Source organism: Topomyia yanbarensis, chromosome 2, assembly GCF_030247195.1.
Source record: "Topomyia yanbarensis strain Yona2022 chromosome 2, ASM3024719v1, whole genome shotgun sequence".
NCBI classification, from domain to species: domain Eukaryota; kingdom Metazoa; phylum Arthropoda; class Insecta; order Diptera; family Culicidae; genus Topomyia; species Topomyia yanbarensis.
Genome location: NC_080671.1, coordinates 365,521,746 through 365,665,924, shown reverse-complemented (window position 1 = coordinate 365,665,924; position 144,179 = coordinate 365,521,746). Strand labels below are relative to the sequence as shown.

Here is a 144,179-nt window from a genome sequence, read left to right as displayed (position 1 = left end):
ATTACACAGCGAACTCTTTGTACATATCAGGGACAAACTAATACGTGCCAATTCTGTGGACGAACGGCGCACTACGGACAACCCTGCCCAGAAACTGCTAAGGAAAGCTCAGTTGCAGAAAATAATGCCAATACCCAAGCCCCAATATCTTTACCTGAACCACAATCGGTTGCCAAATTTGTGGCTGCCGTTAAGGCAATAATGACAACTGCAAAAGCTTCAAACTTAACAACTAATACCACCAGTGAAGAAGCTACCACCAAGGATGGAGTGTTCACATTCGGAACCCGCAAGGACAAGAAGCCAGAAAGAAGATCTGATCGCGAGTATCACGGCAGTAATCAAGATGATGATACCGACGTAAGCAACAACGAGCAAACATGGGTAACCACGAAGTTGGTGAAAGAAAGAACATTTTCCCGACGCGAAAAAAGATCTGCGCTCGCAATAGCAAGTTGCGCGCACAGGATCTTACAGGCTCAAAATAAAATTTATTGTTATTTTTATTTTTACTTCTTGTAAATATGTAAAAGACCCATGGCTCCTCTAAGCTAACGAATTGAGCCGTGCCAAATAAATAATTTAAAAAAAAATCATCGAAACATCCATCTCCAACGATTAAGTTCAATTTTTCTCGAACCGGAACTTCACTTTGTCCGAAAATTCGTTGTTCCTTAAAAAGTCTACTCAAACTCTAGAATATGAAATTTGAACTCACCTCTGATTGAAGCCTAAATTAATGCCATCTATTGCCTATACATTAGAGTTTTAGTTTCGCTATATAACTGATCGTTTCACTTTATTTTATTTTCGAATTCAAGATGCAGTACACCTCCGCAGTACCACTGTCGATTCTACTGCTATCAATCGTACTCTACGTGGAAGCTATAAACTTGAGGAAGTGTTCATCGCCCGGATCTGACGGCTCGAGTGCTGCCAAAAACCGCACCAGCCGACAGGCACTGCCGTGCGGCTACCGTCCGCCCGTTGTGCAGAACATAGTCTGTCCTCCTGGTAGCCAACTGGAAAACAACCGATGCGTCCTCCGACAATCGTATTGCCCGGGCGGCTTCCAGCTGGTCGGTAGCTCGTGCGTTGGACAAACGGTGTGTCCACCTGGGTACATCCTTTCCAACGGTATGTGCCACCGTCAATCCGGTCCGTCGAATATTGTCGCTTGTGAGTTGAAAACCGAACTGCCTAGCTGTGGCGAAGGCTACACGTTCACAGGTAGTCGGTGTGTACGGCAGGAAACTCGACCATTAGAGACGACCAATAAGACATCAGCGAACATTGCACCTTTCACCTGTCCCAAGGATTACGTGCTGAGTCAAAATCAGTGCATTCGGTATGAACGTGAACCGGCTAGCTGTTATCGCGGGACTTTCCGACTCGGGGACTGTGTAATCGAGGCGAAATGCGTACCACCCTTCACAATGGATGACTACGGTCGATGCGTCAAGGCCACGGAGAAGTTCGCATCATGCCCTAACGGAACAGTGTTTGCCGAAGGCGTTTGCCAATACCCAAATCCTAGATGTCCCTCTAATTTCACTCTCACCAATGGCCAATGTGTACTGGAGCAGACTGCTCCGGTTCAGTGCGATGTGGCTTCAAAACTGGTAAATAATTACTGTGTCATAGCTGAACCAACGTGTCCCGCAGGGTTTACCCGGATCGCGAATCAGTGCGTTCAAACAAGACGCGATCAGATGAAATGTCCCAGTGGCAGTTTCATTCATGACAATATCTGCATAGCGCAGGAGGTCACATGTTCGTTTGGCTATGAATTCCGAAATGGTTATTGCGTAAAGCGTGAAAAAGTACCCATTCGGTGTCCGTTAGATTCTCGTCTGGAGGGTGAAGCGTGTGTTTCTAAGCAACCACTCTGCAGTCAGGACTACGAATATGATAGAAGGTATGGTCAGTGCATTAAGCGGGATCAAAGGCCAGCAATTTGCGACAGTGGATTCGTACTACGAGACGGGCAGTGTGTTAGTGATGTTAGTTGCGAAAATGGTTACACGTTTAATAATGGTGAATGTGTGCGTGAACAGACAAGTCTGATGCAATGCCCGGCAGGTAGCACTTTGCAAAGCGGAATGTGTGTACATTCAGAGCCTCGATGTGATTTTGGATTCGAGCTAACCGGCGGTGTTTGTATGAGTCATGATAGAAAAGCTCCGATTTGCCCGGATGGATCGTACTATCAGGATGGTTTTTGTCGGCTTCGGAACGTAGGCTGTCGTCCGGGATTCGAGCTGAAAGATTCACAGTGTGTTAAGGAAAGTTCAGCTCAGCCGGAATGCCCCATTAATTTTACCTTTAAGCGAGGTTACTGCTTGGCAATGCCACAGTGTAACCAAGGGTATGTTTTAGAAGCAGGAATTTGCACACAAAAGATTATAGGAACAATTACTTGTCCACCGGAATCGAATTTTGAGAATGGTGTATGTGTCAGTGAAGCCATCGAATGCTTAACTGGATTCAATCTACGGGATGGTGTATGCGTTCGAGCCCATGAAATAAGTCCTACTTGTCCTACTGAGGCGGAATACTACAACGGAAAGTGTCAGCTGCGAAAAACGACTACGTGTCCATTCGGATCTACAGTTATGAACGGAGCATGTCGCTTGGTTGAAACAATCCCTCCGAGTTGTCCTAGCGGATACTACTATCAAAACGGTGTTTGTCACGGAATGATGCTGCCTCAACTGCCTCAACTGCCAGTTCAACCGCAGTATCCGTCACCATGTGGAGGTGGTTGTATGCAACCTCAACAACCATGTGGTTACAATTGGATGTGTGACGCTCCACAAAATTGTGGACCTTGTGGTCAGCAAAGCTTCCCGCAGTACGGCCAGAATACTCAGTCGCCAGTTTGTCAAGCTGGTTACGAAATGACTCAAGGTATGTGCACACGAACCTACTACGTACCGATGCAATGTCCAGTGGGTTATAGCCTCGAAGGTAATGAATGTGTCTACAGCTATCCAATGACTTGCGAAGCTGGGGCAACAATGGAGAATGAACGCTGTATTCGATACGAATCAATGCCAGGTAACTGTCGAGCAGGTTTCTACATGAAAAACAACCGCTGCATTTTCATGAATCCAGAATGTAGCTTGGGCTATAGCTTAATCAAAGGAAAATGTGTAAGAATATTAGAGCAGCCTTCGACGTGTCCCCTTAACTCTAAAAAACTTAGGAATTTCTGCGTTGCACAGCCAAAGTGCAGAACCGGCTTAGAATTGCGCAACGACGTCTGCTATAAAGTGGAGTACGATGTGACCCACTGCCCTTCGGGCTATGTAGTGCAGGACGATTTCTGCGTAGCAACCTTTCAATGTTCAGAAGGATACACGTTCGTGAACGATTCCTGTGTGCTGAGTGTACAGCGCTCTTCGAAGTGTCCACCACAAACTAGGCAAATAGAAAATTACTGTGTTGTTCCCGGACCTACATGTGAGCCAGGGTTCGAGCTGAGAAAAGGGCTATGTACCAAAATATTCCGCAGACCCATTGTCTGCCCGCCGAACAGTCGACTGCAGCAGGAACTATGCGTTTCTTCACCGAGGTGCACCCATGGGTACCAAATGATTTCGGGACAGTGTACCCGATCCGATCAGGTTCCCGCTCAATGTGCATACAATTTCTTCATAGATAACGACAAATGCGTTTCGAAGGATGTCATTTGCCCGAGTGGTTTCCACGTAGATAGTGGTGAGTGTGTTAGCGAAACCTATGAAGCTATATCCTGCCCGGTGGGATCAACACTTCGCGATAAACTGTGTGTTGTGGGACAGCCGGTGTGTGAACCTGGTTTCAAAGCGGAGAAAAATCAATGTGTTCAGCACATATATGTGATGCCACGCTGTCCACCAGAAACTGTAATGACCGATAATCTCTGTGTACGAAATCCAGCTTGTCCTCCGGATTATCGCTTCACAAACAGCCGCTGCGTCAGACTGTCATATGCCGCAGTCAACTGCAACACAGGAACACTAATAAACGGGAAGTGCGTAGCTCCGGGTCCGCATTGTCCAGACGACTATCAGTTTGTTGACGATCGGTGCATCCTGAAGGAATACACTAATCCATCCTGTCCAGATCGTTCAAAACTTCAGGAGAGGTACTGCGTTGTTGATGTTCCGCAGTGTCCAGCTGGGCATAAGTACACTAATGCTATGTGTTTGAAGATATCTACGATAGATGCTACATGTCCTACAAATTACACAGTAAAACACGGTCGGTGTATTATCGAGCGATACACCAGTGAACACATCTGCCCGGAAGGTTTTAGTTTACAAAGTTCTATGTGTGTGAAAATGTTGTTTGCCGAAGCCAATTGTTCCACCGGATTCATGCTAGAGAATGGTCAATGTGTGAAAAGAGTTTGCGATAATCCTGATCTTCCACCTGCGCAACCATATTCGAATGCAGTTAGTTCTCCATTGATTAAATATCAGGCTCCGGTCACCATCACGAATAGCCCACCACCGCCAACATCAGACATTTCAAGCGGCGATTCAATGGAAACACATGCTTATCCAAGATCCAGTTCTAATGATTTTGACTCATTCTTCGAAAATATCCCCAGTTCCAATCAGATTAAATACGATTGGTATCCAGCTTCTACCGGTGAGGCAACGATAGTGCAAAAGTACGAAACGGTTACAGCCGAAGCCCAGGTGACAATGCGTCCTTCTGTCGTAGTCGAACCCGTGACAGTTGGCGAGCCTAGTGCTGAAATGTACAGTTGTACGGTATACTCGCCTAGGGTCTGTACCAAAACCGACGACGAATGGGATTGTGTTCATCACGAATTCGAAGATGTCCAGACTCGTTACTGCCGGGAGGATGGAGATCACATCTACCTAAAAGTAAACAAATCTGATTATGACGAAGACAACGAAGTACTGATTATGGCAGCCGTTGAGTCCATAGTTGATGACGATGAAGATGACTTTGGGGAGGAAATCGGTAACTAAGATATCTGTTATGCTACCAGAACTAGCTAGTCAGTTTTTCGACTATTTTCAGATTGTTCCGGCTGCATCTACGGTGATTACCAGTGTTCAAAAAGTTGCTACAAGTATGATTGCGATGACGAGTGTCACTTGATTGACGTTAATGATTTTTGCGGGGAGATTCCCAAACCGGACAAGGGTTGCACGTGGGAAGAAGGATGTCGAGGAAAGAATTGCGAAGATTAAATATTTGTTTTTCGATTCACTATAGATTCTAGTACGTAAATGTTCATAAAACCAAGTACAATTGAATAAAATAAACAAAAACTTTTTTACAACAGTCAATCGTATATTCAACCACCCAACCAGACGTCAATATAGAAAAAGACTCGTAACAATTGTTTACAAATAGTCAAGATTTAAATATTCAAATTAACCCTCTGATCGGTGTTTTCTACCAAATTATGCCGTGTTAGATTGAGTCAGATTCCAACACCAACTGCTTTCAAAATATACGTTCGGATTCGTACGATGACATTCGGGGCGATAAGTCAATTTTTTCAGTCCGTGTAGCGTAACGCTATAAACAATAATACTAATCCGCTTTCAAGGCTTTCTCGTGCGTTCTCCACCTCTTCGATGTTATGCCATCTTTGGCGCCTTAACCGTTATTCCAACAGCAGAGTAAGAGCAATGTTTCGTTTCTTGTGAGCTGTCTGGATACCGTTATCCGAAATAAGTAGCGCTATTATATTACATTTCCCATTCGTGGCTCTCGTCTTACCAACGTGCAATGGGCAATAGCCACATGCAAAATTGACTTCCCCTGACAATGGCTCGCCAGGCAAATGATATGACTGGCTGCGAGTCTTCTACAAAAGAATATATGTACCAGTTAATCGGGTAGAAATTGACGGGGTAGTCGCCGATATGAGTGTTGGCTGTTTTAAAGACCCCATGATTCAGCCAGTGAGGATACTGAAATGCAAACTTTTGCATTGAGCATTAGCCGCAGCTGACGGGAAGAGGACGTATGTTGTCATATTATTAAGCGTACCATTTATATGTTAACCTTAATATTAATTATACTGACAACGCTGCCAACCTTTGTACTTCCGCTGTCTTAGATCATTCATTCCAATAAAGACTTCTGATGAGTTAAACCGTGGTTCTTTGTGACTCTTTATGGCAAAATGCCTGGAGAAGTAAACTTGGAGATTGATGTCAATGTCCCTCCAGTCATTCAGCAACCACGACGCGTGCCAATTGCGCTACGAAACCAACACAAAATCGAATTAAACAATCTTCTGGAAAATGGAATGATAACAAGGAAGTATAACCATATGGATTGGGTGAGTAATAGACTGGTTCAATTTTTGACTTTTAGCTCCACCAGGCTCTACTCATTCTTTTTATGGCCCTTAGTAATTGTGCAAATTTTGGTACCGATCGGTTGTGTACCCTCCAAAAATTTCAAAGTTTATATGCAAATTAGTATGGAAAATCGGATAAAATTGAGAATAAATTCTTAAAAAATCACCTCAACAATCAATTCATGAGAACATTATATATTTCTAAAGCTATTCTTCTACTGTACACATTCGTGGAACATTGTAAGTTTGTAAAAATTTGCTGAGAAAAACTATTAACTAAAGAAGCATTACTTAAAAACAAGTGGTTTTTATTATTAATCATAGCAACCCTGTTTGAATAGATCCATCATTATACAAGTGTAAACTAGGCTTACCAAACACCGCTCCCGTATCAATGAGGTATATATAGGTGTGGTAGAACACACGGTTTGCTAGTGTTGGCAACCAAAAATATGTAAACAATCCAGAAGCACAACGGGTCGACGTCATAGCGGTTACACGATTCAATGGGAGCGGAACGACCGCTATGACGAAAGCAAGTCGATTTATACTGTGATCACTCACACCACTCATGTAAGATTTATCTTACGAATACCAAAGTGCCATCTTCGCCAGACCTGTATATACGACATTGCTCCCGTATGGCAGATGCAGCCATTCAAACAGGGTTGCTTTGATTAATAATAAAATCCACTTGTTTTGAAGTCATGCTGCTTCTTCAGTTAATAACTTTTCTCAGCGAATTTTCACAAGCTTACAATGTTCCACGAATGTGTTCAGTAGAAGAATAGCTTTAATAATATATAGTGTTCTCATGAATTGATTGATCAGGTGATTTTTTAAGAATTTATTTTCAATTTTACCCGATTTTTCATTCTAATTTCCATATAAACTTTGAAATTTTTGGAGGGTCCGTAGACACAACCGATCGGTACCAAAATTTGCACAATTACTAAGGACCATAAAAGGAATCAGTAGAGCCTGGTGGAGCTAAAAGTCAAAAATTGAACCAGTCTAGAGTAACCTTCTTTTAGTTCGACGAGGCACAGGGGAAAACCAGTCTCTTCGTATTTGCTTGGATCCGAGACCACTCAATAGGGCTCTGAAGCGTCCTAATCTACAATTTACGACACTCGATGAAATTCTTCCAGAGTTAGGACAAGCCAAAATACTCTCGACAGTGGACGACAAGAAAGACATTTGGCATGTCGTACTCAATGAAAGTAGCAGCAGATTAACATCGTTCCGGACACCATCCGGGCGCTATCGTTGGCTACGATTACCTCTCGGAATTTCGTCAGCGTCTGAAATATTTCAACACAAACTACTGGAAATTATTCAGGGTTTGAATGGTATAGAATGTTTGGCGGGCGACCTGTTGATATTTGGTCGCGGGAAAACAATTCAAGAAGCATTAGAAGATCATAATACTAATCTTCAGAAACTGTGAATAATATGAAGCATAACAGGTCCAAGTTAAAACTTTGTGAAACATCCATCAAGTTCTACGGACATGTTCGTTCCAATCAGGTATCTTCCATAGCTCACTATCCAGTCCCGTCAAATCGTTTCGAGCTCCACCGATTTGTAGGAATGGTAACATATCTCAGTAGATTCATTCCGAATTCGAGCGCCAACTGCATCAATCTAAGAAGATTGACTTCGGAAAAAGTTCCCTGGGTATGAAACATAGCTTAAAATGACGAGTTTTTGAAGCTCAAAGGTCTCGTTACCGATAGTACGATGTTCGTCAACCATTAGTAATTGAGTGTGACGCTAGACTCTATGGACCAGGCGTAGCTGTCGTTGGCTATGCGTCTCGAACTTTGTCTAGTACAGAAAAGAACTAAGCTCAAATCGAGAAGCAGCTTTTGGCGATTCTGTTCGCGTGTACTGGATATAATCAACTAGTTGTCGGAAATCCAAGAACCATTATCAAGACGGACCATAAGCCTCTAATAAATATATTCAACAAATCTTTGTTAACTTCCCCAAAACACATGCTGTTGTACCAACAGAGAAACAACCTCGAGATTTAGAGTAAACAGGTATAATACGCCCCCCTTAAGTAAAAATAGCTATATTTCACCCTTCGACACTATGATCTCTGCACCAACTACTCTAATTTATTGCTATAATAATTAGAAATTAGTACCCGTTTCATTTTTTATTAAAAACATCCTGATACAAGTATTATTAAACATTTTCCAAAGATGCTTAAATTCTAGTTTTTTCTTCCACCTAGGGCAAAATGCCCCTGGTTGCAATTTAATATGCCCCACAACAATGGGTGAGGCGTTTTAGCCGGCGATGAGCTGTTTTGAATGCATGAATAATATATAGTTTTAAGCCAAGCTAAAAACTAAGATAGTAACTATAATAATATAGTAAGCTACTTGAAATAGTTCTATCAAATCCGACTGTTTCTAATTGGTTGTAATGCTATTGGAAAAAGTGGAAGCATACATAAAAATAGCTCTTTTGAATCTTTTGTGAATATTGTTGTTTTGCAACATATTAAAAATATCAAACTAACTTAGTAAGTTGATTTCATGAAACGATACTGTTATCAGTCATTCTTACTTTTTAGATAATTCAAAATCCTGGGAATTGAAGAGGGACATTTTGCCCCGATGGGGTGTATTACACCCTTTTACCCTAATAGGTGACAGGTAAACAGAACGTTGTCCCGAGCCCCCTACGACGACGAAGCAGTGCCGTTTTAAGTTCACTTGGGGAACCTGGGCACTATTGAACCAAGGAACTCCTTTCATTGAACAGGTGTAAACAGATGTATAGGGGAACCCGGGGCTATTCGGACCTACTTAAGCAAATCGCCCTTTTAGGTGGATAGATGTGAGAATATTTGCCGGTCAAAGGTCCTAGTTGTTAGTTTGAAACCTCAGCTATATTTTGATGCCATAAAAGGCTCATTTACATCACTCATTGGCAGCGCTAGGCGATGATTTGCAAACCTCTACGTTTTTCCCAGCCCGGGGACAACTTGACAGCTCCCATATATTGAACTTATAGGCAATTTTTGTGGTGATTTGGTGATGTCATGGCGGCTCGAATGGAACAAAATTTAATAAAGGCGCATCCCATCTATTATTTTCTCCATCTGTAAAAAATGAACAATTTAAGCATTTCACCGAATTTATTTCGCTGATAAAATTAGAAACTGTCCTCGTTCCACCATACCTTAACAGAACCATAGATTCTATTTTGGATCTGAAAAATTCAAGAAAAATATTTAAAAATTTAGATTTTTAGATTTTAGAAAATCTTCAAGATCGAACCAACATGAAATCTTCCGGTAGAAGCCGTTCCATTAGTTTTCTGTCGAGCTGGAGCCCAGTAAAATGCGAAACGAATTCTGAAGGGATCCGTACCAGAACCATCACAAAATCTTCCGGACAGAATTATTGTAAAAGTCGAAAAAACTGTGGCAAGAGTCGAACATAATTGTACATTTCTGGCAGCATTCTTGCTAAAACCGGGCACTACCGGTTTGCTGCCTGGTAAAAGCGCACAAATTCTATCCAAAGCCAATTTTGCTAACTGTGTAGAAAATCCTACATATTTTGTTTATATTTCCAAACAAAATTCTAGAATTCTTGACGTTCTGGATTAATTTAAACACGATGTCATAGGTTCACTAATTGCTAGGCTTGGTGATTTGATTTCATTGGCCAAAATGTTTTTCATACATATTTCTCGGGCAAAAAGCACCAATGATTTACCGATTACATACTTCACACAACAATAAAACTAAAAAAATAACGACTTCCTGTTAAATTTATAATAAGATTTATGTACCTTGCCGATAGCTTCCAGTTGGGGAAAAATTTATTCTCTAATAATTGTTTTCTTTATCCACATTTTGGAATACGTTTTTTTCTAAATGTTGTTCTTGCTGCATTGACGGCGTTCATAACACACGTAACGAAATACGCTTTTCTCTTGAAACTTTTTCGTTTCGTTGTTCGTGGTCCTCGTACGGAGAAGGCATACTAGCGCCACCATCAAATCAGTGGTACATATATGAAACAAGCACTATCTGTCAAGTTGTACCCGGGCTGGTTTTTCCATCCTTTTATAATGTAGGCGTAATTCGGACCTCCCTACGGGGCAATTCAAACCGTGATTTTTCTTTAATTTTTTTGCAATGGAATTATGTTTACCAATAAAATATTTATAAGAGAGACTCTTTAAGAAGCAAAAAAAAATAAATTCATTTACAAAAACTTAATCTGGTATATCACAGCTGTCGATTACCGACCCATGTATTTTCTTTGCTGTAGCGTGTGCAATGGTGTGCGCAGCCGTAAGCCGCTGAACGGTGGTTGACGGAATAGGGGGTCCGAATAGCCCCGTTCGCTAATTTCGCACAAATGTGGTGAGTGTCTCCGAAAATAGCTCAAGCTTTCCAAAACACTTACCTTATATTTTTTCACTTTTATTTGTTGCTTTAATCACGATTTTTCCATTATAATGATTTTTGTTTTGAGAATAGCAAAAAAAACGAAACACGTTGTATCTCCTTTCTACAAAGAACAAATAATCAAATTCAGCTCTCAAAATTAATGTTTCAGAATAGCGGTTCCACGAATATGTACAATAGTCAGAAAGTCTTGCTATTTTCTGAGAAACTGAGGGGGTCCGAATTACCCCCACTGTCTTAATAGCCCCGGGGTCCCCTACTATACGGCTATCTCAACAAATAAGTTTGTAGGGGTAAAATCACCAATAAATATGGAGAAAAAAAAGATTTTCTGAGTAATTGCATATCCTCACAATCATATTGAATCAATATCAGGCAAAAACATGATTATTGATTACGCTACCAGATAGCATTATACATCTGAGTTGATATAAAAATTTATGGTAAGTGATTCTGTCATGCGCTGGACTCCAAGGTAGAGTTACTTGCGATCAAAATGATAAAGCGTCATATCACAGACAAATTCGTATTGCAATTCAAGGATTTTCAAAAAGAGACATCGTAATGGCAATTGGCAAGATAACAGAACATTTGAAGGCTAGAAATAAAAGATATTACGTACCGTTTCTCTTAGTAACATTTGCATAACGTAGTAGCGACCTGACAGAATTGGCATGTGGTAATCTGACCTTCATAGTTGCATGACGTTGTTTGAAGTTGAAGAATGCCTTGGACAAGGAGGAATTATGAGGTAGGGCTAATTTACCATCCAAAATTTGAACGTTGCCTAGACCTGGAAAAAAGGCATCGTATTTCGTAATGTGTTTAAGGGGGTCCTCTTATATGATTGTGCAAAAAGTACCTAATGCATGATAACTTTTTTTGAAGAAGTAAAAAAATTTTCTATTTCGTTTATAGAGGTTATAACCTTAAGGTCATTCGTCTCTTTGGTTTACAAAGATCTCTAATCCTATGTGCGGGATTGGGATTCGAACCCAGGTGAGCTGCGTGCAAAATGATTTAGACATGTGCGCTATTCTGCAAAACGTTTATTATGGTTTCATCTATCAAATAAATTTTTTCGAGTGTAAGGTGTCAAAAATGGCGGCTCCAGCGAAAGGTGTTTTGAAAATCGACCTCATCTGCGGGCACGATACAGGTCACAATTCGTCGTCTACAAGCAGCAAACCAAAGCGATCTTGAAGATTAGACTTTCCGTAGAGGCGCCCCAACCTAAAAAACATGAAAAAATTCGACATAGAAATAAAATGGCGGCCACTTGAAACTAAAGTATCGTTTTTTCACATGATTTTTTTCACTTTGGCCGGCTGTAAAAATCGTTAGATGATCAAAATATTGCGATTTTGTAGGTTACAGCGCCCGAGAATGTTGTCTTCTTTTAGGCAGGCAAAACTCGAAGTTGATTGGTTGAATGGTTCAAAAACGAGAATGCCCGCAGATTCTAAAAATCTTGTTCCGAGAAAGCCACCATTTTAGACGCCATTTTTGACACATTACACTCGAAAATTTTTATTTTATTGATGAAACCTTAATAAACATTTTGCAGAATTGCGCACATGTTTAAGTCATTTTACTGCATCAAAAAAAAAAAATTAAACATTAGGTACTTTTTGCCACAATAATATAAGTTTTAGTAAACTAAACTTGAAGTTTCTTATATCTTGAATATTCTTAATAATGCGGTTTTCACATGTTCAATCTGAACTTGTAAACTTAGAGGCTATTCTATGTCAATAATTGCCAAACTTCGTTAATATAAGGGCAAACGTTGCTAGAGAGCTGTCAGTAACGTATCACACAGTCCAATTCTCACAATGCGGAAATAATACAAAAATAATTGCTTGTTTTTGATTTAGTCCGTTACTCGTTCGTATTACCATTGAATTTTTCGGAGTTATTCCACAGTGATGTAGACATTAAGTCTTAAAGGGCAAACAGTGTAAAATAGTTGATTAACTACGGGAATTACAATAGTACGCAGTTGCACTGTACCGTTTAGATTTGTTTGGGACATCTTGATTGTGAGCAGTACAACGTTTCTGATGTGGTGAAACTGCACAGAATCTACATCCAATTTCGGAAATAGCCAAATATTCCTCTTCCAGTGCGTTTAAATTTAATCCCAGTCAAGGTCATTGGGACTTTCTAAGATGATAAATTCTAGCTTTTCTTCATAAAGGAAGTGGTTTACAGTTTCACTATGAGTTCATCGTCTGACCTAAAGTGACCGTATAGATTTTTCATAAAATTCTAATTAGTGGCAAAAAGAATGGCGTCGTTTCTTTTATGCAATTTCGTTGTGTTTCAATTGACTTTTGAACATTTGGGATTTAACTACTTTGAGATGGCTCACTTTTTCTCGATAGGGCAATGTTCTAAAATGTTTGAAGGTTGACCTCTTATTGAAAAAAAAAAAAACACATTGTTGGTTCCGTACCGGTCTAAGAGGGTCCGGGCATCACGAAAGATGATAAATCTGGCCAACAGTGTAAGGGCTTCGCGATATCTCAACAAAGCGGCATTTCGAGGAGTTTGCTTTTGTAAATTTGCGCGTTGGTGGTCCCAAATTGGATGAAAACATTGCCATATCGCCTTTCCTATCGCTACTATCATTCCGATCGGTTGTCTGGGATACGAATCAATGTAGGATTCCTATAAACTACCTGTTACCGTTTTTGAATACAGCCGTTAGTATAAATTTATATCCGTGTTCAATGTGGGGTCCTCAAAATCTCGGGGCCCCTAGCGCAGGCCCAGTGTGTCCATGCGTGAAGACGGTACTGCGACGAATATGACATCATACACTAAACTAAGTTGAACATCTTTAGAGTATTCCGCCAACTCGAGGATTGGAATCTGTCGAGTTACCTGAGCGTCTCTGATGGCTGTCTGGTGAACATCATTGAAGCAACTACCCCAAATTATGGATTACATAAGAAATGGTTGGCTGAATACGATTGAACGTGTTCCTGTCGACGTTAAGATGTATTACATGTATCGTGGTGAACTTTCGACGCAGGACGGTCGCATTTTCAGAAACGATCGAGTTGTCATTCCTCGTTCTATTCAGCGATCGATGGTAGATAGAGTACACGTAAGCCACAATGGCAACGAATCGACCTTGAAGCTGGCGCCAGAGAACATATTTTGGCCCGGTAAGAGCTCGCAAATTACTGATGTGGTCAAATAATGCATAGTTTGTGCTAAGTATGCTCCTAGTCAACAAAAGCCATAAATGCAAAGACATGCAGTACCCATCTACCCATGGGAAGTTGTCTCAATTGACATATTTTTAGCCGACTATTCTGAAAAAAAAAACAGAATCTTTCTCGTAACAGTTGACCACTATTCCGACTTTGTTGAACTAGATATGTTAAAAGATCTTTCCAGCAAGTGCACAGTTGAGACCTGCCGAGACTATTTCTCCCGTTATGGTAGCCCCTAGTTGGTTATAACCGATAATGGAACGAATTTCGTCAATGAATACATGAAGGAAATGGCGAGAACCCGGAATTTCGAGCACTCACTGTCTGCCCCCAACCATCAACAGCCCAACGGGAAGGCGGAATCTGCAGTTAAAGTCATGAAACGTCTGATCCAGAAGGCTGAGGATACAGGGGGAAAGCTCTGCTACACTTTGGTGCACTGGAGAAACCCACCTAATAAAAATGATCCGGCGGATCGATTATTCTCATGAAGTACCAGGTGCGGAGCACCGGCTTCAATGGACAAATATGTCCCAAGGACCATAGTGAGTGTATCAGAAGATGAGAACATGAAAAAAGCAAAATACTACTGCTATAGAAAAACTTGCGAATTGCCTGCGCTTCAAACCGGTGATGCAGTTTTGGTAGAACTATACCCAGAAACCAATAAAACGTGGACTCCTGCAGTTGTAAATCACAAGTTCAACGAACGTTCGTACGTCGTCAGTGCCGCACTCAACTCAGTTTCATTAAAACATTTGTTTGAAGCAACTAACCTGGGTTAGTGTTCTCAATCAAAAACGACATAACTTATCTACTGACAAAGGCGACTCTGATGAACCCCATGAGCGTAACCCTTCTGCTGCGTCTTGAAGTAATAGTTCAAAAGTGAATTGGATGTAATGTAATATAGCTTTAGCCTCTCATCTCCAGGGCAAATAATAATTGCCTCACATATTAATAAATACTGCCAACTCAAAGTGGAACCGGACGAAGTTGACAAGCACGTTTCGTCTAATGGCTGTTCTTGTCGCGAGCACATACAGAACGATATCGTCGGAGGCGGTATGCGTAATTGCCGGGATGATTCCCACTTGCATACACTGCATACTGGCTGAGGCCGTGGAGCGTTATCAGCGGAGAAATGCACGAAATGCAAGGTGTCTGGTTAGAGCGGACTCGTTGGCTAAGTGGCAGCAAGAGTGGGACACCACGGAGAATGGAAGGTGGACCCACCGACTCATCCCAAATATGCTGGCCCCTTTGGCCGGAGTATGTGAATGTGCAAGAGACACCGGAACACGTGGTCTTCGAATGTCCTAGGTCCGAGGAAGTTCGCCTGGGGTGACAGTTGACAATATCGTCGAAGAGATGTGCATATGAGCGGGCCCATTGAGTAAGCTAGGTCCACCGCCGGGGACTGAATCGGGTAGATCGGGATAAAGAGGAGAGCTAAATGGCTCACGGAAACTAAAATTGGTATCGGATGAAATCAACTGCCAGGGAATTCACAGTAGGGTAGATTCACCACCGTTGACCACCGGTATCTAAAGCAATTCCGACGCTGGGGAACTCTCAGTCGGGGTAGGATAGTTTCTCAGCCGGATCATATCCGTGTAGATCTCGATAAAGTTTCCTGGCCCGAGAAAGTGGGCATCGATGTCAGGAGAAATTCCTCCGTCGGAGAGCTCTCAGTGGAAGTAGGGTGAGTTCACTACCGGGGGGGGGGGGACTATCTTAGTAGATCGTAATAAGGTTGGGAGCTGAATGACTTATAGAATCAGCATCTAAACGGCTCGTTGGGACGAGAACTAAATGGCGATGTAATAGATTTAGACAAGAAGCGAGAGAAGAGTCGAGAGTTGAACCAAAGCTCAAAGGTCGAGCCATTTCATGGACCAAGTGCGGCTCCGAGATAGAGCAGAAGAAGAGGTATGACGAAGGTAGAACGAGCCCCCCTCGAAGTTATACCTTGATGTAGTTCCGTGGGAAGGAAGGGCGAGAGTAAGGAGTGCTTTTAGTGGTCAGGCACGAACGTCTTCTTGGATTGCCTCGGAGCCCCACGGATAAACATCGATTTTGTATGCTATCAAAACGTTTTTTTCAGATTGTTAGGAAACAAGACATGAAATTTCAATACGCGTTCGGAAAATATTAAAAAAATTTAAAAAAAAATATCCCCGATAAACTGATGATTGTTAACTTTAATAGGTGGTCACTTTTCCGGGGCACTTTTGGAATTGTATATGATGGTCATCGTGATCAACGAGACTTCGGTTGGCCGCCAGTGACCTAGAACTGAAAATGCAAGTCGTTTGATACACATTCTGGAGAAATTTTTACCTTAACGCATTCATCGCAGTATCGGTTCGAATAGGAATTTTCTATGTGACAGCAGGCCACAACCAATAATTCCAAAACCGTAAGTCGGATCAGAATGAAACTTAATAGTATTGTACGAGTTTATAATAGACTAAGTTTGGTCCAGTCGGTCGAGCCATCTCCGAGAAACCGATAGATATGTTATTCTAAATTTGGATACTTCCACCGGGGCTTGCGGAACTGGTTGCCAATGTGGCCAAAGAGACTTTGGATGACTGTTAGGGACCTAAAACTACATATCCCAGTAGTAGTGATTACATTAAAAAAAATCATCACAGTTTCCGTTGAAATCAGGATATTCTGCGTGATCGTACTTATCACCCTGTAATTCAGGAACTAGAAGTCGGATCCACACAAAATTCAATAGCAGCTGATGAGAACGTTGTACCTTTCTTTTAAAACTAAGTTTGTGAAAATCGGTTCAGAAAATTCCGAGAAACCGATGTGGATGAATTATGACAAGATTTTCTATGAAACCGTACTCTTCAACTCGTAACTCCGGAACCAGATGTCGGATCAAAATAAAATTCAATAGCAGCCGATGGGAATATTATACCTTTTAGTTTGTAAAAATCGGTGTAGCCATTTCCGAGAAACCGATGTGGATATTTTGTTTTTTTATTATCCGCACATACACACATACATACACACATACATACACACAGACATTTTCCGATCTCGATGATCTAACCCCGTGCGCTCATTTCACACAAAAGTGGTTAGTGTTTTAAAAATATAGGTTTTCACCCAAACAAAAATTATTCCATAAAATAGGAGCCTCAAGCTTTCCAAAACATTTATTAGTCATTTTTTGCACTTTTATTTGTTACTTTAATCGTGTTTTTACCATTATAATGATTTTTGTTTTGAGGATGGCGAAAAAATGAAACACGTCGTATTTCCTTTCTTTAAAAAACTGCAAAATTAGATTCATCTTTCGTTTCAGTATGGTGCTTTCACGAATATGTTCAACAGTCAGAAAGTCTTACGATTTTCGGAGAAATCGAGGTCTGAATGACCCCCACGATCTTTATAGCCCCGGGTTCCCCTATTCAAAGGGCACTTTTTGCGTAAAGTATTAAATATTTAAAACATGGAGCACTCTATGAATTCAAGATATGATTCATATTGCCATATTGTGCCTATATATCTGAAGCACGGTATGTTGTTGATAATACTTATACCAATACCTTTATACCAAAATATTGAGCTTGGATTAAGTTATAAAATATTGAATGTGGTGTTCATTTTGCTCAACTGACTTGTTTGAAAAAAATATATGAGTAGATCGGTTGAATAAAGCAACAGTACCTGGAAGAATGATGCCACAACTCTAAACAGATTTTATATTCATGTGATTATTTAAAATAAAGAACTTTATAAAAATAAAAAAACATTTATTATATAAAGTTGCTCTGTGATTCTATAATCTCTATTTAACATTACTCTTATGGCTGAACACAAAAGTAGTACTATAGCTGCTCTAACATGTGAACTAGAAAGATAAATTTTCTAACTTCCGGAAAAAAAAGTTGTACCACAGATAACAGACGTTTAGGTTGGATTAAAATTAGCTTATAATCCTGTATACACTTTCCAATGAAAATATCTTGGAAATCCGTGGCTCACTACTACTATCTACCAAACTGATCGCTACGCGTAGTTTGACAGTTGCACGCTCCAATAACTTAGTGTCGATCGCTGCACCACCATCAAACGTTTGCTTAATGTGGTTTAGTTACACACTTAATTCGAAATAGCAGTAGAATGTGTTTACACACTTTTTCAATGTAAGCCTAAACGTCTGCTATCTGAGGCTGCGCCAGATATCACTCCGATTGGACCTAGGTTGCGTACATTTTTTTTAGAGGAGGCGGTGGTGCGCTGCTACGATTCTACGGCGCTATTTCGAACAGATAAAGATTAATTCTAAAATATCCATGGTAACGCAACCTATATCCTATGGCAAGAAGCGATGTTCCTGGAAGGGTAAGTAGCACGATATTGATAAATTGGAACATCTACTACCTAACCAAGAAGCCGGTCTATGTTGCTGTTAGGGTCAACTGGGGAGGTGAATAGACTCGTTCTCTAATGTCATTCTATTTTTTGTCAATTTTGTAGCTGTCTAAATATTTTCCGCTGTATGAGGTTTAGTCGTTCATATTGACCTTCTTCAACTCTTCTAGTTCTTCCTCCGAATTCACCGAGTCCTGTTCGTCGTCGGAACCGTGCAGAGATGGTGCTGGGGTAGTGTGTCCTGAAATAAGAAATGATGTTGATAATTACTGAATTATTTTTGAATGGTTATTTTGAGCATACTAGAAGAACTCGGGCTCGGAGGAGCGCTGATAGGGCGTGGATAGCTGAAGTCAGCAGCTCGTTTAAGGTAGCTCTCCGATTCGTCTATGTAGTTCGGGTAGACCGTTTGTAATGCTTTTATTCTAGCTTGACGATAGTACTGAAATAAAAGGAATTGAATTACTTTTTTACGCAAGGTCTGACACTAACAGTTGCAAATGCGTACAATTCCCAAATTTCTCCAGTCCAGCAAATCACTTAAACGTTCTGTGCGGTTTCGCTGGATGATTCTCTGGCGTCGATTCAGCTTGCAGAAATCGTACATAAATCGAGACAACTGCTGGACACTTTCTTCCAATCCGACGTGGCGTCTGTCCACGATATAGATACCATACGATTTTGGATCAGCGATATGTTCTTGCATGAAGCAACCAAACCCGGACAAATTAGTTGTAATGCTCGGAATGCCCATTACGGTGCACTCGGCAGGCGTATAGCCCCATGGTTCATAGTAGGACGGGAACACACCCAGATGGCAGCCACGCACAAATTCCTCGTAGTCCAAACCGAACAACGGATTGGTTTGGTTCAAAAACTCCGGATGGAACACAATTTTGACCCGATCGTACTTCGTGTTGAACAGATGACAGCGCCGAACTGACTCCAGAACTGGATCATTCCAATCATCTACCACGTTGTGGGTGGTCACCGGAGGGTTCGTGTCACGTTGAAGCGAGTACAGACAACGTTTGATTTTGACAACGTCTTCCTTGGTCAGCAGCTCGTTACCATCGGGAAGATGACCCCGCATGCATGCTTCAAACATTCGCTTCCCCACCTGTTGCTGAACACTGTTGATCGTGTCGCGCAGCTGTTTACAGACCGCATGACCACGTAAGGATTCCACATTGAAATTATTAGTTTTGGTAGGGAAAATCAAAAATGCGACAACGGTTACATCCGGCAATTGAGACTTCAGTAGATGGTTCAATCGAGCCAACGATTCAACAAAGATGTCCGCTCCCTTGTTGGTAAACTCGTACCGCCCGGCAATGAACATGTACAGCGTTTTGTCCAGGTCAAAGTTAAAGTGACCATAGAAATGACCCCGCGTAAATTCGTTAATTTTCTCCTTGGCCAAAGCATGCAGGTTCTGGAACTCGTGAATGGCAGAAAACTTTTTCACGTTTAACCCATTTGGTGTGATGATGTCCGGTTTACGTTTGAGCAAATGTTCCGATTCGTAGCCAGTGATTTCAGAGACGGTGGTAAACACGTGAGACAAATGAGTTGCAGCACGTTCCAGGCAGTACCGGTGGTAGATTTGCCGCTTGCCGGCTTCTTCATCAACAGGAAACTTGGAAAGATTGTTGTAAAAGTCAGTATTTCCGGCACACAAGTATCGGCCCAGCAGTGTGGCATGAGTAGTGAATACGGTAGCAACATCTACGTGACGTGTACGAAGTGCTATCAAACCAACTCCGGCTTGCCATTCGTGGAAGTGAGCTACAATACGTGGCGGTCCGTACTCATTGTCATGCGAGTATGCCTCGGCACAGTTTTTGAACTGAAATAGAAAAAAAAGAACCAGGTTTATTAGCTTTCCATTTCAATTATTAGAAACTAATAAGTTTTACCTCAGCTATGAATGAGGCAATGGTATATCCAAGAATGATAGCATCATTGCACTCAATATCCAAATGGGGAATTCCGACGTTGGATGACTCCCACAGTTCATGCTTATAGGAATCCAATTTCCATGCGGCCGATCCGATGTCGAATAAAATGATCTGTGGATTGCCGTCCACCAACCAACGGCCACAATGTACCTTGAATCCTTGATTGCGCATTGCGTGCACTGCTCCGTACAGTGGTCCATTGTTCGGAAACTCGCAAGCCTCCACTTCCGTTCTGGCGGATGCGTCATTGTACGGACCAATCAGACAGTATTGGTCACCAAGTTCCTCCGTAGACACGAACGCTTTCGAGCGGATTACGGTGTAGATTCCACCGACTAGATTATCGAAAAAAAAACATGTATAGAAGTTGAATGAATAGTTTTCGACGAGCAAAGAGATATACCTTTGTTGGCCACCTCCCATGCGACCTCGAACGTCCACCGGTTCTCAGTGTTGGCGGAATGCCCACGATCCAAGAAGGCGAGAAGATCGGAGCTGGACTCCACACGCGAATAGCGCCTGCTCATGCTGGGGAATGAAAACAACGTGACAACTGTGAGTTAGACAACAAGGTCAAGTTAAGGATTTGCTCGGTGCAACGGGCACCGCATGAGTTGCAAGAGAAAGCGACTCGCGCCACAACGAGACGTTATTTTTAGGAACGTGCGACGCCAATGGACTCTCCTCGCGAGTAGCATGCGTGAGACTGGCAGCACATTTTCGCAGCTGACATGAAGGATCATTCGAGCGGTTTGTGGAATGATCAGATTAAATTAGCTAGCAGTGACAACAGGTGATGGTTGCAGCAAATTATTTTAACTTTCGGACAATTAGGTTTTCGCGATGAGCGTAGAAAGCCGATGAGTCTTGTGCATGAAATGTTAAAAATCGAATAAAATTATTTATGAAATGTGTATAACAATAGCATGAAACATTAGCATCTGGTGTTTAAACAAACGAAATCCGAAAAAAAACTAGTACTATCAGGAATCAGGAATCAGAATATATTGGCTCAAATGGCACGTTCCCCGTACATAGTCGGGGATTTGTGCCTTGCCGTGTGTTTTCATCATTTCCTGAGCGGAAGGAAAGGACAAGGAGGTGTGGGGAAGTAGACTTGGAAGGGTGGGAAAAACAGCACAAAACAAAAAATAAACAACAGGTAAATTAAACTCACAAGTAGTTCAACTTGCCTGCGAATAAGCCTAAAGCTCTTTACCACATTGGATAAGAAACTTTAGTATGTCTCTGAGTTTCAGTCGACCAAACATGGTTTCGTCTATATAAGGACGGCTGAAGACTCGTAATCGCAATTGCGCTAGCGCTGGGCAGTTGCATATCAGATGATATGAAGTTCCGTAGTCGGATTCACAAAGATCACATGAAAAAGACTCAGCGCGCTGAATAGTTGCCATGTGATAATTGAGTTTGCAGTGGCCGGTTAAAGCCCTGGTCAGCATGCCGCAGTGGAGCTTCGAAAAATGTAAGAGATTTTTCGAAACCACTGGGCATGGTTGTTCTAGAAACGCCTTTGTTTGGCGACACGTTTGTAGATTTCTCCAATAATTGCGGTGCTCGGACGAAGCCCAGGACCGTATTTTTTCCCTTATCCAACTTGTCGAAATTGGCAGCGCGGGCTCAGGACCAATGAAGTCAATCGCTGAACCTGCCCTGGCCAATTCGTCAGCCCATTCATTTCCAGTAATACCGCAATGTCCGGGCACCCAGACAAGGTAGATAGTGTTGACAATGCTTAGTTCTTCGATTTGGGTTCGGCACGCGATCACTAGCTTGGACCGGGATTTGTCTGAGCTAAGGGCCTTGATTGCAGCCTGACTATCGGAGCAGAAGTTTATAACTCTGCCGGACAAACTCAGTTGAAGGGCCGATTGCACCCCGCACATAATCGCAAAGACTTCTGCTTGGAATACAGTACAGTATCTACCTAGTGAGTGAGATTGTTCCAGTCTCATTTCACGACAGTAGACACCAGCACCAGCACGTCCCTCCATCAGAGAACCGTCAGTGTAACAAACCACTTGCGTTTGTTGTTGTCTTTCCATAAAGCCAGACAACCACTCCTCTCGAGAGGGAATCTTAACATGGAATGTCCTGTAAGGAAAACTACAAGTGAGTGTAATATCGCTGGGAGCAAGAATATCTTCACCCCATGTAACCATTTGTGACCACAATCGTGTATGACTGGTAGCAAGATCAACATGATTACTGTTCCAAAGCCCAGTAACCTGCAGTCTGTATGCACATGATAGTGCTTCTTGTTTTAAGTGTATGTGTAATGGTTTGATATTTAGAAGTGCCTCAAGAGCAGCAGTCGGAGTCGTGGTGAAAGCACCAGTCAACGCCATGAGCGCCATTCTTTGCAGATGGTTTAGCTTTGACTGGACTGTCACCACCTCTCCCCTCCGCCACCACACAAGGCATCCGTATGACAGTATTGGACGTACAATTGTCGTGTAAATCCAATAGATGTATTTAGGTTTGAGACCCCAGGTCTTTCCAAAAGTTCGTCTGCACTGCCCGAAGGCCATGCACGCTTTCTTGACTCTGAACTCAATGTGAGCAGACCAATTCAGTTTGGAATCCAATATGACTCCAACGTATTTGACTTGATCTGCACACAGCAGCTCAGAATCAAAGAACTGCAAGGGACGAACCCCGGTTGTTATTCGCTTCTTCGTGAAAAGAACCATTGAAGTTTTGCTTGGGTTAACTGATAGTTTAACTTGTCGACACCACTGTTCGACAGCTCTTAATGCCTGTTGCATCAAGTCAAAGATTGTTCCGATGCAAAATCCAGTAATTAGTATTTGGTAATCGTCAGCAAACCCGTAGGTTGGAAATCCAAGCTCATTGAGTTTCTTCAACAAGCCGTCAGCTACTAAGTTCCATAACAAAGGTGACAGAACGCCGCCCTGAGGACAACCGCAAATACTCAACTTCCGTATCTCAGCCTGTCGCAGTGACGAGCAAAGTATGCGGTTACTAAGCATTGCGTTTATCCAACCTGAGATACATGCAGGTATCCCATGACCGCGCGTCGCTTCCAGAATAGACTGGAAGGACACATTGTCAAAAGCACCCTCAATATCTAGGAATACACCCAAGCTAGATTGCTTGAGCGAGAAGGCTTTCTCAATGTTGTAAACAACATCGTGAAGCAGAGTGATCGTGGATTTCCCACACTGATATGCATGTTGCATTTTGTGCAGAGGATATTCAACTAAACTAACGTTCCTGATGTGATGATCGATTATCCGTTCCAAAGCTTTCAGAAGAAAAGAACTTAAGCTGATAGGCCTAAAACTCTTGGCTTCTTCATAGCTTGAGCGCCCCCCTTTGGGAATAAATCTAACAGTTATTTCTCGCCATGCTTTCGGGATATACCCGGTAGCAAGACTGGAAAGCAAAATCTTTTTCAAGACATGTTTAAGAATATCAAATCCCTTTTGCAGTAGCACGGGAAGTATCCCATCTTTTCCGGGTGATTTGTATGGAGCAAAGCTGTCAACTGCCCACTTGACCGATTCAGTGGAAACCAATGTGCGTGCTAGCGCCCACGAGTCCGAATCACCAGAATGAGATCTGTGAACATTGATCAACTCCGGATCGATACAACCTGGAAAGTGTGTGTCGAAGAGACAATTAAGAACATCTTTTTCGTCTGTCACATAAACACCATCTCTGGTTTTCAAGGAGTTCATCTGAAAATCATTCGATTTGGAGAGAATTTTATTTAATCTGCTAGCCTCGTTCAGACTAGAGACATTAGTGCATAGGCTTTGCCAGCCAGCCCGTTCTGCAGATCTAAGACATTTCTTATATGCACTACGAGCTGACCTGAAAGCCCTGGAGTCATCACGCTGACGCCGGTTCCAAGCTCTTCTCATAACTTTCTTCATTCTATCAAGCTCAGCCCTCCACCAAGGGGTTCCCCTAGTCGATTTAACAGTACGAAGTGGACAAGCTTCTTCGTAGGATGCTAATATGAATGAGTTTGTCGTATCCACGACGTCATCTAAGTCGTCTAGTTGACTAATTGTTGGAAAATATCCATGAAATTTAGTCGCTAAGTTTTCCAAAAAAAGGTCCCAGTTTGTAGACTTAGGATTACGATATGTCACCACATTGAAGGTGACATCAAAATGCTCGAAAAATATATATTTATGATCGGATAGAGACGGTTCAGTTTCATTTGGAACCTGCCAATTTCCCAGTTCATGCAAAATTCTATCAGAGCAAAGTGTTATGTCTAACACCTCCTCCCTCCCAGACCTCGCAAAAGTTGGTCGGTTTCCCACATTCAGAATATGGAGATTTGTACTACTTATGTACTCCATCAGTTCAGAGCCTCTCAGATTGATGTCTGAGCTGCCCCAAATGATGTGATGAGCATTCGCATCACTGCCGATAATGAGCGGAAGCCCATTTCTGCTACAATATGATACAACGCTTTTGAAATCATCAGAAGGAGATGATTCGTTATGCGGTAGGTATGCTGAACAGTATATATATTTCTTGTCTACGTTTCCGACAGTCAATGTAACTGTGACAACACAGATATCGCGAGTTGTGAGCTCCGATATGAGACACGCGTCAATAGCCTTATTTGCAAGAATGCAAGCACGAGGCATTTCACGTGGGTTAGTCATGCCTGTCTTGTTGTAAGCAATGAAGGCAGTGTTAAGTAACTTTCCAAAATAGAAGTTTCCTTTATGGAAATACGGTTCTTGAACCAATGCTATGGAAGCTTTACCTTCCTGCATGAGTCGAGATAAATTCATAGTTGCTGTACGTTTATGTTGGAGATTGACTTGTGCTATTCTAACCATTGTTGATTAGAGAACTGTACATTTCATCTCCAACACAAATTGCACAACAACTAGAGGACACCAAGCGAGTTGGGATGTTAACGCATTTAGCGAGCCATATCAGGTTTAAATGGGACATGATCATTTGATTCCCACGATTTGCGAAGAAAATAATGGTCCACTGTGTCAGAGATTCGCATAACACAGCAAGGGCAAAACCCAAAATGCTCCGTGCGCGACTGGCATATTTTAGACCCTCCAATCATTAAGTCCTCGGCACGGAACTACACCTTGACTTAGGGTCTCCTACTTTCAGTCGCCTCCTACGACATGGCAGCAGGACTCCAGTGGCTCAATTCTAGGCCGGATACCACACGGCCTCTGGGCAGGTTCATCTGTACACATCGAAATTTGATAATCGAGACTCAACAAAACTTCACCGAACTACCATCAGCCGAGAGTCTCTGCAAACCCCCAGCCAACAAAAATTCGGCAAAATTAAGTGGATCATCGGTGAAAAAAATCGGAGTGTAGAGTGAACGTTCCGCTGCGTAATGCAGCGTACTGGGGAGTTCGCCCGACTCTTCCCAGGCTCCGTTCGCCATTGAGAATGTTTTAAACCCCCTCAACAATTTTACCCATAGCACGGGTCGCATGACACTATGGAATTGGGGTTCCCTGTATGGTAGATTTTTACCACTGAAACAGGTAGTCCGTAGTGTAATTCTTAGCCGGTTGAAACAACCACTACCGACACTACATGGCTTATCTAGGCTGTTCGGTGAAAGAAGCTGACATTGAAGAACAGCTTCCATATTCAGATGGGCGAACAGCCGCAGAAGGAAGGAAGGAAGGAAGGATAACGGGAGGAGAGGGATTTGGGCTAAGCGCTTATTTAAAGGCGGCACTGGCTCGCCTTGTCAGGGCTGCTTTAGGGCATGTGGTATTTAGGCCTAGGACGTATAGGGCCCACTACCTCGTCCTACCACACCCGCAGTCAGCCCCCGCTGCTGGTTCGGGTCGCGAATCACAACTAGTTGCTATCGCGATTAAGCATTATCCACCACCTATGACCCGCCCGGTTGCTTGCAGCTCAGCTTCCCACGTAGCGTTCCTCCACCACCACGGGGCCCGGTGTTTAAACAAACGAAATCCGAAAAAAAACTAGTACTAAGTTACTAAATTTCTACGGACTAAGGAAATTTTTGGAAAGAAAATCGGAAATCAAAATTTTTATCAGAAAGCCAAATAATTTAAAAATGCATGAACCACCGAGATCTAATCTGCCTATAATCGCAAATCAGTCCTGTGTAAACCTGGGATCCCATAGAACATGGGACTAACTTGCGATTATGGGCAGTAATGTCAAAGTAGAAAAGTAAGGTTAAAAAAATCAGTGATAAATAAAAGTGTGAATTTTTTTTTCGCATTCTGTTTGTAGATAAGTCTTTTTTGAATTTGGAAAAATGCTTGACCGTCGAGTTTTCCTAACGAACCGAGCTGCCTTAATGCCATATTTCGTGTTTTCAGATAAAAACCTGACATTTCGGAAACAATTAGGAAATTTGTGTATTTTATGTTCAAAAGTTCAGAGAATAGATTGCAGATAGCTAGGATGATCGCCCAGAAGGGCGAAATCATTTTACTCTCAATCTACCCGTAACTGCAGTTGGCAGTTTAGCATGATTGATAATCATTGATTATATTTCTCGGAAGGAGACTGATTATGGCAAATGGACAATAGTATTTATTATGTACAAAAGTACAAAGAATAAATTATTGATAATTTATTAAACATCTTCAATCGAATTCTTTGGCTTTTTACATAAGAATTATTACGTTTGATAAGCCAGATTCAGCCTCAGCCTGGAGAGAGCTGAAAACGCTGAAAAGACACTGAAGACAACGGAGATAGCGAAAGCAGAACCCTATGAGACGCCGAAGGGTGTGAAAAGAGTAAGCGAAACACCACGAGAGGAGGAGGAAAGACAGCGAAATAACCGACAAATAGAGAATGAATGGCGAACCGTAGAAGAGAGGAGGAAAAAGCAGACAGAAAAGGACGAAAAGAAGAAAAAAGAAGGAATAAGCGCTTTTGTCGCGCCAGGAGAGGTATATGCGAGATGCTCTAATCGTAATTGCACTACCGCTGGACTGTTGCATATCAGATGATGTGAGGTTCCGTGGCTGGTAAAAGCCCTGTGCCGCAGTGGAGCTTCGAAAAATGTAGGAGATTTTTCGAAATCACTGGGCACGGTTGTTCTAGAAACGCCTTTGTTTGGCGACACGTTTGTAGATTTCTCCAATAATTGCGGTGCTCGGGCGAAGCCTAGGACCGTATTTTTTCCCTTATCCAACTTGTCGAAATTGGCAGCGCGAGCTCAGGAACCACGAAGTCAATTGCTACCTGTCCTGGCCAATTCGTCAGCCCATTCATTGTCCGGTCAGTCACCCAGACAAGGTAGATAATGTTGACAATGCTTAGTTCTTCGATTTGGGTTCGGCACGCGATCACTAGCTTGGACCGGGATTTGTCTGAGTAAAGGGCCTTGATTGCAGCCTGACTATCGGAGCTGAAGTTTATAACTCTGCCGGACAAACTCAGTTGAAGGGCCGATTGCATCCCGCATATAATCGCAAAGATTTCTGCTTGGAATACAGTACAGTATCTACCTAGTGAGTGAGATTGTTCCAATCTCATTTCACGACAGTAGACATCAGCACCAGCACTTCCCTCCATCAGAGAACCGTCAGTGTAATAGACCACTTGCGTTTGTTGTTGTATTTCCATAAAGCCAGACAATCACTCCTCTCGAGAGGGAAACTTCACATGGAATGTCCTATAAGGAAAACTACATGTGATTGTAATATCACTGGGAGCAAGAATATCTTCACCCCATGTAACCATTTGTGACCACAATCGCGTATGACTGGTAGCAAGATCAACATGGCTACTGTTCTAAAGCCCAGTAACGTGCAGTCTGTATGCACATGATAGTGCTTCTTGTTTGAGGTGTATGTGTAATAGTTTGATATTTAGAAGTTCCTCAAGAGCGACAGTCGAAGTCGTGGTGAAAGCACCAGTCAACGCCATGAGCGTCATTCTTTGCAGATGGTTTAGCTTTGACTGGACTGTTATCACCTCTCCTCTCTGCCACCACACAAAGCATCCATATGGCAGTATTGGTCGTACAATTGTCGTGTAAATCCAATAGATGTACTTAGGTTTGAGACTCCAGGTCTTTCCAAAAGTTCGTCTGCACTGCCCGAAGGCAATGCACGCTTTCTTGATTCTGAACTCAATGTGAGCAGACCAATTCAGTTTGGAATCCAATATAACTCCAACGTATTTGACTTGATCTGCAAAAATCACTCCAATCAGCATGCGTTGAAGAAACCATAGTTTGACAAATCATTAAAATCCATGATTTCATCACTCATGGTTTTTTTTGGCTCCTGAGGAGTCAAAACCGCCATGGAGTGAAAACAGGTTACTAGATTATAATTGCAGCATATAGTTTAAAAGCCCGCGATCAATTTAGATTTTCACTTTTCTTTTTATCAAGCACATAAGCCAAGCAGATCCTTGGTACAGTTCATGGCGAAAGCTTCTTTTCGATAGACCTAAAAGGTCAGCATTCAATGGTTAGCGTACTAGGCTAGGCTTAGGCCATTACAGTAATAAATAGTACACCTGTTTTGCATCCTTCCACTATGCATTTGAACTTTCGGATTTCATCACTTCACCAGAAACATTTTTACACCGGATTTGAGATATGTTTGCACGTGATTATTGTTATAATAATATATTTGTTAAAGAAAATTAAATTGAAAACAAATGATTTGCTTCAATATATACAGGGTGCTCCATCTGGATGTATCCTATTTCAACATTGAACAACTCCGCCATTTTCCAGCCGATTTTGACAGATAAACACATTCTGAAACATCATTTAGTGCCATTTTAGTTATAAGTCGATTTATACCAAAATAACGCGCTGAAATCATAGCGCATTACATGGAAAACGATCGTTCAATAATGAAAACTGTGCGTGCTTATCGTAAAAAATATGACAGGCTCACTTCAGCCTTTCCGGCGGAGTAAATAAACAAAATTGTCGAATTTGGGGGACACAGAACCCACATGTTATGCATCAAACACCACTGCACGACCAGAAAGTAACTGTTTCGGCTGGATTTTGCTCCAAAACAATCATCCGGTCCTTATTTTTTCAAAGAGCATCGACAACGCACGCTACCGTTGGATTTTGGCACACTTTGTCCACAAATGCAAAAAAGGTCTGAAAAACGTCTTTTTTCAACAAGACATTAGCAGAGTTTGAAATTAAATTCGGTCTATAAGCGGCGACAGAACAAGAATCACAAACCAGAGTGGACAGGAGGAGCCAAAACCAGGAGTGAAAACCTAAGAGTCAAAACCCACTTGGATTGCTTTGATTTTTTTACTCACTCCCAGAAACGTGCATAACAATGATTGGTTTCCACCGCTCCTTTGGAAACAGGCTCCTTGGTGTGAAATGTGTGGTTTATTTGAAACACTGGCACATAGTAGCTCAGAACCAAAGAACTGCAAGGGACGAACCCCGGTTGTTATTCGTTTCTTCGTGAAAATAACCATTGAATTTTGCTTGGGTTAACTGATAATTGAACTTGTCGACACTACTGTTCGACAGCTCTTAATGCCTGTTCCATCAAGTCAAAAAGTGTTCCGATGCAAAATCCAGTAATTAGTATTTGGTAATCGTCAGCAAACCCGTAGGTTGGAAATCCAAGCTCATTGAGTTTCTTCAACAAGCCGTCGGCTACCAAGTTCCATAACAAAGGTGACAGACCGCCGCCCTGAGGATAATCGCAAATACTCAACTTCCGCATCTCAGCCTGTCGCAGTGACGAGCAAAGTATGCGGTTACTAAGCATTGCGTTTATCCAACCCGAGATACGTGCAGGTATCCCATGACCGCGCGTGGCTTCTAGAATAGACTGGAAGGACACATTGTCAAAAGCACCCTCAATATTTAGGAATACACACAAGCTAGATTGCTTGAGCTAGAAGGCTTTCTTTTTCTATTTTTTTCAGGCGATTTGTATGGAGCAAAGCTGTCAACTGCCCACTTGACCGATTCAGTGGAAACCAATGTGCGTGCTAACGCCCACGAGTCCGAAACACCAGAATGAAATCTGTGAACATTGTTCAGCTCCGGACCATTACAACCTGGACAGTGTGTGTCGAAGAGACAATTAAGAACATCTTTTTCGTCCGTCACATAGACACCACACTGGTTTTTGAGGAGGCCATCTGAAAATCATTTGATTTCGAGAGAATTTTAATTAACCTGCTAGCCTCGTTCAGACAAGAGGCATCAGTGCATACTGCATAAGTTTTGCCAGCCAGCCCGCCCTGCAGATATAAAACATTTCTTATATGCACTACGAACGGACCTGAGAGCCCTGGAATCATCACGCTGACGCCGGTTCCAAACTCTTCTCATATCCTTCTTCATTCTTTCAAGCTCAGCCCTCCACCACGGGGTTCCCCAAGTCGTTTTAACAGTACGAAGTGGACAAACTTCTTCGTATGATGCTACTGTGAATGAGTTTGTCGTATCCACGACGTCATCCAAGTCATCTAGTTGACTAATTGTTGGAAAATATCGATGAAACTTAGTCGCCAAGTTTTCCAAAAAGAGTTTGTAGATGTTACCACATTGAAGTTGACATCAAAATGATCGAAAAATAAATATTTATGATCGGATAGAGACCCTCCTCCCTCCCAGACCTCGCAAAAGTGGGTCAGTTTCCCACATTCAGAACATGGAAATTTATACTACTTATGTACTCCATCAGTTCCGAGCTTCTCAGATCGATGTCTGAGCTGCCCCAAATGATGTGATGAGCATTCGCATCACTGCGGAACTCGTGGAGGAGAAGCGAACGTAAGAGCTTTAGTTAAGAAAGCAGTGGTCGAGTGCAGGAATCTGGAAGAGATCACAGTGGAAGACGAAGGGAGGGGCGCACTACTAGAGCAATGTAACCAGGAGAAAAAGCAGATTTCAATCAAGTTGAAGAAAACGTTCAGTGGCACACAGGCAGCCTTATCGCCAACCGCAGCCAACCAACTTATGTCGACCGGTAAGATTAAAGTCGGATTATCGGCGTTTTCGTTACGATTAATCCCTAGAACCACTAAACAAACAGATAGGTGTTTCAGGTGCCTAGGTTGGGCTATCAGGCAAGAATCTGTAGAGGCCCGGACAGATCTGATCGGTGCATAAAATGTGAAGAGAAGGGACACATTACTAGAGGTTGCACAAAGCAACCGAAGTGTTTGCTCTGCACAAATTAGGGCGGAAAGGACCACATGAAGGGAGGCTTCTTATGCCCAGAGTACAAACGGGTGAGGCGAGGTTACAGCCTGTTGGAAGTCATGGCGAAGCTGGATGTAAGGCTGTGCAATCAAGGTTCCCCTAGGACATTCCGTAAAGACGGTCGGGAATCCAACATCAACATAACATTCTGCAGTCCTTCGCTGTCGGATAACATAAATTGGCGAGTTAGTGAGCAGTACACACATAGCGACCACCAGGTGATCCACTAAACCATTGGTCGGCGGATTTGCATTGTAACGTGAAGAGTGAGGTCTGGCGAGTGGAGGTGGGAAATAAAGAACTTCGATAAGAAGCTTTTTGTGTAAGCACTTCGTGCTGTTAGCCTAGCTCCAATTTCGAATACCGATGAGCTGTCGGAAATAATAGCGAGGGTGGGTGACGTAACAATGCCGAGGAAAATGGAACTGCTGGCGTCCATCGTATTGATGTAACGAAAAGCTCAGCATCCTACATGCTGCCTTCCTGAAGGCCAGAAGACGCGTTCAGATAGCAAGATCTGAGGCAGTCAGGGAAGAGTGTAAGGTGACATTTTTAACGCAAGAATATTTAGTAAGTCCACCTGCTACGAGTAGTTGTGCAGAGAAGTAGACGCTACTTGATACGCTTGGTAAACTTCTGGAAAGCGTTATCCTCGACAGGCTGACGAACTACACTAAAGGAAAGAACAGGCTAGGACGCAAAGACAGTTCGGATTCCGGAAAGGGATCTCGACGGTGAACGCCATTCGCACAGGCATTGCGAGCGCGGAGAAAGCGTTAGAACAAAAGAGAAGGGATAATCGCTACTGTTCCGTGATTACGATCGACGTGAAGAACGCGTTCAACAGTGCCAACCGGGTAGTTATCGCTGTAGCGCTGCCCAGAATGTGGGTCCCGGACTATTTGTGCAAAATTCTGAAAACTTACTTACAGAACCGAGTACTGGTCTACGATACGAACATGTGGCGGAGTCGGATTGAGGTCACGGCGGGAGTACCTCAAGGCTGCATGCTCGGCCCAACGCTATGGAATATAATGTACAACGGAGTCGTAACACTGCAACTGTCCAGGTCTAGATCGTCGGCATTGCAAATGACGTTGTCCTGACGATAACCAACGAGACCCTCGAGGAAGTGAAGATGTTGACGGTAGAGACAATTGGCATCGTGGAAACCTGGACTAGATCAAGTAGATTGGGACGAAGTAGGGAGCTGAATGGCCGCCGGGGAATTCACAGTAAAGTAGATCTACCGCTATATCGTGATTAAAATGGGAGCTAATTGGCCCATGAAACAGGTATCGCTACCGAGAGAAACTGCGCTGCCAAGGCACTCACCGCCGGATATTATCCGAATAGATATCGATAAAACTGAGAGCTAAATGGTTCAAAGAAGTGGGTATCGGTGAATTCTTCCGTCGGAAAACTCTTAGTTGGAGTAGGGTGAGTTCTTCGCCAGAGACTTTCCGAGTAGAGCGTGATAAGACTGGGAGCTGAATGACTCACGGAAACAGTAGCTAAATGGCTCATGGAATCAGCATCTAAACGACTCACCAGGACAAAAGCTAAACGGTGCCAAAATAGTTGGGGACAAGATGCAAGATTTCAAGTAGCTATTAGCATATCAACCAAAAAAGAAGTGATAACTAAATTTGGATATTTATTGTGTAGAGAGCAGCCAGCAGCACATCTCGGACTGGAACGAGGCTGAAGAGATTCGTTTAACGGATATCTGGTGGTCAGACTGCTAAACGCACAACTAGACAACATGTTTAATGCCGCGATAACCGTCACCACAAGCGCAGAGACCGCTCTCCACGACCCCAATACGTCGGAGATGCTTGGACATGACCCGAGATATCGCCCGAATGAAGTCACGACCCTCATCCACCCCTTGGACCGAGGTTTGTTGATACTTTTGGGATTCCTAAACTTCCATCGTTCCATTAAATTTGCCAATTTTCGAGCGTCCGCTGACAAGAAATACTGAAAAATTCGTTGAACCAGTTTGGTTTCTCCTCCGTTATAACAAGGTACGCAATCAAATCTACTCTTGTGCTGCTTTGTCTATTAGCCAACGCAAAATTTCGTTCCTTCTACCTAGTGTGTGAAACGTGAACAAACAATGATTGACAATGGAAAGTTAGTTTAGTTCGTGAAGTGGAGCAATTGTTGTAATTGAATATGTTGCTCAACATAGCAGAAGTTAATGCTATGCAATTCCATCATCTACGTCATGCGGTACCGATTATATTCAAAAACATTATCCAAGCAGAATCATTTGCTTCGCAGAACAACTTGAAACTCGCCTTCTAATATAATGACATTTTATACAGCATCTCAACATATTTAGACGATAACATTATTGAAGTAAAGCAACCTGACCTTGCACCGCGTACTAATGCTATCGTTATAAAACAACTCATGTCAAAATACGGAGAAGTGCATAAGAAAGATACTTGGAGGAACTTCTTGCTGGGTCTTCGTAACGGCGTGCGTGTACTGAAAAGGCGTCCGACAAAACCTATCCCCTCCTACCTAACCATCCAATGCAAATCAATCCAAGGTGTCACACACATTCAGCGAACATTAGTCACGTTTCCAGGACAGATACCTACGTGCCAATTCTGTGATCAGCCGCTACAACACGGAAAACCTTGCGCAGAGGCTGCTAAGGAAATTCCATCTGTTTCAAGCAAGACTGATACACAGTCGTCGTATGCTAAACCACAACTGGTTGCTAAACCAACGACTGAGGATCGAACAGTGACAAACACTAAATCAATAATGATCGTGCCCAATACCAGTACCAGTAAAATTGCTTCAACCAAAAGCGAAGAAAAACGATTACATCAAATGCCTTCAAACCAACAACCAACACCACCAATAAAGAATCAAATGCCAGTCTACTTTCTACTTCTGCCGCAGTCAGACGTACAATCGAGCCAAGCGAACAACAGGTCTCTCGATCTAACGTACATTGTTTCGAGAACAAAGGAAACATCGGACTATTCTTGTCATCATGAGTAAAGCTCTACTCCGACCCAACGCTGCGGTCGTTGACTTTAAATTTTGTTCAAAACGACCGAGTTTTAGTGAAGTGGAATACCTTCTGAAGGTAAAAATGCAACTTAAACTTACGGAAGTGTTGTACCTTCAGTATCATCATCTTCGCAGTGCAGTGTTAATATCATTCAACACGTTAGCACAAGCCGAGCGTATCGTTTTGAAGAACAACTTAAAACACGTGGTTGAAAGTGACAACGTTGGAATTAAGATTCCCGTATATATTGAGAATGATTATATAGATGTAAGGTTATATGACCTATCACCTCGTACCCCTCATGAGCCAATTGCAAAATGCATGTCGCAATACAGAGAAGTAGAATCCGTTACACCTGATACTTGGAGAAACTTCTTCCCGGGTACTTCTAACGGCGTTTTTGAAGTTAGGATTCGGATTGAAAGGCCTATACCCTCCTACTTGACAATAAAACTCAAAACTCACGGAACTACAATTATGCAAACTACGCTATGCACCCATGAGGGGCAAACCCCTACGTGCAAGTATTGTAATCAGACAGCTCGTCATGGACAACCTTGCGCGGAAGATGCAGAGGAAGACGCATCTCAACCGATTGCCAACTCATCTACGGCAAACCAATCCGAAACAGAGTTTGCAATACCAATGCCTGAACCACAAACGGTGGCCAAATTTGTGGCAGCAGTTGCACAGACCATAATGACAACCACAAAAGAAGCATCCAGTACCGCCAAATCAACTGTAAGCAACATTGGCAAGGATAACAATAACAGTGACGGATTCACCCTGGTCAACAATAAGTGCAAGAAACAGGGAAAAAACATCCGATCTCGGACACCAAGCCGGCTTCGACCTGGACGTGAAAAACAAAAAAGAATTAAATGATCCCCCAGATGCAGATTGCCAGCAAACCCCGCGAAAGAAGGTCTCCGCTCGCAATAAAAAGTTGCGCGCATGAGATCCAGTATTATAATAATATTTATTTATATTTTTATTTTTACATTTGTAAACATATAAAAGATCCACGGCTCCGTTAAGCTACCGCTATGAGCCGTGTCAAATAAACGAATTATAAAATAAGAATCAAATGCCGATAAGGACGGAGCTACAAAAGCGCCCCGAAAGGACAAAAAAAACAAACTAGAACTTCCGATAATGAGCAGCATGAAAGCTGCACTTCTGACGACATGGGCGTGAAGAGAAGGCAGACAGACTGGCCCCCAAGTTGCAGAGGATAACACAACTAATGTATCACCCCCAAGAAAAACGATCTCAACACGCAGTAGCAAGCTGCGTCAACAAGACCCTACGGGCATGCAGTAACTTTATTTTTTTCATTTATACATCTTGTAAAAACACGAAAGATCCACGGCTCAGTTGTGCTAACGCAACGTGTCAAATGAATTAGAAGAAAAAAACTCGTTGAACCTACGCAATCATTCATAAGTATTACCTTCGAATGCCTAAGTACCCACTTTCTCATTACCCGGAATGGAGCAATGCGAAAGAACTGAAATTTTTGCTGTCAGATAAATTGGTGTATTTAAAGAAAAATCATTACGTTTATATACAGTATTACCATTTTATTGCGAAAGGTCTATGGTAGGAATGTGGATCTACATGCAAAGCTACTGTCGCCGAAATAGGATGCTTGGTTCCGTGTATTTCGATCAAAGGTCGAATCGAATAACAAAGTAGACCTTAGCCACCAGACAAAACATTGTTTCTCTCGTTAATCTGTCGACGAACCGGTGCTAATAACCGCTTTTTTCAGCTTTCATCATTTGCGTTTCTAGGGTCGCGTATATTCGGAAAAAATCGGTCAAACCGTCGTTCAAAAAGTCCTTATAGGACCTTTTCGCGTACAATTCTGAGCAATCTCTGCGCACTACGAAGTGCCGGGTACTTGTTTCGTCTAACCTTTGATCGCAGTGTCGAAAATTAAGCCAGCCAAAACCTAGTAGGTTTCCACCGGAAGAATCCTTTGTTTTGACACGCTAATTGTAGCGAAGTAGAGTACAACGATAAATCTAACGCGCTTGGCCGTGCTGGTGGAGTAGGAATTCGTGTCATTTCTACCATATTCAAGATGGTCATATTGAAATTGTCGCAAATATCACGCAGCAAGACAGATCGGTTATCATCGTGGCATACCGTCAATAAGTCTTTCCCATTGCGTCGGACTTGACAAACAATAACTTCATTGCCTGGTACTGAGCAAAAGGTAATCTGATTGGAAGAAAAGCACATTTTGATCCTCAAAAAAGCTCCTCTTTAGTGTTTACTCGACCCTGGCGAATAAGGGTAAAATTGTAGAAGTTCTACGTCGGAAGTTAACTAGTTTTCGCAGAATGCAAATGTATAGTGTAAAACCTGGGGAAAATGTAGGGACTGAAATAAGGAGATACTTGGGGTTTTTGATATCCCATGTGGGATTTCCTGCTAGTTTCTAAGATTTCCGAGACCAGGAACCACTTACTTCGATTTTGTAACAGTACCCTTCAAGAGATACTCTCAGGCCTTTTTGAGGAACGAAATGATTTTTCTCTTTCGAAAAGTTTTAGGCACATTTGAAGATAATTTCACAATGGGATGATCAGACTCTCGCTCTTTAGTGAACAAGGAAGCGTAGAAATTAGTCGTAGCTGGTGGCGTAGCCCTCTTTACCTTTTCTTCTAGGGGCGTTCCTTAAAAGAGTGCTTCAATTTTTCCTTGCATAATTTATATACGGGAAATGTCGAGAGATCATGCGGAGTCTCTCCACAGTAGGAAGATTTTTCAAGATTATCTCCGCATTTTCACACTGTGCTTTGTTTCTACAATACGTAACTGTAGGCCCAATTGTTTGCAATGACGGCACAAGCACGAGGCCTGTTCAAAAGAACAAAGTTTGGAAGAGCAGATCTAACGAGGGACGGCACCGATGGTTGGGTGGTAAGCGTGACCGCCACTCACCCCAGTTGGTCTGGGTTCAATCCCAGTCGAGGTTGTTGAGATTTTTCAGAGGTGAGAAAAATCTGAGGTCACGCATTCCTTCGGAAGGGAAGTAAAGCCGTTGGTCCCCGGTCCATAAGTTGATGGGTCGATATCTAGTTCAGATAGTGGGAGTCGTCACCTCTCTGGCGTCGGTGTTTGGCCTCGTAGCGGAAATAGGCCGACGAAAAATAACCAGAACTAGAAGAAGAAGATCTGGCGAGGGACTGATGCTGATGGAAAATAAATTGTTTTTTATACTGCTCCATTTTTGCTGGACGCAATTGCTTACAAGCCAGAATTTTCCTTAACTGAAGCAAAGGATTCTTGAAGGAGCCATCCAGGGCCGGCGGAATACGTGGGTAGTATGGGTAGTACTACCCACTCGAATATTGTCGAGGGGGGAATTACCCACTCGAAAGTTTGGAACAAACAAAAACCTGAAAAAAACTACGCATGCGTTTCGCGCAGAAAATGCATGCGTCTGAAATTCTCGATGCGTAACAATTTCATGTTTTTAGTCAAGTCGATATACAAAAAAATAATGCAATTTTATTCAGACTAATGAATGCAGTTAAAAATAGTTTTAAAGACTAGATACACAATTTGTAATTTTTTGACAAGAGCAATTATTTGATTAGAAATCGAAACAAGCAGAAGCACTTGTAACCTTTTTATAAGGAAGACAAAAGACATACACAAGAGGGATTGATTCCAACATCAGTAGAAAAGACCGTATAAGGAGAGGTGAGGAGAGGGCGGACAACAATGACAGAAAAGAAAGGAAATTAAACTTGCAGCATTTTGGCAAACAGGAAATCACTGGCAGTACATCATGAACCAGATCGGTGGTTGGCCTCCTTGAACACGCTGGGAACTCTTGGGATCAGATTTCCAGGGAGCTGTTAGCATGTCAACCAACATGAGAAGAGATAACTAAATTAGGATATCTATCGTGTTTAAAAAATGTATATGAGAGATCATGGATAACCAGCACATCTCGGACTGGAACGAGGCCGAAACTATTCGTTTAACGGAGATCTGAGCTTGAGCTTGTGCGACCACTCCTGGCTGCTACTCCGTTATCGATCGGGACTAGCTGAAGTTGCACAGAGAATCAGTAGATAGTTATGCTTGGGATTAGCGAAACATCTTTCAATGTGCAACTCCTGGTAATCCCAAAGTGTTTCTGATCAATACCGGCGCCAGCCAGGCCCGAACGTAGATCGCGGAAGGAAAGGGAAGGAATTGTTAGTCCGATACTTGCTTTTGCTAGAGGCCGTATATACTACTGCGCACTCCACAAGTATCACGGGAGGAGGATATTTTTGTTAGTAGAGTATAGAAGTTGGATATACACTTCTTCTTTACCGACGCCAGAGAGGTGATTCAACTACCTGGACTAGATGTCAATCCACCAATTTCATGGACCGGGGACCAACGGCTTTACTTCCCTTCCGAAGGAAGACGTGACCACAGATTTTTTCACCTCAGAAAAATCTCAACGACCTCGGCTGGAATTGAACCCAGGCCAACTGGAATGAGTGGCGGTCACACTTACCACTCAACCACCGGCGCCGTCACTATTCGTTTAACGGAGATCTGGCGCAAGAACATTAGCCGCGCGACCAGACAACATGTTTAATGTTGCGATAACCGTCACCACAAGCGCAGAGACCACTCTCAACGACCCCAATACTCCGAAAATGCGCATTAAACTTATAATGATTGGACAAGACCTGAAGCAAGGCACGACCTTCCTTTTTAACCAAGATTTTTTGATACCTTTGGGATTTCTAAACTTCCATTGTCTCATGAAAGTTGCCAATTTTCGAACGTCCTCAGACAAAAAATACTAAAAAACTCGTTGAAGCTACTCGATCTTTCATAAATATCTCCTTCTAAGACCCCATCCATAAATGACGTAGCATTTTTGAGTGATTTTTAACACCAGGGAGGGCATCGTAGCATTTCGTCACAAACCTCTAAATACCCACCTAGTGATTACGTAGCTTGACGGTAACTATTTCCCCCTCCCTTTGACCCCGCAAATCAAAAAAAAAAAAATAAAAAACGATGTTGGTTATTCCCCTTTAAAAAGCCCCATGACCCCCTAACCCCCGTCGTCACACATCATCACAAAATACAAAACTCCCCCATATAATGCTACGTCATTTATGGAAGGTCCCTAATGTCTAAGTGTCCGGCTTCTCATTACCATACTAATCTAAGCGCCCCCTTCCTCATTATCCGGAATGGAGTAATATCAAATAACTCAAACTAAAAGTATATCTGGTGATTTGGTCAGAATTTTCAGATAAAGCACTCAGGAGCTCCCATATTTTCCCTATATAAAACCATAAGTTTTATAAGGTGCAGCACAGCACCTTTTTAGGTTTCAAATGATGAAATTCCAATGTTTTATCCATAGCTAGAAATTGAAACATTGCCGTACAAGGCAATCGATTTACCAACTACGCTATGCCTGCCCCCCCGAAATTATATTATAGTATATTAAATATTATTTTATATTATATTATGTCCCTCTGTACAAAAAGGCGAATAGGTAGACGAGTGCCGTTCAAAGAAATCAACTTTTGAAGAACTGATCCAGTGAAACGCTCGGAGTGAGGCTAATGGAAATTAAGTTTTCTTATAGTCCTCGATTTTCGATGAACGCAATAGCTCTAGATACAAGAATTTCCACTGCCTTAATCGAAGGGTTCTGAAAGGAGCTAACCCCTTATTTCGCAAGTAAACCCCTCTCGGAGACTACACCATCAATCTCTACTTCCTGGGCGGGTACGCAGACAAAATGCTACACGCCCGAGTGTTGTTAAGTTAGATCACACGATATATCGATGGTGTTAAGTGGCTTATCTTTGTTTCGGTAGGTTTATATTGAAAAGTGGATTATTATGAATTTTTTTGCCTTCGGTATTCCAATCGTCCTCCATTATTCCTGAAAGGATGTCGGTCGTCGGAGATACCTTCCCATTAGTTAACACTGTCATGCGGGCTTTAGTATCCACCAAATCGGGTTACAAATCACTTCGAACCTCACTACCCACTCGGGAAAAAAGTATTCCGCCGACCCTGGTTGAGTAGTTTTTGAATGGCAGTTAACACCGCAAAACGTGTTTTTTTTCCAGAGACGTTCTACAAAAGGCTTCGTCACCGAGTAGCTTGTCGAAATTTTTGCATGGAAAAATTACAGAATGTTATTGAAATTTTGCATTTTAATATACAAAAGTTCGCTTCACCCAAAGTTCTAAAAAAATGCAGAAAAGTGTTTTTACGCTGAAACCCTTGCCCCCCCTTAAGTGAAGCAGTTAAAAATATAGTCAGGATTTTTCAATATGATAAGGCAATTAATCAATGAGTCCCAGAGTATGGAGTGTGGAGGGGCGTGACACTTCGTGCCAAACGTTGACATCGAAAATTAAGGAACACCAAATAAACTAAAAGCATATGGATGTTCAGTCCTGAGTCATTGCAGTTATTACATAAAAATAGTTGAACATCTGAGAGGGATTGAAGTGCGATCATCTTCCAAATGGGACTGGCATGCAGTCATTTTAAAAATAAGACAATTCGACTTGTTATTTTTGCACGATTTCTAGAACAAAGTCGTCTATATTATAAATGTAGTACAAAGTAGACCTAATATAATGACGATTCTGGCAGTAAAAGGAGAATCACCAACAATGCAAATGGGACCGATATGCGATCATGGGCAGTAAAAGTCGCATAAAGAATCAAATAGACTTACGGTCGATTTCTTCATCCTCGCTTTACTTTTAAACCGGGTTTACCAGTACGTTTAAACCTTGCTTAAACGTTAATCGAGGGTGAAGGAATCGGTCTTTAATACCTTCTTGGAAGCTTAGCGCAGACACTTAAAATCCAACTATCTTGTTTACCATTAGTTGCATTAGTTCCTCTGCACTGCACCTTTCATTCAAACAAATACATAAACGATGTGAAATAAATAGTAACATCAAATTCCACGAACACGAATAACCCATTCTCTATTCTTCAACTCGGCGTAAACATATTTTCAAATTTTCTTTCGCCCATTCTAGGAGTGAATTTACTGGCTATTAATACATATATTAATGATCCATTTCTAAAATCAGTCATTAGAAAGAACTTGAGTGCGTTATTGCCACATTTCCAAGTGATAATAATACTGTTCTTCAGCCGCGCAACACGAAAAAAAACTAGTTCAAGGTCACCGAATGACCTTGACTTTGACTTGTGCGATATGGATCATCTCTCTCCGGATTATGTGTTAATGAAGCATGTGTCCTCACGGAAGCTGAATGGTTTGACGCGTGCAACAACTAGCTCGTGCGGCGTGGTAACGCGAACAGTTGCAGAGAAACACCCGTAATCTAGAGTGCATTAAATGTTTGTAAACAAAAACTATTTTCGCGCTTGTGCATCTTGCACACACACTGGCCCTTGGTGACAACTTCCGTGGTCGTTTGTTATCATTTGTTTTGCTAGATCAAATGGAAACAATTTTATTAGCCGTTGTTTTGCTCATTCTGACAGGTTATGCAATAGTCCAAGAGCGTGGCAGGTATTTTCGAGGAAAGACATTGGAAAAGGTTAAATAACTCAAATATGTCTAATGTGTGGTGAATTTCATCCCAGGCAGCATCTTATTTCACTGTGTACATGAACGTTTATTTGGGAAAGTGTACTCAATGCAAGTCTCCCTTACTCAACTTAATTACGTTGCGACGATTTCGGTTTATTGAACTTGTAGTAATCCAAATGTTCTATTCTATTTTTGACAGCACTTGGAAGGTGATAACCGTTATCACAAATAATTCATACGATCCCGTGCAGTTTGGATTCATTTCACATCGTAAATACACAATTATTTGGTCATACTGGACAAACCACCATATCAGCAAGCAATTGTCAGAGAATTGTTTAAATGTCAAATAAAGGTCAATGGCTAACCTTACTCAGGAAGAGGATGGCTCTAAGCTTGTACTGCGGTGAAGATTAACCACTCCTAGGGGTCAGGAAACCGCACCGTCTTCCGTCCGGTCACTCAAGTTTCACTGGAATCCAATTTCAACGAGACTTGACCTCACAAGAACATCGAATCCGCATGCACTGACCAACGAATTCCTCTCTAAACACCCGCACACCCTTCACACAGCAATGGGAAACGAAGGAAAATTTTCGGCCGAATGTACACCGCGGGAGAACCACGCCAAACCACGACGAATGCTTAAGAAATACTGCCACAGCAGACCTCGGGAGGCAATCTCTTCCGCTGCACCATATAACCTAAAGGGGACCAAATTTGATTGTATTGTACCGCAGCGGTCCAAATACCGTCCAGTAGCATTACAACATTAATATTGATAATAGTTGATCTCATACCAGGCCTGTGTCTATTTGACCAGAGAAAGAAAAGAAAGGCTCAACCACGTGATTACGGAATAGGTACCATTGCGCTACCAACACCGATGACGCTAGCATCCGACCATCCCACAAATATTCACCCATTTCACCGGAGGACAAATGTGTAGTAGGTGAGTATCATCGTACTCAGAGAAAATAGAAAATTCTCTCTCTCTCTCTCTCTCTCTTTCGTATGTGCCGGTTCCTCCTCTGTGTATGAAAAGCCGGTTGGAAGCTTATTGAAATATTTCGTATGCTCGCTATGCATTTTGTGCTCTTGCCGGCTAAAATCAAGACGTGTAAACAGAAAAGGTATCGGTAGATACTTTAACATGTACTTAAAAGTAAACGCAATAAACGTACAACTGGTTAGACTGCGAGCTGTTGTGATTCCGTGGTTTACCGAAATAAAAAAATCCAAATTGATTTTATATTTTCACGTCGGTGCTGTTTACAACGATAAAGATAAGTGAAATTTATGCTGCACGAATTGTGCTTTCTAAATGAAATGTTTCACGAACCCTGTTTGGTTTCGAAAATAATGTGATAGAGGACAGCACCTGATAGGTTCTGATGTTGGAAATAAACGAAATTATTACTGCAGTGCACGCTCACAACATGTAGGTGGCTGATTACCAAACAATCCGTCGTCTTCATTGCATGCATGATCAAACTTTAATGATTCGAGCGACCTTTATTGCAAATTTTCGAAGTTTTGCATGATTTTCCCTTTCTCATCTAGAAAGGTTATGCAATCGGTTGGAACTTCGACTTTTTAAACATCTTTTACCATTCGACTCAGTTCGTCGAGATCGGAAAAAGTCTGTATGTGTGTGCGTGTGTGTACGTGTGTGTATGTATGTATGTATGTATGTATGTATGTATGTATGTATGTATGTGTCAAATAATCTCACCGATTTTTCTCAGAGATGGCTGGACCGATTTGCCCAAACTTAGTTTCAAATGAAAGGTATAACCTTCCCATCGGTCGCTATTGATTTTTTTTATTGATCCGACTTCCGGTTCCGGAGTTACGGGTTGAAGAGTACGATCACACAGAAAATTCCCATATAAACTGGCACCACTATGATGTCCAAATGATGCAATACATATTGAAATGTGTGCGACATTACTTGGATTTGCGTCATTAATTACCCATCGAAGTCGTTTTGACCACATTGGCCATCTATGACGACTCGTGATGCCCTCAAGGAACTTGTCAAGTCCCTAAGTTAATGTTATAACTATTTCTCAGCGAATAATTCACCGATTTTTACAAACTTGGTCTCAAATGAAAAGTACAGCGTTCCCACTGGCTGCGACTGAATTTCTAATTGATTAGACTTTCGGTTCCGGAATTACAGGGTGATGAGTTCGAACACGCAGCAAATCCCGATTTCATGATATGTGGCGATGAATGTAAAAAGGTGAAAACTTTTCCAAAATGTATCCACAACTGCTTGGATTTGTAGTTCTAAGTCATTGTAGTCACTAAGAGTCATTCAAAGTCTCTTTGGCCACATTGGCCACCATCGACGGTTTCGGAAACCCCGGCGGAATTCCCAAATTCAAAATAACAGTTACATCGATTTCTTAGTGATGACTGGACCGATTTGACCAAATTTAATCTTCAATGAACGGTGTTGCGTCCCTAAAAACTGTTATTAAATTTTATTTCGATCCGACATCCTGTTGCGGAGTCACGGGTTGTGGAGTGTGGTCACACAGAAAACTCCTATTCAAACCGATACCGCGATGATTTCGAAAAGGATTTTTTTCGCCAAAATAGAAGCCAAACATTTGCAGTTATAGGTTATTGACGGCCAATCGTAATCTTGTTGGGCACATTGACCAGGCATAGACGGAAGTGCACGGAAAAATCACCATCTTCCAAAAATTAAACAACTCACATCAGTTTCACGTCAGATGGTTGGGCCGATTTTCACAAACTTAGTCTCAAATGAAAGGTGTATTATTCTTATAGACTGCTATGAATTTTTTTACAGATCGGTTTTATTTTTACCGAAATATTATATGAATCGTCCGGTCACAAAAGAAATTCCCATATAAGAAGGAGCTAAAATTTTTATTTCAAATTCAAACCTCTTTAAAATCCATGAAACGACAAGATTTTATGTAAAATCGAAAAAAATATTTTGAGAAAATAGACTTTTGGAGACTGCTGATTTCGCACCTTTTTGCATTTCTTTTATAGAAAGGTTATGCAGGGTCGATTCTCTTATATTATTCGATTCAGTTTGTCGAGAATGCCAAATGTCTGTGTGTATATATGTGTGTATGCATGTGTGTGTGTGTATGTGTGTGTCAAATAGTGTCACTCAATTTTCTCAGAGATGGCTGTTCCGATTTGTACAAACTTAGTTTCAAATGAACGGTATAACGCTCCCATAAGCTGATATTGGAGTTTTAGTTGAACCGACTTCCAGTTTCGGAGTTACGGATTGAAGAGTACGGTCACATAGCAAATCCCCTTATAAACTGGTGTACGAATGATAAACAGTGAAGGCCCGGTTTTATCAGCATCCGATTTTATCAGTTTAATGACCCTATTTTATCAGCTTCATATGAAAATTGATAGTTATATATGGTAGTTTGATGGGCTCTAGCAGATGAACGAAGTTGAATGCGAGTAAACCGTTTCTTTAGCATGTTTTTCTTATCTTAGATATCCGAAATATGTAAAAATATTTTTTTTTTAATTTTGCGCTGTCAGACCCCCTTAAGGGAAATTTAAAATAAATAATCAGAAATGGTTGTGTGGTTATACCTAGGAACTAAAGAAGAATATTTTAAGAGTTTCGGTTTATTAAAAAGAAAGAAAAATATATGTCCCGATTTTTTCAATATATCCGTTTTGTCAGCTTTAAATTCACCAAGGGACTGATAAAAACGGGTCTTCGCCGTAATACATATTCAAATAGGTTCAACATTACTTGGATTTACGGGTCTAGATCACTAATGACCAACCAAAGTTGCTTGTTCCTAAGTGTATGTCACACCCCTTTTTTCCAGCGAACTCTTAACCGATTTTTACAAAATTGATTTCAAATGAAAGATATTATTTTTTCTACCGATTCTTAGCTTTTTTCGCATCTTTTGTCAAAATTTCAACAGCTGAGATCTCAGTAAACAATTTTTTTGGTGAGATATCAGTAAAAGTGACGTTTCATATCTGAGACTCGGAAAATATTTCACAATAAATCAGCAAACAAATCTCACTTTATGTACTGAGATATCAGTTTCTAAATTTGCTGACTACACGGCTGTTGGGAGATTGCCAAACGGAATTGAGTGTGTAATACTAATTAAATATTATACATTATTTTCAAGAGTGTCAGCGTCGGCATGGTACTCATCAGGTTCGTGGCAGTCTTGCATTCATATATACTTACCAAGTGTAGGATGAATATAATAGATATTTCCACAATGATATACTGAATGTAACCAGCTATTAAATCATTGATTTGATAAATGAGAAAGGCACAATTGCACCACTAGGTGGATTAAAACAGGTTTTTATATATAGTAATGCAGGTTGATTTGAAAAAAAAATAATCCACCTAACAACGATATGAGTAATTTATTATATAACTACTTTCAGAATTTAATGGGTCATGTTAGCATTATCATATTGATTAGTTATTAATGCCATGTTTGCCAGCATAGATTATTTCCATTTGATTGTAAATATAAGTCGCAATCTCCATACTGCATATTATTTTACAAAATTGTATATTTTATGGCGCACCAAATAGTAAATTGCGCCGTTCAGGACCGTGCAGATTCTTGAATGAGCCGGGGTATTCTAAAAAAGTCTATGTCTACAAAGATGGTGGGAGAGCAGTGCGGTGTCTGTTATCTCAATGGTCAGTGTAAGCTTTATTCCGATTTGTTGCCTTTCTCACATTACTGTTCAATAACAGTTCTTATACATTCTTATAAGTTCCATAAAGAGTTGTCCATAAACCACGTAGGCTCATGCTGGACGGGGGGAGGTATAGTAAAAGTCTACCTTTGTTCACGAGTTAGTTGGGAGGGGGCGGGGTAGGTTTGCAAAAATGTACGTAGGCTTTGATTTTTATTATTCTCGTATTATGAATTATAATTATAGTTATAATCGACTAGTATGTTGAACACAACTCTAATTTATAAATTAGAGTTGTGTTCAACATACTAGTCGATTAAGCTAGATGTATTTATGAGGACACTTCGAAGCTACACTATTGAGGTAACTATACTTTAGGCAATCACTCGACCTAGAACCCACGTAATTTTTTGGCAAAACATCAACCCGACAATTTGTTGTTTCTTGCGTATATTTAGATATATGTTTGATCTCATGAAAAAATATTACTCCGTGTTTTCTTGTTTGAGTCGCGTTTAAGAGGTTACATACCTTTTTATTTATTTTTAATACTTTATCTGAAAGTATAGCTTCTTGAGAATGTTTTTAAAGAGATCCGAGAAATAGATTGAAAGTTACAGCGCTTCCAAGCGCGCTTTTGTCTACCAAGAGCAGTGGTAATTTGAAATTTTTAACTCGATTTTCTCGAAATGCCATTTCTCTAAAAATGGATTTTCCTTGATTGCCGAAAAACTACACAACCGATATTCTTAATTTTTTTCAATTGATCGTAATTAATTTTTTGCGTACCTTAACGGCATAATTTTTCGTTTTAGAGATGAGAGTTTTTAGATTTTCCAGGAAAAACGTTTTCGAATGCAGGAGAAAATTATTATTTATTATGTACGGAGAATACTTCTAAACTGATCGATTTTTTTTAGTTTTGGGATTTTAGTTGATCTATTGGTTTTTAATCGTGATCACCACAAACCTCCTTAATGAAAAAGGGTTTCGGGGAAAAAGCCATAACTCCGCCTATTATCAATATATTTTTACAAACTTATGCTTGTTTATTTAACTGAAAAATGTACTACCAAAATACTATAAGTTTGACGTGATGAAATCATCGCTTTATGCTTTTACGTAAATTCAAACTTTCTTCACATTTTCTCTCAAAAAGATAAGTAACCCCTTAAGTTCTGCTTAATAGCCCAGGTTGGTGTCAAATGTAGGTTTCATTATATATTTTCTCAGAGATTTATTTATTTAATTATACATTTATTTATTTATTCTAATATTTATTTATTTATTTGTTTATATATTTATTTATTTGCTTATTTATCATTCATTTTGTTATTATATTGTTTGTTATAATTGTCCATTATTTAAAAAAAAGTCAAGGAAACAAGTACCGCACGTTCAATATATTAGCACTGTACAAAAATTTGAGCATATTTTGTGAAACCAATTGAAACGATAAAATGTTTGAAAACGTTAACCGTCATGGTAAAATCCATCGGGAAAACGTGACGCGGGTGCTAACAGTGAATTGACCCAGTGTGATGACCTGCAGCAGCGTGTCATACGCCCAATGTGACCGCGCGTTTTATTGGTTAAAACGTTTTTGTAGCCTTTCTATATCAGAAAGGTACAATGTGTCAAAATCAAAAAAAAAAATGTTATATTATTTTTGAGGTTATATCAAATCTTGGCGTTTCATGCATTGTAAAGAAATATGGAATTAAAAATAAAAATTCTTTTTTTAAATTTTGCATTTCTCCCCCTTTGAAAATTATTTAGTTCCTGCTTCTATGAACTCAGGAACCGTCGTAGGAGGACAAAGCCAAAGCACTGGCAAATCCAAGTAATTTTGCACCCATTTTTAAAAGTTTTGTATCATTTTGATATCATAGTGGTACCGTAACTCCGGAACCGGAATTCAGATCGACACAAAATTCAATAGCGTCCGAAGGAAAAGTTGTACCTTTCATTTGAGACTAAGTTTTGGAACATCTGCCTAGCTAAAATCCAGAAGACATTAAGAGTGCAAAATCTGAGGCAGTCAGAGAAGAGTGTAAGGTAACATTCCGGGCAGCAAGGGCCGCTTTTAAACGCGAGATAGTGCTAAGCAAGACTACCTGTGCAAAGCTCTGAAAAGTTACTCCCAGAACCGAGTACTGGTCTACAAAACGAACATGGGGCAGAGGTCGATTTGGGTCACTGCGGGAGTACCTCAAGAATCCATACTCGGCCCGACGTTGCAACGCTCAGGAATATAATGTACAAGGGAGTATTAACACTGGAACTGCCCAGGGGAGTTGAGATGGTCTGATTTGCAGATGATGTTGTCCTGACGATAACAGGAAAAACCCTTGAGGAAGTGGAGATATTGACGGCAGAGACAATAGGGAATCGCGTAAGGCTGTGAGGACAACTAACGAATTGGCAAGGATCATGTCGAATAACGGAGGAGCAAGAGGCAGTACGAGACGTCTCCTAGCGGGTGTCTCATCCCCAATACTGAGGTATGGCGTATCGGCCTGGGCTGCTGCGCTGAAATCAAAAAGAAACTGGGCAAAGTTGACAAGCACATTACGCCTACTGGCTGTTCATGTCACGAGTGCGTATTTGCCTGGATGATCATCTGAAACACTCTGGCTGAGGACGTGGGATGCTACCAGCGGAGAAATGCACGTAATGCAAGGAGACTGGTCAGAGCGGACTCTTTGCTAAGTGGCAACAAGAGATACCGGAACACGTGGTCTCTCTTTGCCCGGAGTATGTGAACGTGCAAGAGACACTGGAACATGTGATCTTCGAATGCCCTAGATTCTTAAAAGTCCGATGGGGTATGCCTGGTGTGATAGTGGACAATATCGTCGAAGAGATTTGCCACGACGAGCATATATGGGACGCTGCCAACAGAGTGGTTATGAGTACACTCTACGAGCTGCCGAGAAAGTGGCGAAGGGACCAACAAAGTAGCGCCATTGGCTAGAGATCCTCCGTGAAACCACAAATCGGGATTCGACAGAAATTCCGCCGCCGGGGAACTCTCTGTCGGTGTAGATTAGACCCAATGCCGGGGACCAGTTGAGTAGTACGCGACGTAGCACCGGGTACGGATCGTCGGTGCGCCAGAGAACCGGACGTCAGGCTTCACCGGAATTGTCGGACCGACCTTGACACCCTACCGGGTAGTTCGTAACTAGGCAAGATCCACCGCCGGGACTTAGACTGAGTAGACCGTGTCGAATAGGTAGCAGCGGGTCGTTGGGACGCCTGTGAACCGGAAGCTACGCTCCATTCGGAATCGCTGGATGGACCTAAGCACCCACCGGCTGGCCCGTTGGGTAGGCTTTGTCCACCGCCGGGACCAGATCGAGTAGATCGAGACGAAGTGGGGAGCTAAATGGCTCTTGAAAATGAACATCGATATCGGGAGAAGTCTACTTCTCGGCTTCGGGAGAACCTCTGCGTCGAAGTAGGCTAAATTCATCGTCCGGGACTAGACCGAGTAGTTCACAAACAAGATTTTTGTAAAGTGAATGACTCATTTCTGTGAGCTGAATGACTCATCAAGGAAGTTGAGCGAAATGAAACGAGAGGGGAACCAAAGGGCACAAGAAGTTGTGGTGCTAAAACCAAAAAAGAATCGGTATCGGGAGCACTTCCTTCACCGGGGAACTCTCTGCCGGCGTAAGCTAGATTCACGGCCGGTCGCGGGTCGTCCGGACACCAGCGAACCGGCCGCCCTGCTCCACCGGAATCGCCGAGCTGACCTCGACACCTGGTTGGTTGGGTCGGTTTCGGGAGAACTTCTTTCGCCGGGGAATTCTCCGTCGGAGTAAGCTCGGTCAATCGTCGTGGACTAAACCGAGTAGTTCGCGAACAAGTCGGGAGCTCAACGAGTAAATAGTGCTGAATGGTGCGGGAAGTGGGTTGCGGTGCTAAATGGCACATGGGAGCCGAGTCGTAATGCTGAATGAGACAAGGGAGTCAAAGGGCTCGGTAAATTAGACAATCTGAAGTTTGCCGCCCAGATGGTCTCCGTTGGGAAGAGCAATAAGTCTCGACTCATAGCCATATGCAGTATGAAAAAAAGAGTAAATGTGTTATGTTAGTAAATTATGGCGTATATTTAAGTTCTGAATTAAATAGAAATCAATTAATTAATTAATTGAAATGTGATTGAAAGCAAAGGCATAAATATCTTCTTTTGGCTCAAAACTCGGTTGGAACACTATCGCGGGTTGCCTTTTTTGACTACTAATTCTTTCACTATAGTTCACTGTAAGTCGAAGAATCACCGTTGGACGACACTAGAGTTCACAGTGAAATAATTTTAAAATGGTGTTCACGTTTGAATTAGTTAATTGTTTTCGGTGTTATATCTGCTTACTCATATTTTGTTCTGTTCGAAAATATTTAATGTTTTCTATTACAACCCCATTCTAGCAACTATCTCCTAAATTGCAAAAATCATACAATGCACTGCACGAAACGGCAGTAGGGGAATTATGGTTAAAATCGACACCTTAAGCTTAACAATTTTTCTAAGTTGCCACCAAACCAATAAAATTATAGTTTTTATGCAGAATTCTTCTTAAGAAAATTCTTAACAAGACTTAATTTTTTCAGCACTTCAAAAAATTTATTTCATTAAAAATTATTGGTTGTAAAACTTGGAAAACAAAGTGACTTTTTGTAGGCACTGCGGGTAAAACCGACACTCTATAGGGGTAAGATCGACACCCCCTTTAATTTATTTTCTCTCCACTTTATTAAAATCTTTATCTTTATTAAACATGAGATATATGCGTGAATAATAAAGTGTGAGTATGTATGATGCAAATAGGAGCTTTTTATTACTTCATCATGTAGTGAGGGGAAGAAAGTTGGAAAGCGTAGTACTATAAATAAGAGTATTTTATGCTATAGGATTATTTATTGATGAGTATTTCCAAATAATTCTTGCGCACATCGTTGCAACCTCCAGTTTCATATTATTTCGTAAGAGAAGATTTGCAAGCGTTCTACGTTCTGCTAATTGGATTCATTCACTTATAAGTGACACACACACACTTCTTCGTAAAACTATCTTTTTCAGATTTGATTTTTCGGACTCTGATCATCAATGATCTATTGGGGTATACATAAGATCACTGTCTCATTGTGATAAAGTTCGTCTATGACAAACGAAGAGAACACTAGAAATTCGGTTTGATGAGCTTTTTGCAGAAATAGCTACAGCTTCGATAGAATCAGATAAGCAAAAATTCCAATTTTTGATTTTTAAAGAGACTTACAAGAAATAAACACAATAAAAGTATTTCTGTGCATTTCTGTTGATACTATAGTGTTCTAATAGGCTAATTGAAGTGTCACAAAGATCCCCAGTATTTTGAAATGAATCGCAAATATACACAACCATCTTAACAGCGTGTAGGTTTTACCCCAACAGCGCACATTTTTTTATAAAAGCGATTAAAAATATTGAATTTCTCAAACTCGTCTTCAATGCACCTAGTTGATCATAGGACAGGCCGATAATAATAGGTACTGAAAAATGTGGTGATTTGAAAAGCTTTTGTTCGGTTAAAACCTTGAAATCTACCAACGAAATTTAACATCCAGACGAGTATGAACGCTGCTGTCGTATGTTTTGTTTATTTTTATTACATTCGGCGTACTAACGTAAATCCAATTTTTCTTCAAATGCTCTAAATAAACGTACTAATAATAATGTATCATTATGAAATGAATAAAAATTTGATTTCTAGGAAATGTTGTGGGGTGTCGGTTTTACCCACAGTGTCGGTTTTTCCCACAATTCCCCTATCATTTACAAATGGCAAATCTAATGTTTCGAACAATTTCATAACGATAGTTGGAAGGAGCGTGCAATTGTAATCGTTTTTGCAATAATAGTAGTGAATTGAATTATTTAACAATTGCTCTATTTCGGTTTGTTAATTTAAAATCGATTAGCGATAGTTAATATACTGACTCGTAGCTACAAGAGTGGCGCATACCATTTCAATACAGTATGATACTTGAGTGGCAGAGGATCTATCAGGCCTGGGCACTTTTATTCTGGTGTCTACACCCAATTTCGGTAATTCAATTGGCAAATTACTCTATTGTTGGTGGTGTTATTCTACTGAAATTTTTATTCCAGGAAACACAAGCAGTTCCCGACTCGGTGGAAACCGACGAAGCATCATCGAATGTAACACCGGAAGATGTGCTCGAATTCACCACACTTAATTCGAATGACGTCGGCTTTGATCCAACCAACCAATCTTTTCTTAGTAATTTGACTAACGTAAACAATGATGAATTTACCAATGAAACATTTGCGATCAGCGATCTATTATCGAATTACGAAACTCGATTTAGTGCTGGATCAAATGGTGCAGTTCCATACATGCTCAATTCTCCGATGTTGAACAATTCTACAGACAATGTCGTCGGATCGCCTGTTAGTTGTACGAATGTATCCTTTTGTGCCCTTCCTTATGGTTCTGATCCTATTCAAGGAACATTCAACGGCACGTTTCCAATCTCTTTGCAATATGGTGCATTACCACCAATATTAGATTCGAATACTTCATCCAATGGGCCTGATTCTATTCCTATTCCCATTAAAGGGACCTTCAACGGCCCATATTCAGAGGCTGTGCCGTACAGTGCACTCACACCTTATGCTGGTGGTCCTAGTCTAGAGTCCTTCAATGGCACATATTCAAAGGCTGTGCCGTACAGTGCACTCACACCTTATACTAGTGGTCCTTTTCAGGGAATCTTAAACGGAACATACCAGAAGGCTGTACCGTACACATCATTTTTAATTTCGAACGCTCCGTTCAAATTCCACTTAGAGGATAATCCGTCAAGATTGGAAAACATTTGGGCAGGACTGGTATCAAAGAACGTAACTAAAATTGCGGTAAACAATTATCAAACAACTAACATATCAAACAACTACATGGATAACACAATCACTAATTACAGCTTGAACTGACAACAGTACCGTCACAGTATTCACGGTACCCAGGAAGGACGGTAACCCAGACGAATTCGATCAATGACACTGCCATCTGGCAACAGGTTTTCAACAGCACCCATGGTATAACAACCAAACCTAGATTACCCTCCGTTCGGTATGCAGGAAGCAGACCAGCTCGAAAAACCCATTTAAAACGTAACAATCCTCCCAGAATTTCAGCAGGAGTGGTCGGTGGATCGGTGGTCACAACGCTGCTACCTTGGGGAACAGCTTCGAGCGTCTATGATGCGAAGTCCAATCGACGGCCGACATTGATAACGAAAATTGCCGCAAAAGACCAACCTAGTGTTAAGCTGGTTAGAAAGATAGAAATAGTCGACGGGCAAATGAGAATTAAAAATTATTTACGTGATCCGTCCGATTCAAAGACGTCGATGTACACTAGTCGGAGTGGTCCTCACAAGGACGTTCTTTTCGTTGACTATTAGCTTAATTTTTGCGGAAAGCTTATTGTTTTGTTATGGAACAAGTTTTTCACAGCATAATTTTGTTTTCAAAAAGTTGAAAAATTATCATAAGTACTAAGTACTCACAACGGGCACATGTTGGGTTGAGATATTTCACGATAGGGACGGTTTATGTTTTTTTTATTTTGTAGTGCTGACGATAATTTCCGTTAGCATCCTTTGTCAGGACTGCGATATACAATTACAGTATAGACTATTTTCTTTTTCAAAATTTCGGAAATGCAGAAGTGATAGTTTTTTAAAGTTAATTTTTATAGTACTGAAGAACGATCAGAGCAATCACCGCCCGTAGAAAGTTTTTTTGCTAATTTTTGGAAAATAAGCGTGAGTTGTGTGTGTTGTTTGAAGATATCATCTACAACTGAAAATTCGACAAACCCAAGCGAATAAAGTCCGTATACGATTCGTGAAGCCGTTATGTCAGGTTTAAATACCTCTGTTCCAACCCAAAAAGTTTGGACGAAACATATTAACATTAGCTTTTTTAGCTAAGCCAAAAAAGTGAACATTTTGCCAAATTTCCTATTAATTGAAACGATCGGTGCGGATGTTCTTGTTTCTTCCTGCTTACAGATTCAAAATAATTCGGCGATGAATGATTTAATTTCCGTATAATTTTGAATCATATCCAAAGCCAACTCTGCACAGTGAGCCTGTCCGGTTTAATACGTGTGTCATTTTATAATATTCTGCAAATATTAATGATCATTCGCACAGTGACTCTCCGAGCCTGTAGATGTTTTTTAGTCCGTGCAGTGCAGCACAGTAGAACAAAGCCAATCCGCATTCAAGATTATCCCGAGCCTTCTCCGCCTCTCCGAGGTTTTGGAATTTTTTCGACTTTTATGTGCATGCGTTAATAGTTATACGACTAGCGGAGCAGTGGCAGTGTGTATTATATTGAGAGCTACTTGGATACCGTTATAAATAAAAGATAAGTACCGCTATTATATTACGTTCCCCTTTCTTGATTCTCCTTCTGACGTGCACTGGACAATGAGCTCGTGCATTATTACAGATATCTCGAGTTTTGACGGAGCGATATTCGGCCGTGACAAAAATATCGAAAATTCGCCCTGATGAGCTTCGAGTGGGGGTAACTAGCTTGTATCAGGCAAATGATATTGCTGGCTACGAACCCTTTACGAAGGAGTACATACTATATGTACCAGTAAATAGGGTTGAAATTGACGGAGTCGTCTCCGATTCGAGTTAGAATCGCACTTGTATTAAAGACCCAAAAATATGGTTTTTGTTTACCCCAAAAATATGGCAAATTTGGAATATCTTTTTAAATTCAGCATATAGGAAGTAACTATGTTCGGCAAAATATTTGTTTTGATACCACAAATAACTTTGTGGAAGATTCCAAAAAGGTGGAATAATGTCTAAAAAAGCTATCATGCAAAAACTAACTTTTAGAGGGGTATTCCGTATAACATGTTCCATAATTTGCAAACTATTAAATTTAGATATATGGCGTTTTCAGCAATTTTTTTTGTAGTTATATTTACTACAATTTTGCTGAAGACACAAAGTCTCCATCTTAGTTAGTTCAGAAAATAAATTTCGTATATCTCTTTTACGTGATTTAATCACTAAATGATATACTCCTGTAGATGTGCAATCATAAGGGCAACAACTTCTCCGAACAAACTATACTTCTAAAGTTAGCGGTTTAGACGCTATCAATTTTGAGCACGAAAACGACGTTTTAAAACACTGTGCAATGGATCGAACTAAATACCAGCTCACCCAGCAAACATCTTTACAGTTATATCGAAATTTTAACCGAGTTATACATGCAAATATTCAGTACACCTAAGTCGTATGCAATGCGCAAATATGATATATACGAACAAAAGTGAAGGCAATATTTCACATTGAGATAAAATCGGGTTTTAATATACGATATAAACTGTACATAAATGCGACTGTGGTCGGTACTTAGTCTGAATCCATGTGGCAAGTAAAAGAAACCTTTTATACACTCTTACGACTAAAATCAGTACTGAGTAAAGCCATGTCAAGTGATCCTCGAATTTTTCGCAAAATCACCGATCTTCATGAGGTATAATTTAATGTATAGGGATTATGGTGATTAGCTTTTGGTATAAATATTTCGTTACAATTCCTTTTTTTCTTTAAGATACTAACCCTTAAACTTTATTGCATGATAAAATTGAAAATTTTATATCTAAAAAACTACTGAAGATAATTCAATGAATTTTTGCAAACTTATGGTATGATATTTGCACTATCTTATAAAAATATTTTTGTTTTATAATTGTGTAAATAACGGTACTTTGCATCTATTTAAAATTTTCAATTGTATTTTTTCTTGTGTTCTTCATGCTAAAAATTTTCAAAACTTATGTAAAATTATGCGAAAATCTTTCACCTTCAATAATCTGTATTGATAATTTTTCATTTTTGTTCTTATCGAGAGTTATAGAGGATTTTGTAACTGTGCGCTGTTTCAACGCACGGCCCACTTTGATGCAACCCGCGAGAACGTACATATTGGCAACGCCGCACGTCGCAACGTCCTAATGCGCATCGCTTTGAAGGAGCGTATCTCATGTTCAAAATTGGCATCTCTGAGATTAAAGCAAAAAGACAAGCTTTTCTTTATGGATAATTGAAAGTGATGTTTTCTGAGTAATTTGCATGCTCGTTAGCGTTATTATATTGTTCAAGAGTTATTTAATTTTCTGTAACTCAATACCTCGGACAAGTGCGCTCGGTTGTTGCCAGCCGATGAGCAAAGTTGAGCAGTGAGCATGTTTTAATCTGCGTTGGCATATTTATCGCAAATTGACATACTTCACCACGTTTTATTTTCAGTTGGTTCTGTCTAAGAGGTAGCACGGTATATTGTGAATCTTTTCTTAAATACACATAGCGACTTTTCAGCCATGCGTCATCGGGTCGTGCGTTAAATTACGCGCTCATTTAATTTGCATCAGTGCGAGTGAGAAAACGTTTTGACGTTTGTTTTTGTTTCGATCGCACTTGGGTGTTTCCCATATAGAGAGAACTCGACGAATTGCTATATTATCTCAAGATATACAATATTTGCTCAAAAAAACATTCGATTGATTTATGTTATAAATATCACACGAATGATGTATTCCATTAAAAAAAATCATAAATATGTTCGTCGTATCTTCTTTTATGGCATCCATGTGGAGTGATAAATTTAAAAATTATATTGGTCAACACATGTGTAGCATATGTCGTAATGGGCGCAAAAAATACAACGAAAATAAATATGGACATGAACAAAACACAATTTTCCTCAAATTTTCAATTTTACATCCCGTGTTTATAGTAATGGGTTCCTCTATAACGCGTTTAAAATATAGGAAAATTTACACGTTTAATTTTTCTTCTTATGGTGTTTGCCAAAGTAATGGAACTGAAATATTCGATGACTCAACAGGTACATGCGGAAAACTGTAACGATGATTTTGAAATAAAGATCGTTGATGATTAATTGAAATTCGACAAAAATAAATAATATCTTACCAGAACTTGGAGAACCACTAATCAACAGAATTAACAGAAGCAATAGTGATAAAAAACCCCAACATCGATGCGATTGAACAACAGATTTTATGTAAACTTTTTTCAAAAGACACATCGTTGTTCACTCGGTGAAAATAAAAACGTGAAAAAAAAATGCTGTTGGCATAAGATTTTCCACTTTCATATAGTAATGTTGTAGACTAAAAAAGAATTTGGATATAACGTAGATGTATTTTGACTAACAAAAGTGTTTTTAAAGATGTTAATTGTTAGTAGCGTTAAATTATAATAATAAAAAATATATTAAACAACTATAATTTTTTTTGTGCACTTCGGTCAAAAAAAATTAACACATCTCAAAATATCCGGAAAAAAATCACCTTCGATAATCCGTATTGAAAAGTTTGCCCTTTTGCGCTAATATGGTGAGGTATGGTTTCTTTTAGTCATGCGATGCGCACTTCCCACACGATGCGCTTTCTGACGTAGTGACGTGCGACGTTGCCAAAATCCTCCATAACTCTCGATAGGAACAAAAATGAAAAATTATCAATACAGATAATTGAAGGTGAAAGATTGCCGCATAACTTAACATACGTTTTGAAAATTTTCAGCATGAAGAACACAAGAAAAAATACAATTGAAAATTTTAAATAGATGCAAAGTACCGTTATTTACACAATTATAAAACAAGAATATTTTTATAAGATAGCGCAAATATCATACCATAAGTGTGCAAAAATTCATTGAATTATCTTCAGTAGTTTTTGAGATATAAAATTTTCAATTTTATCATGCAATAAAGTTTAAGGGTTAATATCTTAAAGAAAAAAAGGAATTTTAACGAAATATTTATACCAAAAGCTATTCACCATAATCCCTATACTATAAAATATACCTCATGAAGATCGGTGATTTTGCGAAAAAATCGAGGATCACTTGACATGGCTTTACTCTACTATAAACAATTATATTGGGCTTTCGGAAAATATTAATTAATAAATAAAAGGTAAGAGACACATCTTTCGACCGCCTGTTTTTTAAGAACAAGAAGTACATACTTAAAAATGTTCGCATCCTGAAACATTTCTAGCATTTTTTTCCCTACAAATGGGGTCACTTGGTCTCGAACCCTGAAGCATCGTGCCTGCAACATATTCCGTACATCATTTGATAGGTGTGGTTATTTCCGGCCAAACTCATTGACTCTTGGGAAAACGCTTATTATTAAATCACTCAGATATACGAGTTTGTCTATGCGAACGTAAGATAACTTACTCACCTATCATAACATACTTTTAATGATATCCGAAATGGGTTGTAATCAACTCATAAATTATAACATCTTATCTGTACTGATGAAAATGTACAAATATGTGCATATGTGGATTATCCAATTAATGTCAAATTATAGCGAAGGAGCTAAAAATTTTCGCCAGGAACACATTATATTTTTAATAAATTGGTATTATTAGAAAAAATTATAAACTTTCGCTTCGCTCCTACAAAACATATACACAAGTTGGCGTAAAAAACTCCTTTGTTTTTTTTTTGTTTTAATAGGCATTTTTTGTCAATAGATACCCAATAAAATTGTATATAAATTTCATCAAATATTAGACATAACCAAAAGAATGTCCGAAACAACCATATTAACTTTCAAAATTTACTTTAGGATACACTTTAATTTCAATATGTTTCTAGTTTTGTGAATACAGTTCATGCTTTTTACATATTTTGTTCTGTTAACACAAGTACCTACTCCAGCCTTAAAATCTACTTAAGCTATTTATAAAAAAACATCTAAAAAACTCATAGTTTTAACTATTACGTAAAAGTCTTGTCGATATTTATATATCTCTAAATTCCTATTTATGGCACGATGCAACCATGCTGGTATGGGAACGCATTGAAGGCCATATAAATATTTATCTGAGACAATTTTGCAAAGTATCGATTTATTTATTTTTTTCAAAATATAATAGAACTGATATTTTATTTTGGGGATTGAATTGAAGTTGGTACCAAGCCAGCATTTCATTCGAAATTAGCCCCACCACCCTTTGCTGTACGATTCTTGGCGTACAATTCTTGGATTAATTTGGCTATTACCGACAAACATTTGTGTAGTCGTTATTGTGTCATATGACTTAGTTTGCACTCATATACGAGGATGGTAAAGGAGTCATCACAACGAACTACTTAAGATAAATTTTATACAATGCGTATACATACGGTGTACCATTATACGATTTCGATAAAAAAATACAATTTTTGTTGGTCATTCTTATACGACACCTGGTTAACTGGGCAGATACACAATTTGATTTCCGCAAAGGCGTCTTGCGTTGCTCTCATCAGAAATTCAAATGGCCTATGCTAGCAAAGAGCAGATGGCATCAGTTTTCTTTGATATTGAGGTGGCTTTGATTCAGCTTTTATCATTATTCTTTCTGAGATGGTATACGAAAATTATTTGCAATTTCCTGCGGCGTTTTTTCTCCGATTTCTTTTCGAGCTTGATGGCTTTGATAGCTTTAAAAAACGTCTGAATTCCATTTCAGCTTCTTCTTTGCTTCTTGACTTGGTAAAAATGGAAAATGCCAGCGCGAAAACCACAAACCTGGTTATGGGGATCTTCTTATATAATTGTGGTAAATAGTACCTAATGTTAAATAATTTTTTTGAAGCAGTCATGTGTACTATTCTGCAAAATGTTTGTTAAGATTTTATACATAAAATATAAATTTTCGAGTGTAAGATGTCAAAAATGGCGACTTTTTCGGAACAATATTTTTCGAATCTGCGGCCATTCTCATTTTTGAACCATCAACCCGAAGTTGATTGGGGTTTTGCCCGCCTAAAAGAAGACAACATTCTCGGGCGCTGTAACCTACAAAATCGCAATATTTTGATCATTAACCATTTTTTTTTTCAGCCGGCCAAAGTGGATTTTGTTTCTATATTAATTTTTTTATGTGTTTAGGTTGGGACGCCTCTACGAAATGTAATCTTTAAGATCGTTTTGGTGTGCTGCTTGTAGACGACGAACTGCGACCAGTATCGTGCCAGCAGACAAGGTAGATTTTCAAATTTTATTGGAGCCGCCATTTTTGACACCCTATACTCGAAAATTGTTATTTATAAATGAATCCCAAAATTATATAGGAAGGTCCTAGCATGCGTCAAAACGAAAACTGCTTCTGTACTCGTATGTGTGACAGTTGCTAAGGGCGAATGGTAGCGTCTCTGTCTCTGTTCGCTACCACTAACAGTTTTGACGCATGCTAGGAACTTGTTTAGAGGGACTTTGGATGAAACCTTAATAAACATTTTGCAGAATAGCGCACATGTCTAAGTCATTTTACTTCTTAAAAAAATTATCAAACATTAGGTACTTTTTGAACAATTATATAAGAGGACCCCCTTAAAATGCAGTTAGATATACTTCAATGCACCACTATGACCTAATGAATTTTTGAAAACTCAATCGGCCTACCTCTGAGTCGATTCCTAGTCCCAACAGGAGTACTTGTACCAAATTTGAAGGAAATCGGACAAGTCTAGCTACCGGACCAACGTGCCTGAAGTTTGTATGGTATTTTTAGACAATTTACATGGAGAAAACCCACTAGCTATCATTTTTGCAGCTAGGTGGCATTATATGCATCGTATTATCACTCTAATTGAAAATAAGAAAGATAATTTAATTCTCTATAACTTTGTCGAAGACTGCTAGTCAATCCGGCTTTGCTGAAAGAAGTTATTGAACTTTTAAAGAAGTGATGTCTGAGTCAGTTTTGCATGGGGCCTAGCAGCGCATGGCTTTGTAGCAGTACTCGATTCCTACGAACTAAACATTTTTCTGAAATAACGGTCAGGTTTAGCTCAATAAGGGGCCGTACACAAATGACGTAGCTTTTTTTCGGCTATTTTCGACCCCTCCCTCCCCCCTCGTAGCATTAGGTCACAAAACTCTAACCTCCCCCTTGTAAATGACGTAGCATTTACCACTCTCCCCCCCTCCGGGGCAGTGAGATGAAAAAAAATGTTATGCAATTCTTCTTTGACGGCTTTTATTAACATTTTCGTTATAACAGCAAATTGCGCCCAAAATAATTCCATTTCATGACAAATATAGTTTTGATAGTTTTGTTTTGAATTTTATGTCATGGAGCATGGAGTTCTCTCAGTTCATAATCCTACAGCTGCCAATGATTCTAAGAAGAATTCGTTCACCTAAATTACTATATTGGTTTGGTTGAACCCGAAGAAAAAAAATTAATTCAGGTACCAAACTAAATCGACTAGTTAGCAAGAGTAGCTAACTAATCTAGCATACTAAATCTTTTCGTTTTCTTGCGAGCTTGAAATTCCGCAAATCGAGAAACTTACCACATGAAATTATTTCTCTTAGGAATTGAGGAACAATAAATTTATTTTTATTTTATTTTATTATTATTTATTTCCTTATCTTCGGTATACACCGTACAGACGCATTTTAAAACTAAATATTTCTTATTAATATCTTATATCTATGCTTGGAAATGTTAAAATCATACACTGAAGAAGCTTCGTTAAATCTGCGGCAACATCTCTCCAGTGGATTATTTTGTCCATATGAAGTACGGTGTCTAGGGATCCACAACAGAGTGGGGTTACGGAGAACACGAGGAGGCGCATACAAATTAACGCCCGAGAGAAGATCGGGACTGTCGATATTACCTGACAGCAAGTCGAAAACAAAAACTCTTTGCAGGAAGATACGGCGAGTCGCCAGAGTCTGCAGACCGAGTAGCATACATCTATCGGCATAAGGAGGCAACACAACTGGATCATTCCATGGAAGTTTCCAGAGGCGAATCGCACAAAACATCTTTGTATACGCTCTAGTCTGTCAATTTGAACGGCATGGTATGGTGCCCACACTTTTCTCTAATCATTGGGTTTTGATGCCCGTCAAAAAAAAATTAAACTTGATGCTACGTCGCACAGCTTCTGACCCTACCCTCCCCCTCGTCACACTTCGTCACGAATTTGGTATACCCCCCCTACCCCCCAAAATGCTACGTCATTTATGCATGGCCCCTAATATGTTCAAAAGAATTATAATAAACTTTTCATAGAAGAAAGATAGAGCATCGACACGTTCGGAAGAATTACTGCAAAATGCCGGTTCTACAACTTTGAGGAAGACACTTAATTTCTATCTCTTTCTGTTGAAAAGTTAGTGTTGGCGCCCTCTATGCGGTAACATGTGGAACTAATATGTTCTAACTGAAACATGATTCGTATTATTTACTATAATTCTTCTGAACATACTATTGAGCTAAACCTCACCGTTATTTCCCAAAAATATTTAGTTCGCGGGAATCGAGTACTGATACACAACCATGCACTGCAGGGCCCCATGTAAAATTGACTCAGACATCACTTCGTTAAAAGTTTAATAACTACTTTTAACAAAGCCGGATTGACTAGCAGTCTTCGTCAATTAAATTATTTTTCTTTTTTTCACTTACAGTGATGATATAATGCATACAGTGCCATCTGGCGGTGAAAATGTGAGGTAGTGATTTTTCTTCATGTAAATAGTCTAAAAATCCCATACAAACTTCAGGCACGTTGGTCCGGTAGCTAGACTTGTCCGATTTCCTTCAAATTTGGAGCAAGTACTCCTGGTGGGACTAGAAATCGAGTCAGGGATGGGCCGATAGGGGTAATTTTTTTCTTGTCACTCTAATGACCATATTTAGTGGTACAAATATCATATGTCAATCTGGCGCTAGCTTAGTCCTGTCACTAAGTTACTGTCGGATTTAAACGAGATGAGGTCGAAACGCAAAATTCCATAACTAGATCATATGCAATGTTTTTTCGAGGTTGCCAACAACCAGAAACAAAAATCGGCCCACAAACGGGAATGATGACACTTTGCTGATGACATACCATTTTTTCCCTCAATTTAAAAAAAATCTTTTTTGAACGATAAAATATACCTCCATCACTTGGTTTGATGGCACACTGGAAAAAAAATTCGAAATTTAAAAAATCACTCTACGGTTGATTTTTCAGGACTCTGCACAGAACGTGGTAGTTGAGGTTTTCAGTTCGGAGTGTACTCAAAAACTAGCCTATGTTAAGATGGGCAAAATTTCACTGGCAGCGCTGACAAAACGCACAAAAATGTCGGGTGGCCCACAAGCGAGACCACTACCCTAGATATCATTTTTTCGTAGAGGAGTTTGGATTCAAAATTTCGGCAGTGTGATATTGATAATAATAATTACTATTGTACTACTCGTAATGACTTGCACTGAAAACATTTTATTTATTAGATAATCTACAAAATTATGTAAACTTTGTTGATGTATGGATATATAATTATACGGTTAAATGTGATGTTTGTATTGATTATTAAAAGCAATATTCTAGTGTATAATGTATAAATTTGAGCGGACCGATTGAATGTGTTTTTTTCTTTTGCCGCAATTTGAAGTTATATATAAAATACAATAAAAAAAGTAAAGACACACTTAGGTTATTAGAAAAAAATCCCAATTTTGTTTTATTATTCACCCAAAATGTTTGTTAATCTTGAAAGAAAGAAAAAAGAAATCCCGACTATAATCACCTGAAAATATGAGTTAACGTAAAAAATATCGCATCGTAATTTTCTGACTGATCATACAATTTTACATGCTTTAACCCTTAGTTCCTTCGGCACTTTGCTTATGCCCGAATAATGACTGAATAGCTTTTTCCGCAAGTGCAAGTGGCTATTTCAGGGCAGAATGAGCCGTTTGTCCGCCAGCCATCCAGAAACATTAATGCTATATCGGAGGAAGCGATCGCAAGAGCAATTTAAATTTCTTTCGAGCGTAGAATAAGGGACCATTCATAAATTACGTAGCGCTTTGGACAATTTTTGCGCTTCGTAATTTATGAATGGTTTCTAAATAGAAAGTCACGTAAATTAAAAAATAAATACAAAAGTTTCTAAATAGAGTTACATAATTAATAAATTAATGTTTTACAATGCGATTGATATCAGAATCGAAAGCCAATTTTTGATCGCACCCTAATCGTGATATTTAATTTCAGACAAATACATCATTTACATCATCAGTATTTTAATGCCATATATCGTCGCTGTTCTGCTATCTTATGACAAACGCCATTTTGGGTGTCATTTTTAGAATTGCTTGGTTAATGAGATATAGCGAGAAATGTGAGTTTTTAGCTTCAAATGACTGTGTTAAGTTATCTTGATGTACTAGACGTTTTTCTATGTAAAGCTATCTGAAAAACCTGTTTTATTCCACCTAGTGGTGCAATTGTGCCTTTCTGATTTGTCCAAACTACGATTTCATGACTGGTTATGCTCAATTCAATGGTGGAAATGTATAAAACATATTCAGTAAGATTTGCACATACATACAATAGATCGAAGGTCACGATCTCGAGACACTATGTGTAGACGCTGGAACATCGCTTGAAACCACCGGCGGATCAAGGAGAAAGATCCGGGGGCTCCGGACCCTGCCGATAATTTCAACTTGCTAGGAAATTTAAAACAAGTTTTAATTTTAAAGTAGCACCCCTTCACTGCATACTCCTACCTAAGCTTATATAAGTCAAAAAAAGTTTTGGCCGGAATTAGGTTGACGATTTTTAGAGTGATTGCATAACCTTTCTATATGAGAAAGGCAAAAATGTGCCAAAGTCCAAAAAAAGTAAATTTTCGTCAAAAAATTGTTTTTCGAGATTGCAGCAAATCTCAACGTTTCAATGCATTTTAAAGTCATTTGGCATCAAATATACAAATTCGATTTTTACCCCCCATTGAGAATTTTTTATTTTAGTTTATATGGGAATTTACAGTGTGGTCGAACTCTTCAACCCGTAACTCCGGAACCGGAAGTCCAATCAATAAAAAAATCAATACCAGCCGATGGGAAGGTTGTACTTTTCATTTGAGACTAAATTAGTGCAGATCGGTCCAGCCATCTCTGAGAAACAGAGGGGACATTTTATTTCCACATACACACATACACACACAGCGATGATTCGTTTACCGATAACCGCTGCTGATACGGCACTGGAGCCGCCCTACGAGTGAATAAACAAGCGGAGAAATGATTCAAGTGTTTGGGCTTTTGACATTTGGCAGGGGCTTGCAAAGGCCCGGATAGATCCGGGATGTGCTGGAAATGCGGGGAGACGGGTCATCTTGCGAGAGACTGCACGCATAGGTCGAAGTGCTTGCCTTGCACCCCAGCGGACGGAAACGACCATTAGACGGGTGGCCTTAAAGGCCCTGCCTAAAAGAAGGCGATTGCAGGCCAACGGTAATGGAGGTTATGGGCAGATTCCCTGTTCAAGAAGTGATAGAACACTCATACGATGGCTTTGTGATTGCCAAAATCAACGGCGTCTTCGTGTGCAGCTGTTACACTCCTTCAAAGTGGACAGTAGAGTAGTTCAGCCTAATGCTGGAGCAGTTAACCGTGCAGTTGATCGGTCGGAAGCCGGTAGTCATTGGTGGTGACTTCAACGACCGTGCTGTGGAGTGGGGCAGTAGAGTAACCAACCCCAGAGGGTGTATCCTGCAGGAAGCTCTAGCGAAGTTAGACGTACGATTGTACAATGAAGATTCTGTTAGCACGTTTCGGAGAGACGGGAGGGAGTCCATCATCGACGTCACATTCTGTAGTCCTTCACTGACGGCGGACATGTATTGGACAGTATACGTATAGTATACGCATAGCGACCACCAGGCGATTCGCTGCCGTATCGGTCAACGGAACTCCACTGCAGTACGTAGAAGGATGACCGGTGAGCGAAAGTGGAAGACTAAAGCCTTCAACAAAGACATCTTCGTTGAGATAGTTCGGCCGAACGGCGGGACCGAAAACGTGGATGCGGCTAACCTAACAAGAAGAATTGTAGCGGCATGTGACGCCACAATGCCTCGAAAACTGGAACCACGCAATAAACGGCGTCCAGCTTACTGATGGAACGATACGCTTAGTACGCTACGCGCTGCTTGTCTCAGAACTAGAAGGCGGGCTCAAAGAGCAATGTCGGAGCCAGATGGAGAAGAGCGTAAGGCAGCATTTCGTGAAGCTAGATCCGCTTTAAAACGGGAGATCAGACCAAGCAAGTCAGATTGCCACAAGGAGCTGTGCCAAGAAGTAGACGCCAATCCCACATACCGGTGACGCATACCGAGCCGTGATGGTGAAAATGAAGACGCCAGCCGAAATGTGGCCGAGCAAGCTGAAGATAATCGTCGACGGTCTATTCCCGAAGCACGATTCAACGATATGGCCACCGACACCGTACGACGAAGAAAAAGGAACAAACACGGATCTGCAAGTGACTAACGACGAGCTCGCAGAAGCATCGAAGAGCCTGAAATCAAAGAAAGCCCCTGGTCCGGATGGAATACCAAACGTGGTGCTGAAAGCTGCGATTCTGGTATATCCGGACATGTTCAAGATAGTTCTGCAGAAGTGCCTAAAAGAAGGAAACTTCCCCGAAATGTGGAAGGTCCAGAAGCTGGTGTTTCTGCCACAGCCATGGAAGCCACCTGGCGATCCGCCCTGGTACAGGCCCATATGCCTGCTGGATACACTCGGAAAACTTCTGGGAACGATCATCCTTAACAGGTTGACGAAATACACGGTAGGTGAGTGTGCACTGTCCAAGATGTAGTTTAGATTCGGCAAAGGAGCATCGACAGTGGATGCAATTCGGATAGTGCTCGAGAGTGCTGAGAAGTCACCTAAATAGAAGCGAAAAGGAGATCGAAACTGCGCTGTGGTCACCATGTTAAGAACGTGTTCAACAGTGCCAGCTGGGAAGCCATCGCTGCAGCGCTGCCTAGAATGAGGGTTCCCGACTATCTATGCCAGATCCTGAAGAGCTACTTTCAGAGCAGAGTGCTGCTGTACGAGACGAGCGAAGGGCAGAAGTCAATGTGAGTCACAGCGGGCGTTCCTCCATTCTCGGTCCAACTTTTTGGAACGGGATGTACTATGGAATCTAAACGTTGCAGCTGCCCAGGAAAGTGAAAATCGTGGGTTTCGCGGACGACGTTTCACTAACGGTGATGGGTGAGACGTCTGCTATCTACTGTTACGTTATCGATACTCCGATATGGGGTTTCCTGCCTGGGGTACTCCGCTGAAAACCAAGTGGAACCGTGAAAAGCAGAACAGGACATTCCGGATGATGGCTGTACGAGTCGCGAGTGCCTACAGAACAATATCGTCTGAGGCAATATGCGTTATCGCCGGGATGATCCCCATCTGCATCACCCTGGCGGAGGACGTGGAATGCTATCAGCGGAGAAATGCACGTAACGTAAGGAGACTGGTCCGAGTGGAGTCGTTGGATAAATGGCAGTAGGAGTGGGACAACGCGGAGAAAGGCAGGTGGACCCACCGACTCATCCCAATTATGTCGGCTTGGCTGCACAGGTGAGGTGAACTTCCATTTGACGCAGTTTTTGTCCGGGCACCGATGCTTCCGGAAGTACTTGCATCGGTTTGGACATGCTTCGTCACCCCACTCCGGGGTGCGACTGTGTAGGAGACATCGGTACACATGGTCTCCGAATGCTCGTAGGGGTATATCTGGTGTGACAGTGCACAATATCATCGAAGAAATGTGCCACGACGAACATACCTGGGACGCTGTGAACAGAGTGGTTACGAGCATACTCTCCGAGCTGCAGAGGAAGGAGCGAAGGGACCAACTAGAAGCCACAAATCGGGTTTCGAGAGAAATTCCACCGCCGGGGAACTCTCCGACTGTGTACACTAGGTCCACCGCCGGGGACCCGTTGATTAGTACGTGACATAGCACCGAGTTTGGGTCGTCGAGGCGCCTGTGAGCCGGAATCGCCGGACCGACCTCGACACCCTACCGAGTAGGTTGTGAGTAGGCTAAATCCCCCGCCGGGGATTATACCGAGTAGACCGCGCTGCACAGCTTACAGTGGGTCGTTGGGGCACTGGTGAACTGGAAGCTAAGCTCCAAGCGGAATAACCGGATGAACCTCAGAACCTGCTGGCTGGCCGGTTGAGTAGGCTAGATCCACCGCCGGGGACTAGATCGAGTAGATCGGGACGACGCGGAGAGCTTACGGAAACGAACATCGGTATCAGAAGAAATCTACCGCTCGGTTGCGGGAGAACCTCCTTCGCCGGGAATCTTCGTCGAAGAAGGCTAGATCCATTGTCGGGAACTTGAACGAGTAGTTCGCGAACAAGTGAGGGCGGGAGCTGAATGGCTCACCGGGAAAGTAGAGCGAAATGGAACGAGAGAGAGCCAAAGAGCTCAACAAATTGTGGTATTAAAACCAAAGAAGAATCGGTATCGGGAGAATTTCCTTCGCCGGGGAACTCTCTGTCGGCGTAAGCTAGATTCACAGACTGAGTAGACCGCGACTACACAGCACCAGTCGCGGGTCTTCGGGGCACCAGCGAACCGGACGCCCCGCTCCACTGGAATCACCGAACTGACTTTGACACCTGGCTTGTTGACTCGGTTTCGGGAGAACTTCTCTCGCCGGGGAATTTTCTGTCGGAGTAGGCTAGGTCCACCGTCGGGGACTAGACCGAGTAGTTCGCGAACAAGTCGGGAGCTCAACGAGTTAATGGAGCTGAATTGTACGAGAAGGGAGTTGCGGTGCTAACTGGCACAAGGGAGCTGAGTCGTGATGCTGAATGGCATAAGGGAGCCCAGAGGCTCGGTGAATTAGACGATCTGAAGTTTACCGCCGATATTGTCTTCGTAGGGGAGGAGCACTAAGTCTCGACTTATAGCCAGCTTTCCGACTGCCATGCAGAAATTGCCAGTGTGTGTGGATGGTGGAGAACTGGTGGTGTGTCGAGGAGTAGGGCGGTAACCCTACTGAAGGAACTAACCACTAACTAGTTGAATGTGGGTGCTATGCCCCCTCCCCGAAGTAATGCCGTAAGATAGTGCCGGGGAGGAATCAGGTTCTGGATAAGAGCAATTGTTTTTAGCGGGAACGGGTGATGGCAGTCCAAACCCGTTCCCTGGGACATTTGGGCTTTTTTTCCCATCTCAGGGTTTTCTTGAAAATTTTTTAATGCTCTCTAAATAAAAAAAAATGTTGGCGATTTTTAGAGTGATTGCATAACCTTTCTATATGAGAAAGGCAAAAATGTGCCAAAATCTAAAAAAGTCAATCTTTGCAGTTTTTTTTTCGAGATTGCATCAAATCTCAAACCTTTCATGCATTTTGAAGTCATTTGGCATCAAAAATACAAATTCGATTAAGAAATTTTCCCTTACACCCCCCTTTGAGAATTTTTCATTTGTTTATATGGGAATTTGCTGTGTGGCCGCACTCTTCAACCCGTAACTCCGGAGCCGGAAGTCCAATCAGTTAAAAGTTCAATAGCAGCCGTTGGTAAGATTATACCTTTCATTTGAGACTAAGTTTGTACAAATCGGTCAAGCCATCTCTGAGAAACAGAAATATAGCATATTTGGCAACACTGCAACCAAAAAGTACTATTTTTCCTAGATTCCCTGACTCATTTCCTTCAAAATGCATCTCGCTTTGCTTGTATGGAAAATTTTCCATGCACGATTACGACACGCCACAAATTTTGTCATCAATGTACATCTATGACACGTGTGAGTGCGACTTTTTTTACATTTTTAGTAAAAGCTCACAATATAGTCAACCGATCTTTGTAATATTTGAGAGAATAATATAGAATAGATAGAAGCATCAATTGTTTTTTTGAATTGTTTATACCATTTATAAGTTTCAAGATATTCAATCTCAAACTTTGAAAATCGTTTTTCTCGAAATGTGCTAAATGGCGCTGGTTACAAGATGGCACAACAGCGACGATCTATCAAACAAATCTTTACCGTTCCATGCGTGTTCTGGTGAACCTAAATGGAACAAAGTTTTAAACTTTTATATCTATTTAGACAAGGCTCCGACTCACCCATCAAGGCTATTTCCTTGCTGAAAGAAATACACTCAGGTTTTTCTTAACGCGAGGGATACATGCCCAACGAGTACAACCTCTTACAATGATTATTCTATGGACTAAACGGTACATTCATAAATCGACTAGGTAAACATATTCCTTAATCCATCTATCGAAGTAACTTCACATATCCAGTAACATTTTCCACAAGGTACCCGGTGACAAAACTTGGCACATTTATGACGGCCGCAACTGAGTAGTCGGTCACAAACTGCTCCACAACTGTAGCCCTCTAGGTATACGCGAGTGTTTATGCAAGATAAGTTCATTTTTCCACAAAAACAGCGAAGTGCTGGGGCACATTCTCCACATGGCCCTAAGTGACAAACCTCGGCACATTTATGACGGCCGCAACTGAGTAGTGCGCCACAAGCTGTTTCACAACGGTAGCCCCCTAAGTATGAACGCCAATTGCCGCAAACTACGCTCACTAATTTTTTTGAGCAATTACACAGACGTTTTACGGTTACCTTGCATCGTTGACAGGCACCACCGTGACACACTTGCTGACAAGTGTGATCCCCACAATCCAAAAATTTATCGCAGATTGCCTGGCAGGAAAAATCAAGTGTCTGGTTACATTCCATCAGAAATGTGTCTTTGCCACAGCCGCACTGACTCAAAACTATCTCATGGCACGGTGTACAAGGACCTGGATGACACTTTGAAGTGCAAACATGACCGCAAGGCATTTTACGATTACAGAGCTCACCGCAAGAGTGCGCCACAAAGTTTCTGTTGAACTGAGGATTTTGTTTCTTACCGCAAAAGCAGTAGTATTCTCGAGGGATAATCCTTGAAATATTTCGACAAGCTGCACAATGCCAACCTGCATACGAAACTGAACTGCTGGCCCACTCAGTGTTGCATTGCAGGTGCAGAATATGGTAACACTTCGGACAGGACCAGATGGGTTGATTCGGGTGTACCAAATCACAGCAAATAAGACATTCCAGCTTGGAAGAGTTTAGCTCTCGGATGAGTTTCTCTCGCTGTGAACACTTTGAAGTTATCATTTCCGCCTGTTTTTTACGTCGAGCACGATTTAGTTTTGATTTGTTCTGCATTTGTTTTTTCTTTTTTTCGCGTGCATTGTTGCCTTGAGTGTCTCTTCCATTTTTCTGCTGTTGTGATGTATCTATAACGTTATTCTCATCTCCTGCATTATGGAGCGCGTTGCCTTGGTTATTTCGTTGGTTATTATTCGTTTTCTTTTTAACCGCTCCTGTAGCTATCTCTCCACTTTCGTGGCTATGGGTAGCGCTTCCATGAGATGTTTCCTGGGTTAAGGCCTGTGTCGTTAACTGCGAAGTAACATTTTGCGGAATTGTATGATGTGATATTTGGGTATCCCTTGGATTATTATTAGGAGCATCGATATTTCTGTCAACAATACTTTCTTGCCCGGCATCGTTCTGTCCCCGGTTTCTGTTAAATCCATTTTGGCGTCGATTGCGATTGTTTTTTCGGTTATTTCGTTTCCTTGGAACCGGTCCCAAGGTCATTCCTTCGTTATGATACTCGTTCCCATAGCTATTGGAGTTACCTTCATTAGATGTCCTCTGAATCGGGGTTTGTGTGGTCATTTGCGAACTAAAATTTTGCTGTGGATGCTGCTGGTGTTGCGATAATCCCTGCATGCTGCTCACATTAGTCTCTCCTCCGGTATCGTTCCGTTCCCGTTTTGGTATCGTGAGGAATCCGTACTGGGCCCTGTTGCGGTTATTTCTTCGGTTATTATTCTGTTTCTTTCGAACCGCTCCCGAAACTATTCCTTCACTTCCGTGTCTGTTAGAGGTGCCTTGATTAGATGTCCCCTGATTTGAGGCTTGTGAAGTAAACCGTAAATTTTGCTGAGGATGCTGATGTTGTAATGTTCGGTTGTTCCTCTCTAAGGGGGGATCGTTTCGTTCTTGATTGCTGCCATTCCGGAATCCGTTGCGGTTTCTTCTTTGGTTGTTATTCCAGTTCTGTCTATTATACTGTCTTCGAACCGCTCCAGAAACTATTCCTACACTGCGAGACTCGTTTCCAGAGTTGTGAGGAGCATGAATTGAGACTTGCGCGAGTTGTGAAAGAAAACTCTCAAAAGCGATATTTCCGGCTGGATTCCAGTTATAAGAAGACGAGCCCTCTCCAGCGCTTGCCATTCTCTTAGATTGAGGATTTCGTTTACAATCAAACGTACTTCAATTTAAGCCTAAGCTCGGCGATTCTCAAAACCACGTCGGCTTTTGTTTTATATCAGTAATGGTGCACTGCAGAACCTAGAAAAGTAAACAAAAAAAAAAGTTTTTAAAATAATTTATTCCAATGAAAAATTTCATCAATGCTATTTTATGATTGCTTGAACAAAAAGTTATTAATAGATAACGAAGGGGAAACTCCCGCCAAACCTTTCATTAGCGTATATAGTCCAGCTGTCAAAATTCGCTTTACAGTAGCAGAAAAAAGTATTCACGGTTTTTTTAATTTATCATATTTTTTTTAATCCAATTCTATTTGAAATTTTCTTGAAATAATCGGTATTTGTCAGCCATAATAAGTATGTAATTTTATATCTATCAATTGCCACGATATACTGTTATTATAACGTTAATCTGGTTAAAGTTTGAATAAATAAATAAAAAAAGTATTCGCGGTATTGAAATCATGTTGTAATTTACTAGAATAAATGGCAACACTGCGTCTTTACATGTTGGTGGATTCTGTAACAACTGTCAAATGAAGTTTTGTACACATTTGGTATTGAGCAGGTAACTGGCATCCCTATCTCTACATACAGAGTTTGACAATAGGCAACATCGCTTTTCCACCGATCGATGGGGGTCAGTTTGACAACGTCAAAATCGCTTAAAATGTCATCAACAAACAATAGTAGCAGTAAACAAAAGAAAACAATGAACATTTTAACTGATTTGATGTAAACTAAAGTGCTCCTCGTTCGTATTTAAAATTAATTTCGTTCATTTTGTTACAAGCAAAGTTCTTATGTTGGCTACGAAAATATGACGTCCCGTCACCCTCTTGGTATTGAGTGTTAGTTCTCTTTTGTGGTAAGTTTCTTGTTTTGTTCCAAGACCACAAAAAGCAAAAGCAAAGAAACAACGCCGAAAGAATGGAAATTAATAATTTCTATGCGAAATGAAGGTAGAACGTTTGCGGAAATATCACGATTGTTTGGCAGAAATGAATCCACAATACGAAGCGTATATCAGAGATTCCACGATGCAGGAGATTTAGTGAGTAAAGGAAGAAAGCCGAGAGTGAAATAGCAGCAGGAATTATTCAAGAATTGAACAAAACTGTTTGCAACAGAACCATACGTAACTTACTCATAAGGGCTGGATATAATGCACGAGTAGCTCGAAGAAAACCGCTAATTTCGAAACGCAATCAACTAAAGCGAAAATACTTCAAAGGATACTTAACTCTGGGACAAAGTATTGTTTACCGACGAAAGTTACTACAATATTTTTGTTTCTGATGGTCGTAGTTTGATGTGGTGCAAATCAAATTCAGAGCTGGAGTTGAAAACATCAAACCTACTGTTAAACACGGTACGGGTAGTGTAATGGTATGGGGTTGTATGGCGTCATGTGGAGTTGAAAACCTGGTGTTTATAGATCAGATTATGGACATAAAGCTTTACATAAAGATTTTGAAAGAAAACGTGAAAAATTGTGCCGAGAGAAATTTTTTAAAAGGGTGTAAACGTTCCTACGTGCATTAATTTCGAATATTTTTTGTTCGATTGTTGTATTTTATACAGCAAAACTATCTGAGAACGAGTTACAGAGTATGAATATTTTCGTAAAAAAATATACACTGAAAAAATGAGTCATTTTTTACAAAAATGAAAATTTATGTTAAAAATATAAATTGCAAAAAACATTATTTTTTTTGAATATTTTGCGTTGCGTAAGCCAGAGATGGTTTGCTCATCAGTGTTCGTTGAGAGAAAAAAGATATCACACGCTACACACGTATTTTCATTGAGAGTGCGAGTGCGCGCCGGTAGGTCTCTTACACACAGTGCCATCGCACGATCTCGGGCATCTCACACAGCTCGCTTCAGAACTGTGCACAGGCAAAATAAAATGATAAAATCAGTTCTCACACAACTGAAATAGACGAAGAAATGTGTACGCAGCTCGCACAGCTCTGCGTAGTTTACAGTTGTATGCACAGAGCTATGCACAGTGTTATGAGTGAGCAGAATTGAAATAAAGCACGTTTAAAGAGGCAACATTATTTGATATATTATATGACACGTAGAGATCTATATTGGTAATTGGCATCCACACCAAAGATTTTCTTCTTTAACAAAATAGTCAACTTCGTATTCATTGTTTGATTATCATGTTCAATGTTGATATTTTTGAAATTCAACTTCTGAGAACAAAAAAGCAACACCTTTTTTTTAATAGCCCGCCTCTTACCCCCACACTAAAAAGCTCACAAACGGAGCCCCCTGGTAGTGGACACATCAGTTCTCAGCGTACAAAAAAAAGGTCAGCACAACAAAACAAAGTCCATCCCTTGCGGCGGCTGTGACAATAGAGCGTACATTGGACAAACATCACAAACACTGGACAAACGCATAACGCAACATAAAAATTCCATACGCACAAGCACGTCGATCACGGGTTTAACTCAGCATGCGATGGAACATGGACATCAGTTTGATTTCTCCAAGACGCGTGTATTGGAGAAAATCAACAACGAAGCAAATAGGCTGGCAGCTGAAACACTACATATAAAAATTCGAGAGAAGAGCGCAGTGAACTTACAGCGCGACGCTGCCGGTTTCTCCTGTGCCTACAACGGCCTTCTCAACAAGCTGCGATCGACTCAACACTACGAGCGAGAGCGACAAAGAGAGACGTCACATACGTGAGGGAAAATATTCAAATTTAGTTAGAACGTGATAGCCACAGTGAGAACATGAGGTGAACGGGTTAAAATGTGAGTGGATAGGTTTAAGAAGATATTCAAATGTAAAATTGATTGTACTTTTTTGATTACTCTTATTATAAAATAGTTCTGAAGATAGCTGAATATAGTAAGCTGAAACGTTAACTACGGAAATGTTTTTATTATTATCATCACCGAAACACATCAATCATAGCATGTAAACATCCACAAACGGTGATCAAAACTGCAAAACAAAACAAAGTTACGAATCGCGGAAACGCTGAGAACAAAAAAAAAACAATACGAGACCGACAAAACACAAAATTTGACAAGAAGCTACGGCGAGTACCCAGCGGAAAAGGATCCTTTTAAGGGTCCCATCGTAGCTTTGCAGGAAGCTCATAATAATTTAAATTTATTTATTACTTATTGCTAGAAAAAATGCATTTATCAATTGTTTTTATTTAAAAAAATGTTAACCAATTATAGCTAAAGGAATAAGCTCGATTGGTGGTGAACGAAGTTTATATTAAAAATTCTCCTATTTTATTTTTTAAAATTAGTTTCAATTTTTCTTGGAAACGAGTGCGACATGTTATTTGCTTTAAATCAGTAGGAAGCTGGTTGAATAACTTAGGTCCGATGAAAGAAATGCGTCTTTGACCAAGGTTCGTGGATACTCTGGAGTATAATAAATGATTGGCTTGTCTGGTGCTGTGAGCTCGAATTCCTGTCGTAAATTCTAGATTATTATGAGCAATAGTATTATGCAAAGCATTGTGGATGTACATTATTGTTTGGTAGTTAGTCAACCCAAGCAAAGGTAAAATGTTATGGGCATTATTATTGTATAACAAAATAGTAGGGTACATAAATGGTTTTTTATAAATAATTTTAAGACATCTGTTTTGAAGCGTTTGTAGCTTTTTCAGATTCGAAATACTGGCACGGCCCCACACAGATACAAGGTAGTTCAGCAATGAATGGATGTGTGCATAATAAAATTTTAGAAGTACATGCTGGGGAACAAAAGAGCATACTTTACGCATAGCCCCACATAACGATGCAACTTTTCTCTCTATAGATGTTATATGCTCAATCCAGGAGAGTGTGGGGTCTAAGTGAAGTCCTAAATATTTGAAGCAGTTAGTTTCCTGAATTACAGACTGTCCCATTCTTGGGTCTGAATGCACGCCTATAGCTCTTCTAGATGAACGAAACAGCATATATTTAGTTTTTGATTGGTTCAAGGAAAGAAGGTTTTCGTTGAAATACGTCGTTAGTGTTTTTAAATCCGATTCAATGTCGCGTTCGGGTAGAACAACGCTGTGTCATCCGCGAAAAGACGAGGAGTCCCTTTTAACCCGAGTCTACCTAGATCATTGATATACAATCAAAATAACAGTGGCCCAATATTACTGCCTTGGGGCACTCCTATTTCTATTGGTCTATAAGAGCTACACGAGTCTCCAATAGATAAGAACTGGTTCCTATACGACAGATAGCTACGAATAATATGATTTGCTAATCCCCTGATACCATAGCATTCTAACTTCTTAAGCAGGATTGAGTGATCCAGAGTATCGAATGCTTTTTTAGGTCCAGAAAAAGGGCACCAACAATTCTTTTGCTATCAATTTGACTAATGATGGAGTCAATTAGTTCGGTCATTGCAATTAAAGTGCTGCAGCCCTGTCTGAACCCATACTGGTAGTTGTAAATTATGTTGTGTTTGTTCAAAAACTCGAGTAGTCGAGTGATGAGCAATTTCTCAAGAATTTTATTGAAAACGCACAATGTTGAAATTGGTCTATAGTTGCAAGGTTGGTTTGGATCACCAGCTTTGAAAATTGGAATTACTCGGGCTATTTTTAAACAGTCTGGGTACCTGCCGGTTTGAATTATTAAATTAAAAGCTTTGGTTAGGATGTTTGCAAAAGTGGTACAGTTACTCTTAAGAACACTAGCGGGGATCTTATCAGGACCACAACTGTTATTTTTTTCGAGGTCTTTAATCAAAAGGATCACTTCATTTATGGTTGCAGGACGCAAGAAGATTGTTTCTTGGACGTGTTGTATATTTGTAATAGGATTTGAGTTGGGACTCGTGGGAATATTGTCAGCCAAATTTTTGCCAATACTAGAGAAATATTCGTTGAAAACATTACATACTTCTTTAGTCTCAGTGACTCTGATATCATTGCAAATTAGGCTGATGGGAACATCCGACTTTGAACGACCAAAAATGGTATTAATATTTTTCCAAAGTTTTGGATGAGTTGTGTTGGATAGAAGGTTTTCAAAGTAAGCCTTTTTGCACCGCTTTTTCATTACATTAACTTTTTTAGTTATGTGCTGCAGAAGAGCTTTGAGGTTTTCATCATTGCACAGTGGTCCAGATCGCTAATTTAGGAGGAATTTTTACTTTCTGACAAACCTGTATAATTTAGCCGTATCATGTCTTAGGATGAATTTGTGTACTTTAGAAGATGCTTCTTTTTATTGGAATAGTTATTAGGGTGGTTCTAATTTATCTAAAATACGAAAATAAACTTTTTACTGATGAAAGATAGAGCTCCACAGTCTTCCACAAAGTTGTAAAGTAACTTATTTTGAATAAATTTGTTGAACATATTAAAGCTCTATCTCTTTTAGTTTTTGTTATACAAGAAATTTTAAAAAAAGATTAGGGTGTTCCTGAAAAAAACGTTTTTTTAGTATAACTTTCGTATCTTTTACTTTTTGTTAACACAACCTTTGAACAGCTTATTGAAAACTTCAAGCCGAGTATTTTTCTCCAAGACACCGAAGGTCTAACTTTTTTCTTTAAAAAGTTATGGACACTTTTCGTTAAAAAAATAGCCTATTTCAAGGCTCAATATCGCTGATGCGGGCACCTAAAATTGAATTCTGTTTCCACCACATGAAAGACCATACTTATTAGTATATTTGAGCAAAAATTGGCGAATACGATATTTTTTTAAAATTTGCAATTTAGATTTAAAGTTTGTAGTTTTGCAGGTTCAACGCATTAAAGCATTTACAGACATATCGTTGTATTATGAAAAAAGCCACTTTCAAATATCATTCTCTCATCGCAGCAAGCTTTGCATAAGTGAAACGACTGTCAAAAAAGGTTTCTGATTTTATTCGTTTTAAATAAAACTAGTAAATATGGATATTAGTCGAAGAGAGTTGGCGAATTTGCTTATTGCTGGTAAAAAGACAGATGAACTGCTTAAGTTCATTACAAGTAGTAATCCAAATGTAAAATTGAGACTTGTTAATGTTCGAAAGAAATTTTATATTTTGTTAAAACAACCTTTGAACAGCTTTTAGAAAACTTCAATCCACGTTTTTTCATAACTCTGAAAGTCTAACTTTATACTTTCAAAAGTTATGGAAACTTTTCGCTCATAAATAGCCCTTTTTCAAATGTCATTATCTCTGATTGGGGCAAATAAAAGTAAGTTCGGATTGAACCATAGAAAAGAACATACTTTTAAGTATATTTGAGCAAAAATTGGAAAATATTATTTTTTTTAAGCATGTAATTTTAAATTTACTAACCAAAGTTTTAAATTTTATCGCATAGCGACATAAAAGAAATTGCCTAAAGCCTTTGTATTTCCTTTTCTGTTTTGCTTACATATCAACAATACAGAATGTGTTCATTAAAAATAATTTGGCTATGACAACAATTTATGATTTATATAAGAAGAATTTATTCAATGCCAATTAATTCAAAAGTAGATGCATTACATTTTCAGGTATATCCAGCGGTGCTCGTTGAATTCGACGTTTACATTTAAGAGAAATTATAGGATCTGATGAAACAAGAAGTCTCTTGAAAACGTCATCAAGATTGACGAGTCGATCGAATTTGCGTGCGTGGAATTCTCGGAATCTGCGAATACTTTTATTCCTGGTTTCTTGAACTTCTTCACTGCACATACCTACTGGCAGCATGTTATGTTGAATAATGCTTCCTCCATGGACCAGGAGTTTATGCACGGTTGGTGAGAGAGCGTACCAACCATACAGGCGTACATAAAGCAATCGTGTATCTTCGGCGTAACTCCGGTAAGCATCCGCGTTAATTCCCAATTTGCTGTTGATGATTGTTAATAGCACATACATACGTTCTAGCAACATTTCGTCCAACCCGGTTTCTTCTGCAACGACATCTCGGTTTCTGAAAAATTTTCGAGCTGTGTTACCATCGTTAGAATTTCCGCCACCTGGCAAAGGTTCGCTAATACGAAGACCTAAACGGTCACGTAACGCTTGTCGAATTTTTATTTGTCGTTCCTTAAGCTCGCTGGTATTTTTGCCTACGCGCCAACGCGGTTTTGCTAGAGCTAAACGGTAAGCAATATTCAATAGTAACTCCATTGCTCGTATTAATGCATGTAAAGGTGAAAAAACATATAAACTATCCGGTGGATCGCTGGCTTCCAGTAAAGGATCATTCAATCGCTTTCCGGAGCGTTTGCATATACACTCAAGTTTTTTTTTACGCGGTTTTTTTTGCGCGGTATTTTTTTACGCGGTTTTTTTTTACGCGGATTTTGAAATTTACGCGGTTTTCATTTACGCGGATTTTGAAATTTACGCGGTTTTCATTTACGCGGATTTTGAAATTTACGCGGTTTTCATTTACGCGGTTTTTGAAATTTACGCGGTTTTCATTTACGCGGATTTTGGAATTTACGCGGTATCCATCAATGAGGTTCCCTTTATCGCGGATTCTTAAATTTAAGTGGTCTTCATTTACGCGGATTTTGAAATTTACGCGGTTTTCATTTACGCGGATTTTGAAATTTACGCGGTTTTCATTTACGCGGATTTTGAAATTTACGCGGTTTTCATTTACGCGGATTTTGAAATTTACGCGGTTTTCATTTACGCGGATTTTGAAATTTACGCGGTTTTCATTTACGCGGCTCGTATCCCCCGCGTAAAAAAAACCTGAGTGTATAACACGCTTGAGACGGTGTGCCTGTTACGTCATTCACTACCTTCGTATCAACCATGGAAAATATGAAGCTTGAACTAATCGGAATCTTGCGCATATTAACATTTACTATAGTCGGGACTAATTCATCGATTTGCTTGTTCATCGCGGCAACTTCATCCTTTGTTAGTTCAGGATTTTCCTTCTTGAAAATTAATTTTACTGGTCGGCACAGGGATACTGAAGATGGAAAATCATTATTCCAAAGAATGCAATCTCTTGACTCATCTTTCCGGCGACTAACTACACGTAAAGGTACTATAGATAGAGCAAATATATGCGAATCGTTATACTCGAATAGTTCTCCATTTTCATCTTCAACGCACATTTGCTTGTATCTATGTTCAAGTGGAAAAGAGACTGTCAGTCAAAGTTTAGAAGAAAAATAATGTTGCCTACCGGGAATGGTTGCTGCTTCCATCGCAGCCCCACTTAAAGATAACAAACGTATTATCCTCAGGATGCAGTGGTAGAACTCCAATATTCAGAAACGAGATGAGTCGTTCCACGGTATGGTTAACAAGAGCTTGAAGGGGAACATACGCACAAGAAGGCTGAACAGAAATTCCTGAAAAAAATTGTTGATTCAGGGACGAATCTTTGAGAATAGTACATACCGATCGGATAGCATAGTTTCTTTTCCTCTGCTATTTTATTATACGCGGGATAAATGTCCAAACCCTTCTGCATAACTGAGCTGCGTATGTTTTGGTACTGCGTCTTAGAAAAATCATTTTCACAAATAAATCTAAGTGCCTCCTCCGCAGTAAACGCTTCTGCAATCGGGACAGCCATAGATCCTAAATTCTCTACGGTAGATCTGACGGGTCTTTTCGACAATCGTTCGATTTGTCTGCCAACTAAACGGAAACCAGTAGAATTAGCGTTGACGGCTGACGCTAAACCAAGTTCTTCCGTGGAATACTTATCGCGCAACTTTCCTAATCTTTTTATTTTGGCTCTGCGACATATTTCGGAAAATGGTTTCCTCTTTCGGCCTTTACCTTTACCTTCGACTTCGAATCTTAGCTTTCCTTCAAGCCACACAAAATTTTCCAGCTCAAATCGAATTTGCGTGCGCTTACTCCGAATCCACAACCTTCTAAATTCCAACATGAAGATTTTTATTTTCTTCCGAGCACTAACAAGTCTCAATTTTACATTTGGATTACTACTTGTAATGAACTTAAGCAGTTCATCTGTCTTTTTACCAGCAATAAGCAAATTCGCCAACTCTCTTCGACTAATATCTATATTTACTAGTTTTATTTAAAACGAATAAAATCAGAAACCTTTTTTGACAGTCGTTTCACTTATGCAAAGCTTGCTGCGATGAGAGAATGATATTTGAAAGTGGCTTTTTTCATAATACAACGATATGTGTGTAAATGCTTTAATGCGTTGAACCTGCAAAACTACAAACTTTAAATCTAAATTGCAAATTTTAAAAAAATATCGTATTCGCCAATTTTTGCTCAAATATACTAATAAGTATGGTCTTTCATGTGGTGGAAACAGAATTCAATTTTAGGTGCCCGCATCAGCGATATTGAGCCTTGAAATAGGCTATTTTTTTAACGAAAAGTGTCCATAACTTTTTAAAGAAAAAAGTTAGACCTTCGGTGTCTTGGAGAAAAATACTCGGCTTGAAGTTTTCAATAAGCTGTTCAAAGGTTGTGTTAACAAAAAGTAAAATATACGAAAGTTATACTAAAAAAAACGTTTTTTTCAGGAACACCCTAATCTTTTTTTTTAAATTTCTTGTATAACAAAAACTAAAAGAGATAGAGCTTTAATATGTTCAACAAATTTATTCAAAATAAGTTACTTTACAACTTTGTGGAAGACTGTGGAGCTCTATCTTTCATCAGTAAAAAGTTTATTTTCGTATTTTAGATAAATTAGAACCACCCTAATAACTATTCCAATAAAAAGAAGCATCTTCTAAAGTACACAAATTCATCCTAAGACATGATACGGCTAAATTATACAGGTTTGTCAGAAAGTAAAAATTCCTCCTAAATTAGCGATCTGGACCACTGTGCATTGGGGTTATTTTTTACTCGTTTCAGATAATTACTTTTGATTTTAATCAGTGTCCACAAATCGAAATTGATCCAGGGGCAAAAAACGCCTTTACATTTAATAGTTTTGGAGACCGTTCTAGTGTTTTCCGCAAGTAAAGAATTGTAGGTTGTGATGATATTTGTAAGACATACATCTACATCATCAATCAACTCGATGTTTTCTATGAAATTTTGGAAGTCGTTATTGAGTTTTTCATGATTGATTATTGATTTAGTCAAATTAACGGGTTCTCTTTTACTGCAAGTTTATATGAAGATATAATTTGAACGTGATCACTAACTATGGTGTAAACCGTGTCGTTTCGTAAGCGAGCAGCATCCTCCAGTCTACAAACAACGTGATCAAGAATATTTGAACTAGCTGGGCGAGTCGGAAATGTGTTCGTACATATGAAACCATACGATTCCAGGAGAGTTTTATAACGTGAGACGACATTGTTATTCGATAGGTTAACCGGTATATTGAGATCTCCTACAATGAAACAGGGGCGCGAATTTGAAGCGGAAGCGAGAACACTTTCAAGCTTGGTAAGGAATTGACCAATATCGTAAGATGGAGGGCGATAAAAACAATGCACATCGAAATAATGTTGCATTATGCAGAGTTCGATGTGAGCATGATGAAAGCCGTTAACAACAGTGTTCAGCACTACTCTATGAGAAATATTCTTCCTGACGTAGATAGCTACTCCACCGTTCGATTGTTCTCTACATTATAGCCCCTAATTTTAAAGATATCTTCATTGCCCGACTTGATCCACGTTTCCCCGATAACAAGCACATCAATTAATTTATTGCAACGATCCAATGTTTGCAAAATTTGATCAAATTTACAAAGCTCATTCATACCCCTTATATTCCATTGCAAAATATTCAGCGATTTACTATTATTCATTGAAACACTCGCATTATAACTGTCTATATCATCGTGAAAGAAATTTTCTATATAAGCCATTGAAATGAAATGTAAATTATATGTAAAAGAGCAAAATGTTATAGAGGCAAGAAGCACTATTCCCTCGGGATATTGTTTGTTCGTTTTCTTTTGGGTGATGGAGAAATATTCGCAGGTAGCGAGTCTGCAGCGTCAGAAGAACCATTTGAGTATAGGCTAGTTATGCGGTTTAGATCATTCCGGTTATTTTGCTAAATCTTCATGAAAAATTAATCAGCACTTTCCCCTAACAATGATAACTGCTTTGCGTTTACATCACACAAATTACAACATGCAACTTTAACAAGTTTTCCACTTCCGTTATCAATCTGCTTTCTCGAAAAAGAAGTTCTCGACCACACTTTCTGGCAGGAGCGGATCCAGAAAAAAATTTCGAGGGGGGGGGGGGTCCGAAATTTTGATTTTTGAATGAACATTGTACAATACGTTATGTGTAACAACCTCATTTAATGAAAACCAGTTTTGGTGGTCAAATTTGGTTTGCAATGATTTTAAGTTTGAAACTAATATAAAATCGAAACTCATATTCAAAATTTCTCACCAAGTTGAAAATTTTCGGAGGGGGTCCCTCTAGGGTTCGTCGCGGTGCGGATGTGGGCGGTAAATGGATTGTCCGCACCGCAACCGCAAAAAAATTATAAAACCGCACCGCTTACCGCAACCGCAATTTATTTACCGCACCGCACCGCGCGGTAATGCGGTAAATGCGGTAAAATTTTTATATTTTTAAAAATAGTGTTGAAAAATTGTACATACCATATATAATAAAATGTTATTCTTATTCACACGAAAATTTAACTTTAAGAGACTCCTCAGAATGTAATGTTTATGAAAAAAATCAACTTTTGTATTTTCTATTAATAAAATTCCGTACATTTTAAGGCAAACATTATACATTCAAAAACGTTCTACTGCAGTAATAGGAAAACTTTTATTTTAGCAACCCTTCAGTTAATTGAAAAATGTGGAATAAAAATGTAATAAGAAATGAAGTTGCATATTTTTTCTTTAAATTTTCATATTTTCAATGTTTTTGACATATGAAAATGAAACGGATGATTTTCACATTTACGTAGTAAAAACCACCTTTCATTCTTAAAGGAATCTCACCAAAAAAATAAAGTCGAAATACCAGTACTTCTATATAGTACCGCATATATTCCAAAACAGTGAAATAAAAACATATTGTATTTCATCAATAAGAACGACGCCATATTTGACGAAATAAAAATGCTCTATACATTACATCTAAGCAGGAGTCCGGTCTCAACCGGTACAGAATTATTGAGCATTAGAAAAACTGCAAAAAATGTATGGTTTTTAAAAATAGGGGGTTTTACGGACAAAATATCCCAAAACTCTAACTTCCGCATACTTCAAGAAACAGATGTATTATCATTCAAAAACTAGGATTGCTCCCTTTAAAAATGTACGAAGTGTAATTTTCTAAAGGTTAGTTCGAAAGTTCTAGCATTTAATGTATTTTCCTATAATTTTTTCCCAAAGAGCCAATGGCAAAAACTTCAAATGAAGTGAACCGGAGTCAAACTATGTGGTATTTGTGGCTTCATAAAAGCTACAAAATAGTCTTAACTGAAAAATATTAGGACTTAATTTGGTAGAAAATTATAGTAAATTTGAATAAAAGTACGCAAAAAAAGTTATGTAGCATACTTTTTGAGAAAGAGTCCAATAAAATTGACTGCAGAATATTCACATTGAATTTACACAGCAATCAAAGAAGATAGAAATACGATGTTGATGAACGAATGATAGAATAATCATCCTAATTTGGATCCCTCCTTATTTTGGACGCTTTCATACATTTGTATCCTTTACTGCCAATTACTCCAAATTCGTTTGGTTTGATGAAGAGGGTTGTGTTTAAGTCCTAGCATAATTAGTTCATCTCTAATTCCATTAAATTAGTCAAAATTCACAGCTGAAAAATTGATATCGAAAACGATTCATAATTTCACGATTTCCAACAGAAATCGGGAGAAGTGATGCACTTTTAAATAGGATTTAAGAGTACAAATTTATTATTTTAAATGATCTAATAATTTTGTCCTTATTGGGTTCTTGAATTTTATGTATTTGAAATGGTTAGTTTGTGAAGTTTTACTTAGAAGTATAAAATAACTAGTCCAAAATATGTCGTAAAAATAATAGCGCCAAATATTTCGGACACAGCTAGATTTTCTTTCGTTATAGCAGTCTGTTTATCAATTTAGAATAATCAAAATTATTACTTTATCAATTTTTTTTGCGGTGCGGTTGCGGTAAAACCGCGCGGTAAAAGTTCTTTCCCGCACCGCATCTGCGGGAAAAAGTGTCTCACCGCACCGCAGATTTTGCGGTGCGGGTGCGGTAAATACCGCGCGGTTGCGGTAATTACCGCAACCGCGACGAACCCTAGGTCCCTCTGGATCCGCCACTGCTTTCTGCTAACATGCTCTTCGCCATTTTCACATCAGACAAAACGCACGCATTTACCTGATTGCTGCTGTTTACTCGATGATATCAGTTTGCATTGAAAACAGAAGAGTTCAGCTGACTGTGCGCAGAAAACTGTGCACAGAGAAGTTTCCATGAGCACGCAGAGCATGCTGCTGTGCTTTCGCATATTTACGAAAGATAAGCTATAGAGAACATCTCACAGTACAGCAGCACTCATAGAAGATTTTCTACCGCTCACACAATATTGCCCTCGCGCAGTATTATCCGGTTTGTAAATGAGTGGGCTTCGCAGTGGTAGAAGTGAGAAACAGAGCTGCGCGCACAATTTATGGAAGATGTGCGAGAGTGCGCATATATGATGTGCGCCATGCCATCTCTGGCGTAAGCACGGTATACTTCGTAGATTGCAGACTGATGACTCTCATTTCCAGCCAGACTACTTGAGGAGCATTGTTTGGGAATAACAATTGATCCAGTCCAAGCGAGAATTTCACCTGAGAGTCACCATTGCGGGCCACGACCATCTTTACCGTAACTTGGGATGAGAAAGGAAGTGTTGATGTGGTACTTACTTAACGGAAGGCCCTGACTCAGTGACACTCCCATAAGTATTGGGTAGTTGGTGGGTTGTTAGTCAGGATTCGCTTCAAGTAAGCGATGCGACTGAGAATATACTTTCGTGAATAAGATGTTTGAATAGTTTATTGACTGTAGGACACGTAAATGTTTTAGGCGTTTAAACTCTGGGTAATCGTTTATCGAGATTGTTTCATCAAAAACAACTTGAACTCTGGACAGCCAGCTGTCGGGAGTGTTGTCGACAATGTAAAATGGATCGTAAACAATGAGATTAAAAGAGGTATTGTGGAACATTCATAAATTATTTCATGCAAAGATTACCCAGCACTAACTCTCTGTCATATTACCACGTTATTTTTATCCTTGGTGTAATACGAATCAAATGATTTTAGTTTTTCCTTCATTTTGTAGTAGCACATTAATGCCGCTACTCGCAAAAGTGTTCATGTTCCAAGGAATTTCCTATATACATGGCGCAAACGTGCGTAAAACGGCCGATTGCGTCAAAGCACATGACGTGCTCCTCTCCCATTTAAGTCACAATTAGTCATATCTCTTCCTCCTAATAGCGTGGCAGAATTTATAAATGGTCCTTATTGGTTTAATCACTAGCATATTGAGATCCCATAACTTGAAATTTCCCACCTCGTTCGAGTAAACGTTGCGATATTACAATGAAGACGCGAAACACAAAAAATATAAATGCTGCGATATTAACTAACGATATTAACATCATGCACGAATCAAACACCCCCCGTTTCCAAATAGTACGTACTTATTCTTAGCTCAGTATAATTGACTGATGAGTTAATGGACTAAATGTAAACCATTATATATAACCATAAAACATTTGTTTTTTTGTGTTGAAATGATTGCAGCAAATTGGTAATTGGATTTGAATTGATCTTGCGAATTGTCAATTCTCCACCCTCATACATAATTCAAAAGTCATTCACTCAGACAAGACCATGCGTATTTCCCACACGCATTAAAGACCCAGTGGGTTCGTTTCCCAGTTGGCCAAATAAACACTAAACAAACAAATAAATTAGTTCGCTCAGTCTAAAGAAATGTCAGCTCGATTGGCATCAACCGGCGGATACGTGTTCCCTTACAATGCCATCAAATGAAAGTACATTTAAAATTATATGCGACAAAATATGTGCAATTCAGAATATAACGAAATGAAGATTGCTTAATTATTTGCATTTATAAAAGGATCGGAAAAATTAGTTGCATAACCAAGGTGGTTCATTTTCAAAGATAGCACTGCGGATGAATCACTTTATAAAAATAGGTTATAAGGGACGCGGACGAAACTAGCTGACCACCGCCTCAATTTTCTCGGTTACGTTGATGCCTGCATAAACTCCTACATCGGAGACTCCCTCCATCAGACATGGAAGGAAATTTTCTCGGTTGGCTTTAATATGTTCCACTACTAATGCTCTCAGCCGGACTATTGCTGCCGCGTGCTCTTCACTTTCACTTGGTTTGCCAGCGCCGCAAATAAACAATTTCCATCGCCTGGCATATTTTTTTTTTGAATTTTCTATATTTTGTCAACAAACATCTAAAGAAAAAAGAAACATTTTGAATGTAATAGCATGATGGAGAACTTATCAGTAAATTTTTTTCCTAACAATTACTTTATGCATGTTTTTAAAAGCCATGCTAATTGACTTACAAACCTGTAATTTTATTACAAAACATAATTCTTAGTATCATTTTAAAACAAAATTCATTTAACAAAAATCTTTCAAAAGGCGATAGTTTTCGAGATGTTTGGAATTTTGCTCCAAAAAAAAAAAAACAATTAGAGTAATTATGCCCCTTTTAAAAGATATTCGCGTTACCCCATCATAAAATGTCAACAATCTAATGTTTATCGCTTTAAAGACACAAAAGAAACTTTTTCAGTATATTTGGATCATGGAGTAACTTTCAATAAAAAAGTTTTCCTAACGGCAACGTTTGACATATTTTTATAATTCATACTATTTACAGTCAAAAATACAATTTTCTTTTTGATTATGATTATAAACGCCGTTTCAAATCAAAATGCTCATAACACAAATTCTCTGAAATGTAGTAGTTCTCGAGATATTTTAAATTTGGTTTTAATCAACACAATTATATTGTTTTATTACGACCTTTTCATAAGTTAATTCGCGTTTCTCATTCAACCACAATAGGTTTTTCAAGAGGCCCATCACATTTCCTGTAACTTTTCCTTTGACATCAAGGCGATAGTGTAAACCTCCGCGCCCGCCGCTTAGTACAGCTGTTCGAACGCTGTTGCTGAAAACCTGGGACGGGACTTGCCGATAAGAAATTCGGGAACGAAAGTGGAGGTGGGTCGGCCACACTCTGCGCAGGGGCGGAAACGAAATCTGCAAGCAAGTGTTAGGGTGCTTAGAGAGTGGCCGCGAGAAGCTGAGCAGGGGCTGGCACTGACATTAAAATGCGAGAAACCTGCTTGCAGCATATCAAATGGAACCTGTCAGAGTAAAAACAGGCAGTCGGCGCCGATCCGCTCAGCTTTCACTTTGACATCATCTTTGGTTTGCAGGAAGCAGGCTTCTCGCATTCTAATGTCAGCATCAGCGCCAGCTCAGCTTCTCGCCGCCACTCTGTAAGCACCCTTAGACTGGAACCCAGCAGGACATCGCAGCAGAGGCAGACCCAGAGGCTAATGGCGGGGCAGCCTCAACAAGGAAGTAAAAGAAGTCGACGAAAGTTTGACCTGGCAGCAGGTCAAGGCGATGGCGGGCAATCGCCCAGGATGGCGATCTTTCACAACGGCCCTTTGCACCACCAGGGGTGCACAGGAATAAAATGCAATGGACTTGCCGATAGATGTTTTCTTTTTCTTATTTCCGTTCATTCTATCGTTCATCTCACAAAGCCTCTCTTTTTGTCTCACATGGTTTAAATGGACTGGCTGCATTTGACAGTACCCCCTGGCTGAATTTGACGTTCGATTTTTTGCTATTTGCATGTCTCGTCTCAGCTGAAAACTAGAGTGTGAAAAGAACCAAGCTATTGCGAAAGTGAGACGGATAAACCAACTGAAAAGTGCGTATGCACACTACACGGAGAGCTTCATCGACGGCATGTTTTTCTGCCTGTCTCTCGTTTTTTCTGCTATGGCAGTGATTCTCAGCCTGGGGTCCGCGGACCCCTGTGGGGGCCGTGAAGTCGTTGCTGGGGGTCCGCGAAGAAAAATATATTTTTCGAGTGCATATTGAACTTTCAAGTCTTGTTTCCTAACAAACTGAAAACAACATATTGATAGCATACAAAATCGATGTTTATCAGTGGGGGTCCGCAACAACCCAGGGTGATTTTTAAGGGGTCCGTGGACTGAAAAAAGTTGAGAACCGCTGTGCTATGGAATTTGTGCGCCGGGCGTACTCGGTCTGTTCACTCATTGAGTGCTTACTGGAGATGTATTCCTGGGTGTACATGGGAATCGTGGAAGAGTGTGAGCGACGGGAGTGAGTGATGAGCGGAAATATGCAGAGTTTGCATGTTTTCTACTTCCGTCTCTTTTATTCTGCTGTGATTTTTACGCATTCTCAGGAGTGCACTTCTGGTGAGAGTATGTTGCGAGTATGTCCAATGCGTGCGGTTTGTAGCGCGTCAGACGAGGGTCGAATTGAGGGATATGCTGTCGAGGACTGGATATAGTTCTCTGTGTATTATTGGTAACATGGTAAAACTGGTATATTTTTCTATAAACATATTGTAATTTATATATCAATTATATTATGTTGAATTAAATACACTGTCGATTTCTTACCTCATGTAAAGAATCGAAGGCCTTTTTGTAAGGTTAAACTCCATTTGATACAAACATTACATTAGGGCGGGGCTAGTTGATGGAGCGATTACCTCGGAACACGGTTTGCCCTGTATACGAAATGGGTAGTGGGAAAATTAATTGAACTAGCGCCTACCTAAATCCTGGAGCCAAGTTATTGGCAGGTATGTATATAAATACATGGAAATAACTTTTTTCTATAATTCGCTGTCGGATAGTGGGAGATAGGACGCCGCTTTTGCTATGATCTTAAGATTCTAATAATCAAATATCTTAGCATTAAAAGCACTCTAGCCCAACCGAAGTGTCAACCGGCACATCAGGATCGACGCGAGTAACATCCTGATTATGGCGTACGACAACGGACAGGATACGGATCACGAATTGTACAGCGACTTTGGGCCGACAGGCGTGCTGTTCTACTCTTCGAGTAAGGAAGGGTGACACCGATTTGAAATGGCGAGTGGGCTAACAGCACGGCTGCTTCCGTTCCAACAAAACGCTGGCAGGTTTTCGGGTGCGTTCAAACATTTAGTTGGTGGCACTAGGTTTGGTTGGAGCATTCCCGATTTTACGCTGATCCGGCTCTGAACACTACTCCCCATGAGGGATAGTGTCAACCCTTGCATGACCTCCATGCTGCTAACATATTAGTATGTATAGATAATCATGAGATCACGAGAGGCGACTATGTGCAACGAGTGGAGATAGCGGTCCGGGGTTTGGACCCAATAAAATGGAGCAAGAAACTTACACATATGAAGTAGACGCGGCGATTCCCTTCGCCAAAAGCGATTTAACGAGGTCATCACCTCGGCAAACCAGCCAGTGCAACAACAGTACGATCAGGAGAAACAGCAGTAGCAGCTTCAACATCTGGAGCAGCCTCAACAGTACCATCAACCGTAGCCGCAGCTTCAACAGAAGCAGCAAAAGCAGGAGGAGAGCGCATCGTTGAAAATACCAAGCTTGCCGAGTATAGCAGAAGCTAAAAAGCTGGTGGTCGAACTGCACAACTTTGTTGACAAAAGGAGTAATGTGCACAAGAACATCAAGATATTGGTCCTGAAGATACAAGGAAACCTCGGATTGGCCGTCAAGGAATGAAGAACCTTGTAGCAGAAAGCGGAGGTAGCCGGAAAGGAGCTGTTGATTGTCAAGAAATCTTTGGAAATAAGGCAAACAGTGGCACCATCGAATGTTAGGGAAACTTACGAGGCGAAAAACAAACCCCAGGTGACGTCCCTCTCTACATCGAAGAGGCCAAGACTACTCTAGGTGATGTGAGACTAGGAGGTTCCAAGAAACACAAGGAAGCGTAGTGGTACGCGTAGCGAACGAAGCAGCCACCAACGAGGATAAAAACACCAAATGGGAAGTCGTCGGCAGCACAAAACGGAAGGCGAACAATAAGGATAGGTCCGAAAAGCGAAAGTTTCTCAAGGGACGAAACAAAGGTGAAGCACTCATATTCAAAACTAACGATGACTCATACGAGGAGGTACTGCACGCAATGAGGATAAACCTGGTACTCAAGAAGCTGGGCTCAGACATCAAGAAAATCAGGGGTACGCGCACTGGAGAGATGATTCTGGAACTGAAAAAGGATCCGAAGTCAAACAGCTCTACTTATAAAGAGCTCACCGAGAAAGCTATGGGCGAAGCGGTGAAAGTGAGAATCTTGTGCCCGGAGGAAATCATCCAAGGTAAGAACCTGGATGAGATATCCTCGGAAGAAGAGCGAAGAGAAGCTCTGGAAAAATAGTGCGAGCTTGGAGAAGTGCAGATGACGATTCGAATAAGGAAGGGACCTTTCGGCACTCAAGCGGCTTCTGTTAGGCTTCCAGTCGAAGCAGCAAACAAAGCACTGAAAATTGGTAAAATAAAAGTTGGCTGGTCGGTATGTCCATTGAGTGTATCACAGAGACCGGAAATGTGCTTCAAGTTTCAAGAGTTCGGCCACCCAGCGAGAAACTTCAGTGGACCTGACAGGAGCAAATCAAGCAGAAGGTGCGGGGAAGAAGGCCACATGGCAAAATACTGCCGGCAGGCTCCGAGATGTCTGATTTGCTCAACCGAAGAAGGTAACAACCACGTTACAGGAGGCCCACGTTGTCCGGCCTTCAAACAGGCGACTACAACGAAGTCACAGTGGAGGTAACGCAAATCAACTTCAACCACTGAGACACAGCACGACACTTGCTGCGGCAATTTGTAGCGGAGTCTAAATGCGATATAGCTATCATTTCGGAGCCACAGCGACCACCAAGCGATCCGGTACGCTATCGGAAGCACGAGACAGTCTGAAGCGCTAGTGATCCAATCAAACGAGCGGAAGTGGAAAACAACGAAGTTCGACAAGGGAGTCTTCGTCGAAGCGTTGTGGCGTGAGTGAAATCACATTGACTTCAGCGCAGACGAAGTGAAAACGGCATTAGCAAGAGCTTGCGATGCAACCATTTCAAGACCAAGGTACAGTCGCCGCCCAGCTTTCTGGTGGAATTCGGCGATTGCCGACCTACGTGCATGCTGCCACCGAGCCCGGAGGAAGATGCAGAGAGCCCGAAACGTCGCGGAAAGAGATGTTCTAAGACCAGCGTACAAGACAGCAAGAGCCCGGAGAGGATGAGAGTCATCGTAGAAGCGCTATTTCCACAGCATCAACCGACGGCCTGGTCGCCCACGCAATGCGGAACGCAGTATGACTTCGAAGAAGAAGCTCGGGTAATCAACGAGGAGCTGATGGTGGTTGCAAAAGCCTTGAGAACCAAGAAGGCCCTGGGACCAGACGGTATCCCCAACGTGGCTCTGAAAATAGCAATCCTATCGAACCCGGATATGTTTAGGACCGCGTTGCACAAGTGCGTCGACGATGGTGACTTCCCCAATATCTGGAAGCAACAGAAGCTAGCAGCTGATCTACGAAACTGACGCCGGAAAAAGAAGTGTAACCGTAACAGCGGGCGTTCCACAGGATTCCGTAGCTGGCCCAACTCTTTGGAATGTTATGTACGACGGAGGGCTGAATCTGAGCCTCCCCATGGGTGTGAAGATTATCGGTTTTGCGGACGACGTGGTGCTTCTAGTGATCGGCGAATCACTAGAGGAAGTAGAAGTACTCGCCACGGAGACGATAGATGTTGTGGAAGACTGGATGCGCGACAAGAAGCTGACGCTAGCTCACCACAAAACCGAAATGGTTTTGAAAAGCAACCGAAAGGCAGTGCAGCAGGCAAGAATTTCGTTCGGAGAGTGTATCATAAACTCAAAGCGACAAGTTAGACAACTGAGAGTGATGATAGACGACAGGCTAAGCTTCAATAGCCACTTCGACCACGCATGCGGGAGGGTCCTAAAAGTTATCTCGGCACTATCTGGGATCATGCCCAACAATTCAGCGATCAGCAGTAGTAAAAAGCAACTACAGGCGAGTGTCTCCACATCGGTGCTCGCATACGCAAAACCTGCTTGGGTGACGGCACTGCAAGTGCAGAAACATATTTCGGCTGAACTGCACGTTCGGGTTGATGGCCATGCCGGTGTCTAGCGCGTATCGAACTTTTTCGTCAGAGGCAGCCTACGTAATAGATTTGGCCCCGCGAGTTTGCCGTTTTGCATCACGTGCGGAGGTGCAGAGGAAACGCCTGAGCACGTGGTCTTCGAATTCCCGCGATTCGAGGACGAGCCAAGCGAAATGAGAACCATTGTCGGTGAGGACGTTAACGTGACCAATATTGTCCAAAGAACGTACGCGGACAAAGAAAAATGGAACGCGGTGAACAGAACAGTAGTTCAGATCATGTCAGCGTTGTAATGAAGCTGGCGAGAGAAGCAACGATCAGCAACGTAACAGTATACAGCTTCGGGTCGTCAAGGCACCGATGAACCGGAAACTACACTTCAACTGGAATCGGGACCGACCATAGCACTTCACAAGTCAGTAGGAGTAGGCTAGATCCATCGCTAGGGGACTAGATTGAGCGCACGCATCAGCGAGGATAGGTCGTCGGGGCAGCTGAGAACCGGAAGTCATCCTCCCTCTGGAATCGCAGGACTGACCTCGGCACCTAATCGACCAGCATCAAGATAACGGTTTCGAGAGAAATTTCAACATCGGGAAATTTCTCCGTCGGAGTAGGCTGGGCTCACCGTCGGTGACTAGTTCGAGTAGATTGGGAAGTAGCACCGGTAAATGGTCGTCGGGGCACCTGTGAACTGGAAGTCACCCTTCAACCAGAATCGCAGGACCGACCTCGACATCTGCATCGGGTAGCATCGGTTTCGGAAGATCTTCCACTACCGGCGAATTCTTCGTCGGAGTAGGAAAGATCCACCGTCGAAGACTATTCCGAGTAGTCCGTAGCGAATCGCCGGCTTGAATCATCGGGCACCAGTGAACCAGACGCAATCTTCTACCCGGAATCACTGAACCTCGGCATTCTGCCGGACTGCATCGAAGCAAGAATAACGCGTCCGTCAACGGTTGCGACATTCTTTTGTCGGGGAGCTCTCCGCCGAGGTAGGCTAGCTCCACCGTCGGGGACTACGCCGAGTAGCACCGAACGCGACAAACCACCAGTATAGGGTCGTCGGGGCACTAGTGAACCGGAAGCCACCCTCCAACCGGAATCGCTGGATCGACCACGGCATCCAACTGGTCAACGTAGAGAGAAGCGCATGTAGCATATCATGCCTTGAAGGACTGAGTTATGAGACCAACGAAATCTAACACGACCAGCTAGACCTGGAATCAAGCGAAGTGCATTAACACGCCTCCCCCCGAAGTAGACATATCAAATGGAATCCGGGTGATCAGGCAAATGTCGGACTCCTTGGTGGAGTTTCGAGGAGAAGGGTTCAGAGTTATCTTCTCTGTTCAGAGTCCCTCACTCTGGCACGCGACGGACGAAATCGGTAGTATGGTCTAACTACAGAACGTGTGCTGAGTAAGCATAAAAGCTTTACCAAAATTTTGCAAAGGAGAGCTTATCTTGAACGGTAAGTCACGAGTTTTTTTTTAATTTGGTTTGAAAAGGACATGGGCTCTTCGGGCCCTATCAGCGGCAACGTCCTTGACTGTCGCATGTTGATGATATAGCTCGACTTGGCTCAGTACTAGGGCATTGCAAAATTTTTTTTCGAATTCTCGAAGGCCCCCCCTCTTATATTGTGACAAATGTCAAAATAAGCTCAGATGCCAAATTTCACATAATTTGGATAATTTTAGACCCCCGCCCACTTCGCTTGAAATTTTTTGAAATTGATACTATGGGAAAATATGGAGGAAAAATACATTAAATGCTATAACTTTTGAAGTAGCAATCAGAAAATTACAATTTATACCTCTTTTGAATAGAAATAATCTTAGTATTTGGATGGAGATATTTTTGTTTCTAGGAAAATATGGGAAAGTGGGGTACTGGGTCATTTTGGCCCCAAAATCCCCTATTTTTAATGATTTTTCTTCTCCGTGATGCAAATCATACATATTTTGTAGTTTTTCTAATGTGAGAAAATCTCAAAAATCGATCGGAGCCTTTTTGACCTTTGTCCGAATACGAGAAGTTGGGGTTAAATGGCCTTTTGTCATTTATATTAAACTTCATCATTTTCTCGTGAATATATCTCTATTATTCTTCATGCAATTTTTATAAACTATACCTTGTTGGACGTGTAAAATCCTTAGAATTATAACAGAAATAGATTCGTACCCGGTAAAATTCAGGAACATCAAATTATCTGACATATAGTGTCGATTTCACATTTTTATCATAAAATCGCACATATTAACTCCATTTAACAACAAAATTCTTATTTAATTTACTACTTTTAGTGTAAGATATGCTTAGGGACCACATGAGAAAAGTTTCATTCCTGGAAAAATAGGGGAAGTTGAAGTATTAGGACAAATAATGAAAAAAATGAGATTTGTAGAGTAAATATCAAAAACTTTGATGTTTCTGAACTTTACCTTTAACGTTTTTATTTTTGTTATATTCCTCAGAATTTTACACGTTCAACAAGTTAAATTTTATGAAAATTGGTTGAAGAATAATAGAGATATATGCATGAGAAAATGATAAAATTTAATATGAATGACAAAAAGCCCTATAACCCCAACTTTTCGTATTCGGACTAAGGTCAAAAGGGTTCCGTTCGATTTCTGAGATTTTTTCAGAAAAACTACAAAATATGTATGATTTGTATCACGGAGAAGAAAAATCATAAAAAATATGGGATTTTGGAGCCAAAATGACCCAGTACCCCACTTTCCCGTATTTTCCTAGAAACAAAAATATCTCCATCCAAATACTAAGATTATTTCTATTCAAAAGAGGTATAAATTGTAATTTTCTGATTGCTACTTCAAAAGTTATAGCATTTAATGTATTTTTCCGCCATATTTTCCCATAGTACCAATTTCAAAAAATTTCAAGCGAAGTGGGCGGGGGTCTAAAATTGTCCAAATGATATGAAATTTGGCATCTGAGCTTACTTTGACATTTGTCACAATATAAGAGGGGGGGGGGGCCTTTGAGAATTCAAAAAAAAAAATTTTTGCAATGCCCTACTCAGTACAGCCACGCTCGATACTTTCCACCGTTTCAGGTCATAGTAGCGATGTCTCGGTCAGGCGGGAGGAGTCTTACACAGTATTGTTGTAAATGGTGGACATTGGGTTCACGCGATTTTTTTTCAAGTATCTTCCTGGGATGCATATTTTCAAGATGAACCCTGGTTGTTTGTGGAATAATCGAAGTTTATCTGGTAACGGAAAAAAGGAAAAGCTGTATCTTCAAATCCATTCCAATGGTTTTACCAAATACAAATATGTATTTGTATTTGGTTTTACCATGTGTCTTCATAATAATTATCTTCTAGATCAATCATTTGCTCATACTTTTGAGAAACTATGCGGTGCGACCATAATCATCCTCATTTGAAGCAATAGAAATTTTAAAAGCTTGTTGAGGAAAACTCGATAGTTACGAAATCTTCCTTGCGATTGTGTTTTTCAATTCGCTAGTCCTCGGGACGGAATTCGGTTGATGCGTTTTTCGTTCTTTTTACCAGTCTATAGATGTTGACGATTGATCTAAACAACCATGGGACATGTTTACTACGCTTAGAAACACACTCGTAAAACCAATGATAATATCTTGTCACTTCAGCGCCACATTTGTTTGCGTCAAGCACCTCCGCTAAGCTCGGGAACCTCGACGGCCACGGTGATAGCGTGCAATAGTGAACTTTCTTCCGTTAGCAAACTTTCGAGATAAAATGCTATCTCTGATGCGGCAGCTCACTATCAAGTTCACAGCATCATCAGTCAGTCAGTTAAAATTAGCACCTACGACTGGTTAGATGGCGGTCGATTATCAGAAGGTACCTCCGGAAGGAGGCTGGGGTCTGCTGGTCGGAATCGGAATGGCTGCCATGTTTACCGTTTCGTTGGGCTCTCTTCCTTCGTTTGGACTTATGTTTGGGGATTTTCTGACCAATCTTGGCGAGGAGACCGGTGCGATCGCGTTGATTACGAGTTGTTTCTTCAGTGCGTTGAGTTTTGCTGGACTTTTCACGAATACGTTGATGAAAAAGACCTCTTGCCGGACGGTGGGACTAATTGGGGCCACACTGTATGTGGTTGGTAGCTTTCTCACGATTTTTGTCCGGTCCACCAATGAACTGCTGATATCGTTTAGTATATTTCAAGGTATGATCAGATTTTTGTGCGAAACTTGATGATAAATGTAAGGTCAACTAACTTTTATAGGTGCTGGATTCGGACTAATGATTCCTGTGTCCTACACCACATTCAATGCTTATTTCGTGGAGAAACGCGTAGTCATGATGAGTATATCGCAAACCTTGATTGGATTGGGTACGATGTTCTATCCTATATTCATTCAAAGGACGATGGAGGCGTTTGGTTTTCGAGGGTGCATGGCAGTGCTTGCGGCGGTCAACAGTCACACCATGGTGGCTATGTTGTTAATGCATCCCGTTGAGTGGCATATGAAGAAAGTGAAAGTAGACGCTGAAGAAGTACAGATAAATGAGACACATTCGCCTCCTAAAGAGAATATCACTGACTATGATTCGAAGCTGCTAAAACTAAAAAATCAGAGCTGTTCTCGAAGAGCTTCATCAATTCCGGAGCTTGGTAATTGGTCCGGACCAGTCGTAGTTAGTGATACCACAGAAAGGGACAAGAAACCATCCTCCAAGTGGCAGGTTCTAATCGATTTCCTGGATCTCACACTGCTGAAGGATCCCATCTATGTCAACATTGTGCTTGGAATTTCGTTCGCCCTCTACTCGGATCTGGCCTTCTTTACCCTGCAGCCGATGTATTTGCTCATGATTGGATTCAACAAAGTACTCATAAAACCGTGTAATTTTATTCGTCGCTTTGAATACTAATCGTGATCTGCTACTAATCGCTCTTTTCTAGCCGGACGTTTCCCTAATCATTGCAATCGGGGCGGCAGCAGATTTGCTTTCGCGCGTTTTCCTGGCCATTTCCAGCACATGTTTGAACATTAAGGCTCGCTACGTCTATCTGGCCGGGGCACTGTTCACCATCCTGGCACGTTTCGGTAATTACTTTATCCACTTGAAATTCAGCCACTGCCGCCGGGCGAGCCAAATAAAAAAAAAATACGCATACCACCGAGGAAACAATATGTTAATGGCCCCGGAACAGCCCATTCGGCAGCATCGTTTCCTAGCGTGTTTTACAGTTTTTTTTCTCAATTGCAATTTTCCTCTTTCCCATATTGAACAGCGTTTTTGTTCGTTTACGATTTTCACGGTATGGCCATCATAACAGCTATAATGGGATTCCTGCGGACCTGGATCCACGTTCCCCTGCCGCTGGTATTTTCGGAATATTTGCCCCAGAAACGGTAGGACTGCCTCGTTATTTGCGCATCGCAATCGATACCCGAGCGCGATAAAATTGTGGCTCCACCGGCCACAATCAGCCTCCGGGATATGATTGATGGCAAACACCTTCCTGCTCAAATATTGTTTTTATTTGTGTGCGTTATGAGACTGTTCTTGTTGTTACAGGTTTCCTTCCGGCTACGGTTTGTTTATGTTCCTGCAGGGAAATATTACATTTGCGGTTGGACCAATTGTCGGCTATATCCGGGATGTGACCGGAAGTTACTCGATATCCTTCCATTGTCTTACGTTGTTCATGGCCCTGTGCGTAATTCCGTGGCTCTTCGAGATTGTCTACTACTGGTTGAAGGCCAGAACCAACAAAGCGGTCGTACAGGAAATGACCGATGTTAACATTTATCTGGAGCCGATGCGCGAAGTGGACGGGAAATAAATTTAAATCAATGTACCAAATAGTTTATTACTGTTAGCTGTATCACAAAGGTTGCCTTTTCTATACACAGTGACACAATCTCATTTTCGTACACCGCTATGCAGAATGCTTATATGCATTTTACAAGTAAAAATTAAGTTTTCGAGACATTTTATATATGTAGAAATAGTTTACTAGACAGCATAGGGAAGATACAATAATTATCTTTGTACTACAAATGCTAATTTTTTCAAAAATATTCATAATTCTAAAGATAGTCAAATATACACGCAATCTCATATTCGTACAGTACACAGATTTTTTTCAAAAATCAATTGAAATTTCTATAATAAATACTCAATGTGCTAGCTTTTGTTTGTAATTACAGCTTTCAATCGTATTGGAACGCTAACCACTAGGTTTTGTGCACATTTAACTTAAATTTTATCCCATTCTTCTAAACAGTAGTTTCTACGATCATTCTCATTATAATCCGGATAGTTTCGCACTTTTTATCCAAATACTCCCACTTATTTTTCTAATCAGTTAATAACAGGGTCCGCAGTGGAGAACCCATAACATTCAAACAATTATAAATTTACTCTAAACGTTTTTTGCACGCCTTATGCTTCAGGTTCTTCTCCTGATCGAATTTCCAATATCCACCATTCTTTTGTAAAAGTACCATTTTATAGAAGCTTTGCTTTAAAATTTATTTTAAGACATTCATATTAAAATACACATTCTGATCCATCATTCCATCAATGAAGACCACATTTCTAGTACTTCTAGTGGACATATAATACCCCATACAAAAAGCGCACTATATCTGCGCGTGGATGCTGTTAGAAGGCTTTTACGTCCAGGTCTGAGCTCGATTTTCTCCACTCGAAACAACAGACATTTGAGTCAAAGATGTTGAAGCTGGACCCGTAGACAAAGTTTACAATCTTTCCAACATTCCGATAAAATGTTTCAATGTTGTTTAGTAAATAAAAAATAAATTGTTTGTTCTTCTCATTGATGAACAGCTTCTTGCTCAGAACACAGGCATTGTAATTATCCGTTCTCCATACATTACGAGCCGTACCAGAGCGGACTTATACTTAAATGCTATGATTCAATTTATTTATCATGTATATGACATTAATTACTCGATTTTCCCAAATTTTTCTAATTAAAAATCGTTTATCCCTCATCGTAAATTGTTTACAGTTCAAATTTTTCGCAATATCTGCTCTATGTTTCGCCACATCAAAGCTTTTAATGACATTTTAAATAGTTGCACGCAATTCTTCAACAATTTCAAAGATTTTATGAAGTGATTTACCTTCATATTGGTGAGTAATAATTAGTTTTCGTCCCATAATGGCAGCTAGTTTACTTTTTTAACCATTATGTTAATTTGAGGGAATTGCTAAAACTAGTGTAGGGGAAACTGTGTCAATGAACACTTTTCTGTAGTCATAAAATCTATTTTTCTAAGTAAAACAAAAAAATAAAGAAATAACAGGTCTTAAAACTGACACTAAACACTACACATAAAAAATCATTACTTGGTGTGAAAATGGCACAATTTCATATTCGTACACTTTTGAAAAGTCAATTTTCAAAAGTGTACGAATATGAAATTGTGCCATTTTCACACCAAGTAATGATTTTTTATGTGTAGTGTACGGAAATTTGCACACTTTAGATTACAAATGATAAGAAAATAACAGACAATGATTTTACTACCACATTTACAAAACAATACCTATATTAAATAGCACAAACATTTATTTTTATTTTTTTTGTATAAAAAAGTCCAACTGACAATTTGTCTAAATGAACTAAACTAAACTAAGTTAAACTAAACACAATTAAACTAGTGACAATACACGACGACGAAACTGTGAAGAATTCACGACGAAGTCGAAAATTTCAGCAAACTCGTTGAAGCGACGACTCATTGCTACAATTGAACTGTTGGTAGCGTAGTTAGTGCTGCGCATTTCAGAATGCAGCAGGGCTCGTGGGCGAAGAGAACGGGTAGGCGCGTAGAGGCTGATTTGCGCTAGTAGCTCCGGATCGTCATATTCAGCCAGCAGAATCTTTGACACGAAAGTAGCCTGCGCTGCATGTCTCCGATGCGTTAAAGTATTAAGTCCTAAAAGACGACAACGGTCCTCGTACGGTGGCAGGTTTAATGGATCGTTCCACGGCAATCCACGTAACGCATATCGTATGAATTTACGCTGGACTGCTTCGATCCTGAGGCTCCACGTTGCTTGATAGGGGCACCAAACGATGTTTGCAAATTCCAACTGCGGGCGCACCAATGAGCAATAAAGAGCCTTCAAACACAGAGGACCCTGAAATTCACTGGAAATTTTGAAAATAAATCCCAGTAATCGATTGGCTTTGTCGATGGACGCAGAAACGTGATGAGTATACGTTAGCTTTTCATCAAGAATGACTCCTAGATCCTTCACGTGGTCAACGCGTTGCAGCAGAGTTCCTGCGATGTTACAGTTGAAGGTAAGCATATTTCTCGTTCGAAAATAGCTGATGACAAAACATTTTGCAACACTAAGGACCATCATGTTTCTTACACACCAGCTATAAAAGGTGTCGATAAGATGCTGTAGCTCACGGCAATCGGCTTCATTTCGTATAACAAGAAAAAAATTTAAGTCGTCGGCAAAAAACAGCTTTCCTCCACGCCTTAGAACGAAAACTGCATCATTCACGAACAGTGAAAAAAGCAGTGGACCCAGCGTACTACCTTGAGGAACTCCGGAAGTGTTGATAAAGGATTCTGAAACAATATCACCAATTTGAACAACGACTTCACGGTGTACAAGGTAGGATCGAAGCCAATGGCAGAATCTAGTAGAACACCCTAGCTTATCAAGCTTTGTTATCAGTATCTCATGATTAACTCTATCAGAAGCTGCCTTTAGATAAATGTAGATAGTATCCACCGGCAATTTCTTAGACAATTGTTCCGTGCAAAATGACGTGAAGCAGACGAGATTCGTCTCGACCGAACGTCCGGGGAAAAATCCGTGCTGGGATGTACTGATGTAGTGTCGACAAACAGAAAATAACGCTTCGTTGATGATTGATTCAAATACTTTAGATTCGACTCCAAGCGAAGTGAATCCGCGGTAGCTCTCCATGTTGCATCTGTCACCCTTCTTGAATACCGTGAACATTACAGAGCGTTTCCAATCCTCAGGAAACGTTTGCTGCTGAAGCGATAGGTTAAAAATATATGCAAGTGGTGTTACAAGTAAGTCCGAACATTTTTTCAATACAATTGAAGGTATAGCACTGAGGCTGGGTGCATAAGATGACTTGGTTTTCCGGATTGCAGATATAACCATTTGTTCGGAGACAGTAAACACATCCATATCAACAGCACAAGCAGGAACGTCACGAGAAGCATTTTCGAGTTCGATTCCGGGTGGCGAGTCAGCTGAAAAAACACTCGAGAAGAATCTGGCAAACAGCGTACATTTCGCCACAGTTGTCGTAGCTTCTTCGCCGTCGTGAAGCATCCTTAATGGAAGTCCAGTTTCTTTTCGCTTCGTGTTGACAAATGACCAAAAACCCTTCGGGTTTCGGCGTAGATTATTCTGCATGCGGTTTACATAGCGTTTATACAGAAGCTTGTTGTAACAACGATACTCATTACTGGCAAAAGTGAACATGCGCTTAGAAAGAGGACACCGTCGATTTGTGTGCGCACGTAGAGTTTTTGCTCGAGTAGGGGAAAGAGGGTAACAGTGGAACTATGAAAACAATACGTTTTCATAGTTCCACTGTTACCCTCTTTCCCCTACGTTTGAGCTTTCGAAGAGTGCTGTTTGACCAGGGCGGCTTGCTAGGAGGCTGACATTTAGGCACTGAGGTCTCAACACAGTTCAGTAGTAGTCGCTTGTAGAGGGCAACTGCAGCATTAACACTCCTTTGGGCATGCAGTACACTCTAATCAATTTGCGACAGAGAACTGCGCAGCTTCACAAAATCAGTTTTGCGAAAGTTGAGACGGTCGACAGAAACAGTTTCTACGTACTGAACTGAGCGAATAGTGCCAATTGAGATTTCAAGCGCGGAATGAATGTTGTCAAGTGGAACAATCACGCTGGATGCTTCATTGACGGAACATACAGGTATAATAGTCTCACTAACAAAGACGAGATCCAGAAAGCGTGACTGGTGGTTAGGAATCATGCTTACTTGACTTAGTCCGTTGAAAGCAAATCCGTCCAGTAGCAAACGACTGGCGATGTTGGTTGTCGAAGCAATCGGGTCTGGGTAAGCGTATCCGTGTCGTGACGGCACCCAAATGAGCCCTGGCTGATTGAAATCACCAAGGACAATCATCACGCCATCCGCGCCAGCTTGTGAAGAAGCGTTATTCACAGCATCAATGTGAAGTTGCATGACATTGCAGTCGAGTCGCTTTTCAGGAGGAATATAGACAGCACCAATATAAAAGTTCCTCGATGGAGTTGTAATTCTAACCCAAACAGCCTCAACACTGGTTAAACTACCTACATCAATCTCACATGAGGCAAATGCGGTGGAAACAGTAATCAAAACTCCTCCTCCACGACTGCGAATACTGTTGCCACTATTTCGGTCCGCACGGTACACGGTGTAAGCATCGCCGAAAAGCTGCACCGATGTTATCCTCGCATCAAGCCATGTTTCGGTGAAGACGCAAACATCGTAGTCACCGTCCACAGCAGCTAAATACACGTCATCAATTTTCGTCTTAAGCCCTTTCGCGTTCTGATAGTAGATCCGCAAACCATCAGCGTCATGTGAGAGGTGTCGTGCTGCATACCAATTTTCAGGACTGCGAGTTCGATGATCAGCATAACCGCGAGTGACGCGGGGAGAGCAGGATGTACTGTTGTCCATAAGGGGAGCAAGCAGCGGTGCGGAGGGAATGGCCGAGTTATGACTGTTGTGTCCAGCGGCTGACTGCAATGGGAGGTGTACTGAGCGGACAGATGCGATGCGATCGAAATTTTCATTTTGACATTGAAGATTCGCTGCAGCGGTAGAGTCCATTAAGTTGTGTTCATCATCAGACTGTAAGTGAAATTTACATTGAGGGTGTGCAGTATCTGGAAGTGCTTCGGAAGGACATATACCCTTCTTGGCTTTACCTGACACAGAAGAAGTCGCCGATTCGTCAGGTAGATCGAGATCGCTTGCCGGGGTACAAGAAGTTGGACCGACGAGTTTATCCAGAATAACTTGGCGCTACTGTCCACCACCAGATGGATTCTTCTCCGCAGCAATCCTGATGATAGGTCGTTGAATTTTTGAATTGGTCACAAATTCACGGAAGTAGATGTTCTCCGACCATGAGTCTTTGGACAGAGCCTTATCCCTGTATGATTTGCTAACGCCAACTTTAAAGGTTATGACGCTCAGAGACGAGAGATCCTTGTCCTTAGGAACTAGACGCACTATTCTCGGTTGCAGATCCACCCCCAGACAGTCTTTTACAAGCTTAGAAATTTCATCATCCGTCGTGCTGGGATCGAATGCTGACAAGTAAACCCATAACAACTCCTCAGGTGGTGAAATTGTTTTTATCGTTTCAAACGCAGCTTTCGATCCACGAATATTACGGATTTTTGTTTTGAGCGGATCATCTTCACGTTTGCGCTTGGGCGTGTTTGAAACTGGATTATATGCAGCAATCCCTTTCCAAGGCGTGCTTACGGTTGGGGATAGCGGTTTCGAGTCAACTTTAACCGAGAGAGCTTTGACGACATCTTTCAAATCAGCTATATCATTCTTTATAGATTTCAAGGAACTGTCGTCGGGTACTATGTCGCACCAACGCGAAGCCATTCTACGGAAATATAAAATACAAAAGTTTTCTTTCGTGTTTAACTAACTTTTCAATATAAATGGATTTTTCCATTTTTTGGCATTTCGTCAGAGAAATTCTATATTCTTCATATAATATGGAGTTTCTATTGATTCAAATTTGTTTGTCTTGTTCTGTTGTTTCAGGTTACAATTTTCTGCATTTTTAATTGTCTCTCTTTACATTTCAGCCAGGTTTTTATTTTTTCTATTTTCTGCATTTATTCTTATTCTACATCTTGCTCCATATTTTGCTTTTTACTATTTTTGCTGCTTATTTATAGATTCGTTTCATCTATTCATGTTTTTTAAATTTTTGCATTTAACTACCGTTTCATTTGTTTCTTTTTCATCCGTTTGTTCATTTGATTTCATTAAATTTATTAAATTCATTTCACTTAAGTTTTATTTTCCATATTTTCTATTGTATTTTATTTTGGTCTCCTTTTTTGTAACCTATTTCAGTACATTCTCAATCCACTTTTTTCCATATATTTCATTTTTAGGCCTCACTTATATTCCTAAAAACATTTTTTCTTTTTTTTCGTTTTAGTTTTTTACGTATTGTGTATTTTTCTGTTTTCTATTTATCAGTTTAGAAATTTATGCTTTTCTTTTCTATGGATTTGTTTCAATATTCTCCCATTTTCTTTATTATTATTTTCCATTACCTTTAGCATTATCCTTTTTACATTTCTTACAAAAGAAATGTATAGGATTCGCTCAAACTTTGAAAACTTTTTCCAAGACCCGGAGGGAAAAGTTTTCAAAAGGCCTACCAATCGACTCAGCTCGACAAAATGAGACAATGTCTGTATGTGTGTGTATGTATGTATGTACAAAATGTCATGTAATTATCTCAGCAATGGCTGAACCGACCTTAATGAAACTAGTTTCAAATGAAAGCCCGCATAAGTAAAAACTTTATCTGGAATCCTCCATACTATACAAAAATCATAAGTGCTATGGTAACCACATACGTAAAGATCTACTTATGATATTACGATAAATGCGTTTTCCTGTAAAATAATAGAATGAAGATACAAGTTATTGTTACAATATAGGGAATGGTTTGAGGTGCTTCCGCAGGAATATTAAAAATATATATCGAAACGATTTGAATTGAAGTCACAATGATGGTAGTCGTTTTCATATGGTTCTGTAAGGTTTGTTTTGAAGAAAAACGTGTATCGTTACAATTTCCTTACAAGATTACCATAATGTTCACCTCAAGTCGAATCGTTTGGTTACAGTTTTCAATAATCCTTTATATTGAATTGAATGTGTTGTTAAAATGAAATAACGAATCTTTGTTTATTGCACATATTTATTGGGGAAAAATAATAATTTATCCACGGATAAAGTGCTTTAATACTTTATTATTATTTCTTACCAAGTGGAAATCAGATTATTTAGGTTGGATAAAAGAAATTCCAAATTTAATTTTCGGTTAACAGGTTTCGTTTTTGAACAAAATCTAAAGCTTCATACATTTCTGTAAAAGGTGAAATGAATCCACAAGGCTGTCAATAACGTTTTACTCAGCGAAGGTCGATTAGATTAATTCACATTTCATCTATAGCAACAATTTGTTTAGAAGCACATTCAGCAAAATGGTAAAACTAATCATAATCAAATTTCGTATATGGCAAAATATATCACATCGTAACACTGCCGTTTAAGAAGTTCTGTTAGTAGGAAGGAGCTTCACGAATTAAGGATGGACTTCTAAAGAAGGGCTAATACCATGTATTGCAGTCCTAGCAACTCAAGAATTTCAATCCTCCTCTAATACCCGAGCTTATACCTTTTTCTTAAGTGGATCAATGTAAATATATTTTAATTTTTCGTATACATCATGAGTCTTTTTAACAACGTCAGTACACAGCTGCCGAAAGTTGCTACACCTATCAAGACGAGGAGAGATGGTTAATTCTAATAACGGATGCATAATACAGATTCTCGATTTGCCTAACCAACCAGATTCAACGGTTTATATATTATACATGAATGTGTTGTATCAAACACACGGCTCACCATCACCAAAAGGCTCGCAAACCTCCTCTCAAACCAATTCAAGGAAAATTAAGGAAAAAATTGAATTGAAGTTCCAACCATATACGGTATGCTCCGTAATTATTCAGCTCTTACAATCATGGTCATTCGTAATCATCAACAGTTTATTAGTATATGACATATCGATTTACCCTCTTCCTAAAGTCGATTGTGGCTAGATTATTATGAAGACCAAAATACGTTCCACAAGATTACAGAAATAGCTCAATTGGTAAAAGCGGCAGTACCACCACCATAAGATGTCGACAATCGAACATGGAGGACGGCATGCAATCAAATCACAGATTACCATAAATCGATAAATAAAGTTATTCGGACGGACGAGGAGGGAGGGGGAAGAGGCTCTTGGGTGAATCAAAAAAAACATTTATAAAGTTCTTTTTACATCAGTCGCATTTGATAGTGTCGATAAAGTAGTTTATTATACACACTCATCACATTTTGCCCATCGCATAGTGTCACTCGAAAACTATAACTGTACTATTCGAGAAATGGTTATCTGTGGTTACAATACACCAAATGATCGAAACGATTTGTGGTATGGTACCATGTTTGTTTTGCGTCACGATTTGTCATATTGTAAAAAAACATTAAATGAATTGTGTGTAGTGTAAGATTATACTAATCGCACAGCATGGTGAAGAAATGTTTATGGTAGAATGTTTATAAACTGTAACTGTAACATTATAATGTACCTTGTTAACATAATTATACCCAAAAACAATGTAGTACCGCAAAAATGGATTATAAGATCACCATTCCCTAAAATTTGTTTGAGGAAATTGGGATTTTTGAATGGTAACGTTACTTAACGACCTATTCGGCAAATGGTACAATTGGCGCTGACCATAAGTGGAATAGTCAATATGATTGCCGGTAGCGTTGGTTTATCGTTTCGCTAATGATAAGAGGAAACTTCAGGGAATGGTTTTTTAAGGTCCAAATACCATTGCGGCTATCTTACAGGAATGGTCACCAAATATTCGGGAGGCCTAACGTTGCCATTTAACACTTTTATTTTTGTTTTTCGATATGTTGTTTACTTTCTGAGATATGGGCGATTTTGTCAAAGCACGGCAGGTTTTTAGCAAATAACTTTCGAACAATGTAATGCATATAAATAGCTTGTAAAAATACCTTTCTATCAAGCTATAGATTGTCAAAATCCGTGCACGAGCGGCGGAGATATTAAACATTTTGTATTTTTATTCCTCGCTTACCAATTTTCACAAATCAAAAAAAAGACCGTTTCATACAAAGTACTGGGAATTCTATGTTGTGAACATTTTGTGAATTACCTCTATAATAAATTAACTATTTCTCAAAAATCAATATGTAAGTTCACCTCAAAGACAAAATAACGTGTTCATAGTGAAATAGAATTTATTTATCCCTTAGATTAGGCATTGCGTTTAATCATAAGGTAAATATTGGATGGTATATCAATACGGAGATCAACAAGTAACTCACCTAGTAGTAAGATAAAAGATTTCTCATATAATTTTACTCGTGACGTCACCGAAAGCAATTGTATGTTTGAAGCCCAAAACTCTAGCAAAAATTTAGCTCTTTTACAAGATTTAGGTTATGCTGGTTATGGCGCAAAAATTACTACTTACATTATTTATGATAAGGATGTAAGGAATCAATATATCGCATAATATACCTATAAAATAAGGCATTAACCCTCATTTGCCATTCCCCACACGCCCCCCCCCCCCGTCTCTCACTCCCTCTCTCTCTCTCTCTCTCTCTCTCTCTCTCTCTCTCTCTCTCTCTCTCTCTCTCTAGCGATTTCTGTATCCAGCTAATTTCATGTGTGCGATGTAATTGTGATAGTTTGAGAAAACAAAACTATTTTTTGTCTGCTACTACATCAACTCAAACTTAATTCAGTTCTATTCAAAGCCTGTATCTACACTATAACTAAGGAAATTATTGGTTACATCAGAACAATGTTTGGCTTAACTGGGTAATATGGATGTTTGACGATGAAAATTTTCAAAAGAGACATTCCACGTGCGATATTTAAACTATTCGTTTCTCTATTGAATTTTGAATGTAACATATGCTCAAAGACTGAAAGATGAAGCCAGCAGGATTGGACTTGCCATCAACGTTTCGAAGACAAAATACATGAGAGGAAGATGTTCTAGAGACGAAAATGTGAACCTCCCATCCAGAGTTCGGATTGACGGTGAAGAAATGGTCGAGATGGCCGACGAATTCGTGTATTTGGGCTCACTGGTAACCGCCGACAATGATACCAGCAGAGAAATTCATAGACTGATCTTGGCGGGAAATCGTGCCTGCTTTGGACTCCGCAGGGCGCTCTGGTCGAACAAAATTCGCCGCCGCACGAATTTGATTATCTACAAGACACTGATTAGACCGGTGGTCATCTATGGTCACGAGACCTGGACTATGCTTGTGGAGGACCTCGCCCTTGGAGTTTTCGAACGAAAGGTGTTGCGTACTATCTATGGTGGCGTACAGATGGAAGACGGAACGTGGTGCAGGCGAATGAACTATGAGTTGCATCAACTGGTGGAAGATCCATCTATCGCGTGTACCGCAAACATAGGAGGCTGGATACATCATAAGAATGTCGAACGACCACCCGGTGAAGATGATTCTTGAGGGCGACCCTACGGGAACAAGAAGACGGGGCGCACAGCGAGCACGGTGGATCGACCAGATAGAGGACGACCTGCGGACCCTTCGAAGACAGCGAGGCTGGCGACAAGCAGCAATGGGCCGATCGGAGTGGAGACGGCTTCTGCATACAGCAAGACAACAAGGCTCTAGCCTGAACGGTAAGTAAGAAAGCGTGCATGGCCTTCGGACAGTGCAGATGTTGAGTCTTCATAGTTCACATTCACAGTTTCAGCGTCTTTAACTTTTATAGCTTGTAAACTTTGGTTGTTCTGGAAGAGCGGTCATATTTTTTTGTATTTCTAGACCTTTTACGCAAAAACGACATCTACAATGAGTGACTCTCTTTGTTTACTTTCTATTCTGTTAATAACTCGGTCGCTTTACCATTTATCCCTCAACTCTTTGCATAATATGCTAGTCACAACCACCGTCTTTCGATCTGTACTGTAAAATAAGTGAAAAGTGCTATAGTGACGCCGTAGAAATCGAAAGAGAAAGTAAACAAAGAGAGTCACTCATTGCAGATATGTCTTTTTGAAAAAATGCTCAAGATTTCTAGTGTACAGTGTACTATTAGTCTCGCCATTTTTATTTTTTCTAGGGATAATTCAAACTGACCGCCTAACTTTATTTTCTCAAGTGAAATAATAAAAATAGATTATGTTGATCCTATCATAAAGATGTTTAAATATTAGAATGACAAGACTAATGACTTTATTAGGAAAAAATAACATCTGGCTGTTGCCCTTCCTTTGATTATGCAAACTTTGATGAATCATCCCTTGAAATCTAGAACAAACCATGTAATTGCTAGTGTGGAAAAAGTTGAACGGTCAAAATGCTTGAATGTTTCAGCTGCGTTTCCATGTTATCAATGCAGAAAAAAAGAAAGTTCTGTTCTCACTAATTAATTGTTGGGGTACTTAGTAACTAGTTGTAGTTATCGAAATGAGATACTACTCACCTGTGGACACCGCTGGAACGTACACTTGCAGCCGATCTCGTATTATCGAACAAGAATACGAGCAGTACTAGTATCATCGGAATATCGATGTCAGAAACACTGGCAACAGCCACAATCAATCACACAAATTGCAACGGACCGTAAAACAACCTGCACTTTTCATCGGGCTGTAAACGATTCTGAGTCACACGATTTACTGCAGTGCCTTATCACAAAGTTTATATTTGCAGGAGCCTTCCTTCTAGTTTGGTGGTCAAATTTTGACTTAAACTGCGATGACAGATCAGCTGTCGAACGTTCCCAGTTACGGTGTGCGCTTGTAGTAGTGTAAGTTGTTTTCGCATCTGCGAGTGAGCTGTTTTGTCGCATTGGTCGAACTAATTTTTTTTTCTATAAGATGCGACGTGCTGTATGTTGCGCTGGTGTAGCCACAGCGAAGCCACCTCGAAAGTGATATGTTTCAAACTTAAGCCATATCGAAATTCACTACCCGCCTTTACTGAAAGGCTGTTAGAAAGATGCACGTCTGGCTGCAGCATAATTCACTTAAATCCTGTTAGTGTGGCTCTCGTGGATAGTTCTGAAATTAACTAAATAAATTAACGATGAAACCGCCGCGACATACTAGCATCATAATTGGTACTGAGGCCGCAGAGAACACACATATATGCTAGCATATTTTTTGTTGGAAAACCTGTGTAAATATTCGAATAATAATAATACGACCTAAATCACCGTCGCACTCAATTTCACGTACGCATATTGCACGCAATTTTTGTATACAGATTGGTCGATCGTAGCACCGATCAGCGGCAAGTTCTACTGGCTGAAACTTGAAAATGATAATTAGGTTGTCAATCAGAAAAAAAATGTAGCATTGTTGCCCTGTAGGAAATTCGAAGAAGAGAACGAACCAAAAATAAACATCAAAACGTTTTTACGCTCGGCCTGATTTAATTCGAAATGATAGAGAGCGGCGTCGGCGGATACGTCATTTTTGCTTTCGATATTCGTTTACTGGCAGTGGATGAATATTCAGTTTAATATGTAATCACAGCGATTGTTGTGGAAAATATGCAGTGTGAAATGATAATTTGATTCAGCAATTCCAACATTCCAAGCTAAAATTGATCCTTTCAGTTATTTTTACAGGATCCAGTCAGATATTTCTTTGTTTAGTTTGTAATCGATTTAACCTTAGCGTCATTCGCCTTTGTGGGATAGAAAAATGTCTAACTATGTGCGGCAGTTGGCAACCAAACCCGAGCCAACTGCGTGCAAGGCAATTGATTGACTAGATATCATACGCAGAAAACTGAATTGTCCTTTCAAGAAAATATTGTGTAAAACCGAAGACTGCATATCAAGAAGACTGGCAACTCTCTCCAGAATCTGGAGACAGTAACAGCAACGCCCTTTGCGGGTGAAGGTGGTACTTCCCATAGTGATGCGCACACACATATACACCTTTCTCCAATAGAGGCACTGTAATTTCTGTCACTACTCATCTGTATGGGGGAAGGAAAGAGATATCAGTCTTTTTAATATGTAGTCTTCGGTAAAATTAATCAAACTTATGCGTTACGTTATTTTTGTTGACTTCAACTAGGAATGTTTGTTGATTTTACAATCATGATAGTTTCCACCTCAACTCGACATGTTTGAGGCTTCAACAATCGATTTGTTTGGATCGATAAATTTTTTTTACGAATCACCTTAAAGTGCCGTATTCAACGGAAAAGCTCGACTGTGTCGAATTGTTTTATGTGCGAAAGCACTAATAATTGCGAGTGAAACGCAAAACCCTAAACTATTTAAGTTGAAAACCTACACTATTCAAAAAACTAACAAAACAACGTAAAATTTAAATCACTCCCAAAAAAGTTTGGATTAGAATAGAAGGATATTAAAATTACCACCTACTTCATACTGATTTGGTTATACAAATTATAAAATACGCCAATAAATGGCACATAGCACTACGGAAAAACATATGTCCAGTGCAATCAACACAGCCCGGGGACAACTTGACAGCTCCCATATATTGAACTCATAAGCAAATTTTGTGGTGAATTGGTGATGTCATGGCGGCTCGAATGGAACAAAATTTAAAAAAGGCGCATCCCATCTATTATTTTCTATAGCTGTAAAAAATGAACAATTTAAGCATTTCTATCACCAAATTTATTTCGCTGTTCAAATTAAAAACTGTCCATACCATAACAGAAACATAGATTCCATTTTGGATCTAAAAAATCCAAGAAAAATAAATTGATTTTCAGAAATACAAGAAGATGGCTTTCAAAATCGAGCCACTTCCACTTATATTGAAATTTCCGAAAATCTTCGAGATCGAACCAACATGAAATCCTCCGATAGACGCCGTTCAATTAGTTTTCTGTCGGGCTGGTGCTGAGTAATATGCGAAATGAATTATGAAGGAATCCGTACCAAAACCATCGCAAAATCTTTTGGACAGAATTATTGCAAAAGTCGAATAAAACTCTGGCAAGAGTCGAACATAATTGTATATGGGGCCGTACACAAATGACGTAGTTTTTTTCGGCGATTTTTGACCCCTCCTTCCCCCTCGTAGCATTTGGTCACTAAATTCTAACCTCCCGCTCGTAAATAACGTAGCATTTACCTACCCCCCTCCCCCTCGTACCATGCAAAGCGCCCGGGTGATGAAAAAAAATTACATGTTTTTCAATTATTTTAAATACATGTCCTTTCAAAATGTTTGACGACTTTTATCAACATTTTCATTATAACAGCAAATTGCGTGCAAAATAAGCCCATTTCATCACAAATATAGTGTTGATTGTTTTGATTGGAATTTTATAAGGGGAGCATAAAGAGAAGTTCCCTCAGTTCACAATCCTGCAGCTGCCAATGATTCTAAGAAGCATACGTTCATCTAAATTACTAAATTTTGTTTGGTTGAATACGAAGTGAAAATTTAATTTAGCTCCTAAACTAAGTTTAATAGTTAGCAACATTAACTAACTAATGTAGCACGTTAAATCCGCATTCAAAATCTTTTCGTATTTTTGTGAACTTGTAATTCCGCGAATCGTAAAATTTACCTCGTGAAAAACCGCATCAAAAGTAACTTGTTTGAATTTAAATTTATAATAATGGAATAATGGAGGATCATTAAATTGTTTTCTCTAAACAATGGGTTTTAAACTTAATGCTACGTCGCACAACTTCTGACCCTACCCTCCCCCTCGTCACACTTCGTCACAAATTTGGTACACCCTCCCTACCCCCCAAAATGCTGAGTTATTTATGCATGGCCCCTATTCCTGGCAGCATTCTAAAACCGGGCACTACCGGTTTGCTGCCAGAATTCTGGTAAAAGCGCACAAATTCTATCCAAAACCAATTTTGCTGACTATGTAGAAAATCCGACATATTTCGTTTATATTCCCAAACAAAATTCTAGAATTCTTAACGTTCTTAATTAATTTGAAACAAGATGTCAAATGTTCTCGAATTGTTAGGCTTGGTGATTTACTTTCATTGGCCAAAATGATTTTCATTCATATTTCTCGGGCAAAAAGCACAAATGATTTACCGATTACACACTTCACACAACAATAAAACAAAAAAAAACAACGACTTCCAATTAAAATTATTAATAAGATTTATGTACCTTGCTGACAGTTTCCAGTTAGGGATAAATTTATTCTCTAATAATTGTTTTCTTCATCCACATTTTGGAATACGCTTTTTCTAAATGTTGTTCTTGCTGCATTGACGGCGTTCATAACACGCGTAACGAAACACGCTTTTCTCTTGAAACTATTTCGTTTCGTTGTGCGTGGTACTCGTACGGAGAAGGCATACTAGCGCCACCATCAAATTAGTGGTACATATATGAAACAAGCACTATCTGTCAAGTTGTCCCCGGGCTGAATCAACATTGCGCAGGAGTGTTGGTCCCGATCTCGACTTACGAAATTAGGTTAGCTTCAGTGATCTTTTCTTTAGGGACTCGTGTACAACATTGTATACAATCTATTCAGCGATTGAACTCATAATCTATACGCCTGAATTATATGCAATATGTGGATCATCTTTCACGATCTTCGAAGATTCAACGAATCTTACCGTATAAACACATAATGTTATGTTTAAACTAATCTTGTTTAGTTCAACATTAACTCAATGCTAAAAGAATTATTTTGATTAGATTTTTTTCAAGTAATTTAAAATGTATAAAGCTAGGCCCACACCACGATTAGAAGATTGGCACACAGTTCGCGATACTACGAACAATGAAAAGCTTATACAGGTTTTATATTAGTTTTTGGTTACATAGGAGTTAAGGAGTATCCTCTCTAATACTGTCAATGTAGACATATCACACAACTGGCATAAAAGTTTGGTAAACAACACCAGAAGTCCTCTATCTCATTATTGTAACTAAAAATTACCACACACGCAAAATCAAACGTTGGTCCTGGTCATAGCAGTTTCGCGTCACAACACAGAGATCAAATGCTTCGTTGCTCACTTTGTGAATGAAAATCGTAAACATCCGAGTAAACGTGCCTCTGGCGGTAGGTTCTGGTGTTTACCAAAACATTATTATTGATGCTGTGTAAGCAAATCTTCATTTATGCGAGCGTTCATTTCTGCTTGATAAACTGCAACCGGCGGAGTAATTGCCCTGCAGCGGTCTTTTCTTAAGGGGCGCAGCCTGATGAAGTAACTGATGATGATGGTTGATGGGTTCAGTCACTTTGCGCTGCACCCGAAGATCAAAGCTTACTACGCAATTGTTTAAATAAGTATTGCCAGCGTTGGAGTAAACATGATCGGTTTGTCGATTTTATATGGGCTGAGTAGATATATCGACGAGCGTGAGAAATTCAGGTTAATGCTTTCGATCTTGAATCGAAGTTATGTTTTACATAAATAATCGTAGGTACAGAGTACAGGCATAGTAAATCAAGAGTGAATTTGGGATTAATAGGAAGTAAGTCAGGAGTATATCAGATAATCTTTCAAACTCAATCCTTCATATGAAAACGTTTTTATGGGACCTTCAGTCTGTGAAGGTAAAATTTTTTAAAGTGCTGTAATAGGGATGAAAAACAAATACTTCTGTATCGATTTTGTTGGCTATTTTCGGCAAATTTGAGACTAAGAGAAACGAAAGTAATGAAATTGAAAGACGAGTACCTAAGAAGTGGCTTAATCAAACACGAAAGATTGTGTCAAACAAGTAACATCACGACTATAGCTTTCGGACACTTCAATAAGCACTAGATGCCACAGATTTTCAGCAGCGGAGTTCAATATTGCAGAGTGCGACGCGTGTGCTGTTTGCAGGCCCGATGAGAGGGGGGGGGGGTCAGCCAGGACAATTGCCCTGGGGCCCGGGTCGTATTTGCGGGCCTGCGTTTTTACTCGGTAGATGGGCGAACACGTCCGGTATTCATAGAAGAGAAATAAAAATATCAATAGTAGTTTCTTTCTAATCATTCGTCTTATTAAATTATTGAATGATGGAGGTGTAAAAAATGAAAACTTTATTTGATAGTTGACATTTGTTAAAACAAACGTTCTTAAGGGAATTGTCTACTTTGTGTACAAGTTAAAAAAGCGAGTTTTATTACTTGAATCGAATGAATTAATACACTACGAAATATTGTGAAGCCAATTCAAAGTATGTTCGAAGAAAGCAATAGAACGTTAAACAGGAATGCGAGCGCACGGACAAACGCATCCGTCCTCTTCTACGTTTGCTTCTTTGTTGGTTGTGCTGGTTGTTGGCGTGGAAATACTGGGCGTGATTGTTGTTGAGTGAATATTTGTTCCTGTCAGAGCCGTAGATATTGATTTCGTTTGTGTTTGAAACGAATAATTTATTTTTATGCTTGTATTTTTGGAGGATTGTAGGTATGTAAGGTAATAAGCTTATTGGCACACACGATTCGTATTTATTTATTTATTTATTGATTTTCTATCTAACCTACGTGTGAATCTATATCAACGAGTGGTTCATCAGCTTGGTACACATGACAGTTCATGTAGCACTCGTCTTCATTTATAAACAGAAAATCCAACGTGCGATTTCGTCCGTGCGTAATCGTCCACATTTGCAGCATGTTCAGTAGAGACATACCGTCTAGTAAAGCAATGCTAGATCTCGAAAGGGATGAGTCAGAAGGGTCGGCATTGGCATAGCCGAAGGAAGTGCTTTTTCAGACAAGACCAGGCTGTTTGTAATCTCCGAATAACAAATGAGAGGTTTGGGGTTCTAGCGAATTGGCGATGTCGAGTGCAGATTTAATGTGATTTTGAATAACGTTTATGTTATCTACGGAGTCCGGAGGGAGATATACGACGCCCACACATGTGTTAGTACCATGGCTATTAATGTTTACCCAGAGTTGTTCTAGACCGCAATTGTTATAACTCTTTTGTTTAGATGCTAACCGATTGGAACAGCTATAAGTACCGACCTTTTTGGACCAGCAACGATCTATAAATCTGGTCTCGTTAGTAGTTAAAATAACAGAAAATTATAACAAGCAACAGCGCGAGATATAGTTTTGAAATATTTTTGTTATGCGTTACTGATCGGGTAGACTGTAGTAACGTAACGACCTAAGGACACGTTCGTTTTGACAGTTCTATGATATAAAACAGAAAATTTTAAAACTAGAATTTACTCTCCCAATAGCAGATTGAGCGCGTGTTCTTTTTAGTCCTTGATTAAAACGTAGGGGTTAGGTATTTTTAACATAGAATGTGTATGCAAAGTTTGAAAGAAACCGGTTAAGTAGTTTTGGAATGACAGGCAACACCACAAATCATGGTTTTTCCAGAGACGTTCTACAAAAAGCTTCATCACCGAGTCGTTTGTCAATATTTTTGCATAGAAAAATTACAGCATGTTATTGAAATGATACACTATCATGTACAAAAGTTTGGATAAATTTGCTTCACGCAAAGTTCTAAAAAAATCGCAAAAAAAGTGTTATTGCTGAAACCTGAACTAATAGATTTGTTTAAAAGTGTAGCAGAGAGCATATATATGTTGTTACGATGCCAGAATGCAGCCAATTTAGCAGTTCATTTGCGAACGGAACCTTGACGACAATATCGAAGACAATCGAGGAATATTATGATCACAACAGAAAGCCGAATTATCGTTCAAGGGAGAAAACGCAGTGAAGGTGTCAGATGACATATATATATATATATATATATATATATATATATATATATATATATATATATATATATATATATATATATATATATATATATATATATATATATATATATATATATATATATATATATATATATATATATATATATACATATATATATATATATATATATATATATATATATATATATATATATATATATATATATATATATATATATATATATATATATATATATATATATATATATATATATATATATATATATATATATATATATATATATATATATATATATATATATATATATATATATATATATATATAGCCCAAGGGGCAGCCCTATGGGGTTGCACGAACTGTAGACGTAGGACTATACTACTTAATGTAAAATATTTATTTTCTTAGTACTTAGTGTGTGGGAAAAACACCCGGACCGGTGAAGAAAAATCAAATTTTAGACAATATAATCACATCTCATGTATAGACCAAGCTTTCTAGTTGCTCTCAAACAGATCCTAAAAGTTCGAACACCATTGGATAACCCTAAGTTTGTAGATGTGTTTCGATGCCACAGGATTGTAAAATAGTTAATATTACGTCATGAAAATTCAATTCTTCCGTGACATTTTTTTGCCTGCAAAAGGCCCTGTGTGTATGCAAAGCTCATGACTTGTTGGGATATTAGCATTGATCGGAAAAATGCTTTCCAACGCTGCGCATTGCATACATACAGGACATTTTGCAAGTCACCAGAAGCTGTTCATTTTACCACCGCCACATGTTCAATTTACCCACTCGCTATAAACATGTCTCATTTTTGGACATGGTTAGAAATCAAGAATCATGTTTGAAAAAATGTGTTTATGACGAAGTATTTTTACCAGATATGTACAAAACATGTCTAACAAGAAACATATAAGGTGATTGTAATATCTCATTCACTTATTAGTTAGAAAATAATGACTTTGCTTAACGTGTTCATTTTACCGCCCGTTCCCCTACCTACCAACACATTCGCCCCAAACATTGAACCCAAGCGCACAATGCAAAACGAGTCAACGCAGATGATGATGGGTAGAGCGAAAGAGACAACTAGTACCACCACGACACTATTAGCGCATTTCACCAAAATTCCACGCGACCTTTCCCGATTGAAAGGAACGGCCGCGCTTAGCCCATCTGTCATAATATCGTGATTTTGCATAGCGAAGGGCTGAATGATAACACATTTTGTTCCAAAAACAGCCCTGCGTAATGCAACACTTTGTGCAGGCTGATTATACCGGTTGCAAGTGGGGCCAAATTCACCAAATTCCGTAAAATTCCTTTTAAATTACAGAATTGATAAAATTGCTGGGATGAGCTAAACTAATTAATCAAATCCTGTTTTAAAAACTGTCCTTGCGTTTAAACCAAAATTGGAAGCTTATTACTACCACTACATTACTTAATTTCAAGCGCAAATAGCAAATACATGTGCTAGTTAAACCAAAAATTTACTGGCAACATTACAGCGGCATTTAGGAAGCAGTTGGAGCGGTCGCCTGTTGGACGACACAGTGTAGCGTCACTCCACAGCCAGTGTAACGGACTTCTAACTCAGCTACACTGACTGTAAAAAACACAGCACAGTGATCTGCTTCGCCAGCCGTTCAACAGGGAACTGAGCGTGTCTGGTCAAGTCCGTTTTTTAAATAGTCGATGATGACGTCATTCATAGAAGCGTAGCGCGCTAGGTACACCAATCTGTCGTACAGGGCTTGGGAAGCGCTATCTTCTGTGTGTTAATGCGCGATATTTTGGCAAGGTTGTATATTATTTAATTTTTTAATGCCATGATATAACAAATCTTTGGGTTTATCTGTTGGAATCTATTCTTAGAAGTATTTCGGGGCGATTTGTGCAAAAAAATTGAAAATTTATTGTGAGATGGCTGAATTATATGCGTTTAAAATTGGACCACTTTTCGTTACATACCATTTTTGTAGAATTTGCAGAGTGCACCCCCATATCGAAAACAAAGACGTAGTCCTTCGTCAAAAATTGAACAACGGAAACATAACCTCTAAAAATCGCTGTTTTTCATTTGTCATTACATACATTGATTTATCGTAAATACTTTTTCGCAGCATTTTTAGAACTTTGTATAGCGCATATTTTTGCTGAAGCAATAAAGTTATTATCTCGTCAATTTGAAAAGTTATGAATTCCTCTGAAAAATATATTAAAGAAATGACGTAATCGCAGTTTCCTCACTAAAACCTAAACAAGGTTTCGATCGTTCAAATGAAATTGACTGATTGAAAACAAAATAGATACTTGATTGCTTCGATAAAAATTTGCGTTTACAAATGTTATGGAAATCTCTAGGACAAAGCATTTGCGAGAAATTAACACATTTAAAGAAAAGATATTTAAAGAAAAATTCAAGAGCTACCTTACCTTACATATTTGAAAAATCATTACACATGAGTGCCCAGAGAAAGCCATATAGTTTCTTCAATTAAATTATTTTATAACTTTCTAGAATATTATGTATTCTAATTTCACATATCTAAAAAATGATACTTTGAACACCCGAACCACAAAGACCACCCTAATTGGACTAATATAATAAAATTGGCAAAAAAGTACTAAAATGGTTTGCCGAAGGCACCATATATCTAAAACAAATATTAGGCACAGTTTTGTCTTCCTGAATACGCCTTTGGGACCATAGTGCAATGTGACTTACAACAGAAATACGAATTGTGTAGGGGAACATGGGGAGACTTGCCCAAGCGCAAGATTCTATTTTTGGCTATGACGTCTTCTATTCGGTTCTTAATTTTTTTTCAAAAATATTTTTATACTTGTTTCGTTCCCTTAAGGTAATTTTAAAAGCTTGGAATGAAAAATCCTTTCCTTATAGAAAATATTCCGTAATTAATAAATTTGCATTAAATGATGTAATTTTTTATCAAACTTTGTGTGGACATATTTACTCGACTACTAATTACTATTAAAGTACTCATATATCATCTTATTCCTTAAGAAGCAGTGAAATGATTTTACATAAATCGGAACGTTGGAATAGTTGTTACTAAAATTTGCACGACATTGAACGCAATAGCTAATGTTGGGGAGACTTGACCAAGTGGCAATAAGCTGAAGAAAGATACAAAACTCCTGATATTTATCATGCTTTGGCATCTACTGTTAATTTTAATCACGCCACAAAAAATCCCACCTCAAGCATCAGTCTATATATTTTAGTATTTGTCAACAAGTTAGCAGTATTATGACTGATTTCTTGACGTGTGAACATGCAATGTAAGTAGTCCAGTAATCCATAAAAAGAAACGCATTTAAACAATTTATGAAATGCTACCCTTCTATATTTTTTTACTGCTCCCTAAGGATCTCAAGAATATAAAAAAAAAAAAATAATTACAGTATATTTTAGGTAATTATTTTTTGTTATGATTTTTCAAAATTCTTTTGGTCAAGTCTCCCCAGGCCACTACGGGGAGACTTGACCAAAAAAAAAAACGATCGCAGTAAAACTTTTGTAACTTTTGAAAAATTAAATTAAAAATTCTGCAAAAAATCACGAACACGCACAATGACTTTGCATATTATACCACAATGACTTTTGAGGGATTGAAGGTTTTTTTTAAAGATTTATGCAGGTTTAGCTGAAAACCTGATCAAGTCTCTCCATGCTCCTCTACATTTAAAAATATTACAATTATTATTAAATATTCTGACCAAAAAATAAATAATAGCTTACAATTTAAACATTATTGAGCATCTGATTGGGCAGTGTACCGGAATTTAGTTAAACTTGGCAGTCACTAACGAGAAAGTGGGAACATGCCTGTTCCACAGTTTTCATCAGCAAAAACGTAAAATTAAAGCATACAATTCACCGTTCATTGCAGTGACATCCTTTTGATGTGAACAACTTTCCATTTTCTCTAAGCTGTGCAGACATATTCAGGTAGGTGCTTATTCAGCTCAAACCTGACAGCATCCTGTCAATACTCTGCGTTCAACATGGGCATTGTTTGGAAGGCTTCAGGGCGACTGTTGTAGTCTGTTTAGTGTCTATGGGGGATCCGTATTGGCACCTGATGCCCAAGCATGATGCGTTGACCTGTTCTAAAATGTGTGCGTGCGTGTATGCGGAAGCACATGCCAGGTCGGATCCTATCGGATGTCTCGTCGGTTGATGACTGCTTCGAAATGCGAGACAGAGGGAGATAGAGTTAAATTCAAATGTCGTATTTATATGTTCACGCAGGTTCACGAACAGAGGCACGCACTGATGAAATATTTGATATGCATAGGATATTTTCGCATAAATATTTATAGATCAAAACACTGCTTGTACAATAAACATGCATATATTATACTGTAGTACTGAATGATTCGGAATGAAATAATGCTTACCTCTTGTTGGAGGTCGTTTAATGGAAGTAGTGCATAACTTTTAGCATAGCTCTTTGGAGGGGTTAGCATTCGTAGGTAGGAAGTTAATTACATGCTATTTCATTTTCGATCTTTTGAATTGCGGCTTTTCCGTTTATCTGAAATTGAATTAGTATTAGTCATATTAATTGAAATACGATTACTGTAGGCTGGAAATCCGCAATTCAAATTTTGCTTTGGATTTCATAACTTGAGAACAGAAATTACGTCATGGTATACAAACTTGTCGAATTGGTCACTATAATCATTTATTTTATTCTTAGTCTACCAAATGGAGAAAGAGCACTTGATAGTAAAGAAAGCAGAATATTATTTGGCAACATTAAAGTGTTGCTACAGAATTAAAAGAAATTACTTTCCGTTAGGGTGGTTGCTCCTATAGTTGAGGTGTACCAATAATTGCAGTATTGGGTTATACGCCTAACTAAGGTACCACTCATCAACAAATATTTTTTATCGAATTATCGCACTATAATTATGCGACAATAAAACTGTTATCCTTGAAATTTGCTCAAATAACAATTAAAAAAAAAATTTCTTTGAATTTTGAGCTCCTTTGCACCTATAGTTGATCTAATGTACCTATAGTTGCAAGTCCCACAAAAAATCAATGGGATTTGCAACAATAGGAATCGAAATTAGCGATTGCACCACTATTGGTACATGTGTTCCTATAGTGGTACAAGCGGTTTTGAATACATAAGTTGGTTAATAAACTATTTTTTAAATTTTTTATATGGAGTAGGGATTGAAAGCTTTCGTTTAATGTATTAACATTGCCCATATGTCTATTCATCGATATTTTAGAAAAAGTTTTCCTTAAGTATGCGACTATTGGTACATCAACCCTACCATTACCAACTTCAGAAGTCACATTGATGGCTATTAGAACTTCTGAACCTTCCCTCAGTGCACTAGCGTGAATGGCAACTATTCATTTGATGAACTAATAGTAAAATACGAAAAAAATTCAAGAAATTTATTTATCCTCAAACAATTTTATCAAAAAGTGCGTTAAACCATTATATTTTCTGCTTCTACTAGTATCAATACCACCTTTGATCGATGATATAATTTAGAATAACACTTTAGAATCATTAGCATAAACACAGCTCAGCTAGCTTAGCAGTCATTATCTTGTATTTCCGTCCCGTCCCCAGCACAGCTCCTTTCCAAATGCACGTGAGCACAATATAAGTCACCATAGGTGGTGTAAGGCAGCCTCGTCTATTAGTAATATAGAAAGAGAGAAACGTACCATTTACCCCTGTTTACCAATAGATTTAATCGGATCCATCAATTAAAATAATCTCACAGCTCCAATCAACAGTTTACTGATTTGTTCGGCGATGGTGTGCTACCATGCATAAGTGTGGTGAAGGGAGTGGGCCTGCTTGGAGCGGAGTATGGATGTAAGTAATTTTTCATAGTAGACTCGTTTGCTTCCTGCGCTGTTCCACCACAATTCTAGGTGCCTATGCGAGAAGTTGTTAGTTTGATTAATTCGAGTACGCTTGATTTGGAAGTCTAAAGTTTGGAAATTTTAATCATTAGCGGCATAATTGAGGTTGTATCATTTACAGACTTGATGTGGTTGGGGGAATTTTAAATTTTGAGGATATGGGAAAACCTGTCAAAAATCAATTAATGCAAATAAAATGTTCAATGTGTTGCCAATTTTCTCATAACAAGTTGAATTCTGGAATATTTTTTTTCTGATGATTGATGAAACTGTTAAAGAGTAGGCCCCTACTCGATCTAGACAAAATTTGGCACATATCGTCAATATTAAAGAGAGTGTCTGGTGTAAAGTGCTTAAAACGAAAGTTATTTTGTTTTACGATTTTGAAAGCAAGGAAACAATAGATCTTTTGTGTAATATTAGGATCGCTTTATACAATCATTGAGGAAATTGGGAAATTTAATAAGTTTTGCAATGCATAGACTTGCAGTTAATCGATGAACCACAAAAATAAAAAAAAAAGTTCGAGTTCCGGAAAATGACTTCATGAGAACCGAAAAATCTTATTTTACTGTAAAATTCGCTCATTTTTCTTCAAAATAATAGGGAGAAAAAATGTTGTAGTATGTTCTCAATGGTTCATCGACAGGCTACTGGCTGTTTAAAACAAAAGAAGTTTAGCGTGGCCACCGAGATTGTGGGAGACCTTTCTAGAGGTTCAATACTGACAATTAAGCGGATAAAAAGAAGTCGATTATTTTTGCACTCTACACCACCAGACGATGTATTTTTCACCGGTCTACAAAGCTTCATTACCTTAAACTTACTTTTGAAAAGGGTGTATATATTGTGTTCGGATTCTTCCTGGATAAATTAGTACTTGTATCCAGAGTTACAAATAATCGAAGCTCTATTTTGACGGATGAAAATGAACCTGATGCGACTCGCGGTGAATAGAAAAAATATTCATTCAAAGATCCATGTTATTCATTCAGGTGAATATCGTACAATATATTCATTTCACTAATTATTGAGGAAAATGTTTTCAAATGCCGGTAAAGCATATGAAACAACAATCATCATCGCATACATTGTGCCTAGGGTTCGTCGCGGTTGCGGTAATTACCGCAACCGCGCGGTATTTACCGCACCCGCACCGCAAAAACTGCGGTGCGGTGAGACACTTTTTCCCGCGGATGCGGTGCGGGAAATGGCTTTTACCGCGCGGTATTACCGCAACCGCACTTCAAAAAATAATTGATAAAGTCTGCAGTCTGCATTACAAAGTGAATTAAAACTATGACTTTTACCATTTGAGAAGAACGCAACTAGATTTATTTTCTGAACGAATGCATAGCAATGTCATTATTAGGAAAATCCCTCTGTCAGATCGCTCGAGTTTTACATATTACCCTACAATACAGAAACATGATAAACATTTAATTGCTCTAATTTCCATAGACTTGACAATGATTTGAAAAGAAATCCGAGTATAATCTGTATTCGATCTAGCGATACTAGTTGATTTTTACATTTTGGTCATTATAATATGATAAAACATACTGTTACTAAGAAATAAAATCTAAAGGCTGTGTCCAATATAATTTGGCATTATTATTTTACGACATATTTTGAAAACTATTTATTTTATACTTTAAAGAAAAAAATTTACAAACGAAGCTTTTCAAATACATAAAACGCAAAATCCATTCATTGAAAAACAATTAAATTGTACTGTCAAATCCAATTACAAAATGCATCATTTCTCCCGATTCCTCTTGGCAATCGTGGAATTATAAATCATTTTCGATGACATTTTCTCAGCTGCGAATTTTTATTAATTTGGAGAACTTGAAGAACTACTAATACTAAGACTTAAAAACAATCTAAAGAATGTAATTATCATCATCAAACCAAACGAATTTGGAGGAATTTTTTTTCGCGTGCATCTATTGTTAGTCCAACTGGGAATATTTTCTACCAAATTAACAAATAATATTTTTCAGTTAGGAGTATTTTTTAACTTTTTGAAAGTTAAGCTTTCGAAGTTAGTGTAGAGCAGTGCGATTTTTTTGTGTTTCTCAAAGTCTCCCTCAAGGCCTCCCTTCATATTGTGACAAGTGTCAAAGTTAGCCCAGATGCCAAATTTTGCATTGGTTGTACAGTTTTTGCCTTAATTGAAAATTTATATGGAAACCTTAACGTAGGGTTGGGTATCATTTACATAGAATCTGTATACAAAGTTTGAAAGAAATCGGTTAAGTAGTTTTTGAATGGCAGGTAACACGCAAATCATGTTTTTCCAGAGATATTCTACAGAAAGCTTCGTCACTGAGTCGTTTGTCGATATTTTTGTATGGAAAAATTATAGCATGTTATGGAAATGATACATTATAATGTACAAAAGTTTTGATCAATTCGCTTTACGCAGTTTAAAAAAATAAAGAAAGTCTTTTTTACGCCAAAACCCTTACCCCCTTAATAAAACTTGCAAAGTTGAATATTTTCATAAATGTTACATTCTTAGGAGTCCGTCAAAGTTAATTTTCGTGTAAATAGGAATAACATTTTATTATATATGGATATACAAAACAAATGAATATCTTTTTCAGCACAATTTTTAAAATACATGATTTTTACCGCATTTACCGCATTACCGCGCGGTGCGGTGCGGTAAATGCAATGCGGTTGCGGTAAGCGGTGCGGTTTTATTATTTTTTTGCGGTTGCGGTGCGGACTATCCATTTACCGCCCACATCCGCACCGCGACGAACCCTAATTGTGCCCGGGCCTACTTTGATGCGTTTGATTCGTTGCTGCACGGTCGCTTCGTGTAATAATCAGAGACGAATGAAAATCTGCATGGATGAATGGGCGGTTTGTTCGTTTGACGTTTTCAGCTGCGTCACTGAATATTGAAAATGAATGTGGCTGAATATGGTCAATTTTCATTCAATGAATTTGAATATTTTTACTCTGCTTGTATCAGCTGCGTTTTATTAGCAGATCAAAACTGTAATTATCGTTAAGTTTTAGTTAATACATTTCATTAAGTACTCATTAACTTACAGATTTTAGTTTCCGTCTCCGTTAGCCTCATGTAGATATGAAACCTTCTAACTCCGCTAGCGAATGACGGATCTCAATAGTAGCATGTCTGTAATAATATACGTACATGGAACTATTGAGAACCAGAGTTACAGGTCCAAAACTCTGGTAAAGGAGGATGGTTGTGATGATCTGGGCTGCGGTCACCACGTAAAGCAACCCGAGCAGAAGAAAATAACTGCGGAATACTAAATTTAGGTATCAATACCAACGACTTTTTACCACAATATGGTATTAATGAGCTCTACATAAGAGGTAAAAAACCAAAAAAAAAAAAATGACGCAGATATGTTCGACAAATAACTATTTGATAATAAAACGAGTTATTATAATACCTGAATAATAATAAAACATTTTTCAACCTTGCAGTAACAAAATTCGCTTTACGGAGGTATTCAATAAGGTATTGATTTGGTATTTGTAAAAATCACTGGAATACATAAATAATACTAAAATAAAGTATTATACCTCATTGAGGTATTAAGCAGGTATTGAAAAATGTTTTTTCAATGCCTGCTTAATACCTCAATGAGGTATAGTAATCAATTAATACGAAGTTTTGGTATGAATACCAAAAAATAGTATGCTCGTGTTATTGCCCAGGTATTTTCTCCTGGTCGGGAAGATAGGTCATAACCCCAATTCCAAGGCGTGAAGCGACCCGTGCCGAGGGATGAGTGATCGAGGGGGTGAAAAAGATGCTCGATCGTTAACAGAGCCTGTGGGGTACCTGGGCAACCCCCACAGTAAGCGTCCCTTACCACGTTAATGCGGAGCTCTGGCGTGGCGGACATTTATTCTCGCGCTACTCGTGGGTACAAACATGGAGAACAAAAACAAAAACAATAAACAGTCGGAGGTGTCAAACCCCTTTGCCAGAGGTGGTTTGGCGAGGTCTCCCCCCCCCCCCCCGTGGGGAGAGTAGTGGAGCGATGAGTGCTGCATCTGAAAGCACCAGTGACCCCCCAGCCGCGGGAGGAAATAGCCCTACCAACGCACCGGACGGGCCACTATCTGCGATGCGCAAAGTGGTGGAGCAGCTCGATTCAATAATCGAGTACACTAGCGCAAAGCAAAACATAAGCAAGGAGTTGAAGCAGAGCCTCCTGGTGCTCCGGAAAGCTGTTCGTGTCGCAAGACAGGAACAGCAGGCTTATGCCAAGAGGGTGGAATGTAGGAAGAAGTCCGACAGAGAAACCCAGACAGTGGCCTCCAAGAGGGAGGGAAGAGAGAAGGTCGATACAGGCACTCCGACAGTGGCCCTCACCTTCTACCTTCACCAGCCACGTCGCTCGGAGCGGCGGCCGAGTTCCCCTCGAAGGGAAAAGGCAAGGGAAATCGCAAGACGGCGTCGAACGTGAAGCGCCCTAGGAAGTCGCCAGGCGAGGGTGCAAAAACCGACATCACACGGCGTGCAACCGTTAAGGCCAGACGCCGTTTGTTCGAGGTAAGCGAGGGCGAGTGTGACCTCGCTGGGCAGAGCGATGGTACCAGCAACCCGGCGCAACCGGGGCAGGGGGGCATAAACCCCTGGACGCTGGTCACCAAGAAGAAGCCGGCACCGACACCGGAGGTACCGCGGCCCGCGAAGAAGGCCAAGGACAGAAGCGAGGCCTTGTGGTTAAAAACCAACAAGGACAAATACGCCGACGTCCTAAAGTCGATGAAGGCGGCCGAAAGCCTTTCGGCCCTTGGGCAAGATGTGCGTAGCGTGAGACGCATCAACACGGAAGAAATGCTTCTGGTGCTGAAGCGAGGCGCACAATCTAGTGCGGTGTACGAGGCCTTGGCCCAAGAGGTCCTTGGTGAAGGCGCCCAGGTCAGGTCGCTAGGGGCGGAAATGACTCTCCAGTGCAAGCATCTGGACGAGTTCACGACCGCAGAAGATGTCGTCGCAGCCGTTAAGGAGCAATGCGACGTCACAATCGAGCAGGCCTCTGTGCGCTTTAGAGAGGGACCCTCTGGCACCTAAGTAGCCTACCTCAGGCTACTGAAGGCAGATGCCAAAAAGGTAACCGAGAAAGGTAAGCTGAAGATCGGAAGGTCGGTATGCCCAATTAGAATGCCCCAGTCGCCTTCAGTGGATAGGTGCCATCGGTGCCTTGAGTCCGGCCACAAATCCTACGAGTGCAAGGGCATAGACAGGTGCAAACTATGTCTTCGCTGCGGCGAGGAGGGGCATAAGGAGCGGGGTTGCACTAAGGCGCACAAGTGCCTTATCTGCACCGCTAAGAAGCAAGATCATAAACATGCTATGGGCGGACCTTCGTGTCCCTTCGGTGAGGTAAATAAGAAGAAGCCGTGAACGTCACACAGCTAAATCTTAACCATTGTGCAGCAGCCCAACAGCTGCTGTGGCAGCCGGTCTCGGAGTCGAGGACAGATGTTGCCCTTCTATCAGACCCGTACAACATCCCTGCCGGCAACGGCAATTGGGTGTCGGACGGGTCTGGAATGGTGGCAATCTGTACAACGGGACGGTTCCCGGTTCAAGAGGTAATACACTCCTCTGCCGAGGATGTTCCGATTGCCAAAATCAATGGTGTGTTCTATTGCAGCTGCTACGCTCCACCAAGGTGGCCAATAGAACAGTTCAACCAGATGATCGACAGGCTCTCGTCAGATCTAGTGGGCTGGAAACCGGTAGTCATAGCGGGAGACTTTAACGCTTGGGCAGCGGAGTGGGGCAGCCGCTGTACAAATAGCAGGGGTCAAGCGCTAATGGAGGCGCTTGCGAAACTCGATACTGTGCTAGCTGATAATGGCTCCGCTAGTACATTCCGTAGAAACGGGGTGGAGGCGTGGATTGACGTAACATTTGCCAGCCCGAGTCTGGTTCCTGGCATGGAATGGAGGGTAGACCCATAGCGCTCACTTAGCAATCTGCTTTAGGATCAACTATGGTGTGCATCATCCGAGGGCGGGAGATCCCTGTCAGGTACGCGGGTGGAAGTCCAATCACTTCGACAGCGAAGCTTTCACCTCGTCCCTGGGACTGGAGGCCAACACCAACAGTCTAAGCGGGGATACGCTGGTAGCTGTTCTATCACGCGCGTGCGACGCCACTATGCCGAGAAAAACACTGCCAAGAAACGGTAGATGCCCGGTATACTGGTGGAGTGCCAAGATTGCAGCTCTACGATCAGCCTGCCTCAGAGCTAGACGTAGGATGCAAAGAGCTCGCACCGAGGATGCAAGAGAGAACCGCCGTGAAGTGTTTCTAGCTGCGAAATTGGCCCTTAACAAGGCCATTAAAAGCAGCAAGAGACAACCTGTGTGAGAGTGCCAACGCGAATCCGTGGGGTGACGCCTACCGGATTGTGTTGGCCAAGACCAAAGGGGGCTCTTCACCCCCAGAACGGTCTCCGGACCGGTTGGAGACGATTATCGAAGTACTCTTCCCGTCTCGAGCCACACGCCCCTGGCCACCTGCACTACGAGATAGTGCGGGCAACGGCCGAAACGGTGGCTCCGGTGACGAATGAAGAACTACTCGCAGTGGCTAAATCCATAGCAATGAACAAAGCTCCAGGGCCGGATGGAGGTCCAAACAGCGCTCTCAAGGCAGCGATCACAGCAAACCCGAACATGTTCAGGCTAGCTATGCAGAGATGCCTTGACGAGTGCCGTTTCCTCGATAGATGGAAAAGGCAGAAATTGGTGCTGTTGCCGAAGCCCGGGAAGCCGCCAGGCGACCCATCGGCATACAGACCAATCTGTCTGATCGACACGACTGGCAAACTGCTTGAAAGGATTATCCTCAACAGGCTAACCCCGTACGCGGAAGGTGCGGGCGGCCAGTCAAGCAACCAGTTTGGCTTTCGGAAGGGTAAGTCCATAGTGGACGCTCTCAACTCAGTGATAAATACTGCCGAGATAGCGATCCAACGAAAAAGGCGAGGTATTCGATACTGTGCGTTAGTGACACTTGAAGTGAAGAACGCATTCAACAGCGCAAGTTGGGATGCCATCGCGATCTCGTTACACCGGTTTAGCCTACCGGTGGGTCTGTACCGGATCCTGGAAAGTTACTTCCAAAACCGCGTACTGCTATACGAGACCGGTGCCGGTCAGAAAAGGGTTCCGATTACCGCCGGAGTCCCACAGGGCTCGATCCTAGGCCCGGTGCTATGGAACCTCATGTATGACGGGGTTCTGAGACTGAAGTTCGTAACCTTGGAGGTCTACGGGGAGTCAATCCCTGAGGTAGAACTAACCGCAGAACACGCGATCAACACGGTGGAGGAATGGATGAGCGCGAGAGGCCTGGAGCTCGCTCATCATAAGACGGAGGTAGTTATCGTCAACAACCGCAAGTCGGCACAACATGCAGTTATCCATGTGGGAGAAGTCGCGATCACTTCACAGCGAAGTCTGAAGTCTCTCGGAGTCATTATAGACGACAAGCTAACCTTCGGCAGCCACGTCGACTATACATGCAAGAGAGCGTCGACTGCTGTTGCGGCTCTATCGAGGATGATGCCCAACAGCTCAAAGGTGTGCGCCAGTAGACGTAGGTTACTGGCAGGCGTTGCCGTATCTATCCTCAGGTACGGCGGCCCGTCATGGTCAAGAGCACTGAGGGTAACCAGTTACCTACAGAAACTGGAGAGCACCTACCGCGTGATGTGCCTCAGAGTGATATCTGCCTACCGCACGGTATCACACGATGCATCCTGCGTGATAGCGAGCATGATGCCAGTCGGGCTGGTCATTCGGGAAGATGAGGAGTGCTTTGAGCTACGTGGAAATAGGGGAGCCCGCCAGCGCACCAGGGTGACCTCGGTCGCCAGATGGCAGCGTGAGTGGGACAACTCCTCGAAAGGTAGGTGGACCCACCGGCTGATACCTAGCATATCGAGCTGGGTGGGAAGACCCCATGGGGAAGTTCACTTCCATCTGACACAATTCCTGTCATGCCATGGCTGTTTCCGACAGTACCTCCACAGGTTCGGGCACGCGGAGGTCCCAGCGTGCCCAGGTGTAGACGAAACTGTTCGTATGTCCTCGGTTCGACGTCGAAAGAAGAGCAATGCTCGACGTCTTTGGCTGGGACACAACCCCTGATACCCTTATTCAGCGGATGTGTCAATCGGTGAAGAAGTGGAACGCAGTCTCGGCTGCTACCACCCAGATTGCCTGCAGGCTACAGGTAATCTGGCGAACCGAGCAACAGACGACGGGCACGGCTAACTAGTGATTGGTTAGCTGGAGCGAAAAAGGCCAAGCGCAAAAAAGGGAGTGAATGGTCTATTCATGCCGAGGCAGGTTTGGCGCAGCGATTGGCAACCGCGTAAGGGGTAAACCCAGCCACCCCGAAGCAAGACAGAGGAGTGAGTGTATAGGCGTATAAGTGGACTGCCTCATGCCAAGACGGGAGGGTCGTAGCGTAGTATGTTGGGATTTAGCTATCGATGCCTCATGGCGTGGCAGAGGAGTGAAAGGGTGAGCATCCAAGTCAGTCTTACACGGCATGTTAAGGGTGAGCACAAAAGTCAGACTCACATGGTAGGCACAAATCCCCGACTATGTACGGGGAACGTGCCATTTGAGCCAATATATTCTGATTCCTGATGGTATGGTAGAGGCTAGCACAAAAGTAAGCCTAGCAAGGAATGAAAAAGGTGAGCACACAAGTCAGCATCGCTTGGTATGTCAGAAGTGGGGCCTAAGAGAAATGTCCCACATGGGATGCCAGAGGGAGTGACAGAGGAATAATAGTGTGGCACGATTGAGAGTGAATCAGGTGATAGGGTGAGCACCCAAGTCAGCCTCACATGGTATGGGTGAGGCGAGCACAAAAGTAAGCCTAGCAAGGAATGAGTAAGGTGAGCACACAAGTCAGCCTCGCAAGGAACGAAAAAGCTGAGCACAAAAGTCAGCCTCATGTGGAGTGTTTGAGAGTGAATCAAGGTGCGATAGAGAGAGCACACAAGTAAGCCTCATACAGGACGTATGAACGCGTGAGTGAGAGTGAATGAGTACATTAAGTACAGCCATCCCCCCAGAAGTAATACCGAGAGTTAGTTCCTGGGAGGAACGATGGCGGAGCCCAATGGAGTTTAGTCGGTATTAATGGCAGCGTCTCCATTCGAGCCCGACAAGCCCCAAGTGCACCCCGTGCGGTAGCTTGGACCCTACCAATAGCACGTGTACTGGGCTAGGACGTAAAGGTCTTCTCCATTGTAAAAAAAGACGTTACAGCTTGTTGGAGGCCCTGGCGAAGCTTAATGTAATGCTGTGCTACGAAGGTTCCGCTAGCACATTCCGTAAAGTCGGTCCGGAACCCATTATCTGCCGTTCGTCACTGATTGATAACATGAATTGGGGAATTAGTGAGCAGTACACACTTACCATCCACCAGGCGATCCACAACACCATCGATCGTTGGAACTGTACTGTAACGCGGAGAGTGAGGACTGGCGAGCTGAAGTGGAAAATAAAGCACTTGTTGAAGCACTTTGTGCAGACAGCATTGCTCCAGTTCTGAATGCCGATAAGCTGTCAGAAGTACTAGGGAGGGCGGTGATGTCACAATATTGATGAAGTCGGATTGGAGGAACTACCGCCGTATTGGTGGAAACAAAGCCTCAGCACCCTTCGTGATACCTGCCTACAAGTCAGAAGACGCGTTCAGAGAGCACGATCTGAGGTAGTTAAAGAAAATCGTAAGGGGAATTTTGAACGGCCAGGCCGCTTTTAAAAGTGAGATAGTGCTGAGGAAGCCCACATGCTACAAGGTACTGTGCAGAGTAGCAGACGCCAAACCCCTGCGGCAATGCTTACCAGATCGTGTTCGTCAAGATCGAAGCTCCAACGTTGAAATGGGCGCTGACAAACTGAAGAATATCGTGGAGGGTCTCTTCCCGAAGCACGATTCAACCGCATGGCCACCTACACCTGGTTTCCTGAGTTGTTCGGGACAGTGCTACAGAAATGTCTGGACGTATGTTACTTCACACATAGATGGAAGATCCGGAAGCTGTTATTGCTGCCATAACCAGGGAAGCCACCAAGAGAAGGAAAAGGTCATCCTCAACAGGCCTGAGAATTACGCTGAATGTGAGAACAGGTTATAATAGAAGCAGTTCGCATTCCGGAAAGGGATTTGGAGAGTGGATGCAATTCAGGGTTGCATATGAAGGGCAATTGCCGAATTTAAACAATGCAGGCGAAATATGCTTAGAACAGTCGATGCTGTGGAATCAGGAATAGCACTTGAAACAACCATGAGTTGCCCTCGACCACGTTCGATCGCACGCTCGCAAACTTGTTCGATATTCTACTGCGTTCAGTTTTCTATCTTCGAAAATACTACGATTAGACTTCTGAAATTTGTGGGGTGTATCCTTAGATTATTGTTATTTGTCAAATTATATTTAAAAAAACTCGATTGTTCGATCCAGTAAAGCAGACAATTACGTTAAGATTAACCATGGCATGGTTGGAGCAATGGTATCTAAAGTTCATTCTATTTTAAAGTACAGAGGTATCCTGATTTTTTAGTAAGAGTAATTTTGCTCCAAATAATTTGTTATTAATTGATTTTTACATATTTTTTGTACTTTGACCTGAAATCATAAGAATGATTATATTTCTAGTTTAAAGCCAGACTAACACTCTATCTAGACTAGATTCATAAAACGGAAATCGTTCATTATTGCAATTTATTTCTAAGCAGTATAATCGAAAGTGTAAATACAAAAGCGTTTATGCTACAGCTAAATTCAACTTCTTTATGCCGAAAAACGCGATTTAACATTCTGGGAACGCGAATGAATCAGCAGCTTGCCAGCGGAATGGCACGACCGGATCCTTTTCGGCATCAGGATCATTATCCATCCGGCTTTTGAGAAATTAAATAAAAACTGAGATGAATGTTGCCAACTGTGGGATTATCGGAATTGTTTGAATTTAATCGAGTGTTTCTTAATGCTGCCTTGGCTCGGCTGCGAACAAAAGACTCCGGCAAGTATTTATTTCCGGCGAGAGACGAGATGATGCTCCGAATGCCTTTGAAGCTTTTATTGCTACAGCGCTAGCAGTCCTACGCCATCGCCATCAGAGGAGCGAAAGGCGCACTTTGAAGTGATTTCACTCGTAAAATTAGGCACTGCACGGGAATAAAATTGACGAGTGTTTGCTTTTGTATTTTATAATCACACAGATTTACGAGAGATTTGTACAAAGCTGCAGCATTAATAGCCGTGCTGGTGATAACCGCCGATATTTCTGCCGCTATCGCCACAGGGTGGATTGTTGCTGCCTACTTGCGGTAGCGGGAGCGGGAACAACTGCGATGCTACCAACGGCTGGGTCGACACTGAAGGCCATTGAAGTTGGTAGCCCGGCTGGTATTGATATTGCGGTGTGTTGTAAGGATAGAGTGGCTCAGGATTCGATGCCGGTTGAAATTGATAGTAGTAAGGATAGTACGACGGTTGCTGCGGGGGCGAATTCTGGTTGACTGTTTCGTGCGGCGGCTGATAACTTTTGCTAATTGGCTTCACTACAGCGGTTTTAACAAGTGGTTTCATTGTCACCGTCATCCACAGCGGGTCGACTATCTGTGGTAGATCTGTTTGAATATCAGGGATGTCTGCACTGTCTTCCTGTTTTATCAAATGCTGCAATATCAACTGACCTTGAAATATCTGTCCGAGCGAGTATGAATATCAAACAACTTACCACTGTTGGTGCTGCCACAGCACAGGAAACAGCCCAATATGAAATCAGCCCGATTAACAGCACCATCTCTACTGCTCCAGACCTGATCTCTGACTGAAAGATAATTGGAAGATGAACTGGGTATGCAAATCACGTCATTTAATGATATTTATTTATAATCTGGAAGTGAAGCGCGGCTCACACACGCTGGCTCCCAACTACAACTACTGTGCAATAAACCTTGACATGCATCGATTTTGCGCGTCAGTGTTCCAAGTTCGCAGCGCGGGATCGTAAATCCCGGTTTCACGTGACTCACGTCCGGCCATCGCTCAACAGACCGGTTCCGTCATTCCTTGTTGGGTGCGTTATGCACTGGTGTGTGTTATAAACTATTTCAGTTGAAACTGTTTCTGTTTAAGGCTGTTGAATTATTGATTGTAATCTTAATAGCTATAGGTCAATTTTAATTGACAATAAATAGAAGCAGATTAAGTCTCTACTTCTAAACAGTAGTTTTTCTTCCTGTTATATATCTGTCAAATGTATGGGATCGCTACGCACAAAAATCTCTTAGTATCCGAGTCGGTGTACACCAATTACTGGCAATCATAACCACACAGATAACACGGTGCTACAGTGATTTTGAACTTTTAAAGTGAGCTAGTATAGACAGGGCCGTCGAAAGGGGGAGGAGGACGGGTTGTTTTCCCGGTGGCCCGAGGTTGTAGAAGGGGTCCCGACTTTGAGCAGAAGAAATGACATTCTGACAAATTATATTTCAATAACAATGTATTTGAAAATGCAATTAATGTTTCAATATTGGTAGGATTTAATTAGGGTAGCTTGCCTAAATTCTAAATTGCAGCAAGTTGGAAAACAAAAATATGATTTTCTCAATTAAAAGATCAAACATTTCATGGCATAAACAATGTTGGTGATTGTAAGTGGGGAAAATGATCTCCAAAAGCACGTGTTAACGATTGAAGAAATTATGACGACTTTCTAAGTGGTGTTATGGACGATAACAAATTTAAGGTGCTTCAACTGATAAGGCCAAACTGAACTGTGGTACGTCCTGTCAAAAACAGAAATTACCAAATATGATCCAATTTCTATCATAACGTCACTCCTAAATTATATCATAAAGTTTATACTGCATGAAATAGTAATCGAAAGAAAACTTTGCGAACTCAAAAACGATTTTAACGTGCAGCGGCCAAAAAACATAAGATTTTTTTGTAATTTGAAATTTATTTTTATTTTATACTTTACTATAATTATCTCATAGATTTTGTCCAACTATTTAAAAAATTCTTAAGTATTTTTAAGTGGCTCTCGAAAAATTGATTTTGATTGGAATTTTACCAATAATTCGAAGCTTTGCAAGCTGTCGATGGGTTTTTAAAAACCAGTGGTTTATTTTTTTGTTTGAGTTATACGGTTAAAATATAAACATTAGTATAATTGTGAATTCTTATCTTTTCAGGACGATATGAGGTTTCTACTTCTACTTATTTTAATCTGTCATAACCGCTAAAAGAATCACGAAAGTATCTATTAGAAAGAAGGAAAAAACTCAGGAGCCTTCTTTTAGAGTACTCAATTGGTCAAATAGGACTCGAGAATCGAGTTCTGAATACCTTCACCGATCAAGAATGAACATTATGCTATATTTCTCCTGAGTAGAGAACATTTTAGGGAAAATCTATTTTTTTCTCCATTAAAGAGTAAATTATTATAATCTATTTTTACGCGTGAAGAGCACAGAACCTATAATTAAGTTAGTTATAGAATTTGCGTTTCACCTTCGTCTCATCAGAATCGGACACTAAGTTGCACTAATATTGCTAAGCCAAACCAGTTTCTATTTCATTAATTCACAGCAGCTTAATCAGAATTTCGCTTGCTTCGCATTGTCACTAAGTTCGCGTCGGATTTAAAACGCAAATTTCATTACTAATTATGAAAGAACATGAAAATCCTAGAAGAAAACGATTCATAGTAATATCTCGTGTTCACTTAAAAAATATTATTTGAATATGAGAACCCGAAAGTTTTTTCATCTTTAACAAACTTTCTCAATATAAATAGGTATTTTTTTCCATTATTGTGGTATTTTGTTGGAGAAATTGAAATTCTTTATTTAATCTAGAGTTTCTATTCATTCTAATTTTTTCTCTTGTTTTATTGTTTCATATTTTAATTTTCTGCATTTTTTGTTGAGTCTTTTTCCAGTTAATCTAGGTTTTTAGTCCTCCTATTTTTGCAATGTATTCTTGTTTTACATTTTGTTTAATATATTTTGCTTCATATTTTCCTTTTTATATTTTTACCATTCCCTTAAAATCCCTTAATTTAATTTTTTTCTAAATAAAATTTTATTTTTACCATTCCCTTAAATTTCCTTAATTTCATTTTTTTCAAAATCGTCCCAATTTTTTCGATTCATTTCATCTTTTCATTTGTTTTTACCTTTTATCAATCGTTTTATTTGTTTATTTTTCATATGTCTGTTTAATAGATTTCATGAAACTTATTGAAATCATTTTACAAAATTTTAATCCTTGCGATTCTTTTTGTATTTTTTCACATTTTTCAATAAACCTATTTCAGTATTTTCTTTATTTTACATCTTTTTCATTATTAGGTTTCGCCCATTTATTTTTTAGTTTTCTCTTGTTTTTCTTTATAGTAATATTCCTCTTTTCCCATTTCGTCTAGCATTTACATTTTTATTCACCGATTTCTTCACCCTCGCTTAGTGCCTAAACCAGGTTTAAACGTACTGGTGAACCTGGTTTAAAAGTTAAGCGAGGGTGAAGAAATCGGTTCTCAAACCATTTGGATTTTGTATTTGTATTTAACAATTTACGTCCATCTGACAATGAGTCTTAATGAACTAAATTACAAATAATTAACCTAAAGTGATAACAAACGATTTCTAAACTGTGCAGAACTAATGACGAAGTCGAAGTTGTCGGTAAAATCGTTGAAGCGACGGACTATTGCTAGTATCGGGCTGTTGGCAGCGTAGTTAGTGCTACGCATTTCAGTCTGCAGCAGTGTTCGAGGACGAAGGACACGGGTTGGTGCGTAGAGGTTAATTTGTGATAAATGATCGGGAACATCATATTCGGCGAGAAAAAGCTTAGATACGAAGGTAGCTTGCGACGCGTGTCTACGATCTTCTAAAGTGTGCAGTCCTAGTAATCGACAACAGTCTTCGTATGGCGGCAAGTTCAGCGGATCATTCCAAGGCAATTGACGTAACGCATATCCTATGAATCTACGCTGGACGGCTTCAATTCTTTGGCTCCAAGTTGCATGGTAGGGGCACCAGACGACGTTTGCGAATTCCAACTGTGAGCGCACCAGCGAACAATACAACGCTTTGAAGCACAAAGGGTCCCGGAATTCGTTGGATATTTTGAACATAAAACCTAGTAGACGATTAGCTTTGTCAATGATCGCTGAGAAGTGATGGGTGTACATTAGCCTTTCATCAAGGATGACGCCCAAATCTTTTACATGATCAACGCATTGCAGCTGAGTTCCAGCGATGTTGTAGTTGAAAGCAAACATGTTTCTCGTTCGATGAAAGCTGATAACGAAGCATTTAGCAACACTAAGAACCATCATGTTTCTTTTACACCAACTATAAAAGGTATCAACGAGATACTGTAGCTCACGGCAATCGGCTTCTTTCCTTTAACTTTAATTAGAAATATTTTCAAGTCGTCGGCGAAGAACAGTTTTCCTCCACGCATTAAGACGAAAGCCACATCATTCACGAACAGTGAAAGCAGTAGCGGACTAAGTGTGCTACCCTGAGGAACTCCAGAATGGTTGGAAAGGGACTCAGATTCATTGTCACCAATTTGAACAACGACTTTACGGCGAACAAGGTATGATCGAAGCCAACGGCAGAATCGGGCAGTGCATCCAAGTTTATCAAGCTTCGTTAGCAGTATCTCATGGTTAACAGTGTCGAAAGCAGCCTTAAGATCTGTGTAGATCGTGTCCACCTGCAGTTGTTTGGACATTTGTTCCGTACAAAAGGATGTGAAGGAAACCAGGTTCGTCTCCACCGATCGACCGGGAAAGAATCCGTGCTGACAAGTGCTTATGTAATGTTTACTAGCAGAGAACAGCACCTCGTTGACAAGTGATTCGAAAATTTTTGACTCGACTCTCAGCGAAGTGATTCCCCGGTAGTTCTCGATGTTGCCTTTGTCACCTTTCTTGTGTACCGGAAACATGACTGAACACTTCCAATCATTGGGGAATTTTTGCTGCTGAAATGACACATTGAATAGGTGCGTCAGTAGAATCGAGCTCGATGGCAGTTGGCGCATCAGTAGTGAAGACACTCGATAAGTAACTGGCAAATAGGGAACACTTTGTCGCCGTCGTAGTCGCTACTTCGCCATTGTAAACCATCCTAGACGGAAGACCCGTTTCCTTCCTCTTCATATTAACAAAAGTCCAGAAGCCCTTCGGATTCCGTCGTAAGTTTTGTTGGATGCGGTTCACATATCCTTTGTACAGCAATTTATTATAACAGCGGTACTCATTACTGGCTATTGCGAAAAAGCGCTTGAGAATAGGGCATCGTCGATTAGATGTCTTCTATGAATTCACTTTTTCTGTTTTTGGGCTATTTCCCCTTGTTCCTGTTTTCTGTTTTTTTCATCTTCAAACTATTCCGTCCAAGTGTTTCCATTTATTTCTATTTCTATTTTTCCATTGCACTTATTCACTTCCAAATTAGTTCATTTAATAAAATAACATGCCATTTTTTTTATTTTCTGAAGCTTTTTCGTTTTTATTTATTTAATCCGTGCTCGTTTTTTATCATTTCTTCTATTTTGAAATATTTGCAACATTTTTCCCATATTTCATTCTTTATATTGTTTATTTTGCTACCAATTTTTATATTTGAAATATTTTGTATTATTGTTATTTCTACGTCTAAATCAGTCGATCCATTTGGTTCATTTCTATACTTGTTTTCTTTTTTTGTAGTTTTGTTTATATTTATTGTTATATTCATTTTTTTTCCTATTGTCAGTTTTCTTGTTTTCTATGCTTTCCATTTTGTAGTTTACCATAATATTAACCATTTTGTAATATTTTTCTATTTATTAAATTTTAGTCTAATTTCCCTTTTCCCCATTTCCTTCGTTTAATTTGATTGTTATAAATATGGAATCTGTCTTATGTTACTATTCATGCAATTTTTTTCAAATTTTCCAATTACAACTTTTCTGTTGTCTTAATTTTGTTCATTTTCAGTTGTTTCTCTACTTTGATTTTTTTACTTTGGATATTGGTTGGTTTTTGATTATTTACATTTTATGTAGTAATCTTTTTGCATTAATTTAAATGGTACTTTTCAGATTTCTCGTTTTGTTCCATTTTATCTATTTATTTTTTATCGTTTGTTGCTTTTTTTGTTTTCTTTCCTTAAATTCTATCTCTATTGAATATTCTTTTTACTTTCTTTTTAATTTATTGCGTTTCTACTTTGCTACTTCTATCCATTTTATGAATAACTGTTTTTGCTTCATAATTATTTGAATTTTGTATTTATTTTATTATTTTTCTTCAATTTATTCAGTTTATTCGAAGTGTTATTCGTGCAGGACTCGAAACACATCTTTCCTTAAATTCTACCTCTATTGAATGTTCTTTTTGCTTTCTTTTTAATTTATTGCGTTTCTAATTTGCTACTGCAATGTGCACAAGGTTGCAATTGCGAGATTTTAAATAATGATTTCCCCGAAACCAAGAAAGTCTGCTATACTATCGCGCAAATGAGATGCTGTATTTTCAAAGGCTGATAATGAGGGATTCCATGAGAAACATGCCGACCGCAAAATATGACCATCGTCGATTCGAACGAAACTTTGCAAGTGTGTTCACTGTATGAATCTCCATGATATTCTCTGGCAATTGGAATAATTTGATACAAGAGCAATTTTTCAAAAGGGCGTAAACGTTTCTACGTGTACGAATTTCAATTTTTTTTTGTTCGATTACTATATTTTATACAGCAAAACTCTCTGATAACAAGTTACAGGGAATGAATACTTCTGTCTGAAAAAAATGTTGTGTTATTTTTCAAAAAAAAACAAAAATTTATGATAAAAATTTAAATGGCGACAAAACCCATTTTTTTAAATTTTTTATATTTTGTTACCAAAAACCATTTTGAATGTGATTGCATGGAGAAAAAATCGGTAAAAAAGTTTTACAATATCGCCTAGATGTCAAAGAAAAAGTTGCAGGAAAGTTTACGGACCTTTTGAAAAACCTATTATTGTTGATGGAGAAACGCGACTAATTTATGAAAAGGTCGTAATAAAACAAAATAATTGTGTTGTTAAAACAAAAGTTAAAATATCTCGAGAACTGCCACATTTTAGAAAATTTTTGTTAAGAGCATTTCGATTTAGAATGGCGTTTAGGCGTGCTTTTACGTCTTTAAAACGAGAAACATTAAATTTTTGACATTTAATGATGGGGTAACGCGAATAACTTTTAAAAAGAGCATAATTACACGAATTAATTGTTTTTGAAGGAGCAAAATTTCAAATATCTCGAAATCTATCGCATTTTGGAAGATTTTTACTAAATGCATTTTGATTTTATATGGTGCTTACAATTATATTCTGTAATAAAATTACAATTTCATATGTCAATTAGTATGAAATTCAAAAACATGTACGAAGTTATTGTTAGAAAAAATTTTTATCGATTTTTTCTCCATCACGCAATCACATTCAAAATGTTTCTTTTTTCTTTAAGTTTTTGGTAACAAAATATAAAAAAATTAAAAAAATGGGTTTTTTCGCAATTTAATTTTTTATCATAAATTTTTGTTTTTTTTGAAAAATGACGCAACATTTTTTTCAGTGTATATTTTTTTCAGACAGAAGTATTCATTCCCTGTAACTCGTTCTTAGATAATTTTGCTGTATAAAATATAGTAACGGAACAATTTTTTTTTTGAAATTCTTACATGTAGTACTGTTCACGCCCTTTTGAAAAGTTGCTCTTGAGTCAAAATAATCTTATTACCTGTGGAAAATATTTAGTCTTCCATGACGGTGAAATGTGCAAAGTTTCATCGGAATCTAAAATGGTCGGTCACGATTTTAATGAATTTCGGACGGATCTTTGTGGAATTCGCTGTATTTCGCCAACTTGGCCGAATGTGTTTTTTTTCTTTAAGGGCTTATATACAAAGTTTCGAGGCAAAAGCGAGCTAAATGCGTGATTTTTAAAGGGTTTTATGGAAGTTTTGTTTGAAAAAGCGAAAGGCAATTTGTTGGTAGTATTATCGAGGAAAATTACCACCGCCACCGAAGTGAATTTTTTTTGTAGAGGCTTGCGGTGAATACTCTCCCAGACGAACCACTCAACTGAAATAAAAAAAAGTAAGAAAAATATTAAAGCAACATTTATTGTGCTTGAACGGTTTCGTTTCCATAAAAAAG

At 40.1% G+C, this 144,179-nt stretch overlaps 5 protein-coding genes across 6 annotated transcripts in view; 2 read left to right on the top strand and 3 right to left on the bottom strand.

Moving 5' to 3' along the window:
* LOC131684442 (zonadhesin-like) overlaps positions 1–5,267 on the top strand; it is an 11,705-nt gene extending 6,438 nt beyond the window's left edge. Inside the window, exons 2-3 of the mRNA XM_058967310.1 lie at positions 822–4,983; positions 5,044–5,267. Of these exons, the coding sequence (XP_058823293.1) occupies positions 822–4,983; positions 5,044–5,216 (4,335 nt within the window). The 3' untranslated portion in view covers positions 5,217–5,267. The remainder of the gene's footprint in view (positions 1–821; positions 4,984–5,043) is intronic.
* Positions 5,268–17,772: 12,505 nt separating this feature from the next.
* LOC131684441 (glycogen [starch] synthase) lies at positions 17,773–42,878 on the bottom strand. Its single transcript, XM_058967308.1, has 6 exons — positions 42,582–42,878; positions 20,780–20,904; positions 20,335–20,711; positions 18,924–20,264; positions 18,719–18,857; positions 17,773–18,656 (listed from the first exon to the last, which is right to left on the bottom strand). The coding sequence occupies exons 2-6, from the start codon at positions 20,901–20,903 to the stop codon at positions 18,550–18,552; spliced, it is 2,088 nt and encodes a 695-aa protein (XP_058823291.1). The 5' UTR covers position 20,904; positions 42,582–42,878; the 3' UTR covers positions 17,773–18,549.
* Positions 42,879–64,288: 21,410 nt separating this feature from the next.
* Positions 64,289–112,414, bottom strand: LOC131684439 (transcriptional repressor NF-X1 homolog). Of its 2 annotated transcripts, XR_009304653.1 has the most exons (3): positions 111,763–112,414; positions 70,974–73,285; positions 64,289–70,917 (listed from the first exon to the last, which is right to left on the bottom strand). XR_009304653.1 is itself a non-coding variant. In XM_058967306.1 (2 exons), the coding sequence occupies exon 2, from the start codon at positions 73,166–73,168 to the stop codon at positions 71,102–71,104; it is 2,067 nt and encodes a 688-aa protein (XP_058823289.1). In that variant the 5' UTR covers positions 73,169–73,285; positions 111,763–112,413; the 3' UTR covers positions 64,289–71,101. The 2 variants fall into 2 exon arrangements, 1 of the variants encoding a protein (XP_058823289.1); XM_058967306.1 differs by having other exon boundaries at positions 64,289–73,285; positions 111,763–112,413.
* LOC131684440 (monocarboxylate transporter 7) lies at positions 98,180–100,384 on the top strand. Its single transcript, XM_058967307.1, has 5 exons — positions 98,180–98,573; positions 98,634–99,238; positions 99,315–99,459; positions 99,648–99,768; positions 99,935–100,384. Exons 1-5 carry the CDS (start codon positions 98,225–98,227, stop codon positions 100,200–100,202), a joined length of 1,488 nt encoding a protein of 495 aa, XP_058823290.1. The 5' UTR covers positions 98,180–98,224; the 3' UTR covers positions 100,203–100,384.
* A 23,518-nt stretch (positions 112,415–135,932) lies between the features above and the next one.
* LOC131684438 (uncharacterized) lies at positions 135,933–136,901 on the bottom strand. Its single transcript, XM_058967305.1, has 2 exons — positions 136,696–136,901; positions 135,933–136,634 (listed from the first exon to the last, which is right to left on the bottom strand). The coding sequence occupies exons 1-2, from the start codon at positions 136,759–136,761 to the stop codon at positions 136,206–136,208; spliced, it is 495 nt and encodes a 164-aa protein (XP_058823288.1). The 5' UTR covers positions 136,762–136,901; the 3' UTR covers positions 135,933–136,205.
* Positions 136,902–144,179: the final 7,278 nt, after the last annotated feature.

Bases quoted from the DNA above. Each gene is read 5' to 3' on its own strand.
- LOC131684441 (XM_058967308.1), bottom strand. From the start codon at position 20,903: ATGAGCAGGCGCTATTCGCGTGTGGAGTCCAGCTCCGATCTTCTCGCC. The intron at 20,265-20,334 runs GTAAAACTTATT...TTTCTATTTCAG, and splicing joins TTGCCTCATTCATAGCTGAG to TTCAAAAACTGTGCCGAGGC. The intron at 18,858-18,923 runs GTACGCATTTGC...CTTTTATTTCAG, and splicing joins ACTGGAGAAATTTGGGAATT to TACTATCGTCAAGCTAGAAT.
- LOC131684439 (XM_058967306.1), bottom strand. From the start codon at position 73,168: ATGGCAAGCGCTGGAGAGGGCTCGTCTTCTTATAACTGGAATCCAGCC.
- LOC131684440 (XM_058967307.1), top strand. From the start codon at position 98,225: ATGGCGGTCGATTATCAGAAGGTACCTCCGGAAGGAGGCTGGGGTCTG. The intron at 98,574-98,633 runs GTATGATCAGAT...TAACTTTTATAG, and splicing joins ATCGTTTAGTATATTTCAAG to GTGCTGGATTCGGACTAATG. The intron at 99,239-99,314 runs GTACTCATAAAA...GCTCTTTTCTAG, and splicing joins TCATGATTGGATTCAACAAA to CCGGACGTTTCCCTAATCAT.
- LOC131684438 (XM_058967305.1), bottom strand. From the start codon at position 136,761: ATGGTGCTGTTAATCGGGCTGATTTCATATTGGGCTGTTTCCTGTGCT. The intron at 136,635-136,695 runs GTAAGTTGTTTG...TTGATATTGCAG, and splicing joins CTGTGGCAGCACCAACAGTG to CATTTGATAAAACAGGAAGA.